Source organism: Lycium barbarum, chromosome 5 (assembly GCF_019175385.1).
Source record: "Lycium barbarum isolate Lr01 chromosome 5, ASM1917538v2, whole genome shotgun sequence".
In the NCBI taxonomy this organism is placed as follows: Eukaryota; Viridiplantae; Streptophyta; class Magnoliopsida; order Solanales; family Solanaceae; genus Lycium; species Lycium barbarum.
In genome coordinates this window covers 33,927,078-34,071,256 of record NC_083341.1, presented here as the reverse complement: position 1 = coordinate 34,071,256, position 144,179 = coordinate 33,927,078, and the positions used below count along the sequence as shown (strand labels likewise).

The 144,179-nt window shown below is 40.7% G+C and overlaps 1 protein-coding gene across 1 annotated transcript; it reads left to right on the top strand.

Annotated features, from left to right (window-relative positions):
* Positions 1-106,200: 106,200 nt before the first annotated feature.
* Positions 106,201-110,075, top strand: LOC132640804 (probable beta-1,4-xylosyltransferase IRX10). Its single transcript, XM_060357573.1, has 5 exons — positions 106,201-106,228; positions 106,915-107,067; positions 107,659-108,047; positions 108,674-108,915; positions 109,429-110,075. The coding sequence occupies exons 1-5, from the start codon at positions 106,207-106,209 to the stop codon at positions 109,940-109,942; spliced, it is 1,320 nt and encodes a 439-aa protein (XP_060213556.1). The 5' UTR covers positions 106,201-106,206; the 3' UTR covers positions 109,943-110,075.
* The last annotated feature ends 34,104 nt before the right edge of the window (positions 110,076-144,179 follow it).

Sequence of the window (144,179 nt, the reverse complement as noted above, 5' to 3'; positions counted from 1 at the left end):
ACCTTACGTCACCCCGATAAAGTTGTAGCTTTTACTTGAGTTCTTCTGCATGTCTTATGATAAGTGTATAATGATGAGATTACACCATGCCTAGATGGCCGAACATGACACTGCTAAGGCGGGAGGCTTATGATTACACCGTGTCTATGTGGCCGGATATGACACCACCAGTGGGCGGCGTGACAAGATTACCCCGGACGCGGGCTAATGATGTTATTGATTCACATAGATTATGTATGTATATGTGATATGTTTGGAAGGTAAAAGTAAGCATGCATGATTCGGCCTCAAGAGGCAGGCAGCTACAGTTATCTTTTCTTTCTATGCTTTCTATGTTTCCTTATTATGTTATCATATATGCCTTACATACTCAGTACATTGTTTGTACTAACGTCCTTTTCTTTTTGGACGCTGTGTTCATGCCCACAGGCAGACAGAGGGATGGTGTTATATCCCGTAATTTCGAACACTCGGAAAATTCGAAATAATTTGTGGCTTGTGAGAAATGAGGCCATATTTTGATTCTATCCAATATGCATATGTTACTCAGGAAAATATTGATGTGGAAATGCGAGATGAGGCCAAGGGAAAAATAGGAATTTTGGAAATTAGTTTCGGGAATTACAAAACAAGATTTGTAGCCAATTGGGCTAAAGAAAAAAAAAAGTAGGAAAACTTAGGCCCAAACTAAGGGGGTGGCCGGCCATAGTCCATTAAGGGGACTTGGCCCAAGCCCACAAATTCATTATATGATTAATGATAAGATAAGGACCATTGGTCTTGAAAACATTAGAAGATTCAAGAAAAACCAAAGAGAGAGCAAGAAAGACTAAGGGGTTTCGGCCCCCCCTTCATGAAAATAAAAATAAAAATTCCAAGTCTTATATTTTGATCCAAAAATCTTGTTTATCTCGGATTCATAGTTAGTTCAAGATTCTCTACAAAGTGGTATGGTTTTCAAGGCAAGAAGGTGCATGTGTTGGCAAGTGGAGAATTGAAGAAAAGGTAAGAATCTTATGTTTCCTTTATGCTATGGGAGTTATAAATGTGTTGTAGTATATGGAAATGAGTGAAAAGTATGAAATTTGTGCCTTGTGAGTATGTATGTATGTGGCCGTGTATTTGTTGTAGAATGTAAGGGATGATGGATTAATTTTGTGTAGTAGGTTGCTTGTTATTGTAATGCTTGGAAAGTGGAAGAAAAATATATGAAACTATGGATGTAGTGTTGAGGCCGTGGATATGGTGTACTATTATGGTCTTGTTGATAACAAAAGTTTGATGAATTTGGTTGGGATTGTGAATTGTGGGAGTTGACCGAATGTGTGTGTGAATCGTGTGAAATATGAACCAATTCCTATGAAGTAATTTAGTTGTTGTTAATGTGTACCTTATGATGCAAATGAGATTATGATGTTTCTTGTGAAATTGCAAGTGTTGGAAAGTATGTGATTTTATTATAATTATGTAATTGAGGAAACGAAATCATAAGACACAAATGATTGTTGTTGTGGGTGAAGTTGGAAGGTAGAAATACATTATGAACGATTATGTTGAAGATTAGAAGTTTTAGATGAATTATGGTTTTGGTGGAGAATGTGAATATTTTGTATACCTTATGAATATTTTGTACATATGATAAGAAATGCCTCCAAATTGCATTGTAATGATCTTGGTTGATGATGAGTATGAAAACATTGATATTGATTGGGGATATGAAGTCGGAATGAAGGTTAAGACATTATGTCGGAAAGAAGGCTAGTTATGCCTTGTTGGGTGTCTTATAGTGATTGCTATTGTTGTTGGGTATTGCTGTTGGTCTGATTGTTGACATATTGAGCCGAGCTAAGCCTCGGGGATGCTATATTTATAAAGGAAATGCTGCCGAAATTTCGGTAGGCAAGTATGTGCTTAAGTTGGGTCCTTAAGGCTTGAATTTGACAATTGGTAAAAGTGACCATTTGCAGATTTTGGACGAAACGGGAATCGAGTCTGGACGAGCGTAGAGCGTAACCAAGGTATGTAAAGCTTTCCCCTTTATTCTTTGGCATGTCCTAGGTGTACTAGGCTTGAATTTGAGCCTCGGGGATTATTCTGTTCATCGAAATATCGAGTTCGATTTTGGGCACTATTCGTTCAGTAAGATTGAATCACTTTTCATATAACTTGTTGTTAAAGTAAACCATATGTATGAAATTTTCCTAAACGGGGTCGGAATGCCTTCAAGTGATCATGGATGACCTCATAAGGTCTATTCTCTGTAATTTACGTACGCCACCTCGAGTTGGTCTGAGGTGGGCCCACAAAGCCCCGACACTTTTTGTATAACTTTAATTGCCTTGTCTTTGTCCGATTTTCTCAGACAACATCTGGACTAATATTTTGTCCATTATACGACAAGCGTTATGACTATTTTTATAAATCCGATAAAATGATTTTGACATCTGGAAATCTGATTCTGGTAATAATCTGGCGTGCCATTCGAAGCGATATATATGCGTACGTTATGAATATTTGTCCGAACACTATGATTTGACCTACCGTTTGGCCTACTTCAGTTCTATTGAGTCTGTATGATAATCTGTATGTATGTGGTTTCTCATTAATCTGTTCGTGGATGCCTCAACGCTTCCTTCACTGCGCCCGGGCCAGGTTCTGTTATCGTGCATATTCCACTGCATTGTTCACCGCGTCCCTCGGTGTGCAGGCCGGGATCTGTTTATATATGTATGATATTATGATGTGTGTATGGGGATGGCGGCCAGGATGGCATATGATCTGATCTGTCTGTCCACCGCGTCCCGTACTAAGAGGGCCGGGTTCTGTTACCGCGTCCCTCATGAGAGGGCCGGGATCTGTATGTATGTATGTATGTATGTATGTATGTATATGCTATATGCATCTGTATAAGCATATGACTCTGTATGACTCTATATGACTCTGTATGACTCTGCATGCATGATTCTGTCCGTCCGTCTGGACTATGATATGATTCTGTCTGTCCGTCTGGATTATGATTCTGTCCGCTACCCTTCTGTCTGTCCGGTTGAATAACGTCTCTGTATGTTACACTTCTGGTGATCTGATCCGGACCTTACATTCTGTACCTCTGGCTCTGATTATGATCATGTCAGTCACATTTTGTGCCCCAGATCTGTACGATGATTCTGCCAGCCAAACTCTGTATGTCTGTTTCGGATTCGGGTTCGATTCTGTTCGTTATATTTCTGTACTTCTGGTTCGGATTATGATTATACTTGTGACATTTTCGCTTTACATACTCGGTACATTTTTCGTACTGACCCCATGTTCTTCGGGGGCTGCGTTTCATGCCGCGCAGGTACTCCCAGATGAGCTGAAGTTATTACAGGTGATAATCCAGCAGAGTTGGTAAGCTCCAATTGCTCCTGGAGTGTCGTCGAGTCAGAGTTGGTATGTCATGGTTCTGGACTTATGTTAGAGACTTTGCAGACAGTGTCGTGGGTGTTGGTTGTCAGTCTGTAAGCGGCTCCGTCAGCCAATTTGTCAGTCTGTGATATATTGTACTGAATTCTGTATGATTGTGGATCCGTTCGGCTCAAAGAATACTTTCTGAACAGAAAAAAAAATTTACTATGTATTTTACCTTTTTCGACTTAAGAAGTTTGATGTGATTTTCTGTACAGATGAAGTCTGAGGGTTCACTCGGCCCTAAATAAGGGTTGGGTGCCCGTCACACCTTAGTAAGGTCGGGGTGTGACAGATGGTCCAGATCCTTAGGAGCCAGATCTGCTTGCACAGGAGCACTTCTCTACTCCGAAGGTGCAGTTTTGATATATTATTTTGTGTACATATTCGGGCATGACGAGGTCCTGTCCCGTCCTTATGTCTCTGTACTCTAGTAGAGGCTCGAAGATACGTATAAGTGGGTAGTAGTTGTCTCATGGATACGTTATCTATATCATTTTTGCAGTTGTGAGGGCTTATGTATATATGTATATGTTGCCTTGGAGATTGTGCATGTTCAGGTTGGGTATGATAATTATCTTAATGGGTGGTGCTTGGTAGTCAGTTCCGGGTACCCGTCATGGCCCCTAGTCGAGTCATGACAAAGTGGTGTCAGAGCAGTTCCGTCCTAGGGTATGTCTACCGGCCGTGTCCAATAGAGTCTTCTTTATGGGTGTGAAGAGCGCCACACTTATAAACAAGAGGCTGCGGGGCATTTAGGAAAAATGACCATCTTCCTTCTTATTTGATCGTGCGATAGAGCTATGTTATAAGATTTTCTTTCCCTGATTGTGCGTTATGATTTCAGCGATGCCGGTAAAGAGAAAAGCATTAGCCGCCCAGAGGGGAAAGACTGAGGCAGGAAAGCAGGTTGAACAGGAGCCGTCGGTATATGTAGAAGAGGGTGAATCCCATAATGAGGCTCCATCCCATACCTCCCACACTCAGCCTATTCTAGGAGAACAAGAAGGGGTCTTTACTCTAGCTCTTATTCCTCCAGTTCCTCTACCGGGTGCTTCGGGTCAATAGATGACCGAGGCCATTCAGTTATTGACTCAGTTGGTTGCCGCTCAGGCTGAACGGCAAAGTGCGGGTCCTAGTGATAGAGCCACGAGTGCAAGGGCCCGTGATTTCATGAGTTTAAATCCCCCAGAATTTTTGCAAGGTTTTATAGATGAGATGTTCAGGACGTTGAGGATTATCCATGCATCGGATACCGAGTCAGTGGAGCTGGCATCTTATAGGTTGCAGGATGTGGCGGTTCTATGGTATAACAATTGGATTTCTTCAAGAGGGGAAAATGTGCCTCCCCCGGTTTGGCAAGAGTTCGTGAAAGCTTTTATTTGCCATTATTTTCCACCGGAGGTCTATCGGGCCAGAGCTGATAAATTCTTGAATCTTAAGCAAGGGAATATGAGTGTCCGGGAGTATAGCCTTCACTTCAATTCATTGGCCCGGTATGCTCTGACTATGGTAGCCGATATGGGAGGCAGAGTACATAGATTTGTGAGTGGCTTAGGGCCACATTTATTCAAGGATTGTTTGACGGCTTCACTACAGGAGGGGACATTTCTCGTATCCGGGCCCACGCCCAGAAGTTAGAGGAGCAACAGTAGTCGCGCCGAGGTGACCGCGATATTGATAGAAGGTACAGTGAGAGGGCTAGATCTGTTGGTGCTAGCAGTGAGTATAGAGGGGGATCGAGGCAGTCATACTTTGGGTATTCAGGAAAGTCCGCGACTAGTGCGCCTCCTCTATTCGCGAGCAGAAGATTTGATCGCCCTATTTATTCTGGTCCGGGTCAGAGTTCGAGGGTCTTAAGTTCCTAGTTTGGAGGTGATCCTAGCCAGAAGAGACCACCGGTTCCACGATGCAGTCAGTGTAGAAAGTTACATTCGGGCCCGTGTCGCCAAGGTTCAGATGTTTGTTATGTTTGTGGACAGACTGGGCACATGATGTGTGATTGTCTCTCGAGGCACAGTAGAGGTGGGGTTCAGCCAACGAGATCAGCAACAAGTTCTTCTTCGTCCATGCACCCCGTAAGGCAAACTCCTCAGATTTTAGCAGGTTGTGGTAGGGGCAGAGGGGTAGCATCCAGTTCAGGTGGCCCTCAACAGCCTCGTATTTATGCTTTAGCCAGACGCCAGGATCTCGAGTCCTCCCCAGATGTGGTTACAGGTATATTGACCATATTCTCTCATGATGTTTATGCATTGATTGATCCAGGTTCTACGTTGTCTTATATCACTCCGTATATTGTTAGCCGTATTGGGGTGAAACCCGAACCAATTGAACCTTTCGAAGTATCTACTCCGGTTGGTGATCCAGTAATAGCTAGACAGGTATACAAAAATTGCGTGGTGGTTGTATGTGATCGCCACACTACAGCCGATTTGATTGAACCATAAATGTTGGATTTGATGTGATTATGGGCATGGATTGGTTGGGCTCGTGCTATGCTAATATGGATTATAGAACGAAAATAGTTCGGTTCTAATTTCTGGGTGAACCAGTGCTTGAATGGAAGGGTAACACAGCATCCCCAAGAGGTAGGTTTATTTCCTATCTCAAAGCGAGGAAGATGATCGCCAAAGGCTATATTTATCATTTGGTCCGGGTTCATGGCACCGAAGTCAAGCCACCGGGCCTTCAATCAGTACCGGTATTAAATGAGCTTCCAGATGAGCTTCCCGGCCTTCCACCGGAATGGGAGATTGATTTCGCTATCGATGTGCTATCGGATACTAAACCTATATCTATTCCTTCTTATAGAATGACTTATGCAGAGTTGAAAGAGCTAAAGGCGCAGTTGAAAGATTTGCTCGAGAAGGGATTCATTAGACTCAGTTTATCGCCATGGGGAGCAGCTGTCTTATTCGTAAGGAAGAAAGATGGTTCTCTACGGATGTGCATCAATTATAGGCAGTTGAACAGGGTGACGATAAAGAATAAATATCCTCTTCCGAGAATCGATGATTCGTTTGATCAATTACAGGGTGCCAAGTGGTTTTCCAAAATAGATCTGAGGTCAGGTTATCATCAAGTGATAGTTAGAGAAAGAGACATTCTGAAGACAGCTTTTAGAACCAGATATGGTCATTATGAATTTCGAGTAATGTCATTCGGGTTGACAAATGCCCCAGTGGTGTTCATCAATTTGATGAACAATGTGTTCAGGCCTTTCTTAGATCTATTATATATGACATTCTAGTATATTCCCGGACTGAAACAGAGCATGTCGACCACTTGCGTATTGTTCTTGGAATCCTCGGACTCCTGAATTGTATGCTAAATTTTCTGTCACACCCCGTCCTCACTAGGGTGTGATGGGCACCCGACCCTTACTTAGGGCCGAGCGAACCCTCAGACTCCTACTGCACATGAAATCGCATCAAACCTTTCAAGTCAAATAGGATAAGATACATAATAATTTATTTTTTTCAGAAATATTCTTTTAAGCTGAACAGATCCATAATCATGCAGAATGCGATGCATAGCACAGACCGACATATCGGCTGATGGAGCCGCTTACAGACTGACAACCACAACCCACGACACTGTCTGCAAAGTCTCTAACATAAATCCAGAACCGTAACATACAAACTCTGACTCGGCAGCACTGCAGGAGCAAATGGAGCTTGCCAACTCCGCTGGATCATCTTCTGTAATAACTTCAGCTCATCTGGGAGTACCTGCGCGACATGAAACGCAGCCCCCGAAGAACAGGGGGTCAGTACGGAAAATGTACCGAGTATGTAAAGCGAAAATATAACAAATATAATCATAATCCGAACCAGAAGTACAAAAATATAGCGGACAAAATCGAACCAGAACCCGAAACAGAAATACAGAGTTGAGCTGGCAGAATCATCGTACGGATCAGGGGCACAGAACGTGACTGTCATAATCATAATCAGAGCCAGAGGTACAGAAGTGTAGCAGACTGAATCATGGTCCGTTTCAGATTACCAGAAGCGTAACAGACAGAATCGTAACTCAATCGGACAGACCGAAGTGTGACGGACAGAATCACAATCCAGACAGACGGACAGAATCATAATCCAGATGGACGGACATAATCATAATCCAGACGGACGGACAGAATCATAATCCATACGGACGGACAGAATCATAATCCAGACGGACGGACAGAATCATAATCCAGACGGACGGACAGAATCATAATCCGGACGGACGGACAGAAATGTACCGGACAGAATCATGCATGCAGATTCATACAGAGTCATACAGAGTCATATGCTTATAAAGATGCAGATAGCATATACATACATACATACAGATCCCGGCCCTCTCATGAGGGACGGGGTAACAGAACCCGGCCCTCTTAGTACGGGACGCGGTGGACAGACAGATCAGATCATATGCCATCCTGGCCGCCATCCCCATACACACATCATAATATCACATACAGATGTAAACAGATCCCGTCCCGCACACCGAGGGACGCGGTGAACAATGCAGTGGAATGTGCACGATAACAGAACCTGGCCCGGGCGCAGTGAAGGAAGCATTCCACGAACAGATTAATGAGAAACCACATACACACAGATCATCATACAGACTCAATGGAACTGAAGTAGGACAAATGGCAGGTCGAATCAAAATATTCGGACAAATATTCATAACATACGCATATATGTCGCTTGGGATGGCACGACAGATTATTACCAGAATCAGATTTCCAGATGTCAAAAGCATTTGGTCAGATTTATAAAAATAGGCATAGCGCCTGTCATATAATGGACAAAATATTAGTCCAGATGTTGTCTGAGAAGATCGGACAGAAACAAGGTAATTAAAGTTATACAGAAAGTATCGGGCCTTGTGGGCCCACCTCGGACCCACTCAGGGCGGCGTACATAAATTACCGATAATAGACCTTATGAGGTCGTCCATAATCATTTGGAAGCATACCGACTCCGTTTAGGAGAGTTACATACTCAAAGTTTACTTTAAGGACAAATTATAAGAAAAGTGATTCAATCTTACTGAATGAATAGTGCCCAAAATCAAACTCGATTTTCTACGAACAGAATAATCTCCAAGGCTCAAATTCAAGCCTAGTACTCCTAGGACATGCCATAAGAAGGAAAGGGACAGCTTTACATACCTTGGTTGCGCCTTACGCTCGCTTGAATTCGATTCCCGATTCATCCAAGATCTGCAAATGGTCACTTTTACCAATTGTCAAATTCAAGCCTTAAGAATCCAACTTAAGCACATACTTGCCTACCGAAATTTCGGCAGCATTTCCCCTATACATATAACATCCCCGAGACTTAGCTCGGCTTAATATATCAACAACAGCAACCCAACAATCCAACAACAACATTAACAACAACAACAAGTACTACAAAATACACAATATGGTAACTAGCCATCTTTCCGACATAACACAATATCTTTCATTCCGACCTTACACTTCCAAACCAATCTTAATATTTTCATATTCATCATTAGTCATGATCATTACAACGCAAATAGGAAGCATTTCATATCCTTTCTATAATATATTCACAAGGTATACACGATATACAAACTTTTCACCAAAACCATAATTCATCTAAAATTTCCAATCTTCAACATAATCGTTCGTAATGCATTCTTACCTTCCAATTTCATTAATGAATATCATGCTTTGCACCTTACCACTTTCATTTCCATATATACATAAACTACAATAAAGTTGCATATTTCCTACAACAACTTAACAACAAACTTTCCATAACAACAAGAACCATTTTTCTTCCATTCACTTCACAACAACACAATCATCATACTAAGGAAATTTAATTTATCCTCCACCATCAACACAACACCACACGGCTACATTCCATATTTCCAATTTCCGTCGAATTCATTCAACTTTCATTTCCAATATAATTTCTATCATAACCACAACTAGACTACAACATAAAATTCAATTCATGTTGGCTATACATCAAGGCACCCACACGGCCACACAAGCATATATATAAATACCATACAAACTTCCATATTTTCATAGTTTCTACTCATTCCTACATTCCACAACATGAACAAAGCTCCATAACATAATAAAAAGGGATGGATTCTTACCTTTTTCTCCAAACTTCTTCACTTGGCTCAAGTGTTAAATTGATGAAACGAACGACTTATCTTCCGCAATAATTATACCATGTTGTAGAGGACCCTTGAATTAGTAGGAATACCACAAGAAAATGATTTTTAGAACAAGATTTCTCATGGTCAAATTCCCATGGGTTGGCCGAAATGCTCCCCTTTGTTTCTCTTCTTCTTTGTTTCTTTACTTCTCTCATTATCTCTTGAAAGTTCTAGGGGATTTTAATGAATAATTGGCCCCTTTTTATTAATTTGAACACATGACTTAATATTTGGGGCTTGGTCCAAGCATATGGCCGGCCACCCCATGCCATTTGGGCCTCTTTTCCTATTTTTTTTTTAGCCCAATTGATGTAGTCCGTATTTTGTAATTCCCGAAACTAATTTCCAAAATTCCAATTTTTGCCCTTGGCCTTCCTCCGTATTTCCACACCAATACTTTTCATGATCAACACACACATATGTGGATTCCAATCAACATATGACCTTATTCCTTACAAATCAAAGTCATTTCAAATTTTCCCGAACGCGCGAAAGTACGGGATATAACATCCTCCCCCCCTTTAGAACATTCGTCCTCGAATGTTCAACTGACCTTAGGGAGGTCTCGTGCCACTTCGGGGTGGTTTCCCTCTATAGTTATCCTTTGTTGACTCTCCAATGTGGGTTCTTTACAAATATGATTGACTAATTATTCACTTCACTGATTCATATACTTTCATAGCGTATTTTCTCATATCCCACACAGTCATTGGGCCATGAACTATATTCTAGTAACAGATGAATCCTTTTCGCTCTTTCACAGACGCTGTGTTCCTTCTTTCTTTCAAGAAATTTCAAACCAAACATAGATACAATAGTCGTCATCGTCCGAAATATCCTTTTAGTCCTTATCATTCTCTCCATTATCCTTTTAGTGTGCCGACATGCTAAGGGGTCCTTTATATGTCACAATCTTCGAGTATCCTCGTTTTCAATTATATTTCATTTCTCGTCTTACTTCCGAACTCTACGCATAACATACCGAAACTTCCTACCATAGGTTTTGTCTACCCCCACCGTTCTTATCAATATTCCTACACCTTTTCACCCACTATTAGCCTTTTCACTTATTTGACTCACTTACTCGTGATTCTTCTTAACCACGCCATCTATTTCCTTATATACGTTTCGGGATTTTAATTCTCCCATCATTGTCACAGAGCCCTTCCATTCCATTTCTCACTTCATATTTCTTGTCGTGGTCACGATTCCTTTGGTCTCGCTTGCTTAAGTCAATTTTCAAACCTCACACACTTTTCCCTCGTTCATATAACCACATTTTTTTTCCTTCTTCACGTGTCCATACTTACAGTTTGTCCAAATAGTTCCGTGCTTTACCCGTCGTTCCTTTTCTGGAGGTTCTGCTCGGTCATGTTTCCTACCTTTCGCTTCCTTTCAATGTTTGACCCTTTTGCTTTTCCTTTACTTACTCTCTTTCCTTTCCAAATATCATTGTACTGGAACCTTCCAGTCTTAACAAATAGAGAAAATAACAGCAGCCTACCTCATAACATTCGCACCATTTACCCTTGCTATTGTTACTTGGAGTCCGGCACCCTTATTCGATTGGTGCCTTTCGCATTCTAGCACCGGTCGCGGGGACACACGTATTCATTAGTAAAATCACAGATAAGGCATCATACACATTCATATGTGCATACATAATTATTTTTAGCTAGGCCACACATTACCTCCAAACATCGTTCAAGCCTATTCTAATTCCAAAGTTGTAGCGTTCTTTCTGTTTCTTCTCTAATCTAACTGATTGCGTGTTGTGTGGCCCTTTTATGGTCTCCAACTATCTCGTATATTCTAATTCCACTCAGGACATTTTAGCTTTCCATTCGTATCTTATATCGGAATATATAAAATTCTGCCATACTTCCCAGGGGGGTCACCCATCCTGAAATTGCTCCCATCTGAGCACGCTTAACCCCGAAACTGTGGTGTAATTTGGTGCCTTAAAGCCGGTTTAATCGCATCCGCTTTCTCATATGGCCCTTATTACATGATTTCGGGATAGTCGAGGTCTTACAGATTCCGAAACACTTTCCGTAACACGTCCTTCCTTTTACAATTACCGTTTTGTCCTTTTCGTTCTTCCGTACCACCTTTACAAATTCTCATCATTCAAAATCCGTACGCAGCAATTACCAACAGTACCTTACAGAGCATACGGCTATATGTCACATCCTCGCCGCCCAGAACTTTCGATTTCAGGTAACAGAACGAATATTTCCAAACTTGCCCTTCTGGCTTTTCCATATCGTTATTTGCCTCTTACCGTCGCAGGCGAGGCTTACAGATGGAATTGCGTTCCCTATAACTTGGCTCTATCGAACGATCTGAGACAGAAAGAAGGTCAACAATCCCTATATGCACGTAGCCTCCTGTCTATAAGTGTGGCGCGCTACACACCATAAACAGAACTCTACCGGACACGACTTTGCAGACAACTCCTAGGACAGACCTGCTCTGATACCACTTTATCACACCCCGTCCTCACTAGGGTGTGATGGGCACCCGACCCTTACTTAGGGCCGAGCGAACCCTCAGACTCCTACTGCACATGAAATCGCATCAAACCTTTCAAGTCAAATAGGATAAGATACATAATAATTTATTTTTTTCAGAAATATTCTTTCAAGCTGAACAGATCCATAATCATGCAGAATGCGATGCATAGCACAGACCGACATATCGGCTGATGGAGCCGCTTACAGACTGACAACCACAACCCACGACACTGTCTGCAAAGTCTCTAACATAAATCCAGAACCGTAACATACAAAATCTGACTCGGCAGCACTCCAGGAGCAAATGGAGCTTGCCAACTCCGCTGGATCATCTTCTGTAATAACTTCAGCTCATCTGGGAGTACCTGCGCGACATGAAACGCAGCCCCCGAAGAACAGGGGGTCAGTACGGAAAATGTACCGAGTATGTAAAGCGAAAATATAACAAATATAATCATAATCCGAACCAGAAGTACAAAAATATAGCGGACAGAATCGAACCAGAACCCGAAACAGAAATACAGAGTTGAGCTGGCAGAATCATCGTACGGATCAGGGGCACAGAACGTGACTGTCATAATCATAATCAGAGCCACAGGTACAGAAGTGTAGCAGACTGAATCATGGTCCGGGTCAGATTACCAGAAGCGTAACAGACAGAATCGTAACTCAATCGGACAGACCGAAGTGTGACGGACAGAATCATAATCCAGACGGACGGACATAATCATAATCCAGACGGACGGACAGAATCATAATCCACACGGACGGAGAGAATCATAATCCAGACGGACGGACAGAATCATAATCCAGACGGACGGACAGAATCATAATCCAGACGGACGGACAGAATCATAATCCGGACGGACGGACAGAAATGTACCGGACAGAATCATGCATGCAGATTCATACAGAGTCATACAGAGTCATATGCTTATACAGATGCAGATAGCATATACATACATACATACAGATCCCGGCCCTCTCATGAGGGACGGGGTAACAGAACCCGGCCCTCTTAGTACGGGACGCGGTGGACAGACAGATCAGATCATATGCCATCCTGGCCGCCATCCCCATACACACATCATAATATCACATATAGATGTAAACAGATCCCGGCCCGCACACCGAGGGACGCGGTGAACAATGCAGTGGAATGTGCACGATAACAGAACCTGGCCCGGGCGCAGTGAAGGAAGCATTCCACGAACAGATTAATGAGAAACCACATACACACAGATCATCATACAGACTCAATGGAACTGAAGTAGGACAAATGGCAGGTCGAATCAAAATATTCGGACAAATATTCATAACATACGCATATATGTCGCTTGGGATGGCACGACAGATGGTAACTAGCCATCTTTCTGACATAACACAATATCTTTCAGTCCGACCTTACACTTCCAAACCAATCTTAATATTTTCATATTCATCATTAGTCATGATCATTACAACGCAAATAGGAAGCATTTCATATCCTTTCTATAATATATTCACAAGGTATACACGATATACAAACTTTTCACCAAAACCATAATTCATCTAAAATTTCCAATCTTCAACATAATCGTTCATAATGCATTCTTACCTTCCAATTTCATTAATGAATATCATGATTTGCACCTTACCACTTTCATTTCCATATATACATAAACTACAATAAGTTGCATATTTCCTACAACAACTTAACAACAAACTTTCCATAACAACAAGAACCATTTTTCTTCCATTCACTTCACAACAACACAATCATCATACTAAGGAAATTTAATTTATCCTCCACCATCAACACAACACCACACGGCTACATTCCATATTTCCAATTTCCGTCGAATTCATTCAACTTTCATTTCCAATATAATTTCTATCATAACCACAACTAGACTACAACATAAAATTCAATTCATGTTGGCTATACATCAAGGCACCCACACGGCCACACAAGCATATATATAAATACCATACAAACTTCCATATTTTCATAGTTTCTTCTCATTCCTACATTCCACAACATGAACAAAGCTCCATAACATAATAAAAAGGGATGGATTCTTACCTTTTTCTCCAAACTTCTTCACTTGGCTCAAGTGTTAAATTGATGAAACGAACGACTTATCTTCCGCAATAATTATACCATGTTGTAGAGGACCCTTGAATTAGTAGGAATACCACAAGAAAATGATTTTTAGAACAAGATTTCTCATGGTCAAATTCCCATGGGTTGGCCGAAATGCTCCCCTTTGTTTCTCTTCTTCTTTGTTTCTTTACTTCTCTCATTATCTCTTGAAAATTCTAGGGGATTTTAATGAATAATTGGCCCCTTTTTATTAATTTGAACACATGACTTAATATTTGGGGCTTGGTCCAAGCATATGGCCGGCCACCCCATGCCATTTGGGCCTCTTTTCCTATTTTTTTTTTAGCCCAATTGATGTAGTCCGTATTTTGTAATTCCCGAAACTAATTTCCAAAATTCCAATTTTTGCCCTTGGCCTTCCTCCGTATTTCCACACCAATACTTTTCATGATCAACACACACATATGTGAATTCCAATCAACATATGACCTTATTCCTTACAAATCAAAGTCATTTCAAATTTTCCCGAACGCGCGAAAGTACGGGATATAACATCTTCGAACTACGAATTTTAGCTGAATTCGGTAACTTTTCTGGGTCATATCATTTTAGCTGACAGTATTCGAGTTGATATTCAGAAAATTAAGGCTATAAAGACTTGGCCAAGGCCTACAACCCCTACAGAGGTTCAACGCTTTCTTGGTTTAGCAGGCTATTATAAAAGATTTGTTGAAGGATTTTCTTATATTTTTGCACCACTGACGAAGCTAACTCAGAAGTCACAAAATTTCAGTGGACCGTTGCTTGTGAACGTAGTTTTCAGGAATTGAAGGATAGGCTAACTTCAGCTCCAGTTTTAACCTTTCCAGAAAGGTCCGATGGTTATGTTGTGTATTGTGATGGCTCCGGTGTTGGATTGGGTTGCGTGTTTATGCAGTACGGTAAAGTCATCGCCTATGCTTCCCGACAGTTGCGAAAACATGAGAAGAATTATCCAGCTCATGATCTCGAATTGGACGGTTATTCATGCACTAAAGATGTGGAGACACTATTTGTATGGCATTCATGTTGATATCTACACGGATCACAAAAGCCTCCAAAATATTTTCAAGCAGAAGGAGTTTAACCTATGACAGAGGCGGTGATTAGAACTACTGAAAGATTATGATGTGAGTATTTTATATCATCCTGGAAAGGCGAATGTACTAGCTAATGCACTTAGCCTCAAATCAATGGCAAGTCTATGTGAGGTTCCTCCGGAGAAGGAAGAATTAATTCGTGAGCTTCACCAGCTAGCTAGCCTCGTAGTTCGTGTAATTGATTCAGGTGATGCAGAAGTTGGTATTCACAACCCAGCTATCTTATCCTTAGACATGGATGTACGAGAGCGCCAATATGAAGATCCCCAGTTGAGTCACTATAGGGATACATTTCCGGAGAAAGAGAAGTCACCATTTGAAGTTTCTGCAAAAGGAGTTCTTTGGTAGCGAGACCAACTATGTGTTCCAGATGTTGCAGGACTACGTCATCGGATTCTAGAAGAAGCTCGTTACTCATGGTATTCCATTCACCCAGGAGCGACAAAGATGTATCATGACCTTAAGCTAATATATTGGTGGGATGGAATGAAGAAGGACATAGCTGAATTTGTAGCTCAGTGTCCCAATTGCCAACAAGTGAAGATGGAACATCATAAGCCAGGAGGATTATTGCAAGCGATGGAAATTCCAACTTGGAAATGGGAAGTAATTAACATGGATTTCATTGTAGGCTTGCCTCGTTCTCGGTGAAAGTATGATTCCATATGGGTGATCATGGACAGACTTACAAAAATAGCCTATTTTCTTCCAGTCAAAACTACATACTCAGAAGAAGATTATGCAAGGTTATATCTTAAGGAGATAGTGTGACTTTATGGTGTCCCAGTGTCTATTATTACTGACAGAGGAGCACAATTTACTGCTAAATTATGGAAGTCTTTCCAAGAAGGTTTGGGAACTCAAGTGAGACTCAGTACAACATTTCATCCACAAACGGATGGACAAGCTGAACGTACCATTCAGACCTTGAAAGATATGCTACGAGCATGTGTGCTAGATTTCAGAGGTAGTTGGGATGATCAATTACCTCTTATCGAGTTTGCATACAACAACAATTATGATTCCAGTATTCAGATGGCCCCGTATGAAGCTCTATATGGAAGGAAGTGTAGATCTCCAATTGGATGGTTTGAAGTAGGAGAGGTACAACTAATAGGTCCGGAGTTGATTCAACAAGCAGTGAAAAAGATCAAGGTTATCCGAGATCGATTATTAACAGCCCAAAGTTGCTAGAAATCTTAAGCTGACAACCGTCGGCGAGACTTAGAGTTCCAAGTTAATGATTGGGTATTCCTGAAGGTATCACCAATGAAAGGCGTGATGAGATTTGGAAATAATGGAAAATTGAGTCCTCGATATGTCGGACCCTATAAGATTATATGCAAGGTGGGCCATGTAGCTTATGAATTAGATTTACCTCGAGAACATGAATTAGTCCATCCATTTTTTCATGTATCAAAGCTCCACAAATGTGTTGGAGATCCAGCTAGAATAGTGCAGTCAAGGATATTCAAGTTACGGAGAAGTTGTCTTATGAAAAGGTTCTCATTGCCATATAGATAGGCAAGTACGGAAGCTTAGAAACAAAGAAGTAGCTTCAGTTAAAGTCTTGTGGAGAAATAATACCCGAGAGGAGATGACTTGGGAAGCGAAAGAAGACATGAAGTCCAAGTATCCACATTTGTTTCCTCCATCGGAAGAGATTCAAGATGAAATGCCATTATCATAAGGTATGTAATGCTTTATTTTAAATACTTTTGGTCATGTGTGGCCACAATTTCTTGCCATTATGTTGTAGCCCTGTGAGGCGATGTTAATGTGGGTTCTTGTGACAGGATGGTAGTGCCATATTACAGGGGAAACTCTGTCGAAATTTCTGTAGAATCCCCGAGAACGTAACATTTGAAGACGAATTTTCCTAAGGGGGAAGAGTGTTACACCTCGGAAAGATTTCATGTCGCTGTCCGATGAATAGACTGACGTAAGTTAAGGTGTATATGATGTCCCTACCAATAAGAAGGGTTACTTGATGATTCCAACTAAGATTTAAAAGTCATTTGAAGGTAGAGAAGATCGAACAGTGTACCAGCAGGTATTCCTGATGATTTACGGGGTTAGAAGTTGAACAAATCGAAACGACGTGATCTGAATGGATTCAGGAAAAGCTGCAGACACCAGTCACGGTCTACGGGCCATCGACATGTCTACGGACTATCAATGTGCACCTTCAATATGTTACTACAGACTGAGACCTGCAGGCCTCAGTCGACAGACCGTCGACACGTCGACGGGACCAGCAACCTGACCGTCAACATGCTTCCGCAATTAGAGATTCTCAGGTGTTAGTTGATGGAGCAAATCGACGAACCGTCAACACGTCGTCGACCCGCTCGTCGAACCACTTATCTGGAACTTTCTAGTTCCAGCTATAAATAGACGAGTTATACCCCAAATTTTCAGATTTCATTCTCTCTCCAAGTCTTGAAGGTTCTAGAAAAATCCTCCCATTATATTATCACATATCCAAGGTGTCACGACCCAACTAGGTACCATGACGGGTATCCGAAGCTGCCCTACCGAGCATCACCCATCAAACTTGTCATCAAAATCTTCCTGAATATACATTACTCTCAGCACAGAACTTGTCATAATACAATCATTATCATTTCCAAAATACATCTACCATTGTGTACATAAGCCTACGAGGCTATCAAAATTGATATACAAATATACACTGTAGTAATCGTAAGGCACCAACTAGCCACTCATAAGTATCTACGAGCCTCTACAAGAATACTGAGACATAAGGACAGGATAGGACCCCGCCATATCCAATATATGCACGTAAAAAGATATACCAAAAATATTCAACTCCGGAGTAGTGGAGTGTTCCTGTATATATATGCTGAACAGGCTGCTAGGAATCTGGTCCGTCTCCCTATCTACCTGTGGGCATGAACACAGCGTCATAAAAGAAGAAGGGTGTTAGTACGAACAATGTACTGAGTATGTAAGGCATGAATAATACTAACATAATAAAGAAATAATGGAACATGAGGCGAAGATATAACCTGTACGTCAATTTCCTCTAAAGGCGAATATTATGCCCGCTTAACTTTTTAAAGAAAACACAAGTCATGCATAGCAAATATACGATCATCGTTAACCCGCGTCCGGGTAACAATCGCACGCAGCCCACTAGCGGTGTCATGTCTGGCCATCTAGGCACGGTGTAATCATAAGCCGCCCGCCTTAGTGGTGTCATATCCGGCCATCTAGGCACGGTGTAATCATAAGTCGATCGCCGTAGCGGTGTCATGTCCGACCATCTAGGCACGGTGTAATCATAAGCCGCCTGCCTTGGCGGTGTCATGTCCGACCAAATAGGCATGGTGTAATCATAAGCATGCATTAGAACTCAATTAAAAGCTACAACTCTATCGGGGTGACGTAAGGTCGAGAACCCCTGATTCATTATGGAGTAGTCATGATCATCATGTCTCACCTTGAAGGGACTAGCATTACAAGGTGAGTCTAGCAACAATAAATAACATCAAGGAATCATTAGCTTCATAAGACCATCATATCATAAACTTTGGAGTCTCTAGACATAGATTCACCATCATCATTGCCATATTCATAACACATCTTTTATCTTTATCGTATGAGAAGCTCTTGATAATCATAGACTTATAGTTTACAGAATATAAGAGAGTTATGGAAAGATAAAGGAAGTCATATTAAAAGGATCATGCCTTAGAAAAATAAGGGACTAGCATCAAATACCTTTACGTCTCCTTTACAGCTAAACGTTCTCCTTCCAAGCTGAGGATTCTACATTCAAGAGAATTCGTACGGAGATTAGATAATCGGAAAGATACTTAGGCCTCAACTAACACAACTAAGGGCTAACGAAAATTTGAAAGAATTTCCTTTGTTTCTACAACTTTCTCCATATAATCAACAACACCCAAGACATCATAATCAACAACTTCTTGAAGTTAAACATTATTCAATCTTACAATGCCCTTCCAATATCGCCCATATCCATAACCATGACATAATACCATATTCGTTCTCATATAATACTCCTTTAACATAATTTGCATCATTCACAACAAGATTACACGCATGGTATGTCAAGAACTATGATTCAAGTCAAGTTACCATTCAAGAATTTCACTATTTCCATATCTGAACCTCATACTCTAATTTCTTCCATAATCCAAGTCTTTCAACCACTCAATATCCTTAATAAAATGAAATAAGTGCAAAACGTACCTTGAATAAGTAGGAATGGTCTTTGGATGAAGACATTCCACTTGAGAAAAACCCCCCAACTTCAATACTAAAGAAGTTCTTGATTTCCACAAACCCTAGAAGGTATCTTTTCACTTGATTCCTCTTGTTTTGGTATTTGAACTTTGATTTACCGAGGATTTATACTAGACAAGTGTAGAGAATGTTCTAGAGCCTTCAAGACTTGTGAGGAGAGTGAATTTGAAAATAAGAGCATGACTCGTCTATTTATAGCTGACGCCAGAAAATTCCATAGAGGCAGTTCGACGAGCAAGTTGACGATGTGTCGACGGTCCGTCGACTAGCTCCGTCGACTCACGCCTGCTAATACCTGATCACAGAAATGCCGGGATGGTACATATCGACGGTTCGTCGACATGTCGACGGCCCGTCGACCGTGATTGGTGCCTGTAGACTTTCCCTGATTCAGTTCAGATTTGGCCGATTTGATCAGTTCTACCTATAGTCCTGTAAATTACTAGGATTACCTGCTGGTATGCTTGTACATGAGGTAAGGCACTCTCTGCCTTAACTTTCTCCGACAAGCATCCTTCTCTCCTCAGATGTCTTTGGAATCTTAATTAGAATAAGTAAGCACCCCTTCTTACGTGTAGGAACACCATATACGTCTTAACCTGCATTAGTCCATTTACCGCACAACGACATGAAATTTTTTGAGGTGTAACACTCTCCCCCCTTTAAAAACATTCGTCCTCGAATGTTAAGTCCTCGGGAATTCTATAGAAATTTCGCCAGAATTTCCTTTGTAATATGGCACTACCATCCTGTCACAATAACGCAAACTAGCATCGCCTCACAGGGCTACAACAATAATAGCAAGAAGACATGGCCACACACGACCCAAAAGCATTGAAAGAAACATTACCTACCTGGGGACAATGGCGTCTCGCCCTGTTTCTCTTCGGAGGTGGAAAATAAGTACTAATATTTGGACTTCATATCTTCTTACGCTTCCCAATTCATCTCTTTTACTTCCGCGCCCCTTTATAATACCTTCATCAAGCTTGTATCTTTAGTTCTTCCTTCACTACCTCAGAACCATTTGAAGGGGCCGTAAGAAACCCTCATAGAGTCTTTTAATAATATTACTAAATGTGGCTTCAAGATGAAATTTCCACATTCCACTAATCTGATACTCTCCCATTCTTGCAAGCTTCATACGGCCATCTGGATATATCATTTCCAAATCATCTTTACAGGTCTTTAAAGGTCTAACGTACGTGCTTCTAGATGCCTTGGAAAATTAGGAAACGAGCTTTATCCGCTTATTTATTCCAAAATAGAGGTTTGCTAGAATGACCTATCTTTCCCAGATCTCTCAGAATAAATCGATCTTCAGGCACTGGTAGAGGACCAAGCATTTTGACAAATTTTCATGGATAGCTCATACGATTCTTTACAATTGCAACATCTATTTCAGCTCTAGATTTATCCTCACTCTTGATTAGTACCACGAAATTGTCTTACACAAGTTTACTCCCTATTATTTTATTCACCACTACCTCTCGCTTTCAGTTTCTCATTAAATCCATCTTACTGCATTTATCTCGCGAAGCAGCCTTAATTCCTTCGTGTTGGGTACTCTAAGCTTTTAATTCTCATGTCACCCATACACTTTCTCTTCTAAACGATCATACATATTTGTTCCTCTTCATTGTAGATTGCTACCGTCAAGTATTCACATGCTTTCAAATAGTTTGTCTCCGTTTCAATCCTCTCATATTGTTAGCTCCACATCTTTTCGTTAGCAAAGGCATTACCAAATTCTGAGTCAAGCACTCTGCCTTTAAGGCTTTCCCTGTACAATGCTTCCCCAATCACTATGTGACATTGGAACTTCGCATCCATGTGTCTTGCTTGCGGTGGATATTCCACTTGACTTCCTGTCGTAGTCCATAATTCACTTTTCCCTCTAATCCAAATCTTACTCTCATCGTCTGTATCTCCTCACTATGAAATCATTCGCATGAGTTATTATTGTATGGAAATACCATTTTTTCCTTGTCTATCTTATGCTTGAACTGAAGCCGCAATGCTCACGTGATGTATCTGCTTGAGGCTAGTACCGCTTTTCTGTCATATGCCCATCCTTTAACTCTACCTCATAACCCACCTTATTGTTGTACAACTGCTATGTTGGATTCTCCGTCCGTCTTCCATTCTACGACCCATATCTTGTACGCTCACTATATCCATACCCATATATCGTCTTGTATGCTCACTATTTCCGTCGATATAGCTCATAACTGCTCTATACTCCCTATGCCTAACCGTCCACAAACTCACCCTCTCTTAATTCACTTTTTATCGATAACCTCTCCCTGGAACCTTTACCGTGTAACCCCAATGGGGATGCAGCTCCATTTGTTGCAATCTTGACATAAGTATAAGGTCAGTCTATTGATTATTCGCAACCAAACCTTGTTCCTCCTTTCGCCTTAACCTTCATCGTTTCCTCAAATGATTTCATTCAAATGACAATAACCCAAAACCTATTTCAGAGTACCATTGGCTTCTCTTTCCTTTCTTCTCTTTTCTCTCAGAACATCATCTCTTGATAAGACTGTAACTCAAGTTTCAACGTCAATACCTCTACACTCTTCTCCGGTTAGTTCACACTACCATAGAAGTATTGTACTCTGTTATCTCAACATATTAATAACGGGGTAACACATGGTCCTTTTAGAATTCTTTCTATGGATGTTGTGTAAACTCTCTCTTCATGCATAGGATATCTTTCTCGACACGTGGTTCCATAATTCTCTTCATAACTTAATTAGCTACACTGCCCGTATAGCATGATTCAGAATTTCTATCACTTCACGACTCCTGGTTACATTCCCACTTAATGTTAGACTATTCACAGGGTTTACTTCTCTTCTCCTTTCTGCCCATCGAGTTACTGCTCTAGTGGACTTCCCTCCTATTTGCCTCGCTCCTACCCTTACTTCTTGTCATCCTTTTGTTTCACTGATCAATCTTATCTTATTTTTGCTTTCCCTCGTATCTGTAATAGCTATCCCCATCATATAATCTTTCAAGTAAATTCCTTTATATAACCTGAACTATGACACAGAACACAACTGCGATTATACGGTTACCCAATTGCCAGGCAATGGGCTTTTGTGAACACATCTCTTTTACTCTCTTTCCTCGAGGTTTCATCGAGGTCAATAAGGCTGGCTTATAGTAATATTAAAGTTTTCCTCCCATTATAATCATCAGGTAAAACCTAACTTAATAATCTGATTCGGCGTGTCAAGCATTGGCTTATACATATACATCAAGTTTATCTCATAACTTAATGTTCTCCAAAACGAAGAAAGTTAGCCAAACTTTCTAACTTGCAACTTCTTCTACAGTGCTTATCCCTTTAATTCTCCTTAGTGTATAAAACTTCTTTCTATCCCAAGCACTTCACTTCCCTTTCTCATGTTCCTTATTCCATCCTAACCTATTCATCATTCCCTTAGCTTAATACGTGCTTACCATGTTTATCCTGCATTTTACTACTAAATCCGTCCTTAATCACTCATTGCTAGGCCTTTTCTTTCTCTTCGCAACAATCCTACCTACAGTTCTCATAATTTCCTTTAAATTCCTAGAAGAATTTCGACAGAGTTTCTTTTACAAACATAACAATCCCAAACCTACACACAACACAGAAACACATCTCATGCCCTAAAGGCCACATACAGAAATACATATAATATACAGCTCAGTAACACAAGGCTGACTACTATAAAAGGATTAAGTAATAGGGCATGTCTCATAAGTTGTACGTACACACTCTTTCTAGAATTCCATCGTTTTACACATTATGTCAATAAACTCTCTCTTTGTGGAGGTTTACTTACTCATAAATCATAATTCTAGCTATCACTGGGTCATTAACTGGCATAGACAACTCAAATCGCTGATTTGGCTCAGGTTTCAACCCAATACACCCCGCAACACAAGGAGTGATATATGACAGCGTAGCACCTGAATCAATTGATACTTATACACAATAAGAGAGTACCGATACTATACCTGGAATAATATCAGGGGGAGACTCAAGATCCGGTCGCCCAGGTAATGCATATGTGTGATGCTAGGATCCACTCAGACTAGGCATTCCTCCTCGGTCCCTATCATAGCTTGCTAATACCTGCGGTCTTTGCCTCGGATGGCATACCGATGATGAAGATCCAACTGCTAACCCCCTAGGACAAACCTTATCTTTACCACGTAGAGATGGATAGTTGCGCTTGAAATGTCCTGGCCGAGCGCAAGCATGACAAATATTAAAACCCAAGCGGTATGGTCTAAAATGTAATTTTCCACACCGAATACACCGTGGTACAGGTAATCTCATCTAGCTTGAATCACCCTGTTCTGGTAATTAAGAACTCTAAAACTCTGAACTTGCCCCACGCAAACAGATCTATCAACACTGGGTCCAGAAAACTGTGATGGCGGCCTAGCTGCTGAACAAGCTGAGTGCCTAGAAAATTGCTACCTCGAAGCGCCTCTAGAGTCATGATCAACCCATGAACACCTGACCCTCTTCCTCCAACCCCTATAACCATGGCTCGCACCCTACCGCTGAGCTTGCGTGGCTACTAACTGGGTTAGCAAAAAGATGGCATGTCTCATCTCGAGGCTTGAGGTATCTGATAGAGGAACTGGGGGTGGTGGAGCCAAGGTAAAGTGGGCGAAGTATGAGAGAACCGAAATAGGTCCTTACTCCAGGGCTCGCCCTTCTCCATATCCGTAGGCGGTTCCCATTCAGTCCTCTCTTCCACCACTATCTTGCCCTTCTGGGCTGCTGTAGCTTTTCCTCTCATCAAATTTGCTGAAAACAAAACGCACGGTTATGGAAAAGGAAATTCTTATATTATGGCTCTATCGCACGATCTATGAACAAGAAAGACGGTAATTATTCCTAAATGCCCCGCAGCCTCCTATTTATAAGTGTAGTGCACTTCACACCCATAAAAAAGACTCTACATGACATGGCTCGTAGACACACCCTAGGACGGAACTGCTTTGATACCACTTTTGTCACGACCCAACTAGGGGCCATGACTAGTACCCGGAGTAGCCCTACCGAGGACCACCCATCATACTTGTCATCAAACTCTTCCTAAATATACATTACTCTCAGCATGGAACTTGTCATAATACAATCATTATCATTTCCAAAATACATCTACCTTTGTGTACATAAGCCTACGAGGCTATGAAAAGTGATATACAAATATACATTGTAGTAATCATGAGGCACCTACTACCCACGCATAAGTATCTACGAATCTCTACAAGAATACTGAGACATAAGGACGGGACAGGACCCCGCCATACCCAATATATACACACAAAAAGATATACCCAAAATCTGTAACACCGGAGTAGTGGAGTGTTCCTGTATATATATGCTGAACAGGCTCCTAGGAATCCGATCCGTCTCCCTGTGGGCATGAACACAACAACCAAAAAGAAGAAGAACGTCAGTACGAACAATGTACTGAGTATGTAAGGCATGAATAATACTAACTTAATAAAGAAATAACGGAACATGAGGCGAAGATATAACCTGTACGTCAATTGACTCTTTAAAGCGAATATTATGCCTGCTTAACTTTTTAAAGAAAAAACATGTCATGAATATTAAATATACCATCATCGTTAACCCATGTCCGGATAACTATCGCACGCCGCCCACTAGTGGCGTCATGTCCAGCCAAATTGGCACGGTGTTATCAAGCCGCCCGCCTTAGCGGTGTGATGTCCGGCCATCTAGGCACGGTGTAATCATAAGCCACCCGCCTTAGCGGTGTCATGTCCGGCCATCTAGGCACGGTGTAATCATAAGCCGCCCGCCATAGCAGTATCATGTCTGGCCATCTAGGCACGGTGTAATCATAAGCCGTCCGCCATAGCGGTGTCATGTCCTACCATCTAGGCACGATGTAATCATAAGCATGCATTAGAACTCAATTAAAAGCTACAACTTTATCGGGGTGACGTAAGGTCGAGAACCCCCGATTCCATTATAGAGTAGTCGTGATCATCATGTCTCACCTTGAAGGGACTAGCATTATAAGGTGAGTCTAACAATAATAAATAACATCAAGGAATCATTAGCTTCATAAGACCATCATATCATAAACTTTGGAGTCTCTAGACTTAGATTCACCATCATCATTGCCATATTCATAACACATCGCTTATCTTTATCTCATGAGAAGCTCTTGATAATCATGGACTTATAGTTTACGGAATATAAGAGAGTTATGGAAAGATAAAAGAAGTCATATTATAAGGATCATGCCTTAGAAGAAGAAGGGACTAGCCTCACATACCTTTACGTCTCCTTAACAGCTAAACGTTCTCCTTCCAAGCTGAGGATTCTACATTCAAGAGAATTCGTACGAAGATTAGATAACCGGAAACATACTTAGGCCTCAACTAACACAACTAAGGGCTAACGAAAATTGGGCAGCATTTCCTTTGTTTCTATAACTTTCTCCATATAATCAACAATTCCCAAATATCATCAACAACACCCAAGACATCATAATCAATAACTTCTTCAAGTTAAACATTATTCTAACTTACAATGCCCTTCCAATGTCGCCCATATCCATAACCATGACATAATACCATATTCGTTCTCATATAAAACTTCTTTAACATCATTTGCATCATTCACAACAAGATTACACTCATGGTATGTCAAGAACTATGATTCGAGTCAAGCTACCATTCAGGAATTTCACTATTTCCATAGTTGAACCTCATACTCTACTTTATTCTATAATCCAAGTCTTTCAACCACTCAATATCCTTAATAACGTGAAATAAGTGGAAAACATACTTGAATATGTAGGAATGGTCTTTGGATGAAGATATTCCACTTGAGAAAAATCCCCAACTTCAACACTAAAGAAGTTCTTGATTTTCACAAACCCTAGAGGACATCTTTGCACTTGCTTCCTCTAGTTTTGGTATTTGAACTTTGATTTACCTAGGATTTATACTAGAGAAGTGTAGAGAATGTTCTAGAACCTTCAAGACTTGTGAGGAGAGTGAAATCTAAAAAATAAGAGCATGGCTCGTCTATTTATAGTTAACACCAGAAAAGTCCAGAGAGGCGGTTCGACGACCCGTCGACTGGCTCCGTCAACTCGCGCCTGCAAATACCTAATCGGAAAATTCAGGGATGGTACACATCGATGGTCCGTCGACAAGTCGACAGCCCGTCACCGTGACTGGTGCCTGCAGACTTTTCCTGATTCAGTTCAGATTTCACCGATTTGATCCGTTCAACCTATCGTCCTGTAAATTACAAGGAATACCTGCCGGTGCACTTGTACATGAGGTAAGGCACTCTCTGCCTTAAGTTTCTCCAACAAGCTTTCTGGTCTCCTCCAATGTCTTGGGAATCTTAATTAGAATCATTAAGCACCCCTTCTTACGTATGGGAAAACCATATGCGTCTTAACCTGCATTAGTCTATTTACTGCACAATGACATGAAATTTTTTGAGGTGTAGCACAAGGTAAATCAAGGAGTAACCACCAAGAATTAGTGGAATCAAGTGCAAGGATACTATCTAGGGTTTGTGGAAACCAAGAATCTCTTGGGTGTTGAAGTGGGGTTTTCTCCAAGTGAAGTATTTATATCCAAAGTTGATTCCTACATCATCAAAGGTAAGTTTTATGTTCAATTCATGTTATTAAGAATATTGAGAGGTTAAAAGACTTGGATTATGGAAGGGAGGAGACTATGGAATATATATAGGAATAATGATACTCTTGAATAATGACTTGACTTGAGTAATAGTTCTTGATGTGTTATGAGTACAATTTTGTGGTGAATAATATAAATGAGGTTAAAGGAGTATTATATGAGAATGAATATGAAGTTGTATTATAGGTATGGTTATGAATGATGTTGGAGGTGGATTTAAGAAGTGAACAATGTTTAACTTGAAGAATTTATTGATTATGTTATCATGGGTGTCCTAGAGATGTTTCCGGTTGTTTAATCTTAGTACAAATTCTCTTGAATGTAGAATTGTGAGTATTGGAAGGAAGCAATTAATCAATAGAGCTAGATCAACGTAAAGGTATATAAGGCTTGTCCATTATTTTTCTAAGGCATGATCCTTATAATATGACTTCCTTTATCTTTTCATAACTCTCTTATATTCCGTGAACTATAAGTCTATGATTATCAAGAGCTTCTCATGAGACAAAGACAAGACGTGTGTTATGAATATAGCAATGATGATGGTGAATCTAAGTCTAGAGACTCCAAAGCTTATGATATGATAGTCTTATGAAGCTAATGATCCTTATATGGTTCCTTGATGTCATTCATTGTGGTTAGGCTTACCTTATAATGCTAGTTCTTTCAAGGTGAGGCATGATGATCATGACTACTCCATAATATAGTGGAATCGGGGATTCTCGACCTTACGTCACCCCGATAAAGTTGTAGCTTTTACTTGAGTTCTTATGCATGTCTTATGATTAGTGTATAATGATGAGATTACATCATGCCTAGATGGTCGTACATGACACCGCTAAGGCGGGTGGCTTATTGTTATACCGTGCCTAGATTGCCGGACATGGCACCGCTAAGGCGGGCGGCTTATGATTACACCGTGCCTATGTGGCCGGACATGATTACCCCGGACACGGGCTAATGATGTTATTGATTCAGACAGGTTATGTATGTATATGTGATATGTTTGGAAGGTAAAAGTAAGCATGCATGATTCCGCCTCATGAGGCAGGCAGCTACAATTATCTTTTCTTCCTATGCTTTCTATGTTCCTTGTTATGTTATTATATATGCCTTACATACTCAGTACATTGTTCGTACTGGCGTCCTTTTCTTTTTGGACGCTGTGTTCATGCCCACAGGTAGACAGGGGGACTGTCCAGATTCTTAGGAGCCAGATCTGCTTGCACAAGAGCACTTCGCTACTCCGGAGGAGCAGTTTTTATATATATTATTTTGTGTACATATTCGGGCATGACGGGGTCATATCCTGTCCTTATGCCTCCGTGCTTTAGTAGAGGCTCGTAGATACGTATGAGTGGGTAGTAGTTGTCACATGGATACATCATGTATATCATTTTTGCAGTCGTGAGGGCTTATGTATATATGTATGTGTTGTCTTGGAGATTGTGCGTGTTCAGTTTGGGTATGATAACTAGCATAATGAGTGGTGCTCGGTAGTCAACTCCGGGTACCCGTCATGGCCCCTTCTAGTGGGGTAGTCGGGTCGTGACTGCCACGACCCGACTAGAGAGGGCCATGATGGGTACCTGTAGCTGACTACCGAGCACCCCTCATTATGCTAGTCATCATACCTAACCTGAACATACACAATCTCGAAGGCACCATATACATATATATGCCCTCATGGCTATAAAAATGATGTACAAAATATACACCGATATATCCATTAGACATCAACTACCCATGTATTCGTATCTACGAGCCTCCACTAGAGTACTGTGTCATAAGGACAGGACAGGACCCCGTCATACCCAAATATATACACAAAATAATATGACCATAAGTAGCACCTCCGGAGTAGTGGAGTGCTTCAGTAAACCTGCTGATAAGATAAGCTCCTACAGGTCTGCACCGTCTCCCTGTCTACCTGTGGGCATAAGCACAGCGTCCAAAAGAAAAGGACGTCAGTACGGAAAGTGTACTGAGTATGTAAGATATGAATAATACCAACATAGTAAAGAAATGATGAAACATAAGGCGAAGATATAACCTACTAAGCTTTTAATGGAAAACATATGTTATGCATATCAAATATACCATCATCGTTAACCCGCGTCCGGTAACTATCATATGACGCCGACTAGCAGTGTCATGTCCGGCCATCTAGGCACGGTGTTATCTTAAGCTGCCCGCCTTAGCGGTGTCATGCCCGGCCATCTAGGCACGGTGTAATCATAAGTCGCCCGCCTTCGCGGTGTCATGCCCGGCCATCTAGGCACGGTGTAATCTTATCATCATATACTTATCGTAAAGCATGCATTAGAAATCAATTAAAGCTACAACTCTATCGGGGTGATGTAAGGTTGAGAACCCCCGATTCCATTATGGAGTAGTCATGATCATCATGTCCCACCTTGAAGGAACTAGCATCATAAGGTGAGTCTAACAACAAAGAATAACATCAAGAAATCATATAAGGATCATTAGCTTCATAAGATCATCATATCATAAGCTTTGGAGTCTCTAGACTTAGATTCACTATCATCATTGACATATGCATTAACACATCTCTTATCCTTATCTCATGAGAAGCTCCTAACAATAATAGACTTGTAACTTTTGGAATGAAGGAAAATCATGGGAATCGTAAATAAAGATAGTAATATACGAGTCATGCCTTTTGAAAGAAGGGGGACTAGCCTCACATACCTTTGTATCTCTTCAACTCTATCATCTAATTGTGTGCCTCTCAAGCTTGCGGTTCTACCTTCAAGGGAATTCGTACTAAGATTAGATAATTGAAGACATACTTAAGCTTAAGCTAGAGCGACTAAGAGCTAACAAAAATTGGGCCATATCCCCATTGTTTCAACAACTTTCTCTAACTGTAACAATTTCCAACCATCAACAACAACACCCACAATATATCCTAATCAATAACCTCTTTAAGCTAGGCATTATTCAATTCTAGCAATTCCACTTCAAGGATATCCATAACCATAATTATAATACAACATCATATTTATTCCTCAAATAACATTTCCTCAACGCCATTAGCATCATCTATAACGAGATTATATTCATCTCATACTAAGAATTTAAGCTCATATTCCACTTTCTTCCATAATCCATGTCTTTTAACCACTCAATATTCTCAATAACATGAAATAAACATAAAACTCACCTTAATCACTTAGGAACAAGGCTTGAGTCAATCGACTCCATCAGAATGAAATCCCCCACTTGAATACCAAAGAAATTCTTACTCTTCAAAAACCCTAATAGGCTTCCTAGTAAATGAATCTCTTAATCTTTGGTTTTGATCTTGTTTTTTTTTTTTTTTTTTGGTATAGATTTGTTGTAGAAAGGGAGGATTTTGGAGAGTTCTAGAGATATGTAGGATCTATTTTTGGGAGAATATTGGAATAAAAACGTGGGATCTTATATTTATAATCAGGGCTGGAAAATTCTAGATATGCGGGTCGACGAGCAGGGTCGACAGTTCGTCGACATCCCCGTCGAACTGCCACCGGAGATGCCTAATTTCTGAACACACTCGACGGTACCTAACGACGCCTCGTCGACGTGTCGACGTTCGTCCTTTGGGTTGTCGACGCTGACGGGCTTTAACAGTTTTTCTGAACTGCTCTGTTTTGCTCCGATTCTATTCATTTCACTTCTAATTCCCTCGTAATGTCAAGAATGCATACTTATACTCCGGTACACATACAAGGTAAAATATCTCATGTCCAAGACTCTGGTGCAGATTACCGAACTGAAGGTACACACAGCCAATACGACAAAATCTCCTTGCAACAAAACAGAAGGTGTAACATTTTTCCCCCCTTAAGAACATTCGTCCTCGGATGTTAAATTCTTGGGGGTTCTACAAAATTTTTGCCAGAGTTTCCCTTGTAATATGACACTAAGATCCTATCACAACAACCCACAATAACAACACCTCACAGGGCTACAACACAATGGTAAGAAAATAGGGCCACACACGACCAAAAGCATTAAAAGAATCATTACATACCTTACGATAATGGCGTATCATCTTGAACTTATTTTGGGGGTGGAAACAGTTGCGAATATTTGGATTTCATCTTTTCTTCTGCTTCCCAAGTCATTTCCTCTCGGTTATTGTTTCTCCACTAGACCTTAACCGAGGCTACCTCTTTATTTCTAAGCTTTCGTACTTGCCAATCTAATGTGGCTATAGGCACCTCTTCATAAGCCAACTTTTCTGTAACTTGAATATCATTAACTGGCATGATTCTAGCTAGATCTCCAACACATTTGCGGAGCATTGACACATGAAAGACTGGGTGGTCTAATTCTAGCTTTGGAGGTAAATCCAGTTCATAAGCTACTTGGCCCACCTTATGTACAATTTTGTAAAGCCCAATATACCGGGGACTAAGTTTGCCCTTCTTGCCAAATCTCATCACACCTTTCATAGGTGACACTTTTAGAAATACCCAATCATTAACTTGAAATTCCAAGTCTCGCTGACGGTTGTCTGCATAAGATCTCTGGCGACTTTGGGCTGTTAATAATCAATCTCGGATAACCTTGATCTTTTCCAACGCTTGTTGAATTAGCTCCGGACCTATTAATTGTACCTCCCCTACTTCAAACCATCCAATTAGGGATCTACAATTTCTTCCATACATAGCTTCATATGGAGCCATCTGGATGCTAGAATGATAACTGTTGTTGTATCCAAACTCGATAAGGGGTAAGTGATCGTCCCAACTACCTCCGAAATCTAGCACACAAGCTCGTAACATATCTTCCAAGGTCTAAATGGTACGTTCAACTTGACCATAAGTTTGTGAATGAATTGTTGTATTAAGTCTCACTTGAGTTCCCTAACCTTCTTGAAAGGACTTCCAGAATTTAGCAGGAAATTGCGCTCCTCTATCTGTGATAATAGATACTGGGATACCATGAAGTCGCACTATCTCCTTAAGATACAACCTTGCATAATCTTCTGCCGAATATGTGGCTCTGACTGGAAGAAAATGAGCTGATTTCGTCAGTCTGTCCACGATCACCCATATGGAGTCATACTTTCATCGGGAGCGAGGCAAACCTACAATGAAATCCATGTTGATCACTTCCCATTTCCTGGCTGGAATTTCCATGGCTTGTAATATTTTTACTTGCTGGCAATTTGGACATTGAGCTACAAATTCTGCTATGTCCTTCTTCATTCCATCCCACCAATATTTTTGCTTAAGATCGTGATACATCTTTGTCGCCCTTGGGTGAATAGAATACCAGGAATAATGATCTTCTTCCAGAATCTGACGACGTAGTCCTGCAACATTTGGAACACATAGCCTATGTCGGTACCTAGGAACTCCTTCTGTAGAAACTTCAAAGGGAGACTTCTCTTTTTCAGGATGTATATCCCTATAATAACTCAACTGAGCGTCTTCATATTGGCGCTCTCTCACCTCCATATCTAAGGATGAAACAGCTGGGTCGCGAATACAAATTCTTGCATTGCCTGAATCAATTAGATGAACTCCGAGACTAGCTAGCTGGTGAAGCTCACGGATTAATTCGTTCTTCTCTAGAGGGACATCATATAGACTACCCATTAATTTGCGGCTAAGTGCATCAACTACTACATTTGCCTTTCCGTGGTGGTATAAAATGCTCAAATCATAATCCTTTAATAATTCTAACCATCGTCTCTATCGTAGATTTAAGTCCTTCTGCTTGAAAATATATTGAAGACTCTTGTGATTTGTATAAATATCAACATGTACGCCGTACAAGTAATGTCTCCACAATTTTCAGTGCATGAATAACCGCGGCCAATTCAAGATCATGGGTCGGATAGTTCTTTTCATGTTTCCGCAACTGCCGAAAGCATAGGCAATGACTTTACCATGTTTCATCAACACGCAGCGTAACCCAACACCAGAGGCATCACAATACACAATATAACCATCGAGTCCTTCTGGGAGTGTAAGGACTGGGGCTGAAGTTAATCTATCCTTCAATTCCTAGAAATTGCGTTCACAAGCATCGGTCCACTGGAATTTTTCCGATTTCTGTGTTAGCTTCGTTAATGGTGCTGAAATGGAAGAAAATCCTTCCACAAACCTCCTATAATATCCTGCTAATCCCAAGAAACTACGAACTTCTGTTGGCATTGTAGGCCTTGGCCAAGTCTTCACATACTAATTTTTCTGAGTATCGACCCGAATACCATCAACTGAAATGATATGGCCCAGAAAAGCTACAGAAGTCAACCAAAACTCACATTTCAAAAATTTAGCATACAATTCCCGAGCTCGAAGAATCCCAAGAACAGTATGCAAGTGATTTGCATGCTCTGCTTCTGATTGAGAATATACCAGGATCTCATCGATAAATATGATCACAAATAAATCTAAGAAGGGTCTGCACACGTTATTCATCAAATTCATAAACTCTTCCGGAGCATTAGTCAACCCAAATGACATTATCCGGAATTCATAATGGCCATATCTAGTTCTGAAAGCCGTCTTGGGAATATCTTCTTCTCTAACTCTCACTTGGTGATACCCCGATCTCAAATCAATTTTGGAAAACCACTTATCACCCTATAACTAATCAAACAAATTATCGATTCTTAGAAGCGGATATTTATTCTTTGTCGTCACCTTATTCAGCTGCCTATAATCAATGCACATCCATAGGGAATCATCTTTCTTTCTCACAAATAGGACGGGTGCTCCCCACGGTGATGAACTGGGCCTGATAAATCCTTTCTCAAGCAAATATTTCAATTGCACCTTCAACTCTTTCAACTCTGCAGGAGCCATTCGGTAAGGAGGAATAGATATAGGCTTGGTGTCTGGAAACACATCAATAGCAAAATCAATCTCTCTTTCCGGAGGAAGGCCTGGTAGTTCATCTGGAAATACATCTAGAAATTCATTCACTACTGGGATGGATCGAAAAGTCGGCGGCTTTGCTTCGGTGTCATGAACTCGGACTAGGTGATAAATATAGCCTTTAGCTATCATCTTCCTTTTCTTAAGGTAGGAAATAAACCTACCCCTGGGAGATGCTGTATTACCTTTCCATTCAAGCACGGGTTCTCCCAGGAAGTGGAATCGGACTATCTTTGTTCTACAATCCACATTAGCATAACAAGAGGGCCAACCAATCCATTCCCATAATCACATCAAAATCTAACATTTCTAGTTCAATCAAATCAGCTGTAGTCCCGCAATCATATACCACAAGCACACAATTTTTATACACTTGCCTCGCTATTACAGGATCACCAACCGGAGTAGATACTTTGAAAGGATTAATTGGCTCGGGTTTCACCCCAATACGGTCAGCAATATAAGGAGTAATATAAGACAACGTGGAACCCGGATCAATCAATGCATAAACGTCATGGGAGAATATGGATAGTATACCTGTAACCACATCCGACGAGGACTCAAGATCCTGGCGTCCGGCTAAAGCATAAATACGGGGTTGGGTTCCACCTGAACTGGATGCTCCCCCTCTGCCCCTACCACGGCCTGCTGAAATCTGGGGAGTTTTCCTTACGGGGGCGCACAGACGAGGAAGAACCAGCTGCTGATCCTGTGGGCTTAGCCCCAACTCTACCACCTATCGATGGACAATCTCACATCATATGCCCAACTTGACCACAGGTATAGCAAGCATCTGAACCATGGCGACACGGGCCGAAATGTAACTTTATGCACCAACTACATCGTGGGACCGGTGGTCTCCTCTGACTATAATTACCTCTAAACTGGGAACCCGAAGCTCTCGAGCTCTGACCTTGTTCTGAATGAATAGGGCGGTCATATCTCCTACCTGCAAACCTAGGAGGTGCACTAGTCGCGGACTGGCCCGAGTCCTGGAATACTGTTGCTGACCCCTTTTATACTTATTACAAACAGATCTGGCCCTCTTACTCTGCCCTCTATCAATATCGCACTCACCCCTTTACGGATGTTGCTGCTCTCTAAATGCTCGGCATTGCCTGAATATGGGAAATGTCCATCCTGTTATGTCCCGCATTTTGTACTTTCGGACAATTTAAGACAATTGCAAGAAGTTAAGGACAAGGCCATATTTTCATCTTGTTTAACACACAAGTTGTTGTGAAAATTATTGATGTGGAAATATTAAGTAAAGCTAGGGGTAAAAAGGAAAATTCACAAGGCGGCTTATGGAAATACCAAGAAAAGTTTTGGGGTTAAAAGTGAATTATAGGGACTTAAAAGTCTTGGAAAAAAATAGAGGCCCATGTGGCCGTCCACTATGGGGTGGGCTTTGGCCCAAATAAATTAATTTCCAAGTGTATAATTAGATGACCAATTGGTCATATTTTCATTCTAACTCTAGAAGCTTGGAGAAGGAGAGAAAGAAAGACAAAAAAAAAAACAAAAAGAGCAAGAGCAAGAGCATTCGGCCACCATGGCTAGAATTGAAGCCATGGAAAATTGATGAAGAAAAATTATTTTCTTCTAGTATTCCAACAAATTTGAAGGCCCTAATTAACATGGAGTGGTTGTTTAAGCAATAAAACCATTCATTTTGGCAAGGCACAACTTTAGCCAAGTTGAAGGGCTAAGTGGAAAAGGCAAGTGTTTAATCTTCTTTTAGATATGTTATGGATGATTTGTGCATGTTGTGGTATGTAGAAATGGATAAAATTCATGAAATATGTATATGTATGTCATGGCCGAATAGGGTGTGTTGTGTGGAAAAGATGAAATAATTTTATTTAGTAGTTTGATTGTTGCGTTGTGGATTCCATGATGTAAAATGAATGAAAACCATGAATTTAGTGTGTTGGAGTGGTGGCCGTGTGGTGTGGAGCTTGGCCGTGTGTGTGTGTTGTGTTGTATAGAGATGATGAATTAATTTTATCTAGTATTTTGGTTGTTGTCGTAATGAATTCTATGATGAAAATGAAAGTTAGATGATTCTAGTGAAGTTGTAATGGTTGGAGTGTTGTTTTAGAAGTTAATGTGATTTGAATATAGTCTGTATTTATGGAAGACAATGTTGTTAGTATGTGAATTGTTGGTGTAATTCATGAAATTGGAAGGGAAGAAATATGCTGTTATTGTTCTTGTTGAATTTGGAAGGTTTCGGGTGAAGTAGTATGTTGATTGGGTTTTTTTGAATATTATGTGAATTGTTTGAAGTATTCTTGAATCATGTTAGAATGATTTTGGATTAATACTTGAATGTGGAATCATTGGTGTTAGAATGCATTTGAAATAATTGTTGAAGTTGGAGATGTGATTGTTGATATTGTTGATAATTTGGCCGAGTTGAATTCTCGGATTGTTGTTGATAAAATTGGCCGAGTTAGATTCTCGGGGATGGTATATTTACAGGGGAGATGCTGCCGAAATTTTGGTAGATTATAAGGGAATTTGTTTGAGAAGCTAAGGCAACTGTGTGTGACAATGAATCTGATGATTGTGTGAATTCTTTTGAATGTAGACTAGCAAGCTTGGACAATTAAGTGTAGCTAATAGGACGTGGAGCAGGTATGTACGGCTTACCCCTTCTTTCTTTTGGCATGTCCTAGAGCTAAGTAAGTTACGAAATACTAACTCCGATTGACTCGAAACGTGTTTATGATCCTTCAAATGTCGGTAAGTGTACGTATCTACCGAGTCTTGACTTATGTGCATATGCTTTCTCACGACTCTGTTCGTGCAAGCCTCAGTATGTTATTCACTGCGTCCCGGGCCAGGTTCTGTTACCGTGCATGTTCCTCTGCATTGTTCACCGCGTCCCTTTCCCTTGCGGGCCGGGTTCTGTTATATGTATTTCTGTATATGATGATATAGAGATGGCGGCCAAGATGGCATATGATGATTCTGTTCACCGCGTTCCGCAATAGTGGGTCAGGATCTGTTAACTGCATATATGGTATATGATTCTGGCATGCACTGATAATTCTGTTCACCGCGTCCCCTACCAGATAGCCAGGATCTGTTATATGATTCTGTTCACCACGTCCCTTACGAGAGGGTCGGGATCTGTTTTATGCATATATATGATATATGATTCTGACATGCATGATTTGTGTTTGGAAAGTAAGCATTTTGGCATTCGGTACCTTCTGTACTTTTTCTGACATATGACTTCGGCATATATGATCTGCGTTTGGGAAACCGACATTCTGATGTTCTGGTTCTGCACTTTTTCTGACATATGACAGCTGCATACGCGATTTGTGATTGGAAAATAAGCGCTTTGGTAATCTGGATAATGTACTCACTCTTTTATTGTTTGTTTCGATTATGGTTCTGTTTTCTGTGTCTCATGCCTTACATACTCAGTACATATTCCATACTGACCCCTCTTCTTCGGGGGATGCGTTTCATGCCACGCAGGTACATACAGATGAATAGAAGATTTTTCCAGAAGATGATACAGCGGATTGGCGAGCTCTATTTCCTTCTGGAGCATTGCCGAGTCAGAGTATATGTATGTTATGATTTCTGGATTGATGTTAGAGACTTTGCAGACAGAGTCGTGGGTATTGGAAGTCAGTCTGTAAGCGGCTCCATCAGCCGATGTGTCATTTTGTGTTATGAAATAAATTCCACATGATTACAGATTTTATTTGATTTGTGAAAGATGAAAAGAATATTCTGAAAGCATTTACTATGAATTTCATTTGTATCTGATTTAAGAGTCCAACGAGATTATATGTGTAGTAAGTGTCTGCGGGTTCACTCGGCCTTAAATAAAGGTCGGGTGCCCATCATACCCCAAGTAAGATTGGGGTGTGACAAAGTGGTATCAGAGCAGGTTGTCCTAGGGGTTGTCTGCAAAGTCGTGTCCAGTAGAGTCCTGTTTATGGGTGTAAAGCCGGCCACATTTATAAACAGGGGGCTACGGGGTATCTAGGGATTGTTGACCTTCTTTCTGTCACAGATCGTGCGATAGAGCCAAGTCATAGGAAATGAGATTCTTTATATAAGCCTTACATACGACGGAAGTAGGCAAGTGGTGATATGGAAAGTTATAGAAGTAAGCCTTGATATATTTGTTCTGCTACCTGAAATTGGAAGCTCTGGGTGGCTGGAATGTGTCATATAACTGTATGTTCTGTGAGGTATTGTTGATATTTGCTGCGTACAACTATTGAATAGTAAGAATTGTAAAGGAGATTCTGCCATAAATCTTTCAAAATCAGGTCATTAGTTAGGTACACCTAACAGAAGGAATAACAGTGAGAACGATGATTAGCAGTCTGAAGGATTAAAATGTGTTGCACCCGAGGTTTAGTAAGAGCAAGGTCTGTTGAAGGATTCAGAGAAAGTCGACAACCAGTTTTGCTGTAGATTATTATATAAGGACGGTGAGTGGAAATCCGAACAGGATGATACCCGAAGTATTCATAAGTAACGGCGATGAAGGTATGTTCGCCACCACCGGGAAACTGGAAGTCCAGGACAGGAAGTAGTCATACATACATGTGCAAGGTGAATATTGAGGATTGAAAAGGGTAAAATAGTAATTGTAAAGGGAAGGACGTGTTATGAGAATGTCTCGGAATCTGTAAGACTTCGATTTGTTCCAGATCACGTAATAAAGGTCATGCGAGGAAGTGGACGCGATTATATCAGCATTAAGGCGCCGGATTTCATCGAAGTTTCGAGGTTAAGCGTGCTAAGGTGGGAGAAATTTCAGGATGGGTGACCCCCTGGGAAGTGCACAAGGAATCCTATAGATTTAGACATAAGAGACGAATGATAAGTTAGAGTAGCCTAAGGGAAATCAGAGTATACGGGATGGTTAGAGACCATAAAAGGCGAAAGGCGAGATAGGACAAGGCAGGCTAGACTGGTGAAGAGACAGAAAGTGCATCATAGCTCTGGAATTTGGATAGGCTTGAATAGCGTTTCGAAGTAATTTGTGGGCTAGTCGATAGTAATTATATATATATATATATATATATATATATATAAATGCGTATGATATCTTATATGTGATTGTATCGGCGGACATGTGAGTCCCAGCAACCGGCGTTACGGTAAAGAAGGCATTAATCAAGTAAGGGTACCGAAGTTCGAGTGACGGCAAAAATAAATGGTACAAATGTTACAAGGTAAGCCGCTATTATTTTCACTACAGGTTAAGACTGGAAAGTTTTAATACAACGATATTTGGAAAAGAAAGTGAGTGAGTAGATGGAAAATAAAGAGATCAAAGTGTCGGAAGAAAATGAAAGGTAAGAAACCTCAGTGAGCGACGCTCCCGAGAGAAACTACCAGCCAAGCACGAGGCTATTTGGGTAAGAATTCAAAGTAGGCATGCGAAAAGGATAAAGAGTGGTAATATAGAACAAAGAGGAATGTGTGGGGCTTGAGAACTAATTTCAATAAGTAGGACTGAAGAAATAGTGGCTATGATAAGGAATGTGAAGTAAGAGAAAGAATGATTAAGCTTAGCGACGATGTTAGAAAATTTCGGCCCTTGAAAGGTATATAAAGGAATAAAATGTGTAGCTATATTAATGTGGTTGCCTCGAACAAGGAGGAGTTTCCCAAAAGGATGACTTAAGAATAGAACGAGTCTGCGTGTTTGAAGGAGTGTTTTACGAACTTTAGAGCTGATGCTACAAATAACAAGAGTATGGAAATGTAGACAAAGTGATGGTATAGGGATAAAATGAAAGAAAGAAAAACAAAAAAAAACTTATGGTGAGAAGTTTTCGATATGTTATGCGTAGAGTTGGAAAGAAAGACGAGAAATGAAGTATAATCGAAGACGAGGGTACTCGAAGATTGTGGCGTATAAGGAACCCCTTAAAAAGGGGGGGGAGAACATATTATATTGGACTTAAAAGGACTTGCAACATTTTCAGGCTCCAAAGGAGGAAAAATTTAGTAGCTCGAGGCTAGAGTATAAAACATAGCGGCATACCAAGAGAATACATGAAAGAAGTAGAAACGAATTGACAATGAGGGTACCACGAGGCCAATATGAATCATGATATGTTTGGAACATGATTTGAATCCCTCATATCGGGCAAATTGGCACTGTACCGAAGTACGCAGCGACATGTGTTAAAACGTAATAAAAAGAGCAAGAAAATGGCTACAAGCTACGTTCACAAAGGATATTGGAGAAGATGATAAGATTCGAAGGATATTTCGGACAAAAACGATATTATAATAAAAGTATCAACAATTGTTAGTCTAAAATTTTTGAAAGAAAGACAGAACGCAGTACCTATGAATGAAATAAAAGAGTTCATCGGATACTAGACAATAGTTCGTGGACCATTAATTACACGGAGCATGAGAATATACACTATAAAATTATATGAATCATCGACGTGAAGCGATGCTCGATTATAATTGTAAAGAATCCACACCGGAGAGTCAACAGGGAATAATGATGGATGAAACGATCGCCAATATAAGGAAATCAAAGACAAGTATAGTGGTGTCGAGATGTGAGAGAAGAGAGTAAAGAAAAGGTTGTAGCAAGGCTCAAGGATGTTGCGAACTAACAACTTACTTGAACTAGGATCATAAGCTGCCGTAAGTGTAACAGGATTGCGAAGAATGATAAATGGCGAGGAAACATCACATATATATATGCATTTTGGATATTGGCATAACTAGCCTTGGAAAGGAACATAACCATTATGCTTACTAGCGACGAAGTCATAATTGGATAAATATTTAAGATGTAAGATTAAAAAAGGGATAGCGCCAAAGACGTAAAGGAACAGGGAGAGTGAGTTATATAAAAATTAGTGACCCTTCCAGAGTATTTGGCAATCTAAGCTCCTAAAATGGATATGTTAAATGATCGTATGAGACGATTATAAAGGAGACCTCCGCGAAGTATTATGATACACCATGAGACCAGTTCAACATTAGAGGACAAATGTTCTAAAGGGGGGGAGGATGTTATGCCCCGCATTTTGTACATTTGGACAATTTAAGACAATTGCAAGAAGTTAAGGACAAGGCCATATTTTGATCTTGTTTAACACACAAGTTGTTGTGAAAATTATTGATGTGAAAATATTAAGTAAAGCTAGGGGTAAAAAGGGAAATTCACAAGGCGGCTTATGGAAATACCAAGAAAAGTTTTGGGGTTAAAAGTGAATTATGGGGACTTAAAAGTCTTGGAAAAAAAGAGAGGCCCATGTGGCCGTGCACTATGGGGTGGGCTTTGGCCCAAATAAATTAATTATCCAAGTGTATAATTAGATGACCAATTGGTCATATTTTCATTCTAACTCTAGAAGCTTGGAGAAGGAGAGAAAGAAAGACAAAAAAAAAAAAAAAAAAGAGGAAGAGCAAGAGCAATCGGCCACCATGGCTAGAATTGAAGCCATGGAAAATTGATGAAGAAAAATTATTTTCTTCTAGTATTCCAACAAATTTGAAGGCCCTAATTAACATGGAGTGGTTGTTGAAGCAATAAAACCATTCATTTTGGCAAGGCACAACTTTAGCCAAGTTGAAGGGCTAAGTGGAAAAGGCAAGTGTTTAATCTTCTTTTAGATATGTTATGGATGATTTGTGCATGTTGTGGTATGTAGAAATGGATAAAATTCATGAAATATGTATATGTATGTCATGGCCGAATAGGGTGTGTTGTGTGGAAAAGATGAAATAATTTTATTTAGTAGTTTGATTGTTGCGTTGTGGATTCCATGATGTAAAATGAATGAAAACCATGAATTTAGTGTGTTGGAGTGGTGGCCGTGTGGTGTGGAGCTCGGCCGTGTGTGTGTGTTGTGTTGTATAGGGATGATGAATTAATTTTATCTAGTATTTTGGTTGTTGTCGTAATGAATTCTATGATGAAAATGAAAGTTAAATGATTCTAGTGAAGTTGTAATGGTTGGAGAGTTGTTTTAGAAGTTAATGTGATTTGAATATAGTCTTCTTGTATTTATGGAAGACAATGTTGTTAGTATGTGAATTGTTGGTGTAATTCATGAAATTGGAAGGGAAGAAATATGTTGTTATTGTTCTTGTTGAATTTGGAAGGTTTCGGGTGAAGTAGTATGTTGATTGGGTTGTTTTGAATATTATGTGAATTGTTTGAAGTATTCTTGAATCATGTTAGAATGATTTCGGATTAATACTTGAATGTGGAATCATTGGTGTTAGAATGCATTTGAAATAGTTGTTGAAGTTGGAGATGTGATTGTTGATATTGTTGATAATTTGGACGAGTTGAATTCTCGGATTGTTGTTGATAAAATTGGCCGAGTTAGATTGTCGGGGATGGTATATTTACAGGGGAGATGCTGCCGAAATTTCGGTAGATTATAAGTGAATTTGTTTGAGAAGCTAAGGCAAGTGCGTGACAATGAATCTAATGATTGTGTGAATTCTTTTGAATGTAGACTAGCAAGCTTGAACAATTAAGCGTAGCTAATAGGACGTGGAGCAGGTATGTAAGGCTTACCCCTTCTTTCTTCTGGCATGTCCTAGAGCTAAGTAACGTATGACATGACACGCACCTCGGGGTAACTCTACTCTTTGATTCTGAGCTTGGTTATGATGCCTATTCTCTCTTGTCATGAGCATGTTTCGTATGGTTGAGTCTATTGTATGATTAATAAATGAATAAGCTACTTCACAAGGTTTTGATATGTATCCGTGATTCCGAAACTCTGTTTGATATGTTTCTGAGGTTACCTATGATTCTGATTCACTTCTGTTATAAGTATGTCTGATATGATCGAGCTTATTATATGATTGTATAATGAGATGAGTATAAAAAGTTTTGTTTCTGAAAGAGTTCTCTGTAAGTTCTAATGTCCCTAACTTTTGTAAAAGATATTGGATTTTCTTTGAAACGTTCGTAAAAGTTCTGTGGTAAAAATGTCCGTAACTTTCATATACTAACTCCGATTGACTCGAAACATGTTTATGATCCTTCAAACGTCGGTAATTGTACGTATCTATCGAGTCTTGACTTATGTGCATATGCATATGCTTTCTCACGACTCTGTTCGTGCAAGCCTCAGTATGTTATTCACTGCGTCCCGGGCCAGGTTCTATTATCGTGCATCTTCCTCTGCATTTTTCACCGCGTCCCTCTCCCTTGCGGGCCGGGTTCTGTTATATGTATATCTGTATATGATGATATGGGGATGGCGGCCAGGATGGCATATGATGATTCTGTTCACCACGTTCCGCAATAGAGGGTCGGGATCTGTTATCTGCATATATGGTATATGATTCTGGCATGCACTGATAATTCTGTTACCCGCGTCCCTCACTAAAGGGCCGGGATCTGTTACATGCATATATGATATATGATTTTGGCATATGATTATTCTGTTCACCGCGTCCCTTACTAGAGGGCCGGGATCTGTTATACGATTCTGTTCACCGCGTCCCTTACTAGAGGGCCGGGATCTGTTATACGATTCTGTTCACTGCATCCCTTACCAGAGGGCCGGGATCTATTATATGATTCTGTTCACCGCGTCCCTCAGGAGAGGGCCGGGATCTGTTATATGCATATATACGATGTATGATTCTGACATGCATGATTTGTGTTTGGAAAGTAAGCATTTTAGCATTCGGTACCTTCTGTACTTTTTCTGACATATGACTTCGGCATATATGATCTGCGTTTGGGAAACAAACATTCTGATGTTATGGTTCTGCACTTTTTCTGACATATGACATCTGCATACGCGATTTGTGATTGGAAAATAAGCGCTTTGGTAATCTGGACAATGTACTCACTCTTGTATTGTTTGTTTCGATTATGGTTCTGTTTTCTGTGTCTCATGCCTTACATACTCAGTACATATTCCGTACTGACCCCTCTTCTACGGGGGCTGCGTTTCATGCCACGCAGGTACATACAGATGAATAGAAGATTTTGCCAGAAGATGATCCAGCGGATTGGCGAGCTCCATTTCCTTTTGGAGCGTTGTCGAGTCAGAGTATATGTATGTTATGATTTCTGGATTGATGTTAGAGACTTTGCAAACAGAGTCGTGGGTATTGGAAGTCAGTCTGTAAGCGGCTCCATCAGCCGATGTGTCATTTTGTGTTATGAAATAAATTCCACATGATTACAAATTTTATTTGATTTGAGAAAGATGAAAAGAATATTCTGAAAGCATTTACTATGAATTTTCCCCTTTCTTGCTCATTAGCGCTGTTTTTTGATTGCAGCTAGCGCGCTTGACTAATAATTTGTATCTGATTTCAGAGTCCAACGAGATTATATGTGTAGTAAGTGTCTGCGGGTTCGCTCGGCCTTAAATAAAGGTCGGGTGCCCATCATACCCCAAGTAAGATTGGGGTGTGACACATCCCCTCCTGGAGTGAAGCTGTCAAACAATCTTTGAACAAGTGCGGCCCTAAGCCACTCACAAATATGTGTACTCTATCTCCCATACCGGCTACCATAGTGGGAGCATACCAGGTGTCACGACCCGTCTAGAGGGCCGCGACGAGCACCCGTTGCTAGCCCACCCGGGCGCCCCTTAGCTTACACTTATGCTTGCATCTAGGTGAGCCACATGATTAAACGCATAATTCTATTCATTCATCATGCTAGTCCCATCGAACAACAATGTCTTTATATCATAATTGGCATCTATGCCACATCAATGTACATGAGCCGACAAGGCTAACAAAATGACATACAAACATATAAGCCGACAAGGCCAGACATATCTAACCATATACAAGTGACTACGAGCCTCTAATAAGAGTATAATATATCACATGAGCGGGACAGGACCCCGCTGTGCCCATAATTATGTACACAAAAGAATGAGTACCCAAAAGCTGTGGCTCCGAATGAAATGGAGCTCTGCTAGGTGGTCTCTGAGAATACCGCTATGGATCAAGCCTGTCTCCCTGTGCACCTGCGGGCATGACGCAGCATCCACAAACAAAAGGACGTCAGTACAAAGAATGTACTGAGTATGTAAAGCATAGTCAATATCAATATAGATGCATAGATATCAACATAAGAAATTGCATAGGATGGGAGATGGCAATATCATCGTCATATGCACTTACTTGCCTTTCATGGGAACTTTCCATTGCTAATACGTATTTGTTTACATACATCACTATCCGTATTCCACCATAATACCCATATCATATTTGTGCTCGTATTCGCATACATGCCCTTATTCACATTCATAAACATGGTCATATCATATTCGTATTCATATCATATACATAATCATGTCATACACATACATTGCTCATCTCATGTTCTCAACATCATTTATAACGCATTTACATCACAATACATCAAGAACCATAACTCAATTCAAACCATTTCTCAAAATGACACTATTCCATATTCATGACCCCTTTTACCATACCCTTCTACAATACAAGTATTTCAACTCTTAAATACATTAAACAACATAGAAATATCATGAATCTTACCTTAGATGTTGTAGGAGCAAGCTTTAGTTGATAATACTCCACTGGAGCAAAAACCCTAGTTTATCTCCATGAGATTTCTTGACTTGAATGACCTTTAATGGGTTTGCTTGCACTTGATTCACTTGTTTAATGTTGTTGATCACCAAATACCCTTGAATTCTTTTGGAATATATGTGGAGAGATGTTTTAGAGAGAAGGGGTGGCAAGGGAAATGAAATGAAATATAACTTGGCCTTTTCATTTATTGAGCCAAAATCTGCCCCGACCAAATATACGGACCAACATACGGTCCGTATATATTGTACGAACCGTATGTTTGGTCGTACATTTGGTCCAGAGACTTGAGCCATTCTAGCCTGATTATACTGTCCCAAAAATACAGACTGTATAATTTATACGGCCAGTATGTTTGGCCGTATAATCCCCAGTGATCTCGAAATTCGTTTCGTCGATTCGTTTGATCTCCAATCCTTGTGGAACCTTCTTAACACTTGTTCAACACTTCAATACCAATCTAAGGGACGTTATCACACTTCTACAAGACATCATTAAGTGCTCGTTAACTCATTACTCGCATTTCCTTTCCAATACTTATCAAATACTTGCCTTATCTTAGCCAACTTTCTCGTCTTACATCGGATGCCTTTGAAATCTCACTTAGGGTCATCAAATGCCATTTCTTACTCATGGAAATATCGTATACTTGAACTCCTAACTAGTTCATTCACTTGCGTACCAACGGAGGATTTTTCGAGGTGTACCATTCTTCCCCCCTTAAGAACATTCGTCCTCGAATGTTAAAGTGTTCGGGAATTCAATAAAAATTTCGCCAGAGTTTCCCCTATAATATGGCACTACCATCATGTCACAACAACCCATAATATCGATGCCTCACAGGGCCACAACACAATAGCATACAAATTTGGCCACACACGACCCAAAAAGCATAAAAGGAAAACATACATACCTTATAATCTTGACATCTCATCTTGGATTTCTTCCACTGGCTGAAATAGATGCGGGTATCTGGATCGTATGCTTTCTTCCGCGGCTACTTCTTTGTTTCTAAGCCTCCATACTTTCCTATCAAGTATGGCAATGGGCACTTCTTCATAAGTCAAATTTTCTGTCACTTGCACATCACTTATTGGCACGATCTTAGTAGGATCTCCCACACACTTCCGAAGCATCGGGACATGGAAAACCGGATGGACCGACTCCAAATCCGGAGGTAGATCTAATTCATAGGCTACCTTGCCCACTTTTCGTACAATCTCATAAGGCCCAATGTACCGGGGACTAAGCTTCCCCTTTTTGCCAAATCTCATTACACCCTTCATAGGCAACACTTTTAAGAATACCCAATCTTTCGCTTTGAACTCCAAGTCTCTTCGACGATTATCCGCATAGGACATTTGACGACTTTGGCCTACTAACAACCGATCTTGGATGAGCTTAACTTTCTCTATAGCTTGCTGGACCAATTCTGGCCCTATCAATTTAGTCTCTCCTACTTCAAACCACCCAATTGGGGATCTACACTTTCACCCATATAAAGCTTCATACGGTTCCATTTGAATGCTGGAATGGTAACTGTTATTGTAAGAAAATTCAATGAGTGGCAAATGATCATCCCAATTACCTCCAAAATCTAGCATACATGCCCGCAACATATCTTCAAGAGTCTGAATGGTGCGTTCTGCTTGCCCATCGGTCTGTGGGTGAAATGCCGTGCTAAGGCTCACTTGGGTCCCTAAACCCTCTTGGAAAGACTTCCAAAAATTAGCTGTAAACTGAGTCCCTCTGTCTGAGATAATAGATACTGGAACAGCATGGAGTCTCACTATCTCTTTAAGATAAAGTTTCGCATAATCTTCTGCCACGTACGTCGTTCTGACTGGTAAGAAATGAGCTGACTTTGTGAGTCTATCTACAATCACCCATATGGAATCATACTTACGTCGAGAACGAGGTAAGCTTGAAATGAAGTCCATGTTGATCACTTCCCATTTCCAAGTTGGGATTTCAATAGCTTGCAACAATCCGCCCGACTTTTGGTGCTCGATTTTCACTTGCTGACAGTTAGGACATTGAGCTACGAATTCCGCTATATCTTTCTTCATTCCATTCCACCAATATATAGACTTAAGATCATGATACATTTTCGTCGCTCCAGGGTGAACAGAATAACGGGAAGAATGAGCTTCTCTCAATATTTGGTGGCGTAAATCTGCCACATCGGGGACACATAATCTGCCTCGGCATCGGAGAACTCCGTCTCCTGAAATATCAAATGGCGACTCCTCTTTCTGAGGGAGGGAATCTCTGTACTGCATTAGCATGGAATCTTCATATTGCCGCTCCTTCACTTCTGCTACTAGCGACGAGACTGCAGAATTCTGAATAGTAGTTCACTTGCTACCCGAGTCCACAACTCGAACTCCTAGGCTAGCTAATTGCTGGAGCTTACGAGCCATTTATCTTTTCTCTGGTCGTATATTGCATAAGCTTCCCATAGATCTGTGGGTAAGAGCATCAGCCACAACATTTGCCTTTCCGAGGTGATACAAGATATCAACATCATAGTCTTTTAACAATTCCAACCATCGTCGTTGCCGCAAATTTAATTCTTTCTGCTTGAAGATATACTGAAGGCTCTTATGATCCGTATAAATATCCACATGGACACCATATAAATAATGTCTCCATATTTTTAATGCATGAACCACTACGGCCAATTCTAAATCATAGGTAGGATAATTCTGCTCATGCTTCCGCAATTGGCTTAAAGCATACACAATCACTTTACCATGTTGCATCAATACACAGCCTAGCCCAACACCCGAAGCATCACAATAGACAACATATCCTTCCAATCCCTCTGGAAGTGTCAAAACTGGGGCAGAAGTCAATCTACCCTTTAACTCTTGGAAACTACGTTCACAAGCATCTGTCCATTGAAACTTTGCCGATTTCTGGGTCAACTTTGTGAGCGGTGCAGAAATGGAAGAAAAACCTCCAACAAACCTCATGTAATAACCTGCTAAGCCCAGAAAACTATGAACCTCCATGGGAGTTGTGGGCCTTGGCCAAGTCTTCACGGCCTCAATATTTTGACTATCCACTCGAATACTATCGGCTGCAACAATATGCCCCAGAAATGCCACTGAGTTTAACCAAAACTCACATTTAGAAAATTTTGCAAACAATTCTCGAGCTCGAAGAACTCCAAGGACAATACGCAAATGATCCGCATGTTCTGCCTCGGATCTAGAATACACCAAGATATCGTCGATAAATACGATCACGAATAAATCCAGGAAGGGCCTGAACACATTATTCATCAAATCCATGAATACCGCCGGCGCATTCGTTAGCCCAAATGACATTACTTGGAACTCAAATGACCATATCTTGTTCTGAAGGCTGTCTTAGGGATATCTTTCTCCCTAAATCTCACTTGATGATACCCGGACCTCAAATCGATCTTTGAAAACCATTTGGCACCTTGCAGTTGATCAAATAAATCATCAATCCTCAGAAGAGGGTATTTATTCTTAATCGTCACCTTATTCAATTGCTGATAGTAAATGCACATTCTTAAGGAGCCATCTTTCTTTCGGACGAATAATACGGGTGCTCCCCACAGGGATGAACTAGGCCTAATAAAGCCTTTATCAAGCAAGTCTTTCAATTGCTCCTTAAACTCTTTCAATTCTGCGGGTGCCATTCTATAGGGAGGGATAGATATAGGCTTAGTGCCTGGCAACACATCAATGGCAAAATCAATCTCCCGCTCGGGAGGAAGGCCTGGAATCTCTTCCGGGAACACATCTAGAAATTCATTCACTACGGGAACTGACTGAAGAGTCGGCGATTCAACTTCTACATCTTGAACCCGGACTAAATGATAGATTCATCCCTTTGTGATCATCTTCCTTGCTTTTAGATAGGAAATAAACCTACCTTTTGGTGACGCCGTATTCCCTTTCAACTCTAAAACTGGTTCTCCCGGAAATTGGAAACGAACCATTTTCATTGGGCAATCAACATTGGCATAACAAGAAGCCAACCAATCCATGCCTATAATAACATCAAAATCCACCATTTCTAGCTCATGAAAATTAATCATGGTACGACGATCACAAATCATAATTACACAATTTCTATATACTCGGCTAGCTATTACCGATTCACCTACGGGTGTAGACGCCTCAAAAGGTTTGATCGACTCCGGTTCGACTCTAAATTGACCCACAATATAAGGGGTAACATATGACAATGTGGAGCCCGGATCAATCAAAGCATATACATCATGAGAGAATACCGATAATATACCTGTGACCACGTCAGGAGAAGACTCAAGATCTTGGCGTACAGCCAAAGCATAAACATGGTGCTGAGGACAGCTGGAACTGGGAACTCTCCCTCTGCCTCTACCATGGCCAACTGGCGCATGTGAACCTGGCCCCGTAGCGCGTACAGATGCTGAAGATCCGGCTACCGACCCTGAAGGCTGGGTCCTACCTCTACCATGAACCGAGGGGCAATCACGCATGATATAGCCTGGTCGACCACATGAATAGCAACCATCCGAACCTGATCGGCATTGACCCCAATGCAACTTCCCACACTGGGAACATCGTGGCACGGGTGGCCTCGCCTGACCCGAATCACCTCTAAACTGGGACCCTGAAAAACTCAGAATTGGCCCTGAACGAGCAGATCTATCAAATCTCTAGCCTGAATACCGTGGAGGTGCACTAGTCATAGAATAGCTTGAATGTCTGGGGAACTGCTTCCTGTGCCCACCTCTAAACTCGTTCGTCGGACCCAAAGATCTAGCCCTCTTGCCATGTCCCCTATCTTGCTCGCGTTCACTTCTCTGCTGTTGCAAGCTTTCTTCTAAGTTCTGAGCGTGCCTGAATGCGCGCAATGTCCATACCGTCCTGAAGGGATGCAGTCAGGCATCTATCCATCAAGTGTGGCCCTAGGCCTTTCACAAATCGGTGCACTCGGTCACCCATGTCCGCTACCATGGCCGAAGCATACCTAGCTAAGGAATTGAAGCGGAGACTATACTCTAGAGTACTCATACTACCTTGCCTCAAATTTAAGAATTTATCGGCTCTAGCTCTCCGAACATCCGGAGGCATATAGTGTCGGAGAAAAGTATCAACAAACTCTTGCCATACCGGGGGAGGTGCATTGGCTCCCCGCGAAGCCATCCAAACCGTATACCATTAGATCAAGACATCTCTCAGTCTATATGACGCTAGCTCCACTGATTCGGTGTCCGAAGCATGTATCAATTGAAGCGTCCTCAACTTACCATCAATGAAATCCTGAGGGTCCTCTTTCGGCTTTGACCCAAAGAATTCCGGAGGGTTCAAAGTAATGAAGTCGCGGGCCCTTGAACTAACAGCCCTATCACCGTGCCCTAAACTTTGCCTCTGAGTATGGGCCGCAACCAATTGAGTCAGCAAATTAATGGCCTCTTTCACATCTTGGCCCGAAGCATCCGGCCCTTGAACTAACATCCCTATCACCGTGCCCTAAACTTTGCCTCTGGAACTGGGGCTGAGGCTCCCTCACGCTCCTCAGTAATAGGCACTGTCTGGGAGTACTGAGATTGAGCCGCACTCTGGGACTCACTTTCCTCTACTATCGGTGGCGGTGCTCTTTCAGCCCGCTTTTTTGCCACCGTCTTGCCCTTTTGGGCTGCTGTAGCCTTTCTCTTTACAGGCATTTTTGAAATACACAAAACACGGTTAAGGAACAAGAATTTCTTATATCATAGCTCTATCGCACGATTCTTATGAAGAAAGAAGGTCAATCATTCCTAAAAATGTCCGCAGCTTCTTGTTTATAAGTGTGGCGCGCAACACACCCATAACCAAGACTTTACTAGACACGGCTCATAGACACACCCTAGGACTGAACTGCTCTGATACCACTTTTGTCACGACCCATCTAGAGGGCCGCAACGAGCACCCGGTGCTAGCCCACCCGGGCGCCCCTTATCTTACACTTATGCTTGCATCTAGGTGAGCCACATGATTAAACGCATAATTCTATTCATTCATCATGCTAGTCCCATCGGACGACAATGCCTTTATATCATAATTGGCATCTATGCCACATCAATGTACATGAGCCAGCAAGGCTAACAAAATGACATACAAAAATATAAGCCGACAAGGCCAGACATATCTAACCATATACAAGTGACTACGAGCCTCTAAGAACAGTATAACATATCACATGAGCGGGACAGGACCCCGCTGTGCCCATAATTATGTACACAAAAGAATGAGTACCCAAAAGTTGTGGCTTCGAATGAAATGGAGCTCTGCTAGGTGGTCTCTGAGAATACCGCTATGGAACAAGCCTGTCTCCCTGTGCACCTGCGGGCATGACGCAGCGTCCACAAACAAAAGGACGTCAGTACGAAGAATGTACTGAGTATGTAAAGCATAGTCAATATCAATACAGAAGCATAGATATCAACATAAGAAATTGCATAGGATGGGAGATGGTAATATCATCGTCATATGGACTTACTTGCCTTTCATAGGAACTTTCCATTTCTAATACGCATTTGTGTACATACATCACTATCCGTATTCCACCATAATATCCGTACCATATTTGTGCTCATATTCGTATACATGCCCTTATTCACATTCATATACATGGTCATATCATATTCGTATTCATATCATATACATAATCATGTTATACACATAGCATTTACATAGCATACCCGACCACGTAGGATCTGTGTTTCATACATATCCTTATATAACATACCCGACCACGTAGGATCGATGTTTCACGTACCCGACCATAAATAGGCTGGGTGATCATACATACCTGGCCAACCAAGGCTCAGTGTTACACGTACCTGGCCCTACCAAGGCTCAGTGTTGTCCATACCCAATTGCAGTGGTGTGCGCGCGTTACGTAAATATACATACATATACATCTATACATATACTACCCGGCCATATAAGCTCGGTGTTCCATAATAGTCATACATATACACAATAGCTCATAAGCATCTTTACCTTTAACCCCATTATCATCATTGTCATCGTTATTATCATTATAGCCATCATCAATACCATTATCACATCATCATCATTCATTTCATCTACCTTAATAGGCCTACTCGTCATGCGAGGAACTTAGTACAATCGTAGTCATGAGCTTACAGGCTCGGAAGATCAAATCATTTGAAAGACAACATACTCGTATAGAGGATTTAGATGTTTGGTAAAAGAACCATGCCTTATGAAAGAAGGGTTAGCCTTATATACCGTTCCGTTCAACTATTTTACGCTTGCGCGTTCTCCTCCAATGCTAGCGTTTCTACCTTCATTAAAGTCATACTACCATTAGAATGGATAGCTAGCATATATGACTAAAGCTAGAGAAAATCGGACAGCATCTCCTCTATTTATATGACATTTCCTCCATAACATATATCAACTCCCAAACGTCAATAACACATTCACAATACCATAACAACAGTCATTACTCATTCACATTATCCATATTTCTAGACTCACATTCAAATCATCCATATCCATGGCCATAACACACAACGACGTCCATTCTTATACATTGCTCATCTCATGTTCTCAACATCATTTATAACGCATTTACATCACAATACATCAAGAACCATAACTCAATTCAAACCATTTCACAAAATGACACTATTCTATATTCATGACCCCTTTTACCATACCCTTCTACAATCCAAGTATTTCAACTCTTAAATACCTTAAACAATATAGAAATATCATGAATCTTACCTTAGATGTTGTAGGAACAAGCTTTAGTTGATAATACTCCACTTGAGCAAAAACCCTAGTTTATCTCCATGTGATTTCTTGACTTGAATGACCTTTAATGGGTTTGCTTGCACTTGATTCACTTGTTTAATATTGTTGATCACCAAATACCCCTGAATGCTTGTGGAATATATGTGGAGAGATGTTTTAGATAGAAGGGGTGGCAAGGGAAATGAAATGAAATATAACTTGGCCTTTTCATTTATTGAGCCAAAATCTGCCCCGACCAAATATACGGACCAACATACGGTCCGTATATATTGTACGAGCCGTATGTTTGGTCGTACATTTGGTCCAGATACTTGATCCATTCTAGGCAGATTATACGGTCCCAAACATACGGACTGTATAATTTATACGGCCAGTATGTTTGGCCGTATAATCCCCAGTGATCTCGAAATTCGTTTCGTCGATTCGTTTGATCTCCAATCCTTGTGGAACCTTCTTAACACTTGTTCAACACTTCAATACCAATCTAAAGGACGTTATCACACTTCTCCAAGGCATCATTAAGTTCTCTCGTTAACTCATTAATCGCCTTTCCTTTCCAATACTTATCAAATACTTGCCTTATCTTAGCCAATTTTCTCGTCTTACATCCGATGCCTTTGAAATCTCACTTAGGGTCATCAAATGCCATTTCTTACTCATGGAAATATCGTATACTTGAACTCCTAACTATTTCATTCACTTGCATAACAACGGAAGATTTTCCGAGGTGTAAAACCAGGCCAACGAATTAAAACAGAGACTATACTCCCGAGCACTCATATTCCCTTGCTTTGGATTCAGAAACCTGTCAGCTCGGGCCCTTCGAACCTCGGGTGGCAGATAGTGACGAAGAAAAAAATCTACAAATTCCTGCCAAATCAGGGGAGGTGCATTTTAATTCCTCGAAGATATCCAATTATTATACCATAGGACCGCTACATCCCGGAGTCTATAAGATGCCAACTCCACAGACTCAGTATTAGAGGCATGGATGATTCTCAACGTTCTCAGCATCTCATCAATAAAACCTTGCGGGTCTTCATCCGGCTTTGACCCAAAAAATTCTGGGGGATTTAAACTCATAAAGTCACGAGCTCTAGCATTAGTCGCCTCATCACCTGGACCCGTACTCTGCCGCTGAGCCTGAGCGGCAACTAGCCGTGTCAATAACTGAATAGCATCGGTCATTTGTTGACCCGAAATACCCGGTGGAGGAACTGGAGGCATAGGAGCCAGAGTCGAAGCCCCTTCTTGTTCTTCTAGAATAGGCGGCGTGTGAGAGGTATTGGATGGAGCCTTATTATGAAATTCACCTTCTTCTACATTCGTTGGAAGCTCCCTTTGCACCCCCCTTTCTGTCGTAGCCCTGCCCTACTGGGCGGCTGTGGCTTTTCTCTTTACTGGCATCGCTGAAATCATAGCGCACAATTAGGGAGGAGAAAATCTTATAACATTACTCTATGGCACGATCTAATAAGAAGAAGAATGGTCATTTTTCCTAAATGCCCCGCAGCCTCCTGTTTATAAGTGTGGCGCGCTTCACACCCATAAACAAGACTCTGCTAGACACGGCTCGTAGACACACCCTAGGTCATAGCTACAAAAATGATATACAAAATATACACCGATATATCCATAAGACATCAACTACCCAAGTATCCGTATCTACGAGCCTCTACTATAGTACTGTGTCATAAGAAAGGGATAGGACACCGTCATACCCAAATAGATTCACAAAATAATATGACCATAAGTAGCACCTCCGGAGTAGTGGGGTGCTCCTGTAAACCTGCTGATAAGATAAGCTCTTATTTGTCTGCACTTTCTCCCTGTCGACCTGTGGGCATGAACACAGCGTCCAAAAGAAAAGGACGTCAGTACGAAAAGTGTACTCAGTATGTAAGGCGTGAATAATACCAACATAGTAAAGAAATGATGAAACATAAGGCGAAGATATAACCAGCTTAGCTTTTAATGGAAAACACATGTTATGCATATCAAATATACCATCACCGTTAACCCGCATCCGGGTAACTATCACACGCCGCCAACTAGTAGTATCATGTCCGGCCATCTAGGCACGGTGTTATCTTAAGCTGCCCGCCTTAGCGGTGTCATGCTTGGCCATCTAGGTACGGTGTAATCATAAGCCACCATCCTTCGCGGTGTCATGCCCGAACATCTAGGAACGGTTTAATCTCATCATCATATAATTATCATAAAGCATGCATTAGAAATTAATTAAATCTACAACTCTATCGGGGTGACGTAAGGTCGAGAACCCCTGATTCCATTATGGATTAGTCATGATCATAATGTCCCACCTTGAAGGAACTAGCGTCATAAGGTAAGTCTAACAACAAAGAATAACATCAAGAAATCATACAAGGATCATTAGCTTCATAAGACTATCATATCACAAGCTTTGGAGTCTCTAGACTTAGATTCACTATCATCATTCCCATATCCATAACACATCTCTTATCCTTATCTCATGAGAAGCTCCTAATAATCATAGACTTGTAACTTTTGGAATGAAGGAAAATCATGGGAATCGTAAATAACGATAGTAATATACGAGTCATGCCTTTTGAAAGAAGGGGGACTAGCCTCACATAACTTTGTATCTCTTCAACTCTATCGTCTAATTGCATGCCTCTCAAGCTTGCGATTCTACCTTCAAAGGAATTCGTACTAAGATTTGATAATTGAAGACATACTTAAGCTAGAGCGACTAAGAGCTAACGAAAATTGGGAAACATCCCCATTGTTTCAACCACTTTCTCTAACTGTACCAATTCCCAACCATCAACAACAACACCCACAATATCCTAATCAATAACCTCTTTAAGCTAAGCATTATTCAATTCTCACAATTCCCCTTCAAGGATATCCATAACCATAATTATAATAAAACATCATATTTATTCCTCACATAACATTTCCTCAATGTCATTAGCATCATCTATAATGAGATTATATTCTTCTCATACAAAGAATTTAAGCTCATAGTCCACTTTCTTCCATAATCAAGTATTTTAACCACTCCATATTCCCAATAACATGAAATAAACATAAAACTTACCTTAATCACTTAGGAATAAGCCTTGAGTCAATCTACTCCATCAGAATGAAATCCCTTACTTGAATACCAATGAAATTCTTACTCTTCAAAAACCCTAATAGGCTTCCTAGTACATGAATCTCTTAATCTTTGCTTTTGATCTTTTTTTTTTTTTGGTATAGATTTGTTGTAGAAATGGAGGGAGGGTTTTAGAGAGTTCTAGAGAGATGTAAGATCTGTTTTTGGGCGAATAATGGAATAAAAACGTGGGATCTTATATTTATAATCAGGGCTGGAAAATTCCAGATCCGCGGGTTGATGAGCAGGGTCGACGGTCGTCGACATGTCGACAGTCCGTCGACATCCCCGTCGAACTGCCACCTGAGATGCCTGATTGCAGAGCCTTGTCGACGGTGCCAGATGACGGCTCGTCAACGTGTCGACGGTCATCCTTTGGGCCGTCGACGCTGACTGGTTTCAGCAGTTTTTCTGAACTGCTCTGTTTTGCTCCGATTCGATTTGTTTCACTTCTAATTCTCTCGTAATGTCAAGAATGCATACTTATACTCCTGTACACATACAAGGTAAAATATCTCATGTCCAAAACTCTGGTGTGGATTACCGAACCGAAGGTACACACCGCCAATAAGCCAAAATCGCCTTGCAACAAAACAGAAGGTGTAACATATTTTCTACAGCTCGTGTTCCATAGAGGTCTGTAGACAGGTGTATATAGTTGGGATGTTGTGTAGCCTTGTCAGCTTTCATTTTTGTGTACAGCATATGTAGCGGCCTAGTTAGCTTGCACTGTTATCCTTAGCATGTACGCTTATATATATATATATATATACATATATACATATGCGTGGGTTGTGAGTTTTAGATGCAGAGTCTATTGTATTAATCTTACAAGAGATGGTATAGTTCAGTTATTTATAGGCCACCAGGTTGCTTAGTGAGACGTAAGTACGAGTTTAAGGGTGGTTGGTCAGTAGTGGTCGGCACTCGTCATGACTCATCGGCTTGGGTCGTGACAAAGGTGGTATCAGAACAGTTCTGTCCTAGGGTTGTCTGCAGACCGTGTCCGGTAGAGTCTTGTTTGTGGGTGTGAAGCACGCCACACTTCTAAACAGGAGGCTGGGGGCATTTAGGAATCATTGACCTTTCTTTCTATCTTAGATCGTGCGATAGAGCCAACGTCTAGGAAAGATTGTTTCTGACCCTCTTTTCCTATAGGTAAGTGCAGATTGATATAGATGATGTGGCCTCTAATAGTGGGGTGAAAGGAAGGCCCCCAGGGTGGACTCCGGACCACAGGAACAAGGACAGATTATGAGGAGTCTTAGTTATTCAATAGAGTCAGATCCTTCAGAGGATATGATTGAGATGACTCATCCAGAGCCTGTGTCTTCTATGGAGGAGGATCCGTTAGAGGATAGCTATGAGACGGACTCGTCTGAGGGTTCGTATGAAACACCAGTGGAGCGGGAGGCTCCTAAGGCTGCACCAGATTTGGTCCCTCCAGTTTCTCCAATGATTGAGCATTACGTTAGAGTAGCCACGAGTGTAGGTGTTACAAAGTATTCCAGCCCTCTATCTTGGCCTTCAGTCAATCAGGTGCTGCCAGAGTATTCGTATCCTTTGGACTTTGATAGGGGAGATCAGGATGGTCAGATAAGTAGACGGTGGGAGGATGATGAAAGGGATATTTCACTTTACAGTCCCCAAGACCAAGACTAGGACAGGCCGGCTACACGTATGTGGGTCTTTTATTGAAATTCCTTATGTTATGTGCGATTATTATAGGATATCATTTAATAGTTGATGAATGGGAATTCTAAAGGAATCGATAACTGAAGTAGTTATAGGTAATTGCGACTAAGACGTTTCTGCTACCATTAGAAATCTTAGGACTAGAAATGAAAAGTTGTCGCGTGTGTTGACTTGTGGCTATGAAGGATTTTCTAGATATTGAGAGTTCTAAAGGTTACGATAGCATTTATCTAACTAGGAGAGTAAAGGACATTTCTAACCTTAAGGAAATGCATTACGGAGTTTTATTTGGGTTTCTAACTAGAACTTCAAATCATTATCTTTTTAAATAAAGACATGTGACGAAAGACCATGCAGCAGTAAAAAAGACAGGTGTAATCCTTATAAGAAGGTTTGCCTTCATTTTTCAGATAGATGTGGTGAAGGTCCCTTGATGATAGAAAAATAAGAGCGATGTTGGCTTATGAATAAAAAAAAAGGAAAGAAGAGTAGGCATTCGAGTGGGGACCATTTATTAAGTCTACATTGCCAGAGGCTCATAATTAGGACTTAAAAAGTATGTCAAGAAGTCCTATAGATTCAGATGTACAGAAATATGAGAAACCGGACTAGCCAAGGGAAAGTAGGAGCATATGAGCCTTACGATTAAAAATTTAAATGATCTTGAGATATGAGATGAGCTAGCTAGGCAAAAAGAGAGAAGACGTATTAATGCTACAGATTCAGGACAATTTTAAATCACATTGGGGGTACTTCGTAAGTGTGATCATATTAACCAGTATGCGTGCCCTTATGATCGATATTACGATATGCAAAAGGTATTGATTGAACTGGGTATTGAAGTTAAGGTAGCAAGTGCTACAAGGCAGATTGATATTGTTTTCTCAGAATATTGAGGTTGGATAATCATCATGCAATAATATCAGGAAAAAGAAGACAGTGTGTATATAGGAGTAAAAAGATTATGATGTCATGCAAAGAACAGAAGTGTAAGCAAGGGAAGTATGTTGCTAGTAAGGGTTAAATAAAGTTTCTGAGAAAATATTTAGGACGACAGTAGAGGCAAAGAGTCATTCTGATGAATCTCTAAATTAAGTATGCGGAAAGGATAGGGTATAGCAATATGGAATAAAAGAATAATGCGAAGGTTCCGGAAACAGATCTTAACAAACAGGATTTCAGTATAATAACGATGGGTATGGATATAAACTGAGAGGGAATAATCAGACTTTATGAAAGGTGTTAAGGGATTTCTGACTCTTAAGGTATATTCGAGAGGATAAATGTGAAGCCATACCGACACGTTCATTTAGAAAGTGGAAAGCCCCCCCCCCCCCCCCTAAAGGACTATCCTAGGAATAGAAAGGATTCATATTTCTAATAGAATATTTTACAAAATTCCAAGGCCAATATTATAGAATGGCAAGGGGGGAGGAGCACTTTATGAGCAAGGGAAGTCAAGAAAGACCCTAAGGGCGAAAGTAAGAAAAGTGGACTGATGAATTGGTTAAAGGAAGTTGTGTAACTACTAAGGACAAGAGGAAGGTTAATAGTCTAACAATTTTGATCAAGAGGCAAAACATCGATAACAGGGAATAAAAGTCTTGACAAGGAGTACAGAAACTCGATCACAAAGGAAATAGGATGAATATATAAGGGATATGTATAAATATGAATAAGTTATGGTATTGAAGGGAAGGTAAGAAGGGGACAAGGATCGACAAGATATTGGAATAACTATGATCCCTGACTAGGGTATAAACACCTAGTAAAGGGGGACTACAAAACAGTATGAGCTGGGCAAACGAAAGAGCAGGTTGTGGAAAATAGATGTGATAATACATCGATTACGATAGTATTAAAAGAAGAAATCAGATTTAGTGGGTTAAAAGATAAGGTCCGTATAGGAAAAGGAATAGATCTTCCATCATGAAAAGAAAATGGAGGAAATGAGTAGTTAAGGACTTCGAAAATCTGTGCGCCTGATAAATTCAAAGAACAAATAGGGTATGCCAGATTATAGGAAAGATTTATCAGGCAAGAATCAAGTGAAGACCAAGGGTCCAAGAGGAATTTTAAAGGACATAATAAAAAGGATGATGCGTCTGGTTGGGACAAAATTAGTGGTAGTAAAATTTCATGGGATAAGCAAAATAATAGTTCTACCAAATATCAAGTTGATTGCAAACGACAGATAAAGGAAAGAGTGAAACGATTTGAGTCCATGCATAGTAAGAAACTGGTTCACATTCTGGAAATTTCCAAACTTATCCCTAATTTAACAGTCGAACTAAGGATTAACAATTTCAAGGATAAAGTGAGAAAAGAGAATCACTGAAAAAGAGGTTCGGGATATTCTTGAGGTAAGACCAAGAATTACCGATAGCCCAGACCGAGCATAAGATGCCTTATTAAAAGAGAAAGAATTAAGTAAAGTGTATGGTGGAAGGAAGTCTCAAGGTTAAATTAAATGGTGGAAAAAAATCCGGAAGGATCAATTCAGTTGCTACAGGAAAGCAAAGGATACTATATTGCCAGTTTCTGAGGTTATCCTTAAGGGGGTAGAATAAGTTAAATTCCAAGAAGGTGAAAGCATGGAATATCTGTGAAGTGTAAGAAGAATACATAAAGATCCAAGGAGTGAGAATCTCTAGCATACAAAAAGGGAATAAGAAGGAAGGTGAGATTGCGAGTGGATAAAGTTAAGTGGTAAGCACTGGGTAGACCAGTATATAATGATGTAAACAATGGAGGTCAAAAAAAACAATGAGTATGATAAAATATGAATAACTGATAGATAGATAGATAGATAGGTGATAAGAAAAAAGGATGGCCTGGAGTACGAGCATAAATTTTAGTCACAAGAGAAGGGGGTAATATTCAGGATTGATTAGGCAGAAATTCAGTGAACTCCAGAATACACCCATTAATGGAAAAATAATAGTAATCCAGAGATACCAAAGAAATAGTGAAGCTATAAATATGGAGTTTACATGTACGTAGGGACGATGAGCTAGTAGTTCCACGAGGAAAAGCTACATATGTTAAGAAAGAATCATGTTATTGCTTATATAAAGAAAGCAAGGAGTCCAAGGAAGATTAATCGTCATAAATTGAGGCGTGCTCTAGTGTAAAGGATCATTGAGTACTATTGTAGTAAGAATGGGAATGCTAGAGGTTCAGTATAAGACAATCCAAAAGGAGTTAAGGAAAATATTAATTAGTTGAGCAGAATCAATCACTATCAGCACAACCGAAGGTTATACAGACAAGAGATGGGGTAACGTTTCAGCAGAAGAGCTCCAGATACAACTGTTAACCAACTGAGATATAGATGGTAGAGCTCATAGGGGTAAACAGGAAGGAAGAGCTAAATATCAAGTGGATCACAATTCATATAAGTGATGGGGGTTGATGGATAAGTTCTCGAAGTCACTGGCGGAGTACGAGGAAAGATTAAACGAAACATAGGTATAAAGTTTAAACCGCTCGTCCATACGGGCCGGAGTAAAGAGTTATGGACGTTAGAAGTCTTGCTGGCAGGCCAGGAATTTGGTCTGCGCGAACGCGTCACCACTGGGCGTGAACGCGCAGAAGGGTGATAGCCAACCTAGCTCCAATGTGCCATCTCCCAGCGCGAACGCGCAGGTTAATTTCAAGGTCGGGGGAACCGACCTTGGCAAAGTATAAAAAGATCCTTTAGGACATTTTTTTGGTCATTTCTAAACTCTAGACCATTCCACAACATACATGCATCTTCCTACAAGTTCATATACTAATTTTGGTCATAAAGTGTTGAAGTTAGCCATCAACGAGGCTCGGCAAGCATATAGAGTGCTGTAGTTCTTGTTCTTCCTATCTTGATTGAGGTAAGAATACCCTTTACTCTTGATATTATGAATCGTATTGTGGAGATTTAGTGATAAAGTTTCGTGAAGTCGATCGATTGGGTTGTTGTGACAGGACGGTAGTGGTACAATTGTAGGGGAAATTATGACAAAATTTTCGTAGAATTCCTAGGAGCTTAACATTCGAGGACGAATATTTCTAACGGGGGAGGAATGTTACACCTCAAAAAATTTCACATCGTTTGTGTTGTGAGTAAACTAACGTAGGCTCGAAGGGGTCACGGAACCCTTATAAGGTTAAGAAATACTGTTAACAACTGTTAAGTAGGGGTCTAAAGGTTTCGGAATCAAGCAAATTGAAGAAAATAAGTTTGTCGAAAATTTTGGAAAATGGCAAAATTTTGGGTCAAATTTAAAGAGGTATATCTCGTAGTATATCAGGAGTTTTGGAGTGAAACAACAGCCTAAATTAAAGTTTAGGAAGTTTAGTTTCCAACGCAACAAACCGCGCATCAATCTGACATCAGGATCAAACGTTATGAGCATCTTAAGATAGATTGTCAGAGCATAGGATTAACTCTGCGCGTTCGCGCCACTTGCAAAAAGTAGGTGGTGTAAACCGACTCAAAAACATTATATAAAAGGGTTTTACCCATTATTTTTATCCAATAACCCTTGGAAACCATCCCCAACCCTCTGGAACCTTCTCCAAACTTCCGCCCATAATTGTTTAGCGCGAATCAAGTGTAATCTCGGGATTTAAGCCCAGATAGAGTATAGTTACGATTATAGTATCATATTGCGGTGAATATTAGCTTAGATGCAAGGTGAATATTGAATATATTGTGGTTCTAGCAGAAGCAAGGTATGAATCTTTCCTTATTAATATTGATTTAGGTTTATTACGGAGGTAGAGCTATTAAACGATTGTATAACGAATTTGCTGGTTGAGAAATTTGATAAACATCATGTGGGATGTTTTATGGAATATTTTTGTATTGATCATGATGTGGTTGGTGTTAGTGTTGTTGTTGTTGCGATTGGTTGTTGGTACTGTGATTTCGAGCTAGTGATATAAACAGGAGAGATACTGCCCGAATTTGGCAGATTCTAAAGGGGTTTAATTTGAAGACTTAAGAAAAGCATATAACAATAAGCCTAACAGTAGTATGAATTATCTTGAATGTAGATTTACGAGCTTGGAAGGATAAGCATTAAGAAGTAGGAGACCAAAAAGGTATGTTAAGGCTAGTCCCTTTCTTTCTAAAGGCACGATTCTCTTCTCTTGCACCTATACATGTTTTCCATAACATCCTTATTCTCAAAGGTTAGAAATACATGATTCTCAATGTTCCTATGATACTAAAGATAGATGTTTTTCTATGATGATGATTCCATTCTAGAGATTCCAAGTTTATGGTTTTGATGCTATTATGAGGTTATTGAGCTTATTTCATGATTTTCTTGATTTTATTCACTGTTGTTGATCTCACCTTATGATAATTGTTCCTTCAAGGTGAGTTGTAGCGATGATGATTATTCCATAATATAAATTGGAGCCTACCGACCTTACGTCACTCTGATAGAGGTGTAGCTTGTAATTGGGCTCTCATGCATGCTTTATATATATGTATGTATTTTTATTCACACCGTGCCTATATGGCCAGCCAGACACAACAACGTTGGGCGGCTTATGGATAATGATTATAACACCGCGCCTATATGGCCGGGCAGACACCACTAGTGGGCGACGTGAGATAATTATCCCGGATGCGGGAGGCCCGGACGCAGGCTAATGATGATACCATTGTGTCTATATAGTCGGGAAGTTTACTTATACATATGTTTATGATGTTGTTTAAAAATAAAAGTTAGCATGCATGATATCTGCCTTACGAGGCAATCAGATGTACAGGTTATCTCTTTATTTCATGTTATGTTCCATATCTCTTATTATGTTGTTATTCATGCCATGCATACTCAGTACATTTTTCGTACTGACGTCCCTTCTTGTGAACGCGGCATTCATGCTCGCAGGTTCAGGTAGCCAGCCTGATGATCCAGCTCAGTAGGTCTTCCATTCAGCCGCAGTCAGTGCGCTCCACTTGGTTCGAAGCTGTAGCCATTTTTGGTACGCTATTTTGACATGTAGATATACGGGTATGACGGGGCCTTGTCCCGTCTTTTCTACAGATCGTGTTCAATAGAGGTCTGTAGACAGTTGTATATAGTTAGGATGTTGGGTAGCCTTGTCAGCTTTCATTTTTGTGTACAACATATGTAGCGGCCTAGTTAGCTTGCACTTTTATCGTTAGCACGTATGTTTATATATATATATATATATATATATATATATATATATGTGTGTGTGTGTGTGTTATGAGTTTTCGATGCAAAGTCTATTGTATTAATGTTACAGAAGATGGTATAGTTCAGTTATTTATGGGCCACCATGCTGCTTAGTGAGACGTAAGTACGAGTTTAGGGGTGTTTGGTCAGTAGTAGTCGGCACTCATCATGACTCATCGGCTTGGGTCATGACATTGTTAGCGCATTATTCTATATTTAACATCCCATTAGTTCTCCTATTTCTTGCAAGTACATACTCTCAGCGAATCCGCAACTAATCGTAGTTATGACTATTCATCATCTGACTTTATCTAGTCAGTTGGACATATTTGTAACGAGTCACATATTCCCGTAAATGTACTGGTCCTGGATGGGCCGAATATTTCCTCAAAAGGATCTTCATATTTTCTTTACTATTATTCCCAAAATCACCTTTCTCCTATTACTCACTTTCCCATTTCATCATCGTGATGTTATCTAGCGCAGATTTTTATTCTTAAAATCTGCCCTGATTGTTAATATTACTTCTTTTCTTCGCTACATAAACTCTCGGTCATTAGACAAGCCTTTCTTAAACTACAACTTCATCTTATTAATAAAGGGTACATCTTATATCAACTTACGACTTCAAACTCATTCATCTCCATCATACAACTAATTTCTTCAAAGCATTATTCACATCCTTCATTAGCTATTCAACCTTGTATCACTAACTCATTAATCTTGTTACAAGAGAGCTTTTGAAAAAGAATTTTTCTATACCTTAGTCCTACCTTTGTCTTATATTCATATCTCCTTATACTCGTACCTCCGTACAACTTCCCTGCCAATATATTTTATATGATAAAAAGGCCCGTGTCGATATCTGGCTTAGTAACGTACATCCTTCTCTTATCTCTTCTACCCCTTTGTACCCTTAAATCATTAGCATATTTATACTCAAGGGTCATATTTAAACATATACTTATCCCTTTCCACTTCTTACTTCGAGAATAAGTTACAACTCCCATCAAATCATACTGGCGGCTCATTAATGAAACACTTTGAAAGGTTTAATTGACTCAAGTTTCGCCCTTAGGGTCTTTCTTCACTACCCTTTCTTATAAAGTGCTCTTTCCTGTTTTCCATTTTACAGCATCGGCCCTGGAATTGTAGAATATTCTATTAGAAGTACGAATCCTTTCCACTTCCAAAATCTTCCTTTGGGGGGAAGGGAGGGGGGAGGGGGGGCTTTTCCGCTTTCTAAGTGAATGTATCAATATGGCTTCATATTTATCCGCTCGGATGTACCTTAAGGGTTAGAAATCCCTTGACACTTTTCCTAAAATCTGATTATTCTTCTCAAGTTATATTCATGCCCATCATTATTATCATTCAACCCTGTTTATCAAGATCTATCTCTGGGATCTTCGCATTCGCTCCTAATCGCATATTGCCATACTCTATCCTTCCTGCTTATCCACTTTAGAAATTTATCCAAATGGCTCTTCACCCTTACCACCGCCTTGACCCTTTTCTAAAAAAATTTACTTAACCCTTACTAGCAACATACTTCCCTTGATTACGCTTCCCTTCTTCTCATGACATCATAATCTTCTTACTCTTATATGCACATGTTCTTCTTCTCCCTAATATCATTACATCATGATTATCCAACTTTAACATTCGGAGAAAAAGTATCAACCTGCCCAGTAGCACTTGGTACCTTAACTTCAATGCCCAGGTCAATCAATACCTTTAGCATCTCGTAAGATCGATCATAAGGGCATGCATATTGTTTAATATGGCCACACATGAGTTATCAATTACATTGCTTATCAATAACTTGCATACAAAATATCCCTATGCCATTTAAAATTGACCTGAATCTGTGGCTTTAATACATCTCCCCTCTTTTTGCCTAGCTAGCCAGACTCATACCTCACGATCATTTAAAATTCCAATCGTAAGGCTCATATTCTCCTAATTTCCCTCGGCTATTCTGGTTCCACATATATATTTTTTCCATATGTCTGTGTCACGACCCAGCTGGGGGCCGTGACGGGTACCCGGGGCTAGCCACCGAGCACCACTCGTTCTGCTACTCACCTTACCCATTTAATGCTCTTTTATCAATTCATGCTTAGGACATAAGAAGATCATCTTTTCATTTGAGAAAATAAAAATACTTTTATATACATAAGCCTCTCGGCTATCAAAATAATACATACATATACATAAAAGCCTCTCGTGAGACCATCTACCCACACTGCGGATCTACGAGCCTCTACTGACATACTATACATATAGGTGGAACAAGACTCCACTATGCCCAAAATATACATATACCAAGAGAATAATCATGAGCACCTCCGGACAAAGGAGTGCTCGCAATCAGCTGGCAGCTACTAAGAATCCGGACCGAGCTCACCTCCCTGTCTACCTGTGGGCATGAACACAGCGTCCAAAGAAAATGGACGTCAGTACGAATATTGTACTGAGTATGAGAGGCATGAAAAATAATAATGCATCAAGGAAACAAGGGAGGCATCAAGTATGGAGCAACTGTACCTGACTGGGAATTACATGAAAAGTAATGCATGCTGACTTACTCTTAAGCTTATCATCATCTCATGTATGCATATCATATATATATATATATATATATATATATATATATATATAAACTGCCCGACCATATAGGTGCAGTGTGATAATCAGTAACATTAGCCCGCGTCCAGGCCTCCCGCGTCCGGGGTACCATCTCATGCTGCCCACTAGTGGTGTCTGCCCATGCCAACTGGCTATGGTGTATCGTCTAAGCTGCCCGCTTTCGCGGTGACTGCCCGACCAACTAGGCCCGGTGTAATATGATTATAACATACTCATCATAAAATACATATAATAATATGCTTATCAAAATATACTTATCATCGTACATGCATAAGGCCTCTAGAGTAACTATATTTCTATCGAGGTGACGTAAGGTCGTGAACCCTCGATTCCATTATGAACATTTATGAACATTCCGCCTCACCTTGAAGGGATTTGTACATAAGGTGAGTGTATACAAGGAACGACATCATTTACCTTATGAGAGCGTCATATCATATCTCTTGACTTTCCGGAATATAGGAGGATCATGGAGAGGAAGAAGAATCATATCATGGGATTCATGCCATAGAAATAAAGGACTAGCCTCACATACCTTTGGCGTTTAACTGAGCTATCATTCACGTGTTCTCCTCCAATATCATAACAACCCATAATATCATCGCCTCACAAGGCTACATCACAATATCAACATATCCATGGCCACACACGACCAAAAGCATAAAAATGAAGCGTACATACCTCATATCGTCGGCATTTCATCTTGGATCTCTCCCGGGGGTTGGAATAAGTGTGGGTACTTGGACTTCATGCTCTCTTATGCTTCCCAAGTCATTTCTTCCCGATTGCTACTCCGCCATAAGACTTTAACTGAAGCTACCTCTTTATTTCGAAGTCTCCGCACCTGTCTATCTAAAATAGCAATAGGTACTTCTTCATATATAAGTCGTTCTGTCACTTGCACATCATCTATCGGGACAATCCTGGTGGGGTCTTCAATACACTTGCGGAGCATCGAAACGTGGAGAACTGGGTGGACTGATTCAAGCGCCGAAAGCAATCCAATTCATAGGCTACCTGACCCACCTTGCGGATGATTTTGTAGGGTCCAATGTATCTGGGACTTAGCTTCCCTTTCTTACCAAATCTCATCACCCCTTTCATTGGCGACACTTTCAAGAACACCCAATCATCGACTTGAAATTCCAAGTCTCGTCGGCGATTGTCCGCATAGGACTTTTGGCGACTTTGGGCTGTCAACAACCGATCTTGGATCACCTTGACCTTTTCTATTGCTTGTTGGACTAATTCAGGGCCCACTAGTTGTGCTTCTTCTATTTCGAACCATCCAATTGGAGATCTGCATTTCCTCCCATATAAAGCTTCATATGGAGCCATTTGAATACTGGAATGATAGTTATTGTTGTATGTGAATTCAATAAGGGGTAAATGATTGTCCCAACTTCCACCAAAATCCAGCTCGCATGCTCGTAACATATCTTCCAAGGTTTAAATAGTACGCTCGGCCTGCCCATCAGTTTGCGGATGAAAATTCGTGCTAAACCTCACTTGTGTGCCCAAACCTTCTTGAAAAGACTTCCAGAACTTAGCTATAAACTGTGATCTTCTATCTGTGATAATAGATAACGGGATTTCATGGAGTCGCACAATTTCTTTGAGATATAACCTTGCATAGTCTTCTGCTGAGTACGTGGTCTTGACTGGAAGAAAATGGGCTGCCTTCGTCAGCCTATCCACGATCACCCATATAGAGTCATACCTGTCACGGGAACGGGGTAATCCCACGATGAAATCCATGTTGATCACTTCCCATTTCCAGGTAAGGATTTCTATTGCCTATAACAAGCCCCCTGGCTTCTGATGTTCAGCTTTTACCTGTTGGCAAGTTGGGCATTGCGCCACGAACTCGGCTATGTCTCTCTTCATGCCATCCCACCAATACATCGTCTTGAGATCACGATACATTTTGGTTGCACCTGGGTGAATAGAATATCGAGAGCAATGTGCTTCTTCTAAAATTCGTCGGCGCAAATCCGCCACATTCGGCACACATAACCTGCCTCGGTACCTAAGAATTCCATCCATAGAAACTTCAAATGGAGACTTTTCTTTCCCAGGAGATGTGTCTCTATAACGACATATCTGGGGATCTTCGCACTGCCGTTCTTTCACTTCCATATCCAAGGACGAAATTGTGGAATCATTTATACTAATCCCGGCATTGCCCGAATCAATTATACGCACTCCCAAATTTGCTAATCGGTGTAGTTCTTGAACCATCTCTTTCCTTTCAAGAGGGATTCCACATAAGCTGCCCATTGATCGGCGGCTAAGTGCATCAGCTACTACATTTGCTTTACCGGGGTGGTACAAAATTTTCACGTCATAATCTTTTAATAATTCTAGCCACCGTCTCTGCCGTAAATTCAGCTCCTTCTATTTAAAAATATATTGGAGGCTCTTGTGATCTGTATAGATGTCCACATGCACACCATATAAGTAATGTCTCCATATCTTCAATACATGGATGACCGCAGCCAATTCAAGATCATGAGTGGGGTAATTCTTCTCATGTTTCCGCAATTGCCTCGAATCATATGCAATAACTTTCCCGTGCTGCATCAATACGCATCCTAGTCCAACACCGGAAGCATCGCAGTATACCACGTAGCCATCTGACCCGTCTGGGAGTGTTAAGATCGGAGCTGAGGTCAACCTGTCTTTCAGTTCTTGGAAACTACGCTCGCATGCATCGTTCCATTGAAAGTTAGCGTAATTCTGAGTTAGCTTCGTCAATGGGGCTGAAATAGATGAAAACCCCTTTACGAACCTTGTATAATATCCTGCCAAACCCAGGAAACGGCGAACTTCTGTGGGCGTCGTAGGCCTTGGCCTAGTCTTCGCCGCTTTAATTTTCTGAGCGTCGACTCGGATACCATCATCTGAAATAATATGGCCCAAGAATGTTACAGAATTCAACCAAAACTCACACTTTGAAAATTTTGCATACAATTCTCGGGCTCGAAGAATGCCAAGTACAATCCTCAGATGATCTGCATGTTCTGACTCTGTACGAGAATACACCAGAATATCATCGATAAAAACTATCACAAAGAGATCCAGAAATGGCCTGAATACATTATTCATTAAATTCATGAAAACCGCCGGGGCATTAGTCAACCCAAACGACATTACTCGGAATTCATAATGGCTGTATCTGGTCCTGAAAGCAGTTTTGGGAATATCCGCTTCTCTAACTCTAACTTGGTGATAACCTGATCGTAAATCTATTTTTGAAAACCATTTAGCACCTTGCAGCTGATCGAATAAATCATTAATCCTTGGAAGAGGATATTTGTTCTTTATCGTCACTTTGTTCAATTACCTGTATTCGATACACATTCGTAAGGATTCGTCCTTCTTTCTCACGAACAAGACTGGTGCTCCCCACGGCGATGAGCTGGGCCTTATAAACCCCTTTTCAAGCAAATCTTTCAACTGTGCTTTTAGCTCTTTCAATTTTGTCGGAGCCATTCGGTACGGAGGAATAGAAATTGGCTCGGTGTCCGGTAATACATCGATAGCGAAATCAATTTCCCTTTCCGGAGGAAGACCTAGAAGTTCATCTGGAAATACGTCTGGGAATTCATTCACCACCGGAACAGATTGGAAAGTTGGTGGTTCTGCTTCTGTATCATGAACTCGACCTAAATGATAAATATAGACCTTGGCTATCATTTTCCTTGCCTTGAGGTAGGAATTAAACCTACCCTTTGGGGATGCCGTATTCCCCTTCCATTCAAGTATGGGCTCTCCCGGAAATTGGAATTGAACCACTTTCGTCCGATAATCAACATTGGCATAGCACGAAGCCAGCCAATCCATGCCCATGATTACATCGAAATCTACCATGTCAAGCTCAATCAAATCGGCTTTGGTCTGGCCATCACATATCACAACGACACAACTCTTATACACTTTCTTCGCTATCACGGAATCACCAGCCGGAGTGAATACCTTGAAAGGTTTAATTGGCTCGGGTTTCACCCCAATACAATCAGCAACATATGGAGTAACATACGAGAAAGTAGAACCCGGATCGATCAAAGCATACACATCACGAGAAAATATAGTCAATGTACCTGTGACAACGTCCGGGGAGGACTCAAGATCCTGTCGCCCAGCTAAAGCATATACGCGGGGCTGAACAACACCTGAAGTAGATGCTCCCCCTCTGCCCTTGCCTCTACCTGCCGACGTCTGAGGAGTCTGTGCTGTAGGGCGTACTGAAGAAGATCCCACTGCTGAACCTGTGGGCTGAGTCCCAACTCTACCTCTTGCTGAAGGGCAATCTCTCATCATATGACCAACCTGGCCGCAGGCATAACAAGCATCCGAACCCTGACAGCACTGTCCGGAATGTAGTCTACCGCACTGGCTGCACCGCAGTACTGAGGGTCTCCTCTGACTAGAATCTCCCCTGAACTGAGAATCTGAGGCCCTCGAACTCTGGCCCTATCCTGTCTGAAAAGAACGATTGAACCTCCTATCTGATAATCTGGGAGGCGCACTAGTCGCTGACTGACCTGAGTGCCTAGAATACATCTGTCTCGATCCCCCTCTATATTCACTGCTCGCTCCCATAGATCTAGCTCTCTTACCTTGCCTTCTGTCATTACCACGGTCACTTCTTTGCAGCTATTGTCGTTCCTCAAGATTCTGAGCATGTGCCTGTATTCGGGAAATATCCATCCCGTCTTGCAAAGAGGCCGTCAGACAATCTCTAAACAAATGCGGCCCCAAACCACTCACAAATCTGTGTACTGGATCGCCTATATCGGCCACCATAGTCGGGGCATACCTGGCCAGGGAATTAAACTGCATACTATACTCCCGAGCACTCATGCTTCCTTGCTTCAGATTCAAAAACCTGTCCGCTCTAGCTAGGCTGTCACGACCCAACCCCGTGGCCGCGACTGGTACCCTAACTGGGTACCCGTACATACCTACCCGACCGAATTTCAAATCATACGGATTTTTTTTTCTTTTTAAAACAGAAGTTACAAACGTAGGTCGATACAAATACGGCACGCGCGCAAACATACATATATATACATATATACCTGAACATACAGACATTTGCATAAATGCCGATAAGGCTAGCATACAGACGAAACCCGTAACCCACACATCTATCTACAGCCCTCTACAGACATACAGAGTCATATGACGGGACAGGGCCCCGCCGTACCCAGAATATCCATACATACAGAGTATACAGAAGACAGGAGATATATACCAAAAATATACGCTCCGGATCAAAGGAGCTCCTCAAAACAGCTGAGTCAGGAACCTATGCTGGCGGCGTATCACCTGGCGCGTCTGTACCTGCGGGCATGTAGCGCAGCCCCCGAAGAACGGGGGTCAGTACGAAAAATGTACCGAGTATGTAAAGCAGAAACATAACAGATATAAGCATAGTCTGAACCTGAGTCACAGAAATATAACGGACAGAGCCATAAATCAGACTGACGGACAGAGTCATGATCCAGAAAGACATACAGAATCGTGTTCCATACAAATAAATCGAATTATGGTTCGGACAGACAGACGGAATCATAATACGGACAGACGAGCAGAATCAGAATCCATACGCACATACAGACATAGTCGTAATTCAGACGGACAGACAGAAGTATGTCGGACAGAATTATGCATGTAGAGTAGTACAGAGTCATACAGAATCATACAGAGGCATGTGCTTATATAAATATAGATAGCACACGCATACATTCATACAAATCCCGGCCCTGTCTGGGGGCGCGGTAACAGAACCCGGCCCTCTTAGTACGGGACGCGGTGGACAGACAAAATCAGATCAGATCATATGCCATCCTGGCCGCCATCCCCATACACAAATCATAATATCATACAGACATACAGATCCCGGCCCGTACGCCGAGGGACGCGGTGAACAATGCAGAGAAATATGCACGATAACAGAACCTGGCCCGGGTCGCAGTGAAAGAATGCATTGAGACAGACACGAACCGATAAAGGAGAAACTACTTACATACAGACTCAACATACAGACTCGATCAACCTGAAGGGTGCCAAATGGCGAGTCAAAATCAGAATATCCAAATAGTATGCATAATACGCGCCTATATCCTAGTTGGGAAGGCACGACAGATTATTATCAGAATCGGATTCTCAGATGTTCAGAAATCATTTTGTATAAATTACACAAAAATAGCCATATCATACACAAAATAATAGTCCAGAAATTTTTAGAGAAAATCGGACCAAAACGGAAGTATTTAAAATTTTACAGAAAGTATCGGGCCTTGTGGGCCCGCCTCGGAGCAACTCGAGGCTACATACGTAGATTATTGATAATAGACCTTATGAGGTCATCCATAGTCGTTTGGAAGTGTTCCGACTCCGTTTAGGGACGTTTTGTACAAAAATTCACTTTAAAGGCAATTTGTAAGAAAATAGCTTCAATTGAATTGAAGGAATTGGAGCGGTTTTCCGTCTCGAATTCCGGGGAACGGAGTCGTACTCAAGGCTCGCGGCCGAGCCTATCACATCCAGAACATGCCTAGGAACATAGGGAAATGCTTCACATACCTCGATAGCGCCTTACGCTCGCTTGGCGTCGACTTCAATTTCGTCCAAAATCTAGAAATGGTCAAGTTTACCATTTGTTAGTTTCAAACTTTTCAATATTCCAACTTTACACATACTTGCCTACCGAAATTTCGGCAGCATTTCCTCTGTATATACGACATTCCCGAGACTTAGCTCGGCTCAATTCATCAACACAACAACCCAGAAATGACATCAAAACATCAATGGACATTAAAACTTACACTAAGGCATCATTAGCCATCTTTCGACATAACGAAACATTTTTCGTTTCAAACTTGCATTTCCAAACCAAACTTATTATTTTCATATTCATTATCCATCAAAATCATTACGACATACACCGGAGGCATCCATACCATTTTCACATAATATTCATAAGATACACAAACATTCAAACTTTCCATTAAGTCACTACTTTTCCAATCTTTTCCTAACTTTCAACATACAAGTTCATAAACACATTTTCATATTCCAAGTTCATTATCATAAATCATAATTTCAAGAAATCACGCTAAAGCGACATACATTCCGACAACAACTTAACCAACAAATTCTTCGTTTTAGCTTAACCATTATCCTTCCATCTACTCCACAAAGTCATAACAACACAAGTATTGCATTAAATCAATTCAACCCATCCACTTTCACATAAGCACCACACGGCCAACATGCAATATCCTCCAACTTCCATTAAATCATCCCACTTTCATTTCTAATACAATTTTTACCATAACATACTAGATTCTAACATGAATTCAAGTCACCAAACCATGCAATATACATGCATACCCACGGCCAACACCTACTTAGTTCCAACACACAAAATTTCCATATTTTTCATTCATTCACACATACTACAACATACATATACCTTTTATAACATAACAAAAGCATGAAATCCTTACATTTCTTCAAGTTCTTCACTTGGAGGATAAAATTGCTTTCTTGCCACAATACTTATATCAACTTGTAGAGGGCTTTGAGCTTAGTACTAATCTCACAACAAAAGAATTTTTTTGAATCAAGATTTGGCTCCAATAATTTTTTCCTTCTTTTCTTTCTTTTTCTTTCTTTCACCGGAATTCTCTCTTTCTCTTTGTTCTTGATTTCTTTTTGTTTTGTCTTCTTGACTTATCTTGAACCTTCTTTATACTTATCCATATATAAAATAATTTCCCATGGAATTTAATTAATCCATGGGCTTGGGTGAGTTGTGGCCGGTTGGGCCCCTTAAAGTTGGGCCTCACTTCACTTAATTTTTGAGCCCAAAATTGTTGGCTAATTATTGAAATTCATGGGAAAAATTTCCAAAATTCCAATTTTTCCCTTGGCCTCCTTTCGTAATTCCACACCATTGTATTCATAACCTACACATTCATACCAAGAAATGTCCAATTGTGGCCTTATTCATCACAAGTCCATTTATCTTGAATTTTTCGAATAAGCGAAAATGTCGGATGTAACATCCTCCCCCCCTTTAGGAACATTCGTCCTCGAATGTTAAATTGACCTTATGGGGCGTCGTACTACTTCGGGAGGGTCCTCTTTATAATTGTCCTTCATGGACTTCCCGACATGGCTTCCTCACCTACATGAGGGGGTAATTCTTCTCGTCACTGATTCAAATAACTTCATAATCTATATTTTTATACCCCACATAATTATCGGACCATAAACTATATTCTTGTACCAGACGAACGCTTCCCAGATATCATAGTCAATATCATTTCTTGTTACTCTGCTGAGTTCCCTACCACCTTATCGTGATCCCTCTTCATACCAGCAGCTTCCGAATTAGGACCGGACGCGTAGAAGCATATCGGACGGATTCGTAATCGGAGGCAGACGTACTAAACTATGGCGGACGGATTCGTAGTCGAAATCAGAGGTACGGAAGTATGTCAGACAAATCTGAGATCGGAGTCCAACGTACAGAGAGGTATCAGACAGATTCGAAATCAGAATCAGACGTACAGAGGCATATCAGACGGATTCATATCCAGAGTCAGACATACAAAGGTGTCAACCAGAAACAGATTCAGAATCGGATGTGCAAAGATCTATCAGATGGGAATGTAATCGAGTTCAGGAGCATAGAGGCGTAATAGACGGAGCCCTATCAGAATCAGAAGTGCAAAAGTATAACAGAGAGAATCCGAATTAGGGTCGGATCACTCCTATTAAGGCTCTAGTGATTCATGAAAATTTCCCTTATTGGTAACCTGGTTAGCCAAGCTATCATACAAATCGTCTCGCGTGCCGCTTGTCGACTCTTTCAAAGATTCCGCTTATTCGCACTTCTTATTTTTCGTCTTTCCTACCATCCATACTCGTTTTCCTTTTCAGACATCGTCATACCAGACTGAGTTATAATGGAATAGGGGTTTTTCTAGTCCTTGACAGCATTTGCGTCCTCGCCCCCGCTTCGTTTCATGTATTCGGTTTAGTAAAGCCTTTCGCCGATCACAACATTAGTTGCCGGGACTCGGTTCTTAACCCATATGGGCACCAAACGAAAATCATACATACACACATACATATACACACATACAGATATATCTACTAATGTCTTACTGGCGGACGTCTCTGACTGTTATTCAGATTTGCTCAATTTCCCGAGCGGTGTTGTACCTTTTCTTTGCCCATTTAGTCCGCCTCGCTCTGCGCGACTCCTGTAAGGGCACTAATCACTCCACACATTCCATTTGTCCTTTTGGTTACCCCAAATTTTCATTTAAATCTATCATACTTACACTTGGGCAAAACTTTGCATTACTTCCCAGGGGGTCACCCATCCCAGAATTGCTCTGGCTTGAGCACGCTTAACTCCGAAACTTTCATGCATTTTGACGCGTTAGGGCTAATATAATTTCGTCGATTTCCCCGCACGACCTTTGTCACGTAATTTTAGGTCAATTCGGGGTCTTAGCAATTTTTCGAAAAAATTTTGTAGCGGGTCCCACCCCCGGCTAAGTCGTACCATTACCATGTCGCCTTTCTGAATCTTAAACATTCACCTTCATACACATATACATATGATTACGGATAACCCACGGATTTAAGTCTTCGTCCCACGAATTCCGCCTCCAAATAATCGGTGGAATCTGATAAAATATCACCGTAAGGTGTTCTCCGGCCACTGGCAGAAGAAAACTAAAGTCCGACAAGTATTGCGGGACCTTTTTGTACTTAGTCTACATATTTACTTCCATATTTCTGGAAAAATTTGGGCAGAGGTTCCTCTGTTTTTCTTACTATCCGAAACCTGTACACCAGAAATACCAATTATGCCTCACAGGGCCAACACATATACACACACATACATATCATATCATGTCGTATCGCAGCCACACGGGGCTGATAACCTCAAGTAAGCATTATAACGTCGTCGACACCTACCACACGTGCCCAACTCAACAGCATCGGAGGCACTTTCCTGTTTACTTTCATCCGGGATTTCTAGACTCACATTGACGGTGGGGACATCTCAGTCGCCCTTGCCTTTGGTCACTAGGTCTCTAATCCTTTTAAATTTCCGTCGTCTTCATAGAACAACGTTTTACAGATATCATACACATATCGAAAATTCTAGGAAACTTACGTACTCATAACTGATCAACTCGGGTCTAACCTGGGGAGCTGCCGTGGGAGCTGTGTCCCTCATCATCGTCGTCGGTCTGGCCCCCACTGTTACCTGCATCTGAATCGGAGGAGTGTAGGTAGCCTGGCAATTCCTGGTTCACTGACGGCCAGGACAAAGGGCTGGAATAGGGCGTGACACTCTCTGGGGAAGCCTGTCTAACATACTGCTCCACTACCGGAGCTGCTGGCACATCCTCGGGAATCTCCTCCTCCGGCGTCCCAGAGGAGTGCTCTAGTGGCTCAGCCTCGGGGCTATCCTCCTCCCTGGGAGTAAGAAACTCTGGAGGTATCGTCGCTGGGTCCTCCGAAGGGTCGGTGTCATAACTGTCTTCCCTGGGAGCCTCTGCTCTGGGGATCAAAAACTCTGGAGGAATTGTCTCTGGATCCTCCGAAGGATCTGTCTCAATCGAGTAGCTGGGGATTTGCCTACTCGGTCCTGGTGATGTCCTAGGGGCCTTATTAGCACCCCCATCCCCATCATCCGAAGCGCTCCTCTTCATTATTTATCAACCTACGATCACCTGCAGGAAGAGGGTCAGAAACATTTTCCCCAAATACCGACACTTCTGCTCTTCTGGAGCCTCGCTGTAGATACATCAATTCGTAGGGGAGAATCATCCTAATCATATAACTTTATCGCACGATCTAAGAATCCAAAGAAGGGTAACATCCTAAATGCCTTGTAGCTTCCTGTTTATAGGTGTGGTGCACAACACATCGATAAACAAGACTTTACTAGACACGGCCTGTAGACATTCCGAGGACTAACCGCTCTGATACCACTTTTGTCACGACCCAACCCCGTGGCCGCGACTGGTACCCTAACTGGGTACCCGTACATACCTACCCGACCGAATTTCAAATCATACGGATTTTTTTTTTCTTTTTAAAACAGAAGTTACAAACGTAGGTCGATACAAATACGGCACGCGCGCAAACATACATATATACCTGAACATACAGACATTTGCATATAAGCCGATAAGGCTAGCATACAGACGAAACCCGTAACCCACACATCTATCTACAGGCCTCTACAGACATACAGAGTCATATGACGGGACAGGGCCCCGCCGTACCCAGAATATCCATACATACAGAGTATACAGAAGACAGGAGATATATACCAAAAATATACGCTCCGGATCAAAGGAGCTCCTCAAAACAGCTGAGTCAGGAACCTATGCTGGCGGCGTATCACCTGGCGCGTCTGTACCAGCGGGCATGTAGCGCAGCCCCCGAAGAACGGGGGTCAGTACGAAAAACGTACCGAGTATGTAAAGCAGAAACATAACAGATATAAGCATAGTCCGAACCTGAGTCACAGAAATATAACGGACAGAGCCATAAATCAGACTGACGGACAGAGTCATGATCCAGACAGACATACAGAATCGTGTTCCATACAAATAAATCGAATTATGGTTCGGACAGACAAACGGAATCATAATACGGACAGACGAGCCGAATCAGAATCCATACGGACATACAGACATAGTCGTAATTCAGACGGACAGACAGAAGTATGTCGGACAGAATTATGCATGCAGAGTAGTACAGAGTCATACAGAATCATACAGAGGCATGTGCTTATATAAATATAGATAGCACACGCATACATTCATACAGATCCCGGCCCTGTCTGGGGGCGCGGTAACAGAACCCGGCCCTCTTAGTACGGGACGCGGTGAGACAGAATCAGATCAGATCATATGCCATCCTAGCCGCCATCCCCATACACAAATCATAATATCATACAGACATACAGATCCCGGCCCGTACACCGAGGGATGCGGTGAACAATGCAGAGAAATATGCACGATAACAGAACCTGGCCCGGGTCGCAGTGAAAGAATGCATTGAGACAGACACGAACCGATAAAGGAGAAACTACTTACATACAGACTCAACATACAGACTCGATCAACCTGAAGGGTGCCAAATGGCGAGTCAAAATCAGAATATCCAGATAGTATGCATAATACGCGCCTATATCCTAGTTGGGAAGGCACGACAGATTATTATCAGAATCGGATTCTCAGATGTTCAGAAATCATTTTGTATAAATTACACAAAAATAGCCATATCATACACAAAATAATAGTCCAGAAGTTTTTAGAGAAAATCGGACCAAAACGGAAGTATTTAAAATTTTACAGAAAGTATCGGGCCTTGTGGGCCCGCCTCGGAGCAACTCGTGGCTACATACGTAGATTATTGATAATAGACCTTATGAGGTCATCCATAGTCGTTTGGAAGTGTTCCGAGTCCGTTTAGGGACGTTTTGTACAAAAATTCACTTTAAAGGCAATTTGTAAGAAAATAGCTTCAATTGAATTGAAGGAATTGGAGCGGTTTTTCGTCTCGAATTCCGGGGAACGGAGTCGTACTCAAGGCTCGCGGCCGAGCCTATCACATCCAGAACATGCCTAGGAACATAGGGAAATGCTTCACATACCTCGATAGCGCCTTACGCTCGCTTGGCGTCGACTTCAATTTCGTCCAAAATCTAGAAATGGTCAAGTTTACCATTTGTTAGTTTCAAACTTTTCAATATTCCAACTTTACACATACTTGCCTACCGAAATTTCGGCAGCATTTCCTCTGTATATACGACATTCCCGAGACTTAGCTCGGCTCAATTCATCAACACAACAACCCAGAAATGACATCAAAACATCAATGGACATTAAAACTTACACTAAGGCATCATTAGCCATCTTTCGACATAACGAAACATTTTTCGTTTCAAACTTGCATTTCCAAACCAAACTTATTATTTTCATATTCATTATCCATCAAAATCATTACGACATACACCGGAGGCATCCATACCATTTTCACATAATATTCATAAGATACACAAACATTCAAACTTTCCATTAAGTCACTACTTTTCCAATCTTTTCCTAACTTTCAACATACAAGTTCATAAACACATTTTCATATTCCAAGTTCATTATCATAAATCATAATTTCAAGAAATCACGCTAAAGCGACATACATTCCGACAACAACTTAACCAACAAATTCTTCGTTTTAGCTTAACCATTATCCTTCCATCTACTCCACAAAGTCATAACAACACAAGTATTGCATTAAATCAATTCAACCCATCCACTTTCACATAAGCACCACACGGCCAACATGCAATATCCTCCAACTTCCATTAATTCATCCCACTTTCATTTCTAATACAATTTTTACCATAACATACTAGATTCTAACATGAATTCAAGTCACCAAACCATGCAATATACATGCATACCCACGGCCAACACCTACTTAGTTCCAACAAACAAAATTTCCATATTTTTCATTCATTCACACATACTACAACATACATATACCTTTTATAACATAACAAAAGCATGAAATCCTTACCTTTCTTCAAGTTCTTCACTTGGAGGATAAAATTGCTTTCTTGCCACAATACTTATATCAACTTGTAGAGGGCTTTGAGCTTAGTACTAATCTCACAACAAAAGAATTTTTTTGAATCAAGATTTGGCTCCAATAATTTTTTCCTTCTTTTCTTTCTTTTTCTTTCTTTCACCCGAATTCTCTCTTTCTCTTTGTTCTTGATTTCTTTTTGTTTTGTCTTCTTGAATTATCTTGAACCTTCTTTATACTTATCCATATATAAAATAATTTCCCATGGAATTTAATTAATCCATGGGCTTGGGTGAGTTGTGGCCGGTTGGGCCCCTTAAAGTTGGGCCTCACTTCACTTAATTTTTTAGCCCAAAATTGTTGGCTAATTATTGAAATTCATGGGACAAATTTCCAAAATTCTAATTTTTCCCTTGGCCTCCTTTCGTAATTCCACACCATTGTATTCATAACCTACACATTCATACCAAGAAATGTCCAATTGTGGCCTTATTCATCACAAGTCCATTTATCTTGAATTTTTCGAATAAGCGAAAATGTCGGATGTAACATAGGCGGACCTCGGGCGGCAAATAATGGAGAATGAAAGCATCAACAAACTCTTGCCAAACGGGAGGAGGTGCATTTTCTGTCCTCGACGCTATCCAATTGTTGTACCATAATACCGCCACATCGCGGAGTCTATAAGAGGCCAACTCCACGGATTCGGTCTCAGAGGCATAGACAATATTCAATGTCCTTAACATCTCATCTACGAAGCTTTGCGGATCGTCATCCGGCTTTGACCCGAAGAATTCTGGAGGATTTAGACTCATAAAATCACGGGGCTTTGAACTCGCTGCCCGATCGCTTGAACCTGCGTTCTGCCGTTGTGCCTGTGCGGCAACCAATTGTGTCAATAGCTGAATGGCCTCGGTCATTTGTTTACCCGAAGCAGCCGGCGGAGGGATTGGATCTGGAGCTCCTCCTTGCTCTCCCACATCGGGCGAGGCCTCATTTTGTGATTCGCCCTCCTCTACATTCATCGGAGGCTCTCTCTCTGCCCGCCTCTTTGTCATAGTCTTACCCTTTTGGGCGACTGTAGCTTTTCCCTTTGGCGGCATTCTGAAATCATAACGCACTATTAGGGAGGATAAAATCTTACACATGGCTCTGTCGTACGATCTCATAGAAAAAGAATGGTCATTTTTCCTAAATGCCCGGTAGCCTCCTGTTTATTGATGTGGCGCGCAACACACCATAAACAAGACTCTACTAGACACGGCTCGTAGACACTTCCTAGGACGAATTGCTCTGATACCCCTTCTGTCACGACCCAGCTAGGGGCCGTGACGGGTACCCGGGGCTAGCCACCAAGCACCACTCGTTTTGCTACTCACCTTACCCATTTAATGCTCTTTTATCAATTCATGCTTAGGACATAAGAAGATCATCTTTTCATTTGAGAAAATAAAAATACTTTTATATACATAAGCCTCTCGGCCATCAAAATAATACATACATAAACATAAAAGCCTCTCGTGAGACCATCTACCCACACTGCGCATCTACGAGCCTCTACTGACATACTCTACATATAGGTGGAACAAGACTCCACTATGCCAAAAATATACATATACCAAGAGAATAATCATGAGCACCTCCAGACAATGGAGTGCTCGCAATCAGCTGGCAGCTACTAATAATCCTGACCGAGCTCACCTCCCTGTCTACCTGTGGGCATGAACACAGCGTCCAAAGAAAACGGACGTCAGTACGAATATTGTACTGAGTTGTCACGACCCAACCCCGTAGGCCGTGACTAGTGCCCGAATTGGACACTCATATTTCCTGTTAACTGTAATCATTTATAACTAGCATGTCATGAACTTATTTGTATAAAAAGGTAGGGTGTTATTTTAAAGCTGTCAAAATTTTCTGTGTCGTAGGCACCTGTCTCCTGAGGAGTTACAATTTTTAAACCACAACATATATATTTCTACGCAAGCCGACAAGGCTGCCACGATATGCAACATACCAAACATACACATATATGCAAGTTGACAAGGCTGCCATTACGAATGGGTACACCCCAAACATAAGTCATAGTCATACAACGCATCAACAACTACATACAGACCCACACAAATGTCCACAGACCTCTAAGAGTAACGACAATGTCATATGACGGGACAGGGCCCCGCCGTACCCCGAATAAACACTTATATATACCATAAAAGAGAGTTATACCACAGGCTAGGCTCCGGAACAAAGGAGCAGTCCAAAATAGCTGAATAGGTACCCTAAGCTGACGGATCTCCAAAACGAGCGTCTGTACCTGCGGGCATGAACGCAGCCCCCCGAAGAAACGGGGTCAGTGTCACACCCCGACTTTACTAGGGTGTGATGGGCACCCGACCCCATATTCGGAGCTGAGCGAACCCGCTGACTCACCTTACATAGATAATCCTTTGAACCTCTAAATCAGGTATATATAATAAAGCTTACTGAAGTATTTTCCCTTTTTTTTTTTTTGCTACTCTTAAATCAAATAAAATCTGTAGTTGTGTAAAACTTATATCATAATACAAACTGACACATCGGCTGATGGAGCCGCTGACAGACTGACTCCCGATACCCACGACTCTGTCTGCAAAGTCTCTAACATCGACTCAGAAATTCTAGCACACAAGCTCTGACTCGGCAGCACTCCCAGGACCAAGTGGGATCTACCAACTTCACTGGAACCCCTTCTATACTAGCTTCTGCTCGTCTGGGTGTACCTGCGCGGCATGAAACGCAGCCCCCGAAGAAGAGGGGTCAGTACGAGCAATGTACTGAGTATGCAAGGCATAAATAGAAACATAGTAAGAGGTGAATATATGAATATTAACTGTATGGAAGCATAGAACATATCATAAGGTAAAGGAATAACCTGTACATGTGAATATCATAAGATAAGGGAATAACCTGTACATGTGAGTACCTCTGAGGGCGGATGCCATGCATGCTTATCTTTCCTTTGAAAGGCATTTCTTGTTCATATATGTATGAAAATAGAACATGTCATATTGCCGAGGCGTCGGCAGCCGATCCATTTAACCATAATTATTTATATATATCCCGCGTCCGGGCACCCCGCGTCCGGGATGATATCATGTCAAATACGGATACATGTACCGTGTGTATATCCCAGCGTCTATAGCGCTCTGCCCTTTTTTCCATCTTCCGCATATACATATATATACTTATATCATATCATAACATGCAGGAGAGCCCAAAGAAAAACTACAACTCTATCGGAGTGACGTAAGGTCGGTAACCTCCGATTATATTATGGAATCATCATGGTCGTCACGTCTCACCTTGAAGGAACAATTATATAAGATGAGACTAATGGCAAATAACATAGGATAAGATCATAAATTTCATAAGACGTTGAATCATATGCTTTAAAGTTTTTGGAAGAAAATAGAATTGTTATCAAGGAGTAAAGTTGAGAATCAAGAAATAACTCAATATTCCCATTTTCGTATCGAACCCATAACTTAGGATTTTCCAACATGGAACCATTCGTAACATACTCATCATAGACATTTTCTCATATCTGGCATTATCATGGTCATTATAAGAATCATATTCGTCGTTCTAGTCATAAAAGCTTTCAACTTCTTAAAACTTGGTTTTTGGAAAAATATGGGTATTTTGGAAAACGGTTTGTAAACTATTAGGGAAAGACTTATACCTTAGTGTTATAGGCTTATAACTTTTGAAGATAAGGAAACTATGGAAACATTCGTAAACTTGCGACATAGAGATCATGCCAAGGAAGAAAAGGGTCGAGCCTTAACATACCTGTGCCGCGCCTTACTAGCTACGCCTATTCGTCCAACTTGTTTGTCTACATTCAAGAAGATTGACATAATCATTAGACTCATCATCATACACTTGTCTTAACCCTTCAAATGAATTCATTTATAATCTGCCGAAATTTCGGCAGCATCTCCCCGGTAAATACACCATCCCCGAGATTCTACCTCGGCTAATTTTAATCAACAACAATCCGGGAATTCAACCCGTCCAAACCAACAACAATACCAACAATTATTCCAACAATATCAACATCACAACACTATTATTCATACCAATATATTTCATAAACATCCCACACGATGTTTTTCAACATACAACAACAATATGCACTTCCTTTCGTCCCAATCGAGTAGTATAATCTCGTCAACAAACTAAAAACATTATATACCATCTGTACATATATAAATCAGTCCATACACACGGACACAACATGTTCAAACAGCCCATAAACACAATAGCTTCAACACAACACTTTATGACCCTTCTCCATAACTATTTTCGTTTTTAAAGCTTGCTAGACCTTAAAATAAACTACACACAAAAGATGGGATGAATAGAATACCTTATACTTGAAGAAACTCAGCCATATAAATTTTCTCCAACGCCACACTTGAGTAGAAGGAAGAACAATCACCTTTCATGGACTAGTTTGGCGTAATCTTGCCAAATTCTTGATTTATTGGATAATAATATTTGGGAGAGGTTTTGAGAGGATTCTAGGACTTTTGGAAGGTTAATTTTGCTGAAAATAACAGATTTATGGGGTATTTATAGGCCCCCTAGGTCGGTTTCACCGACCTCCCCACGTGGGGCCCGCGGTTTCTCTTTTTTTTTTTTGGCAGCTTAAGGTCTCTCTCTTAAAATGGCCATAACTTTTGATTCCGACATCGTGTGAGGGTCCACAACCTACCACTGGAAAGCTAATTCAATTTATCTACAACTTTTATATCTGGGGGTTTTTCCAAATTCCAAACGTATAATGCCGTTTTTGCCCCCCCAAGTCAGGTCATCCGAAAACGTTTTCTTAAATCGTCCTTTTGGAGGGCTTACACTCATTTTTGGCTTATGGGTCCTTCTTAGGACTTGCTCAACTTCACATGTACTACCCATATATCTCTTTATATGTCTTTAATAAAATCTCGATGGGTGGGCCCCACGTTGGCTTATGGTTACGAGAGCTGTCCTCGAGTGATCACGTTAACCGATTTTCTCATATCTGGCATTATCATGGTCATTATAAGAATCATATTCGTCGTTCTAGTCATAAAAGCTTTCAACTTCTTAAAACGTGGTTTTTGGAAAAATATGGGTATTTTGGAAAACGGTTTGTAAACTATTAGGGAAAGACTTATACCTTAGTGTTATAGGCTTATAACTTTTGAAGATAAGGAAACTATGGAAACATTCGTAAACTTGCGACATAGAGATCATGCCAAGGAAGAAAAGGGTCGAGCCTTAACATACCTGTGCCGCGCCTTACTAGCTACGCCTATTCGTCCAACTTGTTTGTCTACATTCAAGAAGATTGACATAATCATTAGACTCATCATCATACACTTGTCTTAACCCTTCAAATGAATTCATTTATAATCTGCCGAAATTTCGGCAGCATCTCCCCTGTAAATACACCATCCCCGAGATTCTAGCTCGGCTAATTTTAATCAACAACAATCCGGGAATTCAACCCGGCCAAACCAACAACAATAACAACAATTATTCCAACAATATCAACATCACAACACTATTATTCATACCAATATATTTCATAAACATCCCACACGATGTTTTTCAACATACAACAACAATATGCACTTCCTTTCGTCCCAATCGAGTAGTATAATCTCGTCAACAAACTAAAAACATTATATACCATCTGTAAATATATAAATCAGTCCATAGACACGGCCACAACATGTTTAAACAGCCCATAAACACAATAGCTTCAACACAACACTTTATGACCCTTCTCCATAACTATTTTCGTTTTTAAAGCTTGCTAGACCTTAAAATAAACTAAACACAAAAGATGGGATGAATAGAATACCTTATACTTGAAGAAACTCAGCCACATAAATTTTCTCCAACGCCACACTTGAGTAGAAGGAAGAACAATCACCTTTCATGGACTAGTTTGGCGTAATCTTGCCAAATTCTTGATTTATTGGATAATAATATTTGGGAGAGGTTTTGAGAGGATTCTAGGACTTTTGGAAAGGTTAATTTTGCTGAAAATAACAGATTTATGGGGTATTTATAGGCCCCCTAGGTCGGTTTCACCGACCTCCCCACGTAGGGCCCGCAGTTTCTCTTTTTTTTTTTGGCAGCTTAAGGTCTCTCTCTTAAAATGGCCATAACTTTTGATTCCGACATCGTGTGAGGGTCCACAACCTACCACTGGAAAGCTAATTCAATTTATCTACAACTTTTATATCTGGGGGTTTTCCAAATTCCAAACGTATAATGCCGTTTTTGCCCCTCCAAGTCAGGTCATCCGAAAACGTTTTCTTAAATCGTCCTTTTGGAGGGCTTACACTCATTTTTGGCTTATGGGTCCTTCTTAGGACTTGCTCAACTTCACATATACTACCCATATATCTCTTTGTATGTCTTTAATAAAATCTTGATGGGTGGGCCCCACCTTGGCTTATGGTTACGAGGGTTGTCCTCGAATGATCACGTTAACCGATTTACTTCCTATGCTCTCCAAATGCCATATATATACATTCTCATACTCAGATAATATAATCTTTATCCCTGATCCTTGTGTGAAATGCCCGTTTTGCCCCTGGCCTTCCGCATTGTTTCCATGAACCATTTTGCGAATTCCTCTTTTTACCCTTAACCTTTCCCGATATTTCCATACTACTCATATTCATAACCAACTTATACATTAAAATAATTTTGGGAGATGGTCATTCCCTTAGCTTTGCCACGACTACCTTGAAATATCCGAACGTATAAAATACGGGGTATAACAGTCAGTACGGAATATGTACTGAGCATGTAAAGCATGAAATGTAGTAATAGACTCATAAGGAGACAAAGTATGTAGGACCCAATGCAATAATCAGAAATTCATAAAACTTGCCTTTGGACATATTTCATCTGTATCATTCTCATATCAATATCGTTATAGAGTTTTGTAATCAAAGCTGCATAATCATTCTATATATAACATATATATAACGTGTACCGGCCCTTTAATGAGGGACTCGGTAATTAAAATCATAGCATCATAAACATAAACATAGACGTGTCCCAGCCCTTTAATAAGGGACTCGGTAATAGGGAATATGCCCTCCTGGCCACCATCTCCATATCATCATGTCATCATATCATCCCATCATCATATCATCATATCATCATATATATATATATATATATATATATATATATATATATATATATATATATATATATATATATATATATATATATATATATATATATAACGTGTCCCGGCCCTCTAGTGAAGGACTCGGTGATTAATATAGTAAATATGCGCACGAGAACGTGTCCTGGCCTGGGACTCAGTGAAGGATATAGTGGTATGCACGAGCAAAATAATAAGCAACCACATATATGCAATTCATCTTTTGAGACTCAATAGATAAGCAACTAACCAGCTCTAAAGTATTGGGATAATAATCATATTCAATTCTTTTCAACTCTCATTATAAGTTATAGCAAGGAACGTTTCAGCTTTCATGTACATGTATCAATTTCCATGATGTAGTTTTTGAAAGTCAAGTATGCTTCTGTTCATGCCATTCTTTTAAGAGTAAGAACTTCTATACATCATCCATTAGTCAATCATGTAATAGGCTCGTGACAATAGCATTAAGGAAATATAGAATCATAAGTCATGCATGGAACTAGAGAATAGAATTTACCCCAAGGTTCATATCATTTCATACTTACATCTAGAACATGCCAAAAGAAAGAAAGAATAGGCTTTACATACCTTTAGCGTTTAGTCGTATTATAACTTGTACTTGTTGCCCAAAAACACTTATCCTATATCAAGATATCAAGAGCTACAATTAGTCTACAAAGGAATTTAATACGTATTTTGACGCTCACAATCCCTTTCTAACATTTAAACAACGTTTTGTTCGCATTCAAACCAACTAGTGCTACAAGCTAACATTGCTAATCATTCTTTCATCTATCAATCCAAACTTGTTTAACATGACTTAGGGGACTTTGGAAAGCTTGCACATCATTCAAATCAGTCCCAAACTCACGGCCAAACAACACATACCACAATACCATTTTCACTTAGCAATTTTTCCAGTTTTAACTTACAACGACAACGACACGTTTAATAACATTACTTTCACGATTCTTGGAACTGTTTTAGCATCATTGTTATTCTTACAACAGCCCACAAATCATTTCAATTTCAACTTGAATCATTGCACTTCACTTTCACTATATGTTCATGACAACATTCAACATTCAACATACAGTAATTCACTTCTAACTTTAAAACAGTCCACGGTTTTGGACTGCTTGTATACTTCAACATGATTCGTTTCTTTAACACCTCAATTCACATATTCAATATGCATACAATACACCACAAAGTCCATAACAACAACAATCAAAACTTGGCACAAAACAGTCCACAATCCCCTTAAAACAGTCCCCTTACACGGCTTCAGCACCATTCCAACAACTTCATGATATTCATCCATTTATCCATACTACAACACATTCAATCCACTTCCAATACATGTACAAGAAGATTAAACATGATTCCATTAAAGCCTTCAACACACAGCTCATTTAAATTTTAAGAAAAACAGTCCAATACCGACATGCAACATCATAAACCAACTTCTACAATCTTTGTTCATTTACATATGTTGGCACACATTCAATTCATCAATAATACATGCAAAATGAGACCAACCATGGCTTCACCAAGCTCACGGCTCACCCTCAAGTTCAACCACAACAACAATCCAACAACAACATGCATGAATTATACATTCAAATCATCATGCCACACAAGAACAATGATCATTCTTACCTTACAACTTGTTCTTCAACCTTGGCCAAATCTTCAACCCTATTGAAATGTTACACCTCCTTGTTTCTTTCCAACAACTACTACACGTTCTTATGCACTTATGAGGAGTTGATTTGATGGAGAAACTGATTTTTTTTTTGGAGCAATTTCACCTCACCACTCTCGGCTAGCTCTAGGCCGAGAGCTTCTCTCTCTAACACTATATTTTTCTACACTTTGTAATGTTGAAATGATGTAGTGAGTTGATGAATAATCATATTTTTGCCTTATATATTCACTCCATGATTTGGACATGTGTCCCACACTATTTTGGGTCAATAACCATTGACCATCCCACTTAAACTACACGGCCAACAATGTCCATTTTAAATGGACTGATTTTTGTTTTTCCCAATCCCACTAATAATCTAATCATGGTTAATTTAATCCCAATTTTCCATTAATACTTCCATGTCAAACGAAATTTGTAGGTAATTTGTGACTTGAAACGAAACCGGAAGTTAGAGTCTCTACTTCGTATCTTAAGATAGTCTTGTCTTCAACTTGTCGCGTTTAGTTTAAAACGTCCCAATGTATGAAAATATAGGATATAACATGAGTATGAGAGGCATGAACAATAATAATGCATCAAGGAAAAAAGGGAGGCATCAAGTATGGAGCAACTGTACCTGACTGGGAATTACATGAAAAGTAATGCATGCTGACTTACTTTTAAGCTTACCATCATCTCATGTATGCATATCATATATATATATATATATATATATATATATATATATATATATATATATATATATATATATATATATAAACTGCCCGACCATATAGGTGCGGTGTGATAATCAGTAACATTAGCCCGCGTCCAGGCCTCCCGCGTCCGGGGTACTATCTCATGCCGCCCACTAGTGGTGTCTACCTGTTATATCCCGTATTTTCGAACGTCGGATTATTTGTAAGCTGAGGTGGGGCCCACACGTCAGGATGTTTTTTTGGAACATGTGACAAGTTATATGAATCGCATATGTAAAGTTAAACACAACTCGTGAAGGGCCCTTGGGCCAAATCAAAGTGGAGGCCCTCCAAACGAATATTTTTAAGAAAACGTTTTCGGGTGACCTGACTTCGAGGGGCAAAACCGGTATTATAAGTTTGGAATTTGGAAACATACCAAGAAATAGAAGTTGTAGATAATTGAATTAGCTTTCCAACCATAGTTCGTGGGTTCCCAGGTGACGTCGGTACAAGGAGATATGAACGTTTTAATGTGGAACGGTCAGTGGGCTAGGCCCAACTCGGGACCAACCGGGTTGGCCCAAAAAAATAAATAAAAAGGAATTAAGGCCCAAAAGAGATGGGGTGGCCGGCCAACATGGCCCAAGCCCATGGAATTTTATAAATTTCCATGTGCTAAATTAAAATAAAGGACCATATATGAGTCATACTTCATTAGAAGCTTCAAGAGAATTAGACAAGGAAAAAAACAAGAATAACAAGAGCAAGAAGAGCCTACACGGCTTTGGCCATAGAAAAATTTAACTCTTTGAAATCTTTCTCCAAAAATTGTTTTCTTGTGGTATTTTCACTAATTCAAGGGTCCTTTACAACTTGGTGTAGTTGTTTTGGAAGAAAGGGCATTTGTTTCTTCAAGTTGACAACTTGGTCAAGTGAAGAAGATTGTGGAAAAAGGTAAGAATCAATTAATTTTTCTTATGTTATGAAGTTTGGTTTATGTTGTAGTATGTAGAAATGAGTAGAATTTATGAAAATATGGAAGTTTGCAAAGTGGGTGTGTTTATATGAAGGTGGCCGTGTGTGTGTGTTAATGTATAGATATGATGAGTTGAATTTTTGTGTTGTATTCTAGTTGTGGTTATGGTGGAATTTATATTGGAAATGAAAGTTGAATGAATTTTGTTGAAGTTGGAAATATAGGTGTTGGCCGTGTGATGTATGGAATTGGAATGGAAATGGATTAATTTTGTTTAATGTGTTAGTTGTGTTGTTGTGATCCTTATGATGTAAATGAGGGCTAAATGGTTTAAGTTGGCAATAAAATGGATTGTAGAAGGTTATGTCATTTTAGTGTGATTTTATGATATTATGGAAAATGAAGTTGTGAAAGTATGGATTGATGTTGTTGATCATGAATTTGCAAGTAGAAAATGTGTTTTGATGGTTTTGTTGTATATGTAAGACTTTTGGGTGAAATATGGAATTGATGGAATTATTGAATATTGGATATATGGCTTGGAATATTCTTGGCCTATGTTTGTATGATCTTAAATTAGTGTATGAATATGGAAATATTGATATTGACTTGAAAGTGTAAAGTTGGTTTGGAAGTTGTTGCATTATTCGGAAAAGAAGACTATTTATGTTAGAATGCGTTTTAGTCGATCATTGATGACTATTGGTATTGTTTTTTGGTATGGTTGTTGCTATTTGAGCCGAGTTGAATCTCGGGGATGTTGTATGTATAGGGGAGATGCTGCCCAAATTTCTGTAGACAAGTATTGATTAAGATTGAACTTTTAAACCTTATGATTAATATTTGGTAAATGTGACCAAATGTAGATTTTGGACGAAACGAGATTTGAATTTGGAGAGGCGTAAGGAGCGAATAAGGTATGTAAAGCTCACCCTTTCCTTCTCTTGGCATGTCCTAGATGTATTAGGTTTGAAGTTGGACCTCGAGGACTACTCTACTCTTCGGAATCCGCGTCTAAATTTGCCCCTTTTCCATTCAGTGGAATTGAACTAATTATGTTGCAAATGGTTAGGAAAGTTGTTTAAATACCTAGAACTTGTGTAAATAAAATCCGATTACCTTAAAACCCTCATAAGAGACTCCATAAAGTTTATTACACATACCTTGTGTCCGCCACCTCGTTTGACCCGAGGTGGGCCCACTACTCTCGGATTTTTCTAATTTGTTCCGTTTGACTTGTTCTGAAGTAGAATTCAAAGGAAACTCTTGGTTACTCTTCTAACTACCATATGACGTTTGTTTGAATTATTTTGTTGAGTTCCATAATGCATTTTGAAACATGAAAACGATTTCAGAAAGCTTATTTTGATATAAACCATCGTGACATCCGAAAGGCATACGCTATGATTACCGTTCAATCTCTTTTATATGATTTGCCATCTGAGTTATGCTATCGAGATTCTGTAAATGTTATATTTTGATATGTTCAAACAATCCCAAAAGCTTTAATTCGATATTATCCCCCGCGACATCCGAAAGGTACGTGCTATGACTATCGCCTGATTTCTTTCTTAAATGACCTGTCATTCGGATTATTCTATCGAGTCTTTGTAAATATTTTATGATGCATAAGTTTCTCACTACTCCACTCGTGGATGCCTCAATGCTTCCTTCACTGAGCCCGGGCCAGGATTTCTTAACAAGCATATTCCACTGCATTGTTAGTCATGCCTCGATGTGAGGGGGAAGGTATGACATGTACATGGGTCCGGAGTATGATGTGCCATGTACACCTATGTTCTGATATGATATGATATGATGTGGCCATCTGATATGTTATGATATGTTACGGAGCTATTCCCTACTCTGAAGTATGATATGTTGTGGCGCCAGTGACGGGGTGGCGCCACGTTCTGTTCACCGGGTCCCGTATTGGGGCCGGATTTGGCATATGTTTCTGCATGCATTATTTATGTTTTGTAAGTATACATTTTGATGTCCTGGACTTTGCACTCATTCTGTGTATTTTCTGTTCCGGTTATGATTTCGTCTACTGTACTTTATGCTTTACAACTCAGTACATATTCCGTACTGACCCCCTTTCTTCGGGGGCTGCGTTTTCATACCGCGCAGGTACAGACGACAGGTTTGCTGATCCGCCCGCTTAGGACTTTGTTCTGCTATTTTGGAGCGCTCTTTTATCCGGAGCCTATATTTTGGTATAGTATTCTGCTATTGTATATATGTATGCTATTCAGGGGTACGACGGGGCCCTGTCCCGTCTTATGTTTCTGTTATTACTGTTCGTAGAGGTCTGTAGACACATATGTGGGTTGTGTATATGTTCTGGGAAATACTTATTCTGTGATGGCCTTATCGGCTTCTGTGCGCTACATCTGCTTATGTACGATAGCTTGTGACTCCGTTTGACTTTATATATTTATGTATCTAATTTATATGTTGGTTTGGGGTTACTGGGTACGTAAGGTGTCCTGCTCGGACACGAGTTGCGGCCTACGGGGTTTGGTCGTGACACTGCCCATGCCAACTGGCTATGGTATATCGTCTAAGCTACCCGCTTTTGTGGTGACTGCCCGGCCAACTAGGCCCGGTGTAATATGATTATAACATGCTCATCATACAATACTTATAATAATGTGCTTATCAAAAATGCTTATCATCGTACATGCATAAGGCCTCTAGAGTAACTATATTTCTATCGAGGTGACGTAAAGTCGTGAACCCTCGATTCCATTATGTACATTTATGAACATTTCGCCACACCTTGAAGGGATTTGTACATAAAGTGAGTGTATACAAGGAACGACATCATTTACCTTATAAGAACGTCATATCATATCTCTTGACTTTCCGGAATATAGGAGGATCATGGAGAGGAAGAAGAATCATATCATGGGATTCATGCCATAGAAAGAAAGGACTAGCCTCACATACCTTTGGCGTTTAACAGAGCTATCGTTCACATGTTCTCCTCCAATATCACGTCGCTACCTTCACGAGAGAATTCGCATTAACATTAGTTAATCGGTTATGAGAACGTATCATTATTTCTAGGAAAAATTGGGCAGCATTTCCTTTGTTTCTACCACTTTTCCCACGTTCTATTTCAACTTCTAACATTTACAACAACACTTCACAATATCGTATCAACAATCGTCATTCATATACGTTGAGAAAAATCCACCATTTCTCTTCATTTTTCCCACATTTATGGTTATAGTTCGTTATCGCGTTTTCTCATATACCGTGCTCACTTCCTGGTCTAAACATCGTTTACAACATATTCATAATCATGGCACATCAACATTTATGATTCCATTCCACTACCATTCAATTGTGACACTATTCATCCATTTAAGACCCATTTTCCATGTCTTTCTACAATTCAAGAATCTTGGCTTTCCAATACCTTAAACAACATGATAAAGTCATGAAACTTACCTTAGATGGTGGTGGAACTAGGCTAGAGTGGAGTTCTTCCTTTAGCTCTAAAACCCTACTTCACCTCTTTTGGAATTTCTTGATTTGGATGAACCTCACTTGAGTTTCACACACTTTGTTTCATGGATTTAGTGTTGTTGATCATTGATTTCCTTGTTATTCTTATGGTTAAAGTGCTTGGAGAATTTTCTAGAGAGTTATTGAGTGGTGTAGATGAGAAATGAATTAAAATGAGCTTAAGGTCCCTTTTTAATAACTCAAAATCTGATTTTTAATGAACAGCAGTCGGGGTGTACAGTGGTCGTAAACCCCACTTTAAGGGCCGTGTACTCGTTTACGGGCCGTATAACGTGGTCGTATTTAAGCATATCAAAAACAAAAAGTTTTGCTGGAGGTCATGATGGTTTACAGCCACAGTTTACGGGTCGTATTTCAGTTTACGGTCCGTAAACTGGGTCGTATTTTACCATTTAAGCTTTGGACAGAAAGTTGAAATTTTTGGAACGTTGGAGGACGATGGCAGTATACGGTCCGTAAATCACTTTACGGGCCGTATTCCACTTTACGACCAACTGGGCTGAAATGAAATTCTGCGACTTCCTTATTTTCGAAGTTCATAAATAGTCATTCCCTACTTAGCAAAACATCACACACTCATGCCCTTCGTTGGTGTATTCATTGATGGCTCACGAAAAATTTCCGAGGTGTAACAGTCTGAATCTGTAGGACTTCTTAGCATTTTTTTTTCTAAGTCCTTGATTATGAACCTCTGGCAATATAGACTTAATGAATGATCTCCACTCGAACACCTACTATTCTTTCCTTTTTATTCATAAGCCGACATTGCTCTTATTTTTCTGTTGTCAAGTGACCTTCACCACATCAGTCTGAAGGGTCAAGGTAAAGGATCATACCCGTCCTTTTTATGACTGCATGGTCTTTTATCAGATATCTTTTAAAAAAAACAATTTGAAGTTCTAACGGAAAGTCCAAATAAAATCATGTAATGCATTTCCCCAGGTGGGAAATGTCTTTTAATTTCTTGGTGGGATGAATATTATCGTAACCTTTAGAACTCCCAATAGCTACAAATATTTTCATAACCACAAGTCAACATACGTGACTGTTTTTCATTACTAATTCCCAGGGTTCCTAGTGGTAGCAGAAATGTCTTATTTGCAATTACCCATGAATACTTCACTTATTGATTTCTTTAAAATCCCCGATTGTCGACCATGAGATGATATCCCATAGTAATTGCACATAATATAAAAAGTTTCAGTAAGATGATCCGCATACCTGTGACCAGCCTATCCTGATCCTGGTCTTGGGGACTGTAATATATCTCTTTCATCATCCTCCCACCATATACTCGTCTGTCCATCCTCATCTCCCCCATCATAGTCCGAAGGATACGAATACTCTTGCAGCTCCAGATGGACTGAAGGCCAAGATAGAGGGCTAGAATACTCCGTAACACTTACACTCGTGGATGTTCTGACGTAATGCTCAATCATAGGAGAAACTGGAGGGACCAAATCTGATGCAGCCTCATGAGCCTCCTGATCCACTAGTGTCTTATATGAACCCTCAGACAGGTTCGTCTCATAGCTTTCCTCTAACGGATCCTCTTCCATAGAAATCACAGGCTCTAGGGAGTCGTCTCACTCATATCCTCAGAAGGATCTAACTCAAGGGAGTAACTAAGACTCCTCCTAATCTGTCCTGGTTCCCATAGTCCGGAGTCCACCCTGGGGGCCTTCCTTGCACCCCCACTATCAGAAGACAACCTCTTCATCTATCTCAATCTGCACTTACCTACCGAAAAAGAGGGTCAGGAATGATCTTTCCTAGACTTTGGCACTATTGCACGATCTAGGATAGAAAGAAAGGTCAATGGTTCCTAAATGCCCCACAGCCTCCTGTTTATAAGTGTGGCGCGCTTCACATCCATAAACAAGACTCTACTGGACACAGCTCGTAGACATACCCTAGGACGAACTGCTCTGATACCACTTTTGTCACTACCCAACCCGAGGGCCATGACGGGCACCCGGAACTAACCTGTCGAGCACCTATGAACATACATCTCATACTCATCTCTAAGTGGACCACAAATATAGCTCATGGGTATCATGATTTATAAGGGCATATGTCACAAGATAACAACATATTTCTATGTAATCATCAACAATTATGCAAATCATCACAAGCCGACAAGGCTGCCAAAATATTATACAACAATATGAACTAGTAAGGTTAGGGGACATCTAGCTCCATACATCTATCTATGAGCCTCTATATAGAATACAGGAATCCATAAAGATAGGCAGGACTCCACCATGCCTAAGTATATACACAAAAGAGTAATACCAATAAACTGCGTCTCCAAAGCAAATGGAGCGCTTCTGAGACTCCACTGATGAAGCTCCTAAGGATCAGATCTATCTCCCTGCTCCCAGCAGGCATAAACGCAACATCCACAAGAAAGGACGTCAGTACGAATAATGTACCGAGTATGTAAAGCATGAATAACAACATAACAAGAGATATGGAACATAACATGAGATAAAGAGATAACCTGTAGATCGGATTGCCTAGTAAAGAGGATATCATGCCTTCTTAGCTTTTTAAAGATAACACTTTTCATGCATATCAAACATAATATCATCATTAGCCCGCGTCTAGGGTCGCCATCGCATGCCGCCCACTAGTGGTGCTACCGGGCCATATAGGCACGGTGTTATTATCATTATCCATAGCCGCCTACAGTAGTGGTGCTGCCTGGCCATATAGGTACGGTGTTATTATCATTATCCATAGCCGTCCACCGTAGTGGTGCTACCCAGCCATATAGGCACGGTGTGAGAAAATACTTACATATATATAAAGCATGCATGAGAGCCCAATTAAAAGCTACTACTTTATCGGAGTGACGTAAGGTCGGTGACCTCCGATTTAATTATGGAACAATCATCATCGCTATATCTCACCTTGAAGGAACAATTATCATAAGGTGAGATCAACAACAATGAATAAAATCAAGAAAATCATGAAATAAACTCAATAATCTCATAACAGCATCAAAACCATAAGCTTTGGAATCTTCAATAATGGAATCATCATCATCATCATTATCATCATGGAACATACTTTTCTTTAGCATCATAAGAAAATCTAAGAATCATGAACTTTTAGCTTTTCGGAATAAGAATGTTATGGAAAACATGTATGGGTTTGTAAGAAAGAATCATGTCATTAGAAAGAAATGGATAGCCTTAACGTACCTTTTTGGTCTCCTACTACCTAACGCTTATCCTCCCAAGCTCGTAGATCTCAATCAAAGTTGGAAGAGCTTGAAATCTTATTTATCTTCAATAGATTCCTTTGTCCCGTCAAGATTTGATGTTTAGAACAAGAGCTACAAAATCATGTACACATTCCTAGCCTCGTTGATGGCTAACTTTAACACTTATGACCACAATTTTCATATGGACTTGTAGGAACATACATGTATGTTGTGGAATGGTCTAGAGTTGGAAAAAATGACCAAAAGGGTGTTTTTATACTTGACAAGGTCGGTTCCACCAACCTAAAATTTCACGCACTGTAGCAGCGCGTTCGCGTAATGTAGCTGCGCGTTCGCGTACTGTAGCTGGGGGTGCCTCTGCTCCGCTGGCCTAACTTATAACGTCCATAACTCTCTACTCCGATGTCATATTGTTACACCTTGTAGTTTTGTACGTTAAGATTCGTTAGGTGTTAGTTGTGTAATTGTGGCTACTGGAGTATCTTCTAGGATATATGAGATTATATGCGCCTACCTTATGATTATGACGGTTTAAGTTCATATAATAATCTAGGAAAGGATTGGAGGGAAGTGGATTGAAGAAATTTAGTTTGTTGGAACTTTGGAGAAAAGATGGGAGACAATTTTGGTCCAACTTGGAGAAAGAATATCTTTTAGTATATGAGGAGTTTTAAGTAAAGCAAAAGTCTAAATTGAAGTTCATGAAGTCTAGTTTTCAACGCAATGAACCGCTCGTCGATATCACATCAGAGTAGAGATTTATGTACGTTACAAGTTAGGCTGCAAGAGCAGGGATTAACCCTTTGCGAACGCGACCCAAGGGCCGCGAACATGAAGAGGAGGACTGAATAACCCTTCGCGAACGCGAAGGGCAAATTCTGAGTCAGTGCAAATCAACTCTAGAACAATATAAAAGGGGGCTTACCCCCTCATTTTTCTTCCAAACTCCCCAAACATTCTGGAACTTTCCCTCAACTTCTGTTTATAACATTTTAGCATGAATTAAGTGGAGTCACTTGATTTAGGTTCGGACAGTGTATAGTTGCGATTATAATATCTTATTGCGAGGGATCTTGGCTTTGATTCAAGGCAGATATTAAAAACATTGCGGTTCTTGCGGAAGTAAGGTATGAATCCTTCCTTACTGATATTGATTTAGGTTTATTTACAGAGATAAAGCTATTAAATAATCGTATAACGCATTTGTGGGTGAGAAATTGGATAAACATCGTGTGAGATGTTTTATGGAATATTTTGGTATGGATGATGATGTTGTTGGTGTTAGAGTTGTTGTTGTTGTGTTTGTTGTTGGTATTGTAATTTCGGGATAGGGATATGAACAGCGGAGATGCTGCCCGAATTTCGGCAAATTCTAAATAAGTCTAATTTAAAGACTTGAGATAGGCATATGTCAATAAGCCTAACTATAGCATGAATTCTCTTGAATGTAGATTTACGAGCTTGGGAGGATAAGCGTTAAGTAGTAGGAGATCAAACAGGTATGTTATGGTTGTTCCTTCTTTTCTTGGCATGATTCCATATAAGGTAAGAGCGTAATAACTTTGTGACCAAAAATTATCTAAGTAGAGCTTGTCATATTGTTACATGATTTTCAAGTGTTCTATTATTCATTCGGAGGGACTATATTCCCTTCCTATGTCCTTGAGATCATAGAGAGACAGAAGAGACACATTACAATATCGGTATTCTTTTGCACATACATAATATACATATATTTTATTTAGCCTGGCCACTTGGTCAGTGAGATAGATTACCTGGCCGATGGGTCAGTGAGACAAAATGCCTGGCCAACTGGTCAGAGAGACTTTTATTTAGCCTGGCCACTTGGTCAGCGAGACATATGATATCATGGTATTGCATTTCATTTGAGACAGATCAGAGGGACATTCTGAGAATTCTTTGGCCTCCAGATTGTATTATTTTCTTTTTAGTTACAGTTATCGTTTGCCTTACATACTCTATACATTATTTCGTACTGACGTCCCTTTTGCCAGGGGCGCTGCATTCATTCCTGTAGGTACTGATCGACAGACTGATAGACCTCCCGAGTAGGCAGAATCGGACCTCAGCTGATTGGTGAGCTCCCTTTTTGTTCGGAGTTGCCAGGTCTTTGGAGTCTCTCCTTTTGATTACTGATTGTATGGTACAGTCATACATTTCCTAGAGGGTTGTAGACGAGTCCTGTATATAGTGTGTCTGTGTGATAGCCTTGTCAGCTTGTATATGTCTGTTGGATACTATTGGTTGTGTACAATTAAAGCAGCCTCCTCGGCTTGCTCAGTTGTGTGTGTGTGTGTGTGTGTGTGTGTGTGTGTGTCTATATATATATATATATATATATATATATATATATATATATATCCAGATTTATATATTATCAGTTTAAGTTGGGGGTCACTCCCCAGAGTTTCAGATTTAGAGTGGTTCGCTCGGGCCTAGTTTGGCATCGAGTGCCGGTCACGCTGCTCTCGATTTGGGGCGTGACACATATCAACTAGTGGTTTGTTGCGTTGAAAACTAGACTTCATGAACTTCATTTTAGGCTTTTACTTTACGTCAAATCTCTTCATATGCTAAAAGATATACTTCTCTAAAGTTGACCCAAAATTTCTGTCCAAAATTCTGCCAAGTTTTCCTAAATTTTCGCCAAACTTATTTTCTTCGATTTGCTTTATCCCAGAACCTTTAGACACTTGATTAACACTTGTTAAAAATATTTCTTAACCTTATAAGGGTTCCATGACCTCTCTGAGCTTACGTAAGTTTACTCACGACGCAAATGACGCGGAAATTTTCGAGGTGTAACATTGCTGGCCCTATGACTTGCTGATGTGATTATGTATAGCGGACTCCTCGGCATGCCTGTATATATGTGTGTGTGTGTGTGTGTGTGTGTTTATGTTGTGTTCTATGCATGGTAGCCAAGTTAGGCCTTTTCTGTGAGCAGGTGTTTTCTTTAGCCCATGGGGATTATATCACGAGGGTCAAAGGTATAGTTTGTCAGGATTAAGGCCATGCCAGGTGGCATCCGACCTAGAGGTCGGCTGCCGTCATGCCCCTAGTCGGGGTGTGACAGATTCATCGGATAAAGTGAAGGTTATTCAGGCAAGGCTTCTCACCACTCAGAGTCGGCAAAAGAGTCACGCGGAGCAGAGAGTTCGTGATTTAGTGTTTTTGGTGGGTGATCGGGTCTTGCTTAAGGTTTCACCCATGGAGGGTGTGATGATGTTTGGAAAGAAAGGAAAGTTGAGTCCTCGTTAGATTGGCTTGAGATTATTCAGAGAGTTGGAGATGTTGCGTATGAGCTAGCACTACCTCCTGGTTTGTCGAGTGTTCATCAGGTGTTCCATGTTTCTATGCTAAAAAAGTATGTCTCGGATGGTTCTCATGTGATTAGATGGGATTCGGTGATGCTTGATGAGAATTTATCCTATGAGAAGGAGTCGATTGCTATCTTGGACCGTCAGATTCGCAAGTTGAGACCCAAAGAAATCGCTTCTCTGAAGGTTCAGTGGAGAGGTCGTCCTGTGGATATCTAGTGGATATACACAAATATACACCTCTTTCCATCCTTCAAATTCCAGTAGTATATCTTCATGGAAACACAAACCGTAGCTCTACTGTTCAGCCGCCACTATAATAAAACCCACCATCGGTCTCAACTCAAAAGCTTTGTACTCACAAATACCATTATTAGTGTCACACCCAACTCCACTAGGGTGTGATAGGCACCCGGCCCCATATCCGGAGTCGAGCGAACCCACAGACCTTTAGGACATACAAAATCTTATTAGGCTTTTAAATCAAATAAAATAAAATATATAATAAACTCTCAAAATATGCTTGTTCAATGCTTTCCGAATCAAACAGAATCTATGATCATACAGAATTTAACACATAACACAGGAGGACATATCGGCTGATGGAGCCGCTTACACAACTGACATACTATACCCACGACTCTGTCTGCAAAGCCTCTAACATCAATCCAGAAAAACAAACGTATAAACTCTGACTCGGCAGCACTCCAGGAGCAAATGGAGCTTGCCAACTCTGCCGGAACATCCTCTATAATAACTTCATATCATCTGGGTGTACCTGCGCGGCATGAAATGCAGCCCCCGAAGAAAAGGGGGTCAGTACGGAATGTGTACTGAGTATGTAAAGCATGAAGTATAATAAACAGAATCATAACCGGAACAGGAAGTACAGAAGATGAGTGCAATAATCAGAATATCAGAAATGCTTACTCATATAACATAGGTAGTGCATGTCAAAACATATGCCATATCCGGCCCCATTATGGGACTCGGTGAACAGAACGTGGTCGCCACCCCGTCACTGGCGCCACAACACAGTATACTCCAGAGTAGGGAATAGCTCTGTAACATATCATATCATATCAGAATGTGCACATATCAAACATATCAGATGGCCATATCATATCATATCATTATATATCATAATGTGTGTACATGGCACAGCATACTCCACAACCCATGTACATGTATACCTGCCCCCTCACATCGAGGCACGGCGAATAATGCAGTGGAATACGCGTGATAACATATCCTGGCCCGGGCTCAGTGAAGGAAACATTGAGGCATCCACGAATGGAGTAGTGAGAAACTAATGCATCATAAAATATTTACAAAGACTCGACAGAATAATCCGAATGACAGGTCATTTAGGAAAGTAATCAGACGATAGTCATAGCACAAACCTTTCAGATGTCGCGGGGGATTATATCAAATTAAAGCTTTTGGGATTGTTTGAACATATCAAAATATAAAACATTTACAGAATCTCGATAGCATAACTCAGATGGCAATTCATATATATATATATATATATATATATATAAAAAAAAAGATTGAGCGACGATCATAATGTATGTCTTTCGGAGGCCACAATGGTTTATGTCAACATAATCCTTCTGAAATCGTTTTCATATTTCAAAACATATTGTGGGAGTCAATAAAATAATTAGGGCGACTGTCATATAGTGGGTAGAAGAGTAGCTAAGAGTTTCCCTTTGGATTCTATTAAAAAATAAGTCAAACGGAACAATAAGGAAAAAGTCGGGAATAGTGGGCCCACCTCGGACCAAATGAGGTGGCGTACTCATATTACGTATATTAGGCTTCATGACGTCACTGATAAGAGTTTTAAGGTAGTCGGATTCAATTTGCGCAAAATCTAGATGTTCAAACAATTTTTCCAACTATTCACAAAATATTTAATTTAATTCTACTGAATGAAAAAGGGGTAAATTTGGACGTAGATTCCAAAGAGTAGAGTTGTCCCCGAGGTCCGAATTCAATCCTATTACATCTAGGACATGCCAAGAGAAGAATAAGTAAAGCTTTACATACCTTATTCGCTCCTTGCGCCTCTCCAAACTCAATTCCCGTTTCCTCCAAAATCTACAATTGGTCACGATTACCAAATGTTAACTATAAGACTTTAGGACTTGAATCTTAAATTAACACTTTTCTACAGAAATTTGGGCAGCATCTCCCCTGTAAATTCAACATCCCCGAGATTTTTACTCGGCCAAAATAATCAACAACAACACCCATAACAATACCAACAACATCAACAATCACTACAAAACACATTCTGACATAAATAGTCTTCTTTCCCACATAGTGCGACAACTTCCAATCTAACTTCGCACTTCCAAACCAATATCAATGTTTTTATATTTATTTACTAATCAAGATCATTCCAACACAATTAGGAAGCATTTCATATCATTCTACAAAATATGCAAAAATTCCACCAAAATCCATAATTCACCCGAAAACTCCTCAAGGTGCAACAATAACAATGACAACACATTTTCCTTCCTTCCAAATTCACAAACTACACCAACAAATTTACATGTTAACATTATTATCCATACAATATAAGAATTCATACTAATGTCACATTGAATTCTTCAACATCCCTTCAACAATTACAACTTTCTTTCAAACCATCAAATCTTTATTTTTAGTATAGAATCTACAACAACCACAATCAAGATACTAAATAACATCAATAACAACATCCTCCACATTCTACAAGTTCACTACATTTATTTTCATCCAAAATTCTCTTCAAATCTCATTTCATAATTCACAATACCAACAGACGAATTTATATCGCTATTTTCCCGTTCTAATCCGTTAAAACTTTAAATAAACTTGTTAGCAATGAAAAGGAACCTTATCCATACCTTAAGAATTCAGCCACCACGTTATCACCCTCCTCCTTGGTTGATTTTTAGCTCAAATTGAAGACAACGCAGCGTACAACACTTTTCCCTTCATGGGCTTCGGGATTCGGGGCTCGGATTTTGATCAAAGTTGGTTCTTCTTCTCTCCAAAGCTCCTCTCTCTCTTTCCAGAATTTTCTGGTATTTTTGGTATGAAAAATGAGGATAAAGGGATGAAATCCCACTTAAAAAGACATGGTTAATGGGCCTAACCCGGTTGGGCCCGGATTGGGCCTAGCCCACTGACCTTTCTTCCTTAAAACGTCCATATCTCCTTATCCCGACGTCTCCTGTGGACCCATGACCTATGGTTGGAAAGCTAATTCAATTATCTACAACTTATATTTCTTGGTAATTTTCCAAATTACAAACTTATAATACCGTTTTTTCCCCTCAAAGTCAGGTCACCCGAAAACGTTTTCTTAAAAATATTCGTTTGGAGGGCTTCCACTTTGATTTGGCCCAAGGGTCCTTCATGAGTTATGTTTAACTTTACATATGTGATTCATATAACTTGTCACATGTTCAAAAAAAAAAAATCTTGACGTGTGGGCCCCACCTCAGCTTACAAATAATTCGACGTTAAAAATACGGGATATAACAATTAGAAACCAAGGAGGAGTGTATCCTGGAGAGACTTGTTTCCTTGTCCTTATTGTTGATATTTCGGTGGAACAATTATTCTAGTTGACTTGGCTTTTGGATAATGTTATTAGTGAATAAGTTTGTTGGTTACCTGGTAATTTGTTTTTGTTGTTAAATAGGTAAAGTTAGCTAAACCATGTAATAAAAAGGAAATTGAACTATTTTATTCCATATATTAGTCGAATAGCCATGTGGAGCAACTTTCAAATAAAAAGTTGAGGAGAGGGGGGGAGGGTGCGGGGGGAGGGAAGCTGTACCAGAAGTGACATTAATTAGATTGGACATGGAAGCAAGATGAATTAAGGGAAAAGGATACCACATGGATTTTAGGGAATACGTATGATAAATGTTAAGCACTAAAATGCCATAAGTACCCGAATTTTACTTTAGGAGAAAACTAATGCCAATTCCTACCACTGGATCTGGCTCTCTCCTCTCTCTTGCAACAGCTTCGAACTCCTTCGGCCATATCTGTTAGCGGCCAAAAGGGGAAGGAACTCCTTCGCATAAATCTTGTAGGATCCGACTGATTTCTTTGCTCTCTTCTTCTTTTCATCGCTAGCGACGTCTTTTTGCGCTCTTCAATTATTGATTTCGACTGATCTGGTTTCTTCTCTGTCGGAGCTTTCTTGACAGCGGGAATTTTCCTAGCCAAGAACAGATGATGAGTTTCCTAACCAAGAACAGATGATGAGTTTCCAAGCCAAGATCTTTAGCAGTCCAACTTTTCTCCAGCAGTATTGTGACAAACATGTGCAGAGAAAAGATGAACAACACATTGAAGTTGGACAAAAGAGGAGATTGGTGATGACTCCAGTACTGAGAACCTTCAAGATCTAGTATCAGTTGCCATAAAAATCAAGAAATATTTTCACAATATGTATAATATGTGTATAATTAGTAAGTATGCGTTGATTATACATTTATTATTCACAAAAAACAACAATGATATTTTTTTATACACATACGGTAGGGATATAGTTTCTATACATATGCTGGAATTAGTTGAAGAAAAGCTACGAAATGGATATTTTATAAAGGCTAAAAAATGTCTTTTAAGCTTCTTGGGTCATCTGGTGTCAATAGTTTCACCCAAATGGCATTTATGTCTTTGTCCCTTGATTTAAGATGATGGTGGTTTCATGAATAATAGAAGAGACATAATCGTCCGGCCCAAAATAAAAAAGGCCCAAACAAGTAACGTCCAGTGGAGAATGTATTAGTAAAGACCAAATGGGGAACTTGAAACTCGAAATGCTTCATGGTCAGAGGTTATAGCCCAATTCATTGGTAGTATCAGTGTCGTTTTCAACAGAAAAGTAGGAAAAGGAAAGAAAGGAAGAAACTTGCCTTTGCTGCTACTGCTAGAAGGTAAATTTAGTTTAGGTACATTGGAAAGAGAGGGCTTGTCTACTAGCAGAAGGTAAATGCATGTCTACGAAATTAATATAATTAACAGATACTTTGAACCTAATGATAAGATAGCTACCAGAACACAATAGTAACTCCTTACCGAAAATTGTATACGACTTGCTAACAAATATTGCCATGGCGAAACTGTGCTGATATAGTCATCCTCTGCGCAGTGCTTTTTCCCAACAAATCAAATAAGTATCTAAAAATGTATTATTCTCCATTTGGGATGATTAGTTGGGTCTTTCTGCTGCTGCTACCCATCACCATTGCTGTAGCGAAAAAGCTTCCTCATGCAACTTCTGTTACTACCGAGAGGATTTCTGGTATATCCCTTGCTCCCTCTCTTTCTAAGTTCGTCTCTTTATAATGTTTGGTCCACTTTATTCTGGGGATCACAACTTTACTATAACTTTGAATTTGTTTTCTTAATGTCACCAATTAGCTATCCAATTCACTACTAAGAAAATAAAAATTAGCAATAGACAAATTCTATAGCTAAACCACAACACGTCGTTATTTCTATTTAGATGACAGATTATCAAAATAATCTATTAGGTACGAGCAATTAGCCACGAAGTTCATAGCTAAATCCAGTTTATTGGTAGTGATTAATGGGTGGCCACCGGGCCATTCTGTTTCTTGCTTGTGCTGGTTCTTTGAATATAGGGAGTATGAGTAGTGTTTAACATAAAGACATATTGCAAGAGAAAAAGTATTCCTGCACTTCAGGGTGAATTTGTGGTAATTACTCGAGTATGGCTTTTTTTTTTTTTTTTTTTGGTTGAAGGATGAGTTATGTTAACGCAATTAATTATTCACTTAATAATAATCATCATAATTGCATTGAGTATCTCCAGAGTTTTCAAAGAGTTGATCTGCATTTAAACATTGGTTTTGGTATTATATATTATTAGGAAGCGCTGGTGATGTCCTGGAAGATGATCCAGTTGGAAGACTGAAAGTTTACATATATGAATTACCAAGCAAATATAACAAAAAGCTGCTGCAAAAAGATCCAAGATGCCTCACTCATATGTTTGCTGCAGAAATCTTCATGCATCGATTCCTTTTATCAAGTGCTGTTAGAACTCTTAATCCTGAAGAAGCTGATTGGTTTTATACACCTGTGTACGCTACTTGTGACCTAACACCTAATGGGTTGCCTTTGCCCTTCAAATCGCCACGGATTATGAGGAGTGCAATACAACTCATCTCCACAAACTGGCCTTACTGGAATCAAACTGAAGGAGCTGATCACTTCTTTCTTGTTCCTCATGATTTTGGAGCTTGCTTTCACTATCAAGTAAGATTTTTTCTTCCCAATTTTCTCTGTGTCCTTTCCCACGTGTGGGATTACACTGGGTATCTAAAACCACAATGGGGTTAGGATATCTGATTATCGCGAGTATACTACCAGTCTAGCCTAATAAGCCCTAAATCAAACTGTCCAACCAATGGTTTCTCTGTTTCGAGACACATCGCAAATGAACATACAATTAGGTGACTCAAATTAGACAGAGAGTCAGAGGCAGATGGAGCTCTATAACTTGGGGTTCAATTGAACCCCAAACTTTCGATGCCGGGTATAAATTTATGTGTAAAACTTTACTAAAATTACAATAAATAGTATATTTGAACCCATAACTTTAGAAATATAATGAGTTAGTGCTAAAAATTTAAGATATTGAACCCCTAGAATTTAAATCCTAGATCCGCCTCTGCAAAGAGTAGCGTAAATTCACTGTTGTCATTGTGCGATGAAGTTAAACTGCTCGATAATGATGCTAAAATGATGGATTAAGAAAAATTCAAAGGTATTATACATTGATTATCTAATGCATAGTTTAAGATATTGTCTTAGTGATACATCTTCTTTTTGTTTCTCATTCAACGAATTTTTGCGTGCACATCTGGTGTTTGATTTTGCAGGAAGAGAAAGCTATTGAACGAGGCATTCTTCCATTGCTTCAGCGTGCTACGTTAGTCCAAACTTTTGGACAGCGGAATCATGTTTGTTTGAATGATGGCTCAATCACAATTCCGCCATATGCACCACCTCAAAAGATGCAGGCTCACTTGATTCCCCTGGATACCCCAAGGTCCATCTTTGTCTATTTTCGTGGCTTGTTTTATGATGTCAACAATGATCCTGAAGGTGGTTATTACGCCAGGTATGCATATATCTCTAAAGTATTTGAGAATCTCTCAATTGAGTTGTAATTTTCAAGTCATTCTAGATGAGTTCAACATAAATCCTAAAATCTTGTGTAGCAAAGCAAGCATAATTGGTTGCTTGGCATGTGCATGCCTGAGAATTAAGTAGGAATTATCATTTGAAAATTAAGAAATAAATTAAAAGAAAAGGCAGGGGAATTAAGGGCTTGATTTTGCCAAGACATTAAAAAATTAACCAATACGCCTAAAACTTTTTTTTTTCTTTTTGAAATTGGGTATAAGGGAAGAAGAAATGGGAGAGGGGATTACAAGGTGGGGAATCAAACCCTCACCAATAAAGTGAAAGTTCAGATAGCCAACCAGCTGAGCTACTAAGATTACCCAATGCGCCTAAAACCCAAGCTATCTTGGTTCGACTAATATGTATGTACACTCACCGGCTATTTCAATGCATTTGGACCCATTGCTGCAATTTTATTTTATTTTATTTTTTAAACGCGGATGAACAGAGGTGCAAGGGCATCAATATGGGAAAATTTCAAGAACAATCCACTTTTTGACATATCGACTGACCACCCAACTACATATTATGAGGACATGCAACGATCCATTTTCTGCTTGTGCCCTTTGGGCTGGGCTCCATGGAGTCCTAGATTGGTAGAAAGCGTAGTATTTGGTTGCATACCTGTTATCATAGCAGATGACATTGTGTTACCTTTTGCGGATGCTATCCCTTGGGAAGATATTGGTGTGTTTGTAGCAGAAAAAGATGTACCCTACTTAGATACTATTCTCACTTCTATACCACCAGATGTAGTCCTAAGGAAGCAAAGGTTTCTAGCCAATCCATCAATGAAGAAGGCAATGTTGTTCCCACAACCAGCTGAACCTAGAGATGCATTTCATCAAATCTTAAACGGACTTGCTCGGAAACTGCCTCATGACAAGACTACTTTTCTGAAGCCAGGAGAAAAGAGACTCAACTGGACAGCAGGTCCAGCTGGAGATTTGAAACCTTGGTAAGGCCAATAAGCATGCATATTACCCTTCCAATTAGAGATAGGAATCTGTTCTTTATGTAATTTGCAGCTGTATAACTTGAAATTTTGAGCATTCAGATCCAATGTCTATTAATCCTCCAAGTTGATTGATTACAGAGGACAGTGTATGCAGATGTCATGACTCATTCCCACTTTGGTTGTACTCTACTTGATATATATAGTATGCGCTGTGTAGCGAATTCAAAAATGTGAAAATAAAATGAAAGCAACGTTAGATACTAAATTGATAACCATTATATAGATTACGACACAATACCCGGATAAAAAATTGTAAAAGGTTAAACAAAAGTATCGTTTACGGTTTACCTTCCGCTGATTCAACAACAATAGCATTTGATGGTTAAGCCCGAAACCAACCTCCACAATCCACTAGTTATTTCGCTCTCATAGCGTGAAAAACTCGACTCATGGGAAATCGATACTATCAGCACATACTCAGGAACATAATGCAATAGTTTCTGATAACCAAGGATACCGGACCGGTTGACTTTTATTGAGTGTCCAATATTTATTGGGTCTTGCTTATCCACACCTAAAATATTTAAATATTGCAAACCTTCTGTTTTTTTTTTCAAACAAATTAAGCCCCAGGGGCTATTTTATATAATCAGAAAAGCAAAATGGTCCACAATGCAAGAAATTAAAAAACAGTAAGGTCTAAATTGTAAAAAGCTAAAGTATGAAACTGTATACTGTAAAAACCGGGTCAATGTATGACCGGTGAGTCCGGAGCCAAGGGTAAGTCCAAATGAGCACGAGCATGTTCGGTCTTTTCTTCACACCAAGGTATGGTGCCCGAAGCAATTGATCCGAGACAGGGAAAGCGTGTCCGTTTGTCCGGGTACGCCGGTCCGAGAATCATCGTGTCCATTGGTCCGGTTAGCCGGTCCAAGATCATCGCGTCCGTTGGTCCGATTGAACGGTTGCAATGCTGCCACGCGTCAAGAAACCGTTCTGTCATTTTGTACTGACGACCGTATGGGTGTCAGACCGTACGGTCCTACCTTATCCTTTTTAGGGTTTCTTTATTTCAAAAGAGCTTTGTATTGTATTCAAGGCCCACGAGGCAAACCTATAAATAGAGGACATTTTCCCACTTTTTGGGGTTAGCTTCTTCAGATCTAGAACATTGTAATAGTAAAATATATAAAAGCCCTCTCTCTCTCTCACACATAGGTCCGGATTTGTGGTGTTCTTTAGTTTTACTTATCCATTCAACATAATACGTTGCCTAGTATATATATATTTAGCTTAAATCATCGATCTCAATACACTTACTCGTAATATATATATATACTATTACAACAAGCAAATCCATATACATTTCATACGAACCAAAATAGGTTAAAATCCATCTACATATCCTATACCTCACTTACAAATTTAATTGTTACCGAAATCCGGGGTAAACAGAAACCCTAATTAATTAACGTAAACCTTCTATTCTATTCACCGCTAGGGTTAAGCTACTATCATTTTCGAGCTATAATTAATTAACGTAAGTTCAAATTCCATGAAGCAGCCCATGCATTTTATGCATTTTCTTTTCTGAATACCCAAGGCTTACTATGTTAAGGAAAGAATAAGAAAGAGGATGAAATCGAAAGATAGGCTTAATTAAAAATCACAAAGATCTGCTCTTATTTTGCTTCATGCTACTGCATGCAGTTGCAAAACATTAATTTAATTATAAAATAGAAAGATTAAATAACCACAGTTAACATAAATTTTAGTAATAGATTTTAGAAGGATGACTCGTGTGAGGCAAGACTATTAGCTGGTCTAGCATGTTTTTGTTGGATACGGAGAAGGAATTCGTCGTATGGGTGGGTATGTTATATACCACTCTTAAAATTGGGAGATTACAATTTTTACAGGCACAATACATAAAAAACCCTCAAACTTAGTCTCAACTGGCAAGTATGGTCTCCAACTTGGGGTGTGTACAAGTAGGCACCTCAATTTGTATAAAGTTCAACACGCAAACACGAATGCTAACGTGGAAATGGCGTGGCACTGACAAAATGTATGTGTCACGTCAGTGCCACATCAGCATTTGTGTTTACTTGTTCAACTTTATACAAGCTGAGGTGTCTATTTATGCACACACAAAGTTGGAGGGCATACTTGCCAGCTGAGGTCAAGTTTGAGGGTCTACTTATGTATTATTTAGATTAATAGAAGAATAGGCACCATAATAATCAAACATAAAGGAAATAAATTCTACCACAATGTATTTATAGTTTGAGCTAAGCTAGAATAAAAAAAGCTACAACCAAATTACACATTTGAGCCTCTAACATGATTTTACACAAATGCTAACAGTATAAACAAGTTATAGATATAATCCCTAAGTGTATCTTCATGTGTTAGTTATTCTCCTAGTTTTGACCCTAAAAGTTGGTATTTGACACTTGTCAATATTGAGTATCTTAGAAGCCATTTAAGGTAATTCCTGAAAATTATGATTTTGGCACAAATTGATGTCCTCAAAAGACATGTTTGTCAAATTATCAGCAATCTTGTTTTCATCCCTGAATGTGTGAGTTATCTAAATCTGAAGAAGGTTCATTAATGCAGCCTTTTCCCCCGCCACCATATCAGCTAATTTCGATGGTATCTTCCTTATGTCCAGCAACATGTTTTTGAGCACCAAAGAATTTCTAGTAGAATATTTGACAAATTCGTTGCAATGGAATAGTTTAGTGCTTCCCGTTACGGTCCATTTTTTACGTGGGTGCATAAAAGTTACTAGGAAGTTGTGGATTCTATTTGGATTTTATGTTTTTAGAGTTGTCATCTAATTTTATAACGGAAATTAGGAAAACCAAGTTAAAAGAGTTTATTCAAACAAGAGAAAAATCCTTTTTAAACTAAAGTTCGAGATAAAGGTTCTGGTGACCCCCTATGCAAGGTTTTAAGCACCCTAGTATTAAAAATCCGTAAAATACGATTAACCTATGAACTTCAATGTGTGATTATTTGAAAAATGTTTTCTTTCTTGCAAAACTATCACGCTAATATCATCAACTCCATTTTTGGCAAAATCTTTAAGGAAAGAGAGGTTTTTTAGGAAAAGAGTTTTATAAGGGTTGAAATCATTTCATTTCTGGACCAAAACACACTTAAGATTTTCTCTTAAGTAGAGTTTCTACTAACTCGATCCAATGTCATGATTTGAATCCTTGTAAGTTTATATATATATTTGGAGTATATCTCCCTTAAAAATAGCATAAGTTTTTTATAAGCAAATAAAAGAAGCGAATTCATTTATCTTATTTTTAGCTCATTTGGGTCAACCATTTTAGATCCCTTCCACAAACTTATATTTAAATGGAATTCCTCTTATTCATTTAACTCTATGAGGGTCAAGGCCCAAAAACTGTTTTTGAGTCCAACTTAAACCCTTTTTATCTCATACAGAGTTTCAACGAGGTTCTAAAAGTGTTTCACTATTACACAAGTATTTACCAAAAAAACGTGTTCCTACAAAATCAATGTAGACATATAAGTTTATACAAAATAAAGGAAAGGGGAATAAAATATAATTTTTTGGACCTTGGGCCCAAATCCTTTAGCAATCCCATGCTCTTGTAGTTCTTGGTCCGAAGCTCTAGGCATCTGATTCTTTTATCTCGTCTTTAAGCTTTGCTCTACATACTTGTTTTATTTGTAGCTCGCACAAATGGAAAGACAAATAGTTAGTCAAAATGGTGCGCCACCCCATGGAGTGACATTTATGAGCATAATAATAATATCCCTCGGACTCGTATCAAACTTCGAATGTGGCAAAAGAATCCAAAACATGTCTTGGCTATAAACTAGTGGCCATTCTAGTTGCCTCGCCAAATGCTTGTGGTTCCTACCTCACGATATTATTATGAGGACATCATCGCCTAAACCGAGGGATAACCTTTCTGGACAAGGCATGGCCTCAAATTAAATTTTCTCATTGGCCCTTGATAGTATCTATTCAAATCAGCAAAATAACTGTTGCAAACTTAAAATTGCAACAACGATTTTCGTCAAGTTAACTGTATCAAAACATCAATATACAACAGCATTGCAGCAAGTAGACGCAGCTGCTTACTAAACTTGCAGTAGTGGATCAAGTGTAGCATTGTTCTTTCTTTTTTTTTTTTTTTTTTTAATGAAAGATAGCAGCTACGTCAAACACATAGCAGCATCAATCATAGCAATTCATTCATCCAAACAGTAGCCAAAATTGGGTGTCGAGATACAACATATGATCTCAAAGTGTAACATTTTACTAATGCTATCATGTAGTGCCAAAGGGTGATGGAATTCAGCCCAAAACAACACTTGTTCGCATTGAAAGGCCTCATCTAAGTGCAGCAGCTCAAAATAGGCAGCAGCTGTTTCATTATACTTAGCATTCTACTCTCATCAAGTGTAGTATCTGTTCATTTTCTCAGACAAGGGCAGTAGTTTGAATCAAGTAACGCAGTGATTATCGCAATGTGATCGTCATGAGGAGCAACAACAAGCGACCACCAATAGCAGCCAGGTCTCAGCAATAAAATGGCAGCAATACAACAACCATAAGTAGCAATTTCTTCCCAAAATAGGTATTAGAATAGAGAATCTGCCCAGTCCAGTATAGCAACACATTTGGCTCAAAATTTACAACAGCAAATTGTTCCTAGGACCACAAGTTATTTGCCCTTAAGGACACACCACAACCCAAATAAAACAACAGCTTATCCACAAAATGGGCATCAGAACCAGACCAACTCCTCTAATAATGCAACAACTTTTCCTACAAAAAATAATACTTCGAACCAGCAGCTAGCCATAACAATGACAAAGTGCAGTAACCTCTTTCCATCAAGTGTAGCACATCAGCTGACTCAATGAAACAGAACAATAGCAACTCAAAAATGGAACAACACCATGACTACAAGTCCTTCTAATGTAATAACAGTCCACAAAGCTGTATACGGTAAAAAACCGGATACGGGTAAATCCGGGGCAACTATGGATCGGAGAGGGAAAAGGGGCGAGAGTTCGTATGAGGACATCACCTTCCCGGATAAGCACTTTGATCGAAGCCGAGTGGAAGCGCCATCTGACTCGGTCTCTAAGCCGCCGATGGTTCGGGATCTCTTTCCGGGGTTTTATCACCGTTGGTCCGGTCTCCGTGAGTCCGTTGTTCGTTGTGACCGTTGCTGGGACGCGTCAGTGGTATCACATCATGGACAGCTACCAACTATGCGTGTGTCAGACGGCGCCGTCAGTCACATCACACCAAACCCGTGCAGGGGCTGTCCCTTTTATTACTATTTTATTGATTCACGTTGGAGAGAGCCCATGGGCTCATTACTATAAATAGAGTACTCCCACCTCCCTTAGGTCAGTTGATTCTTCTTTTACTTTCAAGAGCATTTGTAACACAATATATATATATATATATATATATATATATATCCAATTCTTGTTGAACCTCTTCAATCAACTCGTCACATGTGTAAGCAGCCGGTATTTATGATCCTTATTTGTGTATTAAAAAGCGTTCTTATCCACTCTTTGTAATCCATATTTAGGCCCAAGCACATATCCTATATCCATATACAAATTCAATTGGTTACCAAATCGGGGGTAAACAGTTTGGCGCCCACCGTGGGGCTAGGATAATAGTGGTCTTTGGCCTTAACTTCCACTGTATTCATCGAAACCAAAAACTCCCTCTCCGTCTCTGTGAAAACGGTCCAAATGGCTGACATCGAGCAATCCGGTCATGTCAATAATGCCGAGATAGTGGCGGAAAACGAAGGGAGCGGACTACGGGCATTGCCAAACCCCGCTGATCTGAACCCCGTTGATTCAAGGGAAGGACTTAACCGGCAAAACACCGTAGATCAAGAGAATGTCGTTCCGCCGGCAACCGATCCTCTAAACACTCACCATTCCGTTACGTTATCCCGGGATAGGCTCCGGAGAGAGCCAGACGCGCCAAACGATGGCGTTAGCTTGCGTTTAATCTTTGAAATGCTGCAGGAACAAAGGGCGGCAATCGCCGAACAAGGGCTAGCGATTGCTCAACTGCAGAGCGGAAAGGGTGAAGCAAGGCCGGTAAAGTCCAAAGGTACGGTTGAAACCGGAAGAAACGGAGAACGAATGATCGAGAGCGACGGCTCCGGAGCCGGCTCCTCAACTGAGGTCCTAAAAATGCTCGAGACCTTGGCAAAACGGGTGGATTCGACCGAGAAGAGGGTCGAGACGTACAATTCTCGGGTGGACCAGATACCGGGGGCTCCACCTCTACTGAAAGGGACGAATTCGAAGAGGTACATCCAAAGGCCTTTCCCGCCAAGTGCGGCCCGGAAACTGATCCCGAAGAGGTTCAAAATGCCCGACATACAGAAGTATGACGGCACCACAGACCCACACGAGCATGTGACCTCATATACTCTTGCCATAAAAGGCCATATGGAAGAAGATGAGATCGAGTCGGTGTTGTTAAAGAAATTTGGGGAAACCCTGTCGAAGGGGGCATTGACGTGGTATGACCATCTACCCGAGCATTCGATCACTTCTTTTGAAATGCTCGCTGATGCGTTCGTAAAGGAACATGCCGGTGCGATAAAGGTGCAAGCCCGTAAGGCTGATATCTTCCGGACAACCCAAAGGGACGATGAGCTGCTACGGGAATTCGTCACCCGGTTCCAGAGGGAACGGATGGAGCTCCCTCCGGTGCCAGAAGAATGGGCCGCACAGGCCTTCACAAAAGGACTCAACATGCTAAGTTCGGTGGCCTCGGCCAAACTGAAAGAGAATTTGTTAGAGTACGAGGCCGTAACTTGGGCCGACGTCCACAACAGGTATGAGTCAAAGATCCGGGTGGAGGATGATCAATTCGAGCTCCCTCCGGTAAGGACCAAAGTAAATAGAGGTTTCGAGGCACCGAGGAAGAGATATGAAGGCAAGTCCGAATCATTGAAAGAGAGGTTTCGGCCATATCCCTATACGGAGAAGCAAAATTTCAGGTCAGAAAAGGCAATAGAGAGTCCGAGCCATTTCTCGGGACGGGGCAGCAAGCGGGTTGAACGCCCGTATAACAGTTGGGGACTCTCGTTTAAGAGCGACACTGGAAGTTCCGCCAGCAATAAAGTTTCTCCAAAAATTTCGGAGTACAACTTCAACGTTAGTACTTCGGGACTTGTCTCGGCTATTGGACGTATACCCGATGTAAGATGGCCTAAACCATTGAGGACGGACCCGGGTCAGCGAGATCCGAGTGTAGTGTGCGAATATCACGAGACCCACGTGTTATAGCCCGTATCTTGTGTGTTTGGAAATTCCAAAGTCATCGTGGAAAGTTAAGGGCGAGACCATTTTCAAAAATTATTTTAATGTACAAGTTGGTTATGAATATTATTTATGAATATTATTGTATGGAAATATTGAGAAAGGTTAAGGGTAAAAAGAGAAACTCACAAAATGGTAAATGGTAATATCAAGGAAAGTCGGAGGGCAAGACGGGAATGTCACAAAAATTTCATGAAGGTTCTTGAAAGGCCATGTTGGCCGTGTGACTTGTGTGGAATATGTGCACATTTTTAATTAATAGGGACTAAGGTGTACACAAGAAGACACTTAGTCTTCTTTCTTTAATTTCAAGAAAAAGGTGGGAAAAGTCAAGAAATTTCTAGAGAGGGGCATGTGCCCCTCACATGCTTGGAGATATATATATATATATATATATATATATATATATATATATATATATATATATATATATGAGTCTACCTTCTAATTCAAGACAAAAAGGAGAACAAAAAAAAAAAAGAGGAGAGTGGAGAAAAAGAGAGGGTTTCAGCCATGGCTAGGGGATTTTGACCCCTTGAAATCTTGTTCCAAAAAATTATTTCTTCTAGTATTCCTACTAAGTTGAAGGTCCTCTTTAACATGGTGCAAGTGTTGGAGCAAGAAATCCCCTCCTTGGTGCAAGTTCATAGCTATAGTCAAGTGGGAAGTTGAAGGAAAAAGGTAAGAACTAATCTTCCTTTATGTGTTATGGATGCTTGGTACATGTTGTGATATGGAGAAATGCATGAAAAACATGAAATCAATGATGTTGAAGTGTGGCCGTGCATGTATGGTATTGGCCGTGTGTTGTGTGGTGTTGTGTTGTGTTGGAATGATTTTATGTAGTATGTTGTTTGTTGTTATAATGTATAAAAAGGATGAGAATTCATAGAAATATGCATGAAGTGCATGTAGCATGTTGGTTGTCATTGGAATATTAAGAAATGAATGAAAAATTTATGGAAATATGCATGGAAGTGGTGATGGTAGAATGTGATGAATTAGTTTTATTTAGCAATTGGATTGCTATGGATTATGTGATATAGAATGAAGGCTGTTGTTAAAGTAAGTGTACATGAATTATGATGACGTGCATGGTTGTTGTTGAATTGGAAGGTTTCGGTAAAGTAATATGTTGATTGTGTTGTTGAAAGATTGTGTGAATTGAATTGGATTGAGTTGGATATTGAAATGTTGCTAGAAAAATTGTTGGTATTGTTGATTGTTTGGCCGGGTTGAATTCCCGGATTGTTGTTGATTGAAATTGGCCAAGATAGATTCTTGGGGACGATGTATTTATAGGGGAAATGCTGCCGAAATTTCGGTAGACAAATGTTGCCTTAAGATTCCACTTCTAAATGTTCTAATTAAGGTTTGGTAAATGTGACCAAATTGTAGATTTTGGCGGATTTGGAACGTGAATTTGGAGTCGCATAAGAAGCAGAAAAGGTATGTAAGGCTTCACCCTTCTTTCTATGGCATGTCTTAGACGGAATATGTTGGATATGAGCCTCGGGAATAACTCTACCCTCCGGAATCCGCGCCTAAAGTTTTCTCTTTTTCAATTAGTAGAATTGAACTAAAAAGTGTGCAAAATGTTGGAAGAATTTCCTAAACCTCTAGAACTCGCATAAATAGGACCCGACTACCCTAAAACCCTCACAAGTAACGCCATGACATGTAACATATGTAAATTTGGTAAGCCGCCTCATTTGACCCGAGGTGGGCTCATGGTCCCCGGATTTTCCTTATTGTTCCGTTTGATTTATTTTGAAGCAGAATCCAAAGAAACCCTTGATCCGTATTCCGTTCACCGAATGACATGTACTGTAACTATGCTAACGAAGATACTCCTATGATGACAATGATAATGATGATGTTCAGAAAGAGAATATGCCTACGATAAGTACGACAAGAATGATTCCATGACTAAGAGTCTTGAGCTAAGAGTCCTATGTGAATATGAAAGTGTTATACTAGTTCTTGAACCTCAATTCTATTCCTTAGCTATGACACTAGTTTCTAAAAGACTTCAAAGCATATTAGTTGGCGGTTATAATGTCCATGATTTCATTCTATGCTCTCTCTTAAGGCTATTTTCCGTTGGTAGTCTCGCCTTAAAATACTCGTTCCTTCAAGGTGAGACAAAGTGACCATGATTATTCCATAATGTAATCGGAGGTCACCGACCTTACGTCACTCCGATGGACACATGACCTTCTTTGGGCTCTCATGCATGCCAATTGTATGACATATGTATATGAATGTGAATATGTATATGTATATGTATATGAGGAAAAGGGGAAGGGCCACTGTTACATCACCACCTGATTCAGCTGGATTTCGTCCCGGACGCGGGATGCCCGGACGTGGGATATGGGAGAGCCGGATATGGCGTCTGTATATGTTATATATATTTATATATGATATGTTGGGACACTGTTTGGGAGGGGGGTGGGAGAGCCGATGTACTCGACGTCTGTAAATGTGAATAAAGGATACCGTTTTCTGAAACGTTCTGTTTTCTGTACATGTAAATAAGAAGTACTGTTTTCTAGAAAAAAAGACTAAGCATGCATGGCATCTGCCTGAAAGGCATTCATATGTACAGGTTATTTCTGTCCCAAGATAAGCTCCATATGTCTACTCCGTTATTATTCATACTGTATATTCCTTTATTATGTCACTATTCATGCCTTACATACTCAGTACATTACTCGTACTGACCCCCCTTCTTCGGGGGTTGCGTTCATGCCGCGCAGGTACACCAGCTGAGCCACAGTTATCATAGAAGATGTTCCAGCGGATTTGGCGGGCTCCACTTGTTCTGGAGTGCTGCCGAGTCAGAGTATATGAGCTATGGTGTCTGTTCAATGTTAGAGACTTTGCAGACAGAGTCATGAGTATAGAGTGTCAGCTTGGTAGACGGCTTCAACCGTCACAATGTTATTACGTTTCATGTCGCGGGTCCCATATGATGATAGACATTACTTATGAAAAAAAAATATTGGAGGGCTTACCTTGTATTTATTTCTTAATTGATACAAAAGTTTATCTATGTAATAAGAGTTAGCGGGTTCGCTCGGCTCCAGATATGGGGTCGGGTGCCCATCACACCCTAGTAAAGTCGGGGTGTGACACCACGGTCATCGAACTGAAGATTGCCGCCAATTGAGAGAGGAGGTAGCCCGGCTATTGAAAAATGGTCACCTCCGAGATCTGCTGAGCGAGCGGGCCAAAAATCACTATAAGGAAAGAGAATCTTATCAAATGCCCGAGCCTGTTGAACCCCAACATACGATCAACATGATAGTGGGGGGCACTGATGCCCCTCGAGGGCCGGTAATGAAACGGACAAAGATTTTTATTGTCCGTGAAAAGCGCACTCGAGATCATTCGACCGAGGGATCTATCTTCGTTGATAATGAAGACGCGGAGGGCATCATCCAACCCCACAATGATGCATTGGTAATTTCTATACTGGTCTTTAAAACTAAGGTCAAACGCGTTTTGGTTGACCCGGGTAGCTCGGCCAACATCATCCGATGGAGGGTGATTGAACAGATGGGACTGCTCGGTCAGATCTTACCAGTGGCCCGGGTATTAAGTGGGTTCAATATGGCAAGCGAAACCACAAAGGGGGAAATCTCACTGTCTGTAAATGTGGGTGGCACCATTCATCAAACGGTGTTCTACGTGATCGAGGGGGACATGAAATATAATGCCCTATTGGGCAGACCTTGGATACATAACATGAGGGCCGTGCCTTCAACACTACACCAGCTGTTGAAGTTCCCCACGCCGGAAGGAGTGAAAACCATCCGAGGCGAGCAGCCCGCTGCAAGGGAAATGTTCGCAGTAGAGGAAGTGGCACATCGGCCCAAGGGGCCGGAAGAGAAATGTGCAATAGGAGGAGAAGTTCCCAAATAGCAATCAAAGTGCGCCGGGTTTAATCCGGTGCATGAAGAGGAAGATTACGAGGTACCCAGATCGTTCGTCATGCCAGATGACTCGGATGCAACCCAGTCGACAGTGGAGGAGCTGGAGCAGGTCATCCTGTTCGAATATCTCCCGGAAAGAAAGGTATACCTGGGCACGGGGCTCACCCCGGAGTTCAGGCGTCAATTAATTGAATTCCTCCGTGCTAATGCCGATTGCTTTGCATGGTCGCATATAGATATGATAGGTATATCACCAGACATAGCAACTCACAAGCTCAGCCTGGACGGGAGGTTTGCTCCGGTAAAGCAGAAAAGAAGACCCATGGCGGAGGCTAAACACGCATTCGTGAAGGACGAAGTAACAAAACTTTTGAAAATAGGCTCCATACGGGAAGTGAAATACCCGGAGTGGCTGGCTAACGTTGTGGTAGTACCCAAAAAAGGTAACAAATTTCGAATGTGTGTTGATTTCAAAGATTTAAACAAGGCATGTCCGAAGGACTCGTTTCCGTTGCCCCACATCGATAGAATGATCGATGCAACGGCCGGGCACGAGATGTTGAGTTTTCTCGACGCTTACTCCGGGTATAACCAGATCCGGATGTACCCGGAGGACCAAGAGAAAACATCCTTCATCACCCGGTACGGGACCTACTGTTATAATGTCATGCCTTTCGAATTAAAAAATGCCGGTGCAACTTACCAACGCCTAGTTAATGGAATGTTCGAAGAACAAATAGGGAAAACAATTGAAGTTTACGTTGACGATATGGTTGTTAAGTCCCTGGAAACAGAGGACCATTTAAAGCATTTGCAGGAAACCTTCGATGTGCTTCGCAAATACAACATGAAGCTCAACCCGGAGAAGTGTGCCTTCGGAGTAAGATCTGGCAGATTCCTGGGTTTCATGGTGTCAAACCGAGGGATCGAAATCAACCCAGACAAGATCAAAGCCATCGAAGATATCGAGGTGGTGAACAACATAAAGGGGGTCCAGAGACTCACCGGGAGAATCGCAGCGCTAAGTCGCTTCATATCGAGATCCTCGGACAGGAGTCACCGGTTCTTCTCCTTGCTCAGGAAGAAGAACGATTTTGTCTGGACACCCGAGTGCCAAGAAGCTCTACAGGATTTGAAGAAATACTTGTCTAGCCCCCCTCTACTGCACACGCCAAAGGCGGGTGAGACACTATTTCTATATCTAGCTGTCTCCAAAGTGGCGGTAAGCGGCGTTTTGGTCCGAGAAGAATCAGGTACGCAATTCCCTATCTATTATGTGAGTAGAACATTGGGGGACGCGGAGACCCGTTACCCCCTTTTGGAAAAGCTGGCATTAGCACTGGTGAGCGCCTCCCGAAAGCTTAAACCTTATTTTCAAAGCCATCCCATATGTGTAGTAACTACTTATCCTTTGAAAAACATCATGCATAAACCGGAGTTGTCGGGTAGGCTAACGAAGTGGGCTGTAGAGGTTAGCGGTTACGACCTCGAATACAGACCCCGAACGACCATCAAATCCCAAATCTTGGCCGATTTCGTAGCAGACTTCGCCCCGGCCATGGTCCCCGAGGTCGAAAAAGAATTCCTACTAACCTCAGGAAAGGCCACGGGCATTTGGTCTCTGCATACGGACGGGTCCTCGAACCTTAGAGGTTCCGAGCTTGGTATTGTCCTTAGGGCCCCGGCCGGTGATGTCATCCGACAGTCCATCAAAACTGCCAAACTAACTAACAATGAAGCCGAGTATGAGGCTATGATTGCAGGTTTGGAATTGGCCCGGAGCATGGGGGCAGAAACTATCGAGGCAAAGTGCGACTCGCTTTTGGTCGCAAACCAGGTGAATGGCACATTTGAAGTCAAGGACGAACGGATGCAGAGGTACCTCGAGAAAACCCAAGTGGTGCTTCACCGATTTAAAAAATGGACCATGCAGCATATACCAAGAGAACAGAACTGCGAGGCCGATGCATTAGCAAATTTGGGATCTGCGGTCGAAGGGGCCGAAATCAACCCCGGGTCAACGGTGCTACTATCAAACACGGCCATAGAAAGCGGACACGTCGAAATATATTCAACAGGTTTGACTTGGTATTGGCGCAACAAATACATTGATTACTTGCGTGATGATAAGCTCCCAAGCGACCCAAAGGAGTCACGTTCGTTACGAACAAAGGCAGCCCGTTTTTGCTTAGTGGACGGCCAATTATACCGATGCTCTTTCCACGGACCCTTGGCTAAATGTTTGGGCCCTGGGGAAACGGAGTATGTGATGAGAGAAGTACATGAAGGAACCTGTGGCAATCACTCCGGTGCGGAAGCTCTGGTCCGAAAGCTTATCAGAGCCGGATATTACTGGAATCGGATGGATGAAGACACGAGAAACTTTGTCCGAAAGTGTGACGGGTGTCAGAGGCATGCCCCGATGGTTCACCGGCCCGGGGAGTTGCTGCATTCGGTGGTCTCACCATGGCCGATCATGAAGTGGGGAATGGACATCGTGGGCCCGTTACCCCGGGCACCAGGTAAGGCACGCTTTATCTTATTTATGACTGACTATTTTTCTAAGTGGGTCGAAGCACAGGCCTTTGAAAAAATCAGAGAAAAGAAGGTTATCGACTTCATTTGGGATCACATCGTCTGCCGTTTTGGCATTCCGGCCGAAATAACTTGTGATAACGGTCCTCAGTTCGTGGGTAGCAAGGTCAACAGTTTTGTTGAAGGGTTGAAGATCAAGAAGATTGTGTCGACCCCATATCACCCATGTGCAAACGGACAAGCGGAATCCACAAACAAAACAATAATCCAAAACCTAAGGAAAAGGCTAGAAGCATCAAAGCACCATTGGAGAGAAGTATTACCCGAGGTGCTGTGGGCGTACCGAACCACGGCCAAGTCTAGCACGGGCGAGACCCCTTTCTCATTGGTGTACGGGGCCGAAGCCCTTATCCCTGTCGAGGTTGGCGAACCGACTCTCCGGTTCAGGTATACAACCGAGGAATTAAACGGGGAGGCCATGGCCGTAAGACTAGACCTCGTCGATGAGATGCGTGAAAGAACATTGGTCCGAATTGCGGCCCAAAAGCAGAGAACGGAAAGATACTACAATCGGAGAGCCAACTTTTGGCATTTTCGAGTTGGGGACTTAGTACTTCGAAAGGTCACTTTGCATACAAAGAACCCAAACGAGGGAAAGCTAGGACCAAACTGGGAAGGACCGTACAAGGTGACCGGTGTAACGGGCAAAGGGTCATACCAGCTGGAGTCCATGGATGGGCAATGCTTGCGCAACAACTGGAACGTAGCCCATCTAAAAAGATACTACTGCTAAGGTATGATCCTCTCATATACCTTTTGTTAACCGTACTGCCTTTTTACAGGAAGTCGAGGACGGCACAAAAATAGAATTTAGGACTGAAAGCACGTGTTGTACTCTTTTCCTTAGTGCGGTTTTGTCCCAAAATGGGTTTTCCGACGAGGTTTTTAATGAGGCAACAAGTACAACGTGCTACACAACGAAGATAAAGGGCCAGAACTCGGGCACCCGGGGTTACATCTTCCGAGTAGGGGCTTGGTAACACTCACCCGACCCCGAAGCTTGGACAAGTGTTAGGGGGGCACAGTACCCACATCGGAGCATGAAACGATAAAGAGAAATAAAGAAAGAAGCTCATCATTTGCCACGACAAAAACAAAGGCCGGCCACCAGCCACCTCCTCCGATGTAAGGAACAAACGATCATAATGAATCGTGTCCCATCCAACATTTTCCACGGCAAAAACAAAGGCCGGCCACCAGCCACCTCCTCCGATGTAAGGACCAAACGATCATAATGAATCGTGTCCCATTTAGTGTTTGCTACGGCAAAGATACAAGAAATGAAAATTCTCATATGTACAAACACTTGCAATACAGAAACCATTACAATGACCGTATTTCGGCATTGCTCAATTGATACTCCCTGTACCTGACACTATGGCCGATATTAGACAAGGCCAATGAGGTCATCGCAAACCGGCCATGAAAAACGCTGGTCCTAGAGAAGCCCCTATCATGGCACAGAAAGGTCCGAAGCCCACAAAACATTTGGTAAGTCCCACGGGAAGAATTAATCAATGACTACGGATCATCTCTTCCGAAAAACGGACCAATAATTCAAGGTAAAATAAAAACAAGCACTCAAACGAAGACACAAGAGGAGTGCAACTTTCATGTACGCAAAGGATACTTTTATAAAGAGTACATTTACATCAAAAGAGTACATTTACATCAAAAGAGTACGTTTACATCAAAAAATCCTATGCTACTCGGCATGGCTAGAGGCAGAATGATCGGACTCGGTTCGTTCGGAATCATCCGAGTCGGACTCGAGGGCATGGTTTGCCTCCTCCTCCATCTCTTTGGCCTGGTTTATCAGGGCTGGAAGATTAGAAAATTCGCGATCGGCTTCTTCGAGGGTGAGTCACCGAGACTTCCACTTCTCATACTCGGTGACAATGGCAGTATGGGCCTCGGCCGTTTCCACGCCTTTCCAGGCTTTTTCCAAATCGGCCTCAACTTTAGCCAACTTAGTCTCCAGCTCGGCCCGACCCGCCACTGCAATAGTCCTCATATGGACAGCAGCTTCTAGCTCGGCCTTAAGAACATCGTTGGCACTCACCGCCTCCTCCAGCTCGGCTTTTAAGCCCTCACTTATCCGAGACCGCTCCTCAGCTTTCTCTTCGAAAACTTTCATGCGTTCCTTATACAGAGCGGTATCAGATTCCAGTAGCCGGTTCCTCCCGGCTAAGCTCGCTGCATCGGCTTTCACCAAATCAAGTTCCCCTCGGAGTTGGGACACGGTGGTCTCCAGCTCATCCAGCCTCGACGAAAATTGAGCTTTGTCTCGGCTAAGACAAATCTTCTCAGCCTCGAGGCTTCGGTTATAATCAGTCATGGCGGCCAACTCATTTTTCAAACGACGATTTTCGTCCTTGGCCGCATCAGGCCCGGGATGAAGGTTGGCAAGAACAACGGCCCGACCCAACTCTTCATCCTTCTCTCGGAGGAGATGCTTGTATTTCTCCTTTTCTCGGCCTTGGGCATCTAGCTGGCCTCGAAGATCATCCATCTCGTGTTGGGCACGAATGAAGGCTTCGTTTGCCAGTATTACACTCTGCAAAGAAAGCAAACGTAAAGAATCAAACGAAATGAGCATAAGGTCTATTGATATACAAAGATGGTCGAGAGTCTTACCCGGTTTCCCGCGTGCATGCCTTCGTTCATAAGGCACTGCCAGGTGACCCCGGTCATTTTGCGCTTGTCCGAGTCGGAGACGAGAGGACGCAAATAACTTGCTACTCCTACCGGACGTGATAGAAAGCCACAATCCTCGGGGACGGTGATTACGGCCGATCTGGTCCTTCTTGGTTCTACGCTCGGGGATGGGAAGATAGTCACCAGGTTGTCTCTAGAGCCAGATTCTGACTGTCGGTGGGCCGACCTCGTGACCAGAGGAATTGGAAGATGGCCAAAACCCGCAGCTTCACCGGTAGCAGGAGGAGTAGTTAAAAACATATCTTCAAAGTCTTCAACCCTCGGGGCGGGGGTAGACGAGCTTGGCGTAGACTCGATGTTCCGGGCAAGGACCGGGGGCTCCGGAGTAGAAATAGGTTCGTGGCCGGGCGATGGGCGAGCCTGAATGGGGGCTTCGGTCTCCGGAACTGGAACGGTCCTTTGATCGGTTGCAGTGACAGCCGTTTCCCCGGCTCCTTTACTCCTCTGCAGGGGAGTATCTTCCGAGGAAGTTTCACCTAAAATATCGACAAAGTCAACCGACCGAAGAGGAGCCGGGGAAAGGATTTCTTCCGCACCTGAAGGAAGAACGGGAATCAAGATACCTTCGTTGATAGAAGGTAAGGGCGGTTCAGAGGCAGTATCCTCGGGTATTGGGGCTGTTAACGGAGCTGGGTCGACCCTCCGAACTATGATGTCGGGCTCCGTTTCCACTCTCTGGGGCCGGGCAACGCTTCTTGCCTTCTTTCGTTTGGACGGCTGCCCCTTTTCTGAGGGCCGTTTTCTTTTGGTGGCTTCGGCAAGAACACAGGAGGAACCCGCCGTATCGAACGCGGACGCCGGTGCAGGGGAAGCGGCCCCCGACTCCGATCTAGATGCCACCAAGCCCTTCGGCAAACCTGAACGATAAAAGACGTTGGCAGGTTAAGAAAACTGACGACCTCGAATGGCTAAAGATGCATCAAGATCGAAGGAAAGTCGAATGTTACCATGATTTTAAGCGATCCATCGACCGCGTGACAAGTGGGCCCAAGTTCGGTCTTCATAGGGAAGCTGGTTGAGGAGCGTCGTGACCCACTCGCTCAGATCTCGGATAACCGGGGGAACAAACCCATTTGCTACAAAAATAAGGAAAGGGCGGTGAGAAAACAATACCATAAGCGACTGAACAGGTAAGGGCCATTGCTCAAAGGTTTGAACTTACGTTTGTCGTTCCATTTCTCCGGAAAAGGTAGATGGGCGGCCGGGATTATGTCCTCGGTTTTTACCCGGACGTAGTGTTCTAACCACCCCCTGTCCCGATCTTCGTCCATCTTTGAGAAGAACGGGTTCCGGCTGCGCTTGGTTAGTTTTATGACACCGCCCCGGAATATTCTTGGGAATACAGGCGTATTAGGTGGCCCAGTGAGAATTCTTTCTCAGCTCTGTTGGCTAGCAACCGGAGGCAAGCAACGACCCTCCAAACAATCGGGCCGATCTGAGCCAAAGTCACGCCATAGGTCCGGCACATATCCAGTATGACCGGATCAACCGGGGGATCGAGCTTAAGGGTAAAGGGATAAGTGTATACGTACAAGAACCCTTCCCGGTGATCGGTAACAGATTCGTCTGGCCCGGGTGCAAAAACCCCTACCGGGCGTGTGTCCCACCCACAGTCTGCCCGGACTGTGTTGAGTTTATCCTCGGTTATGGAGGAAGGATATCGCCTCACGTCGTATCCCCGGTCTGAGACGACAAAGGGATTTTCCGCCTCCAGGTCTTTATTGAAGTTAAATTTGGCCGGTATAACATCCGAGGCCGTAGTTTCGGGGTTACTCTTTTGTTTAGTTGGGGACACAGTCTCGGCCCTCGGGGATGAAACTGAAGGAACTTCGGTAAAAGTGGTTTCAGACATGTTGAAGGAATGGAAGGAAAAGGATTTTGGGAAACAACGCAAAGGAAACGAAGGAAATAACGATTTGAAGAAGCAAAGAGCAGTTGGCAAGAATGATGACAAAATTAATCCCCCCTTCTTTTTCGTATAAACAAGAGAAGATTTGGCAACAAATTTGTAATAGAAAGGACGGATCTGGAACACAGAGGGAAGAGGAAAAGAGAGGACAGATCGAAAAAAGTGAAAAAATGAGGGAATGAGGGGCTTTATATAGGCATAAGGAAGGGAACGGTTATCGAGGACGGCCAATCGAGGATCGCCACGTGTCACGTCATTAATACGAAGCGACGCTAAACGACGTGCAAGAGGCGGTTGACAGGAACGGACCATCCGGAATAGGACACGTGGCCGGCAAAGGGGAAGACATGACGCACCCATTCCCGCCAAAATAAGGAGATAAGGATAGGTCGTCTGGATGGTCGGATGTATGATTCATTCACTTCCCGTCACTCCGATGGATCGTTGGTCCGGGAAGCGTGGGGGCTATCTGTATACGGTAAAAAACCGGATACGGGTAAATCCGGGGCAACTATGGATCGGAGAGGGAAAAGGGGCGAGAGTTCGTATGAGGACATCACCTTCCCGGATAAGCACTTTGATCGAAGCCGAGTGGAAGCGCCATCTGACTCGGTCTCTAAGCCGCCGATGGTTCGGGATCTCTTTCCGGGGTTTTATCACCGTTGGTCCAGTCTCCGTGAGTCCGTTGTTCGTTGTGACCGTTGCTGGGACGCGTCAGTGGTATCACATCATGGACAGCTACCAACTATGCGTGTGTCAGACGGCGCCGTCAGTCACATCACACCAAACTCGTGCAGGGGCTGTCCCTTTTATTACTATTTTATTGATTCACGTTGGAGAGAGCCCATGGGCTCATTACTATAAATAGAGTACTCCCACCCCCCTTAGGTCAGTTGATTCTTCTTTTACTTTCAAGAGCATTTGTAACACAATATATATATATATATATATATATATATATCTAGTTCTTGTTGAACCTCTTCAATCAACTCGTCACATGTGTAAGCAGCCGGTATTTATGCTCCTTATTTGTGTATTAAAAAGCGTTCTTATCCACTCTTTGTAATCCATATTTAGGCCCAAGCACATATCGTATATCCACATACAAATTCAATTGGTTACCAAATTGGGGGTAAACAAAAGCACCTCAAGGACATTTGGGATTTGAAACTCCCCCGTTCATGCAAAAGAAGAGGGGTGAAGGATGAGTATCAAGAATCAAATAACTAAAATGGAGAAGGACTTAAATCATCCTCAATCGTTTTACCGAGCAGCAACGGAGGTGACGAGAGTTGAATCGATCATCTTCGACCTTTCACCAACGACGTACCGACTCGAACTCAAATTTTATTTAACTTGTTCCGATGATTCAAAACTCAGATTACAAGAGAGAATTTCTTGTTTAAAGATAAAAGTTGAAAAGTTCAGAACTTAGGGTCTTTTTTAACTTTTTCTCAAGTTGCAGAAATGGGGTTCTATTTATAGAAGACCAACTCTAGGGTTTTAGATGTTCAAATTCAATGTGGGACGAATGTCTGGACTGAAATTCGTTCAAATTTTTTAAAGAGGAGTGGAATCCCAATCTTCTGAACGATGTTTTTCAAATTCATATTGGAAAAGAAAAGGAAAAACCGAAAGCAAATTTAAAAGGGCAAAGGATGAGCATGTTACCGTTTTCTGAAGAGAAGACTACAAACACTATTAATGTTTTTGCCCTAAATGGGCGAACAACTACTGAGCAAGATGGAAAGTCGTGTGAATCCTTTGCCAAAAATGGAGGATGAGCTGTGTTTGATAAGCTTTAGGCGATTAGGGATTTTTGTTCTTTCAATTTGATGTGTATTGGTATAATGAAGAGGATTAGAGGATCTGGGGTGTTTAAGGTTAACATGGGACGAGTATTGTGGTGTTTTGGGCTGGGTTATGTGGGAAATCAAGTTGGTCTTAAGGATTTGAGAATTGGTTAGAGTCGGATTTAACAGATAGCCAAAATCTCTCTCAAAAAGCCAAATTGCTAGGAATTGGAATTCAATCCTTTACAAAATCAAACAAATTGTCTTACTTAGCCAAATTAAAGTAAAATTGAGATGATATAATTATTCAATTAATTAGTTAAGCTTTTTGATTATAACAAAGTAAAATATTTATTTGATAACGTATTCATTATAGAAATTAAAAATACACACTTAATTAAGAACTTGTTTTTGTGCGAATTGATAAAATTGACACAATTATGCGTAAAATAAACATAATATGTATTAGTGCACTTTGCCAAATGAAACGACAAAAATATCGCCAAAAGGTGTTTTACAAAGCATGTTTTGATTTTCTGAATAATTATTTTACTCTGTTTGGGATTCAAGAAGCTTGACTAGTTAATTTGAATTTTTGGAGGGTAAAAATTGGGTGTCAACAGCTGCCCCTTCATTGTTCAGGGATGGCGGAGCCATCCCTGAGCAACAAAATTTTTACAAACCCGATTTTTGTCCGACCAACTCAACTCATCTCTTAAGTGAAAAAACGCATATGGTTTTTTGAAAATTATGTCCGGACCATAGCATTGGGTTTCCTACATATCTCAGGCAATATGAGAATTCAGGCCACTTGTAGTTTGACTCAATTTTTTGAAAACTTTCAAAATTGCCCCAGTGTCGAATTTATGAGACTGGAAGCTTGGGACATGATTGGTGGGAGGTTGGATTACGGTTGAGCTCTGATAGTGAGTTCACCTAGATATCCATGTCCTCGAGAATTAGGCCATATGTAGTTTGACTCGATCGAAAGAAAAAAGACATTCCTTATGCGGAAGTGACCTTTGGTTTGGGATAGATGACTAAAATTTTTTTAGTATTGAAAAGAGGCTTGCAACTTCTTAGTTATGGATGTGGCATGCTTCACACTCATAATTAAGTCTTTGCACGGATATAATTTCATGTACCTTAAATATATCGTCACCTAGATTTAAAATGAAGACCGGCGGTGCCTCAGTGTAGGTTCGGAGATTACACTGAATGCGAAACTCAAAGATAGCGACCCTTGCATTTTTGTAGCGTGGTTTTGACACAAAGGAAACACCTACATGCCTATTATAGGGGTGTAATTTGATGTTGGTGAAAGGTAATCCTCAACTCTCGCCTCAAGAGTCTGCTCCTCTCTTCTACAATGTGCCCCTATTCGCTGCTGAGAAAAAGTTCCAAGTTCGCTCTGCATGCGTTTGGATCCGGTCTGATCAGCCTGCTCCTCTCCTTGGCGGCTGCAAACCTGCTTCCATCTGCTAGGCAATAATGTGATTGATTTTGAAAACGAATACTACGGCCTGCTGACCGGATTTATATCGTTTTGACCTTTGGAATGAAAACTGCGATCTCCTAACCAGATTTACATCGCTTTAACCTTTGAAGCGAAAACTACGGTCCCCTGACCGGATTTACATCACTTTGAAATGAATACTACAGCCTCCTGACCGGATTTACATCATTTTGACCTTTCGTCCTTTAATGCTGGTTGTGGCCCTCTTGGCTAGATGCGCCATTTTGTTCCTTTGTGACCCATTTGGTCAGATTGTTGCCCTTCTAGAGTTTCTTATCCTTTGTAGCCCTTTTGGCTAGATGCTTGCCCTTGTGGCATTTCGTTATTTTTGGCCCTCATGGCTAGATGCTTGCCCTTGTGGCATTTCGCTCTTTGTGGCCCTTACGAATAGATGTTTGCCATTGTGGTAGTTTGCATGAATGAATGGCCCTTACGACAGTTTGCATGAATGAATGGCTCTCGAGGCAGTTTGTATGAATGAATGACCCTCGAGGCGGTTTGCATGAATGAATGGCCCTCCCAGCAGTTTGCATTAATGAATGGCCCTCGCGATAGCTTGTATGAATGAAGCTTGTATGAATGAATAGCCCTCGCGGCAGTGTTTGTATGAATGGTCCTCGTGGCATGTTTGTATGAATGGACCTCACAGCATGTTTGTATGCATGAATGGCCCTCTCGGCAGTGTTTGTATGAATTGCCCTCTCGACAGTGTTTGTATGAATAGCCCTCTGGGTAGTGTTTGTATGAATGGCCCTTTCGGCATGCATATGAATGGCCCTCTCGATAGTGTTTTTATTAATGGATCTCTCGGCATACATATGAATGAATAGCCCTCGCGGCAGTGTTTGTATGAATGGTCCTCGTGGCATGTTTGTATGAATGGACCTCACAACATGTTTGTATGCATGAATGGCCCTCTCGGCAGTGTTTGTATGAATTGCCCTCTCGGCAGTGTTTGTATGAATGGCCCTCTGGGTAGTGTTTGTATAAATGGCCCTCTCGGCAGTGTTTTTATTAATGGCTCTCTCGGCATACATATGAATGTCCCTTTCGGCAGTGTTTGTATGAATGGCCCTCTCGGCATGCATATGAATGACCCTCACGGCATGCAAATGACAGATATGGCCCTTTGGCTAGATCGTCTTTCTTTCATCCTTTATGTCAACTGTGACCCTCTTGGTCAGATGTGCCGTTTGTTATTTGTGACCCACTTGGCCTGATTGTCGCCCTTTTGGCATTTTCGTCCTTTGGCAGTCCTCTTAGCCAGATGTTTGCCGTTGTGGCGTTTTGATCCTTTTTGTAGACCTCTTTGGTCAGATATTTTCGTCCTTTGATAGTGCTCTTTTTCTATATTGTGCCGCCGTCGGTGGCAGTTTGAAGCTACTGCAAAATATAAAATAAATTTATCAGTAGAAAAATGCAACGTAGTACTTGCAAAGTCTTAAAGGTGGATAATTCAATTTAAAAGAGCAGCAAAATAAGTTAAATGATTGTTTCATTTTCATTGGGTAGCATCTCACTTTGGTGACTGGCGTCGTTTCACCTTGGTGATTAGCGTTCCATTTCATCAGTTAGCGTCTCTATTAGGGTTCACTTTTACGCGAGCGTATAAAAGCTACTAGGACGTTGTTGGTGCTCTAATTGGACTTTAGTATTTTAGAGTCGCCACCTAATTTATTTAAAGAAAAACTAGAAAAACCGGGTAAAGGATTTTTCAAGCAGGAGAGAAATCGTTTTAGTATTAAACTTCGAGGTAAGGGTTCTGGTTATCCCCTAGGGAATGTCTTACGCACCCTTGTATTAAATATCCGTAAAATTCGGTTGACCTACGAGCTTCAATGTGTGATTAATGTATTTATTTTCTAAAATGTTGAACTTTCTGCAAAAATGTCATTCATTTTTCATCATAAACTGAAATTTTTTTTGGCAAAAAGTCCCTTTAAAAAAAGGGGGTTTTGGGTTTTAAAAAAAAATCTGCATAACTGTTCAATTCACTTTATTGCCGGAGTAGGACACACCCGGAATTTCTCCCGAGTAGAGTCACGACTATTCTAGTCCTAATAAAATGAGTTTAGTACTTATGGGTTTTGTTAATAATATAGAAAAATATGGAGTATATCTCCGTTTTATACACACACACACACACACACACACATATATATATATATATATATATAAAGAAAGAAAGAAAGGTTATTTAAGCCCATCTTTATCCATTTGAAGCTCAACCAGCTTATATTCATTCCATCTTTTGAAACTTGGTCTAAGTGAATTCTTCTTGCTTTCAATCCGTAGCATTTTGGGCTTTTGGCCCAAACCATCTTAATTCTCATTCCGAAAATTTGCAAGTCAAAAGTCACGAAATCTTTCATCTTTTTTAAAGTTTCCAGAATTCAGTCCATATCAAGGGAGTTCTCATTGCAATTTTATAGTATAAATGCGCTATCCTCAAACCCAATTTTTGTTTTTGGAGCCAAATAAGTCTTAAGGTCCATCAAACAGTTTCAAAATTTTATAATGGTCCGAAGGCCCAAAACTGATTAAAACATGGTTGTTTTATTGTCCAGTTCTACAAAAGGCAGAAGGCCCAAATCAATTACCTCTTTAGTTATTTTTAACCGTTCGATCTCATCAGAAATATTGAATCAGTTTCAGAGTTTTTAAAAGAACTGAATTAAATACCAATTTCAGGAAAGGTTAAAATAGTTGAGTTTTGGGAAAAGATGTAGCAACTTCCTAAAATACTAAGTGTTGTCTCCTAAGTTCTACACATACATAGGGTTTTCAATATTTTCAAGTGTTTTTACAAATTTACATACACAAATAATGAAAGAAATAGAAGGAGTTTGGGCTGGTGGGCCTGCCTAAGCCCACCAGTTACTATTTTCACCTATAGTTGGGCCTTTAAGGAAAATATTTGCTTCCCTTTCTTTTTATCGGACTCGATCAACGGACAGAAGTAATTGGGCCTGAGGCCCAACAAGTTTTCAGATGTGGAGAAATGGCCCGCGGGAGTTTCACATGCAACACGAAGTAGAATAGATTATATGTCACGACCCAAACCGATGAGTCGCGATGAGTGCCTGATCTCTAGTGACCAAACACCTCTCGCTCGTATCTGCACAACACTTTCTAACAAAGAACCATAAATAACTCAATTTGGACTATACTGCCTCAAGAAAAGAGGACCTCATGATCTCTATACAATCTAGGTCGCTACATATACTGTAAACAAAAGAATAGAACCCGACAAGGCTACATCATCTGTCAGATACATACAACTGTTTGCAGACCTCTGCTGGAATAAAGTTGTAGAAAGGACGGGACAGGGACCCGTCATACCTATGTGCATATACATCTCAAAAGAATGGTATACCAAAATAGACTGCAGCTCCGAATCAAATGGAGCTCACTGACCACCGCTGGATAGAGGTCCTACTAAGCTGGACCGCCTGTCTGTCTACCTAAACCTGCGAGCATGAAAGTAACCCCCTCGAGCAATAGGGGAGTCAGTACAGATAATGTACTGAGTATGTAAAGCATAAGAGTAATGTATAAATAAGAATCATGAATGAAATTTGAAACTCATAAGTTGAAATGACTGTCTGACTGCATCTGTATGACTAAATATCTTATCATATCTATACAACTTTGCATGCATTTGGATGAACGAGTATATGTAAGTATTTGCATAAATCTGTATAACTGACAATGCCTCTGTGGGCGCATAATGTGCATGCTCTTGATGATAATCATGCTCATATACATAAATATAGGTCATAGTGCTGAGGAACTGTTACACCTTGGAAATTTTCATGTCGTCGCATAGTGAATGAACCAACGCGAGTTTAAGGATAATAGGAAGTTCTTAAGATTATAAGACTGATAATTAGTGGTTTTAGAATGCATACGTTAAGATCTTGAAGTTATATGAATTGATGAAATAAGAATTGATAAGGACAAGTGGAGTATAAGTGAGGTTTAGGAAAGATTCCGTAAATTTTTGTGTTAAGGATTGTTTGGTAAGGTTTTGAGGATGAGTTATAGGGATGTTTAGATTATTAATGAAGTACTAAACAAGTGTTAAGAAGGTTGTATAAGGATTGGAGATCAAACGAAACGACATGGACAACTTCGGAAGAAGCTGTGAGTTTCACGACCATGTTTCACGGTCCGTGAAACTTTCCATGGACCGTATATTGGTCCGTGGAATATCCAGCAGAGATGATGTCTGGCTAGTGGTGAACCACGAAGTGTTCCACGAACCGTGAAAGTGTCCTTGGAAGTCCTGACGGGCTGAACTAAGTTCAATTATATAATGATGTTCCCACTTCATTTATTTCATTCCCACACTTTTCTATATTTCTCAAGACTTCTAAAGAATTCCACACTCTTCATCTTCAAGAACTCAAGAAAGATTGGTGATCAACTTCATCAAACCAACAAGAATCAAGTGGAAGAAACACATTAAAGTTCATCCAAGTCAAGGAATTCCTATGGAAGTGAATTAGGGTTTTGGTGCAAGAAGAGTATTCCTACTCAAGGCTTATTCCTACACTGTCTAAGGTATGTTTTATGATCTTTTCATGTTGATTAAGTAAATGAGAAGTTGAAACACTTGGATTGTAGTAGGGGTATAGGAAATGGGTCACAAAGATGAAAGCGATGAAGTTCTTGAGTTATAGTTGAAATGAATCATGACTATTGAGATGTTGTAGTTATAAATATGTTATAAATGACATGTAGAACATGGGTTAAGCATTAAATGTGAGAGAGCATAATAGTGAACTATGACCATGATTATGGAGACATCTAAGTGAAATATGGATAAGGTGGATGAATGATGATTGTTGCTTATAATATGGTGAATGTGAATATAGATGTTTGAGAGTTGATATACTATATGAGAAAAGTTGTATAAACAAAGGCAATGATGCCCAATTTTCTCTAGCATTAGTAAGCACGTTTATATAATCGATTAGCTAATGTTAATACGAATTCTCTTGAAGGTAGAAACGTGAGCGTTGAAGGAGAATGATCAAGCGATAGAATAGCTAAACGAAAAAGGTATGTAAGACCCAACCTTTCTTTCTAAGGCATGAATCTTTCAAATTTTCCAAGATCTTCCTATACGATGGAGACTATGAGTCCATGAATATACGAAGCTACATACGCACGTGATTAAGAAAGGAAATACAATACGAGCATGATACACTATAGGATTGGTTACGAATAGGATATTATGCGAGATTGTTATGAAAATGAGTAAAGCCTAGCGAGGAAGTAACTAAAAGATATGACATGATCTATGTGACTAAAGTATAAAGGCGAGCTATAAAACGAATAAGAAAGACTTATAAAGTCTTATAGGAAAAGTTCAGAGTAGAGATTATGTGATAACGAAAGCGAAAGTGAAAGTGAGCACAAGGAAAGAAGGAGTTAATTAAAAGAAGGAAATAAGAAGAAAGCGAGATAACAGTGCAATAATAAGTTATGACATCTATAGCCGAGAATACGAGTAATATAAGTGACGGAACTGTGAAAGACCAAACTATAGAAAGGAGAGCAACGAGGTAGAATGAGTGCTAGAAAATGACTAGGATGATAAGAACACATAGGGATGAACATAATACGTTTTGAAAAAGAGAAAGAGATTATGCAGAGAATACAGAGGTAGCATGAGATTCCTCGCGCACAGAATAAAAGATGGACATGGACTGGAGAAATGGTAAGGGAATACTAAAGGAAACACCCAAGATAGACGTAATTAATTGAGTACGAGCATAAAATAAAAGGGAAATATATAGATACGAACTTAAAGGTGTAGTACGACGACAAGGTGATAAGATAAACCATTATTAAGACGAACTTGGTGTGATTCTGAGTAAGTCAGAAATCAGTGCTGGGTACGCAACAAGGGTAAAAGAGCATAAGGCATAAAAGGAGTACTGCGTGTATATGACTTCACCTCGGAAATAGTGGAATCCTTAACGGACAAGAACTGGAGGAACTGAAGGAGCAACTGAAAGATTTATTTGAAAAGGGCTTCATAAGGCCCAGTACATCACCTTGGGGAGCACCGGTATTATTTGTAAGGAAGAAGGATGGTTCGTTGCGGATGTGTATTGCTTATAGGCAGCTGAATAAAGTAACAATAAAGAAGAGGTATCCCCTCCCCAGGATCGATGGTTTATTCGACCAGTTGCAGGGTGCTATGTGCTTCTCGAAGATTGACTTGCGGTCAGGTTATCACCAGGTGCGGGTAAAGGAGGCAGACATTCCAAAGACTGCATTCAGGAGCCGATACGGGAATTACGAATTTAGAGTGATGTCCCTTGGATTGACCAATGCTCCAGCGGTATTTATGGATCTGATGAATAGAGTATTCAAGCCATTTATTGACCTGTTCGTAATTGTATTCATTGATGATATTCTGGTCTATTCACGATCAGAAGAGGAGCATGCAGATCATTTGAGAACGGTACTTAGGGTGCTCCAGCACCAGAAATTGTATGCTAAGTTCTCTAAATGTGAATTCTGGTTGACTTCAGTAGCATTCTTGGGACATATTATTGGAGCTGATGGTGTTCGGGTAGATACGCAGAAGATTGAGGCGGTGAAGACTTGGCCTAGACCTACGACACCTACTGAAGTACGCAGCTCTCTGGGGCTAGCAGGGTATTACAGAAGGTTCGTAGAGAGGTTTGCCTCAATTTCAGCACCTTTAACGAGGCTAACCCAGAAGGCAGCTAAGTTCCAGTGGACCGATGCTTGTGAGCGGAGATTCCAATTGCTGAAAGATAAATTGACTACAGCCCCAGTTCTAACTCTTCCTGAGGGACCGGATGGATATGTCATTTATTGTGATGCTTCCGGTGTTGGGGTAGGTTGTGTGCTGATGCAGCATGGCAAAGTTAAAGCCTATGCCTCCCGACAACTCAGAAAGCACGAAAGAAATTATCCCACCCATGATCTGGAGTTAGCAGCGGTGATTCATGCTCTAAAAATATGGAGACATTATTTATATGGTGTGCATGTTGACCTTTATACAGATCATAAGAGTCTCCAGTACATCTTTAAGCAGAAGGAGCTGAATCTGCGGCAGAGGCGGTGGCTAGAGTTGCTGAAGGACTATGATGTTGACATTCTATACCACCCAGGGAAAGCAAATATGGTAGCAGATGCACTCAGCCGTCGATCTATGGGCAGTTTGGCAGACGTACAACTAGAGCGGAAGGAGATAGTCCGTGAGATTCACCAGTTAGCTAATTTGGGAGTCTGTTTGGCTGATTCTGAAAATGGCAGGATTTCTGTTCGGGGAGTTGCTGAGTCTTCTATCATAGAAGAGATAAAGAGACACCAGTACGAGGACCCTATTCTTGTACGTCATAGGGATGCAGCTCTTCAAAAGGAAGAGACCCCATTTAAGGTTGCACCTGACGGAGTGCTACGATACCAAGGTAGATTATGTGTACCTGAGGTTGCAGGGCTACGACAACAGGTGATGGGAGAGGCACACTGTGCCCGTTATTCTATTCATCCAGGGTCAACGAAGATGTATCATGACCTCAGATGCTTGTATTGGTAGGATGGCATGAAGAAGGATATAGCAGAGTTTGTTGCTCAGTGTCCGAATTGCCAGCAGGTTAAGGTCGAGCACCAGAAGCCTGGAGGACTATTACAGGAGATGGAGATTCCGACCTGGAAGTGGAAGGTGATTAATATGGACTTCGTCATAGGTTTACCTCGCACTCTGCGAAAATATGACTCTGTTTGGGTCATCGTTAATAGGTTGACAAAGTCAGCCCATTTCCTTCCAGTCAGGACTACATATTCAGTTGAGGATTATGCCAGGTTGTACCTTAAGGAGATAGTGAGACTTCACGGGGTTCCCACAACTATTATTTCTGGTGGAGGAGCCCAGTTCACAGCTAACTTCTGGAGATCCTTCCAGGAGGGATTGGGGACACAAGAGAGTCTCAGCACGGCGTTTCACCCTCAGACTGACGGACAGGCTGAGTGTACCATTCAGACACTACAAGGCATGTTACAAGCCTGTGTTATGGATATCCGGGGTAGCTGGGATGATCATTTGCCACTTATTGAGTTCACCTATAATAACAACTACCATTCGAGTATTCAGATGGCATCATATGAGGCCTTGTAGAGGAGGAAGTGCAGATCACCTATTGGCTGGTTTGATGTTGGCGAGACCAAGTTGATAGGCCCAGATATGATTCAGCAGGCTGTTGATAAAGTGAAGCTTATCCAGGAAAGATTACTGGCAGCCCAGAGTCGGCAGAAATCATATGCAGATAATCGGCGTCGACACTTAGAATTTCAGGTTGGTGACTGGGTATTTCCGAAGGTGTCGCCCATGAAAGGTGTTATGAGATTTGGCAAGAAAGGGAAGCTAAGTCCGAGATATATTGGACCTTATCAGATTGTCCGCAGAGTGGGCCAGGTTGCCTACGAGTTAGACCTACCGGCTGATTTGGAAGCAGTGCATCAAGTCTTTCATGTGGAAATTCTTCGCAAATGTATAGGCGATCCTTCCAGAGTATTCCCTGTAGATGATGTCCAAGTGACAGAGGAACTATCCTACGAGGAGCAGCCTATAACCATACTTGATCGGCAGGTTAGGAGGTTACGGACTAAGGACGTGGCTTCCGTCAAAGTATTATGGTGAAACAACAACAGGGAAGAGATGACTTGGGAAGCCAAGGAAGAGGTGAAAGACAAGTATCCCTACTTGTTCTCTACGCCTACAGGTAACTTCAACTCCTCACTTGATTATATTAATTGCCTGAAGAACTGTATGTTATAATGATAAGGGAGACTTCCCCAAAATTCCTATAGGACCTTACTGGACCAATTCAACATTCGAGGACGAATTTTCTAAAGGGGGGGGGGGGGGGGGGGGGGAGAATGTTAGACCCCGTATTTTATACGTCGAGTTATTCGCGAAGGAATCGATGTGAGATAGAAACCTCGTATTTTTAATTTCTAAACTAGAACTAATCGGTTATAAATTTCACTTAGTATAAAAAATGTTATTGGAGATTAGGAATTACTTAATTGTGGTGTTAAGTAAAAATTTGTGACAATAAGGAGCCAACAAGAGCAACAACGTCCAAGGTAAAAAGGATGACTCAAAGTCATCTAAAATAAGGCAAATGGAAGACATACAAATGTGCAATTAAATGTTGATTCATCCACTACATTTTCAATATATTGTGGACAACAAAATACACTTATAATCAAGTGTAAAATTCGGCCAAGGGCTGAAAAATTTGAGGAGGAAAAAGGTGAAGCTTACAATTGAATATTTGGGCATCCACTACTTTATGAAAGTATACATTATTTTAGGAGGACATAACATGGTGGAGGGATCACTTCACATTAAATATTGCTCATCCATCTTGTCATGATTACAATAGACAAAGGGTGGTGTATGAATCATTAAACACACATGAGATTGTCTTGTAAAAAAATTGAAAAGAAAGAAGAAGGGAGAGACAAAGGGGTTCGGCCAAGAGGCCTATGGCCGAAAGTTGTGAGAAAAATATTGAGTTTTGGTGTAAAGTTAATGGAGTGAATCATGGTCATGATGGAGCAAGTGTTGTGTTCAACTTGTAGGCATTATAGTGAACCAAATAATAACTAAGGAAATCAGAAAATACATTCATTTCAACTACAAAACACAAAGGAAGAAAAACCTAAATCAAGAGAGAGAAGCATTCGGCCACCTTGGCTGATTTTTGAGCCCTTTGAGTCTTGATCCAAAATTTATTTTCCAAGGTGTTTCAACCCTTTAGAAGGTCCCTAGAACGTGAATATAGTCTTTGGAGAAACAAGAACCATTTTCATCTCAATTCACAAACTCTAGCCAAGTTGAGAAGTCGGATTGTCAAGGTAAGATCTAACATCCTTTTTTCATGTATTAAGGGTGATGTAGATGTGTAGATATAAGTTGTATGCATGAAATAATGTGTGTTGATGTTGTAACATGATAGTAACCATGAGGTTATATGTGTTGATGTTGAAGTATGGTTGCAACTTGATAAACATGAATTGCATGCATAAAATCATGAATGTTGGTGTTGGAATGTTGTTGTGGCCGTGGGGACTGTTTTGGTGGCATTGATGGACTGATTTTCTTTAGTAATTATGGTTTTTACTATAATAGATCTCATGGTAAAAAGAATGAAAAGAATTGGAAGGTTAAAGGTGAAGTTGTGTTAGTATGAAAATAATTGAATCTATTATTTTATGTGAGTGATGTTGAAGCATGTTGAAACCGTGTGTGGACTGTTTTGTGAGGAAGTTAGTGAACTGTTTTTACTTGATATTTTGATTTGTTATTATCATGAATTTTATGATGGAAATGAAGGTGTTTAATGGTTGGAGTTGAAACTAAAGTCGTTTGTGAATGTTGTAAGGATTATAGAAATGACGATGTAGCTTAGTTGCGTATGAATTGATGTTGTACTTGTCGTGTGGATAGCTGGTCATAACATACTTAAATTATATGAAAAGAAGACATGAAATAATGTGTAATAATCATATGTGGTTTGCTTAGTATGTTCGTAAACGTTTGCAAGCATTCCGAGCATTGTTTAGGGACTGTTTTGGACATATTGTTGGACTGTTTTGGATGTGTTGTTGGTAGGGACTGTTTTGGACTTGTTGTTTTCATTAAGTTGGAAAAACTAATTATAGTTAAGAGTATACATCATGTTGTCATAGTGGTTGGACTGTTATAGAATCGCTTCGACGAAATAATATGACTATAGACTAACAAGAATAAATTGGATGTGTCATAATCGCATGTACACTATTATCTAGTGTTGTAAGGTACGGGCTATTTTGACACGTTGCTGTTATTGAACTTGGAAGATTAATTATAATTAATATTATGCATTGTGTTTTATGTTGGATGGGCTGTTATAAGTTGTTACATGCAAACGTTAAGGCTACAAACTATTAGAAGTAACTTGAGAATGTCGTAGCCGTATGTGAATCGTTATTGCATGTTATGAATGTGGGCTGTTTGGAATGTTGTGTGGGCTGTCCGGATTGGTATTGAACACATAATTATTGATGTTGGATTGGTTGTGTGTGGTTGGTTTGGATACGAGAGAAAACGTCGTCTAAACATCTAGAAAGGAGTTACTAACGTTAGAATACGTTTTGAATCTCCCCGTAACTTAAACGTAGTTGTTGGCATCTTAATATAGGTCGAAGTATTATTGGGCAGCGTATACATACTGTGTGACGAATAAGCGCTAAAGGTATGTGAAGCTAACCCTTCTTTCTTTTTGGCATGATCGTTGCGAAATGAATATACGATATATATATATACGATTCCAAAGGAATTCCTACTCCTAGAGCCACTAGGATGGCTATTGATCTTGATTCCCATAGCTTATGTTTTGATATATATATATATTGATATGTACATATGATTCAAGTTCCATTTTGATATAATCCACAGGGACATCCGAAAGGTATATGATATGACTATTATTTGAAATTGCGAACGATGGTTCGTGTTGACTATTCTATTGAGTCCTTAAAAATGTTTTGAATTGCGTATAGTTTCTCACTACTCTGCTCGTGCATATCTCAATATATCTTTCACCGAGTCCCGGGCCGGGTATGTTATCGTGCACACTTCCACTGTATTGTTCGCCGAGTCCCTCATTATATATATATATATATATATATATATATATATATATATATATATATATATATATTGGAGTTATGCTGTGTTATGAAGTTATGCTGTGTTACAGAGTTATGCTGTGTTATGGAGTTATGCTGTGTTACGGAGTTATGCTGTGTTACTGAGTTATATTATATTCTGGAGTATGCTGTGTTATGGCGCCAGAGACGGGGTGGACATATGTGTGGGTTGTGTATGGGTTCTGTTCAGCTGTGTCTATACGATGTGCTGTGGTATGATGTTCGTATACGATGGCGGCCTTGTCGTCTTGCATATGATATTATTATATGATGGCAGCCTTGTCGGCTTGCATTTATATGAATATTTATGTGACAGTTCTGAGACCATGGTTTGGTCGTTATAAGATTCATATTGAGTTTGATGTGAAATGAACATATAGCTAAAGAGTATGTATACGGGTGTCCATGTCGGGCACCAGTCACGGCTTATTGTCACACCCTAATTCCGCTAGGGTGTGATGGGCACCCGACCCCACATCCGGAGCCGAGCGAACCCACAGACCTTTAGGGTACACATAATCTTATTAGACTTTTAAACCAAATAAGGATAAAATACATAATAACTTTCAAAATACTCTTTCTGATGCTTTCCAAATCAAACAGGATCTGTAATCATATGGAATTTAATACATAATACAGAATGACAT

Bases quoted from the DNA above. Each gene is read 5' to 3' on its own strand.
- LOC132640804 (XM_060357573.1), top strand. From the start codon at position 106,207: ATGTATAATATGTGTATAATTA. The intron at 106,229-106,914 runs GTAAGTATGCGT...TCCTCTGCGCAG, and splicing joins GTATAATATGTGTATAATTA to TGCTTTTTCCCAACAAATCA. The intron at 108,048-108,673 runs GTAAGATTTTTT...TTGATTTTGCAG, and splicing joins GAGCTTGCTTTCACTATCAA to GAAGAGAAAGCTATTGAACG.